Source organism: Petromyzon marinus, unplaced genomic scaffold (genome assembly GCF_048934315.1).
Source record: "Petromyzon marinus isolate PM22_M1 ecotype Great Lakes invasive population unplaced genomic scaffold, UKy_Petmar_22M1.pri1.0 PM_Scaffold_72, whole genome shotgun sequence".
Classification (NCBI taxonomy): Eukaryota; Metazoa; Chordata; class Hyperoartia; order Petromyzontiformes; family Petromyzontidae; genus Petromyzon; species Petromyzon marinus.
In genome coordinates this window covers 170,776-314,954 of record NW_027423680.1, presented here as the reverse complement: position 1 = coordinate 314,954, position 144,179 = coordinate 170,776, and the positions used below count along the sequence as shown (strand labels likewise).

The window sequence follows — 144,179 nt, the reverse complement described above, 5'->3', positions numbered from 1 at the left end:
GGGTTCGGTTGAGTTTAGTGGCTGAGTTGAGTTGAGTGGCTGGGGTTGAGTTGAGTTGAGTGGCTGGGGTTGAGTTGAGTTGAGTGGCTAGATTGCGTTGCGTGGCTGGGTTTGAGTTGAGTGGCTGGGTTGAGTGAGTTGAGTGGCTGGGTTGAGTTGAGTGGCTGGGGTTGAGTTGAGTTGAGTGGCTGGGGTTGAGTTGAGTTGAGTGGCTGGGTTGAGTTGAGTTGAGTGGCTGGGTTGAGAGGAGTGGCTGGGTTGAGTTGAGTTGAGTGGCTGGGTTGAGTTGAGTTGAGTGGCTGGGTTGAGTGAGTTGAGTGACTGGGTTGAGTTGAGTGGCTGGGGTTGAGTTTAGTTGAGTGGCTGGAGTTGAGTTGAGTGGCTGGGGTTGAGTGGAGTTCAGTGGCTGGGTTGAGTTGAGTGGCTGGGCTTGGGTTGAGTTGAGTGGCTGGGGTTGAGTTGAGTTGAGTTGAGTGGCTGGGGTTGAGTTGCTGGGGTTGAGTCGAGTGGCTGGGTTGAGTTTAGTTGAGTGGCTGGGTTGAGTTGAGTGGCTGAGTTGAGTTGCTGGGGTTGAGTTGAGTTGATGGCGTTGAGGTGAGTGGCTGGGGTTGAGTTGAGTGGCTGGGGTTGAGTTGAGTGACTGGGGTTGAGTTGAGTTGCTGGTTTTGAGTTGAGTGGCTGGGGTTGAGTGGAGTTGAGTGGCTGGGGTTGAGTTGAGTTGAGTGGCTAGGTTGAGTTGAGTGGCTGGGGTTGAGTTGAGTGGCTGGGGTTGAGTGGCAGGGTTGAGTTGAATGGCTGGGTTCGGTTGAGTTTAGTGGCTGAGTTGAGTTTAGTGGCTGGGTTGAGTTGAGTTGAATGGCTGGGGTTGAGTTCAGTTGAGTGGCTAGATTGAGTTGCGTGGCTGGGGTTGAGTTGAGTGGCTGGGTTGAGTTGAGTTGAGTGGCTGGGGTTGAGTTGAGTGGCTGGGGTTGAGTTGAGTGGCTGGGTTGAGTTGAGTTGAGTGGCTGGGGTTGAGTGGAGTTGAGTGGCTGGTTTGATTTGTGTGACTGGGTTGAGTTGCGGGGTTGAGTTGAGTGACTGAGTTGAGTTGAGTGGCTGGGTTGAGTTGAGTTGAATGGCTGGGTTGAGGTGAGTTTAGTGGCAGAGTTGAGTGGCTGGGGTTGAGTTGAGTGGCTGGGATTGAGTTGAGTGGCTGGGTTGAGTTAAGAGGCGGGGTTGAGTTGAATGGCTGGGGTTGAGTTGAGTTGAGTGGCTAGATTGAGTTGCGTGGCTGGGGTTGATTTGAGTGGCTGGGTTGAGTTTAGTTGAGTGGCTGGGGTTGGGTTGAGTGGCTGCGTTGAGTTTAGTTGAGTGGCTAGGGTTGAGTTGAGTTGAGTGGCTGAATTGAGTTGAGTGGCTGAGTTGAGTTGCTGGGGTTGAGTTGAGTTGATGGCGTTGAGTTGAGTGGCTGGGGTTGAGTTGAGTTGCTGGGGTTGAGTTGAGTGGCTGGGGTTGAGTTGAGTTGCTGGTTTTGAGTTGAGTGGCTGGGGTTGAGTTCAGTTCAGTGGCTGGGGTTGAGTTGAGTTGTTGAGTTGAGTTGTTTGGCTGGGTTGAGTTGAGTTGAGTGGCTGGGGTTGATTTGAGTGGCTGGGGTTGAGTTGAGTGGCTGAGTTGAGTTGATTTGAGTGGCTGGGGTTGAGTTGAGTTGAGTGGCTGGAGTTGAGTTGAGTGGCTGGGGTTGAGTTTAGTTGAGTGGCTAGGGTTGAGTTGAGTTGAGTGGCTAGATTGAGTTGCGTGGCTGGGGTTGAGTTGAGTGGCTGGGTTGAGTGAGTTGAGTGACTGGGTTGAGTTGACTTGAATGGCTGGGGTTGAGTTGAGTTGAGTGGCTAGATTGAGTTGCGTGGCTGGGGTTGAGTTGAGTGGCTAGGTTGAGTTTAGTTGAGTGGCTGGGGTTGGGTTGAGTGGCTGGGTTGAGTTGAGCGGCTGGGGTTGAGTTGAGTTGAGTGGCTGGGTTGAGTTGCGTGGCTGGGGTTGAGTTAAGAGGCGGGGTTGAGTTGAATGGCTGGGGTTGAGTTGAGTTGAGTGGCTAGATTGAGTTGCGTGGCTGGGGTTGATTTGAGTGGCTGGGTTGAGTTTAGTTGAGTGGCTAGGGTTGAGTTGAGTTGAGTGGCTAGATTGAGTTGCGTGGCTGGGGTTGAGTTGAGTGGCTGGGTTGAGTGAGTTCAGTGACTGGGTTGAGTTGAGTTGAGTGGCTGGGTTGAGTTGAGTGGCTGGGTTGAGTTGAGTGGCTGGGGTTGAGTTGAGTTGAGTGGCTGGGGTTGAGTTGAGTTGAGTGGCTGGGGTTGAGTTGAGTGGCTGGGGTTGAGTTGAGTGGCTGGGTTGAGTTGAGTTGAGTGGCTGGGGTTGAGTTGAGTGGCTGGGTTGAGTTGAGTTGAGTGGCTGGGGTTGAGTTGAGTGGCTGGAGTTGAGTTGAGTGGCTGGGGTTGAGTTGAGTTGAGTGGCTGGGGTTGAGTTGAGTTGAGTGGCTGAATTGAGTTGAGTGGCTGAGTTGAGTTACTGGGGTTGAGTTGAGTTGATGGCGTTGAGTTGAGTGGCTGGGGTTGAGTTGAGTGGCTGGGGTTGAGTTGAGTGGCTGGGGTTGAGTTGAGTTGCTGGTTTTGAGTTGAGTGGCTGGGGTTGAGTTCAGTTCAGTGGCTGGGGTTGAGTTGAGTTGTTGAGTTGAGTTGTTTGGCTGGGTTGAGTTGAGTTGAGTGGCTGGGGTTGATTTGAGTGGCTGGGGTTGAGTTGAGTGGCTGGGTTGAGTTGAGTTGAGTGGCTGGGGTTGAGTTGAGTTGAGTGGCTGGAGTTGAGTTGAGTGGCTGGGGTTGAGTTGAGTTGAGTGGCTGGGGTTGAGTTGAGTTGAGTGGCTGAACTGAGTTGAGTGGCTGAGTTGAGTTGCTGGGGTTGAGTTGAGTTGATGGCGTTGAGTTGAGTGGCTGGGGTTGAGTTGAGTGGCTGGGGTTGAGTTGAGTGGCTGGGGTTGAGTTGAGTTGCTGGTTTTGAGTTGAGTGGCTGGGGTTGAGTTCAGTTCAGTGGCTGGGGTTGAGTTGAGTTGTTGAGTTGAGTTGAGTGGCTGGGTTGAGTTGAGTTGAGTGGCTGGGGTTGATTTGAGTGGCTGGGTTGAGTTAAGAGGCTGGGTTGAGTGGCTGGGGTTGAGTTGAGTGGCTGGGTTGAGTTGAGTGGCTGAGTTGAGCTGAGTGGCTGGGTTTAGTTGATTTGAGTGGCTGAGTTGAGTTGAGTGGCTGGGGTTGAGTTGAGTGGCTGGGTTGAGTTAATAGGCTGGGTTGAGTTGAGTGGCTGGGGTTGAGTTGAGTGGCTGGGTTGAGTTGAGTTGAGTGGCTGGGGTTGATTTGAGTGGCTGGGGTTGAGTGGAGTTGAGTGGCTGGGGTTGAGTTGAGTTGAGTGGCTAGGTTGAGTTGAGTGGCTGGGGTTGAGTTGAGTGGCTGGGGTTGAGTGGCTGGGGTTGAGTTGAGTTGAGTGACTAGGTTGAGTTGAGTGGCTGGGGTTGAGTTGAGTGGCTAGGGTTGAGTTGAGTTGAGTGGCTGGGTTGAGTTGAGTGGCTGGGGTTAAGTTGAGTGGCTGGGTTTGAGTTGAGTGGCTGAGTTGAGTTGAGTAGCTGGATTGAGTTGAGTGGCTGGGGTTGAGTTGAGTTGAGTGGCTAGGTTGAGTTGAGTGGCTGGGGTTGAGTTGAGTGGCTGGGGTTGAGTGGCTGGGGTTGAGTTGAGTTGAGTGACTAAGTTGAGTTGAGTGGCTGGGGTTGAGTTGAGTGGCTAGGGTTGAGTTGAGTTGAGTGGCTGGGTTGAGTTGAGTGGCTGGGGTTGAGTTGAGTGGCTGGGGTTGAGTTGAGTGGCTGGGGTTGAGTTGAGTTGAGTTGCTGGGTTGAGTTGAGTAGCTGGATTGAGTTGAGTGGCTGGGGTTGAGTTGAGTGGCTGGGGTTGAGTTGAGTTGAGTGGCTGGGGTTGAGTGGAGTGGCTGAGTTGAGTGGCTGGGGTTGAGTTGAGTTGCTCGGTTGAGTTGATTGGCTGGGTTGAGTTGAGTGGCTCGGGTTGAGTTGAGTTGAGTGGCTGGGGTTGAGTTGAGTTGAGTTGCTGGGGTTGAGTTGAGTTGCTGAGTTGAGATGAGTGGCTGGGGTTGAGTTGAGTTGCTGGGTTGAGTTGAGTAGCTGGATTGAGTTGAGTGGCTGGGGTTGAGTTGAGTTGAGTGGCTGGGTTGAGTTGAGTGGCTCGGGTTGAGTTGAGTTGAGTGGCTGAGGTTGAGTTGAGTTGAGTTGCTGGGGTTGAGTTGAGTTGCTGGGTTGAGATGAGTGGCTGGGGTTGAGTTGAGTTGCTGGGTTGAGTTGAGTAGCTGGATTGAGTTGAGTGGCTGGGGTTGAGTTGAGTTGCTGGGTTGAGTTGAGTTGAGTGGCTGGGTTGAGTTGAGTGGAGTTGAGTGGCTGGGGTTGAGTTGAGTGACTGGGGTTGAGTTGAGTGGCTGGGGTTGAGTTGAGTGACTGGGGTTGAGTTGAGTAGCTGGGGTTGAGTTCAGTTCAGTGGCTGGGTTGAGTTGAGTTGAGTGGCTGGGGTTGAGTTGAGTGGCTGGGTTGAGTTAAGAGGCTGGGTTGAGTTGAGTGGCTGGGGTTGAGTTGAGTGGCTGGGGTTGAGTTGAGTGGTTGAGTAGAATTGAGTGGCTGGGGTTGAGTTGAGTGGCTGAGTTGAGTTGAGTGGCTGGGGTTGAGTTGAGTGGCTGGGTTGAGTTGAGTTGAGTGGCTGGGGTTGAGTTGAGTGGTTGGGGTTGAGCTGAGTTGAGTGGCTGGGGTTGAGTTGAGTTGAGTGGCTGGAGTTGAGTTGAGTGGCTGGGGTTGAGTGGAGTTCAGTGGCTGGGTTGAGTTGAGTGGCTGGGCTTGAGTTGAGTTGAGTGGCTGGGGTTGAGTTGAGTTGAGTGGCTGGGGTTGAGTTGAGTTGAGTGGCTGAATTGAGTTGAGTGGCTGGGTTGAGTTGAGTTGAGTGGCTGGGGTTGAGTTGAGTGGCTGGGTTGAGTTTAGTTGAGTGGCTGGGTTGAGTTGAGTGGCTGAGTTGAGTTGCTGGGGTTGAGTTGAGTTGATGGCGTTGAGTTGAGTGGCTGGGGTTGAGTTGAGTGGCTGGGGTTGAGTTGAGTGGCTGGGGTTGAGTTGAGTGACTGGGGTTGAGTTGAGTTGCTGGTTTTGAGTTGAGTGGCTGGGTTGAGTTGAGTTGAGTGGCTGGGGTTGAGTTGAGTGGCTGGGTTGAGTTAAGAGGCTGGGTTGAGTTGAGTGGCTGGGGTTGAGTTGAGTGGCTGGGTTGAGATGAGTTGAGTGGCTGAGTTGAGCTGAATGGCTGGGGTTGAGTTGAGTGGTTGGTTTGAGATGAGTTGAGTGGCTGGGGTTGAGTGGCTGGGTTGAGTTGAGTTGAGTGGCTGGGGTTGAGTTGAGTTGAGTTGCTGGGTTGAGTTGAGTTGAGTGGCTGGGGTTGAGTTGAGTGGAGTTGAGTGACTGGGGTTGAGTTGAGTGACTGGGGTCGAGTTGAGTGGCTGGGGTTGAGTTGAGTGACTGGGGTTGAGTTGAGTGGCTGGGGTTGAGTTGAGTGGCTGGGGTTGAGTTGAGTGGCTGAGCTGAGTGGCTGGGGTTGAGTCGAGTGGCTGGGGTTGAGTTGAGTTGAGTGGCTGGGTTGAGTTGAGTGGCTGGGGTTGAGTTGAGTGGCTGGGGTTGAGTTGAGTGGCTGGGGTTGAGTTGAGTTGAGTTGTTGGGTTGAGTTGAGTAGCTGGATTGAGTTGAGTGGCTGGGGTTGAGTTGAGTGGCTGGGGTTGAGTTGAGTTGAGTGGCTGGGGTTGAGTGGAGTGGCTGAGTTGAGTGGCTGGGGTTGAGTTGAGTTGCTCAGTTGAGTTGATTGGCTGGGTTGAGTTGAGTGGCTCGGGTTGAGTTGAGTTGAGTGGCTGGGGTTGAGTTGAGTTGAGTTGCTGGGGTTGAGTTGAGTTGCTGGGTTGAGATGAGTGGCTGGGGTTGAGTTGAGTTGCTTGGTTGAGTTGAGTAGCTGGATTGAGTTGAGTGGCTGGGGTTGAGTTGAGTTGAGTGGCTGGGTTGAGTTGAGTGGCTCGGGTTGAGTTGAGTTGAGTGGCTGGGGTTGAGTTGAGTTGAGTTGCTGGGGTTGAGTTGAGTTGCTGGGTTGAGATGAGTGGCTGGGGTTGAGTTGAGTTGCTGGGTTGAGTTGAGTAGCTGGATTGAGTTGAGTGGCTGGGGTTGAGTTGAGTTGCTGGGTTGAGTTGAGTTGAGTGGCTGGGTTGAGTTGAGTGGAGTTGAGTGGCTGGGGTTGAGTTGAGTGACTGGGGTTGAGTTGAGTGGCTGGGGTTGAGTTGAGTGACTGGGGTTGAGTTGAGTAGCTGGGGTTGAGTTCAGTTCAGTGGCTGGGTTGAGTTGAGTTGAGTGGCTGGGGTTGAGTTGAGTGGCTGGGTTGAGTTAAGAGGCTGGGTTGAGTTGAGTGGCTGGGGTTGAGTTGAGTGGCTGGGGTTGAGTTGAGTGGTTGAGTAGAATTGAGTGGCTGGGGTTGAGTTGAGTGGCTGAGTTGAGTTGAGTGGCTGGGGTTGAGTTGAGTGGCTGGGTTGAGTTGAGTTGAGTGGCTGGGGTTGAGTTGAGTGGTTGGGGTTGAGCTGAGTTGAGTGGCTGGGGTTGAGTTGAGTTGAGTGGCTGGAGTTGAGTTGAGTGGCTGGGGTTGAGTGGAGTTCAGTGGCTGGGTTGAGTTGAGTGGCTGGGCTTGAGTTGAGTTGAGTGGCTGGGGTTGAGTTGAGTTGAGTGGCTGGGGTTGAGTTGAGTTGAGTGGCTGAATTGAGTTGAGTGGTTGGGTTGAGTTGAGTTTAGTGGCTGGGGTTGAGTTGAGTGGCTGGGTTGAGTTTAGTTGAGTGGCTGGGTTGAGTTGAGTGGCTGAGTTGAGTTGCTGGGGTTGAGTTGAGTTGATGGCGTTGAGTTGAGTGGCTGGGGTTGAGTTGAGTGGCTGGGGTTGAGTTGAGTGGCTGGGGTTGAGTTGAGTGACTGGGGTTGAGTTGAGTTGCTGGTTTTGAGTTGAGTGGCTGGGTTGAGTTGAGTTGAGTGGCTGGGGTTGAGTTGAGTGGCTGGGTTGAGTTAAGAGGCTGGGTTGAGTTGAGTGGCTGGGGTTGAGTTGAGTGGCTGGGTTGAGATGAGTTGAGTGGCTGAGTTGAGCTGAATGGCTGGGGTTGAGTTGAGTGGTTGGTTTGAGATGAGTTGAGTGGCTGGGGTTGAGTGGCTGGGTTGAGTTGAGTTGAGTGGCTGGGGTTGAGTTGAGTTGAGTTGCTGGGTTGAGTTGAGTTGAGTGGCTGGGGTTGAGTTGAGTGGAGTTGAGTGACTGGGGTTGAGTTGAGTGACTGGGGTCGAGTTGAGTGGCTGGGGTTGAGTTGAGTGACTGGGGTTGAGTTGAGTGGCTGGGGTTGAGTTGAGTGGCTGGGGTTGAGTTGAGTGGCTGAGCTGAGTGGCTGGGGTTGAGTCGAGTGGCTGGGGTTGAGTTGAGTTGAGTGGCTGGGTTGAGTTGAGTGGCTGGGGTTGAGTTGAGTGGCTGGGGTTGAGTTGAGTGGCTGGGGTTGAGTTGAGTTGAGTTGTTGGGTTGAGTTGAGTAGCTGGATTGAGTTGAGTGGCTGGGGTTGAGTTGAGTGGCTGGGGTTGAGTTGAGTTGAGTGGCTGGGGTTGAGTGGAGTGGCTGAGTTGAGTGGCTGGGGTTGAGTTGAGTTGCTCGGTTGAGTTGATTGGCTGGGTTGAGTTGAGTGGCTCGGGTTGAGTTGAGTTGAGTGGCTGGGGTTGAGTTGAGTTGAGTTGCTGGGGTTGAGTTGAGTTGCTGGGTTGAGATGAGTGGCTGGGGTTGAGTTGAGTTGCTTGGTTGAGTTGAGTAGCTGGATTGAGTTGAGTGGCTGGGGTTGAGTTGAGTTGAGTGGCTGGGTTGAGTTGAGTGGCTCGGGTTGAGTTGAGTTGAGTGGCTGGGGTTGAGTTGAGTTGAGTTGCTGGGGTTGAGTTGAGTTGCTGGGTTGAGATGAGTGGCTGGGGTTGAGTTGAGTTGCTGGGTTGAGTTGAGTAGCTGGATTGAGTTGAGTGGCTGGGGTTGAGTTGAGTTGCTGGGTTGAGTTGAGTTGAGTGGCTGGGTTGAGTTGAGTGGAGTTGAGTGGCTGGGGTTGAGTTGAGTGACTGGGGTTGAGTTGAGTGGCTGGGGTTGAGTTGAGTGACTGGGGTTGAGTTGAGTAGCTGGGGTTGAGTTCAGTTCAGTGGCTGGGTTGAGTTGAGTTGAGTGGCTGGGGTTGAGTTGAGTGGCTGGGTTGAGTTAAGAGGCTGGGTTGAGTTGAGTGGCTGGGGTTGAGTTGAGTGGCTGGGGTTGAGTTGAGTGGTTGAGTAGAATTGAGTGGCTGGGGTTGAGTTGAGTGGCTGAGTTGAGTTGAGTGGCTGGGGTTGAGTTGAGTGGCTGGGTTGAGTTGAGTTGAGTGGCTGGGGTTGAGTTGAGTGGTTGGGGTTGAGCTGAGTTGAGTGGCTGGGGTTGAGTTGAGTTGAGTGGCTGGAGTTGAGTTGAGTGGCTGGGGTTGAGTGGAGTTCAGTGGCTGGGTTGAGTTGAGTGGCTGGGCTTGAGTTGAGTTGAGTGGCTGGGGTTGAGTTGAGTTGAGTGGCTGGGGTTGAGTTGAGTTGAGTGGCTGAATTGAGTTGAGTGGTTGGGTTGAGTTGAGTTTAGTGGCTGGGGTTGAGTTGAGTGGCTGGGTTGAGTTTAGTTGAGTGGCTGGGTTGAGTTGAGTGGCTGAGTTGAGTTGCTGGGGTTGAGTTGAGTTGATGGCGTTGAGTTGAGTGGCTGGGGTTGAGTTGAGTGGCTGGGGTTGAGTTGAGTGGCTGGGGTTGAGTTGAGTGACTGGGGTTGAGTTGAGTTGCTGGTTTTGAGTTGAGTGGCTGGGTTGAGTTGAGTTGAGTGGCTGGGGTTGAGTTGAGTGGCTGGGTTGAGTTAAGAGGCTGGGTTGAGTTGAGTGGCTGGGGTTGAGTTGAGTGGCTGGGTTGAGATGAGTTGAGTGGCTGAGTTGAGCTGAATGGCTGGGGTTGAGTTGAGTGGTTGGTTTGAGATGAGTTGAGTGGCTGGGGTTGAGTGGCTGGGTTGAGTTGAGTTGAGTGGCTGGGGTTGAGTTGAGTTGAGTTGCTGGGTTGAGTTGAGTTGAGTGGCTGGGGTTGAGTTGAGTGGAGTTGAGTGACTGGGGTTGAGTGACTGGGGTCGAGTTGAGTGGCTGGGGTTGAGTTGAGTGACTGGGGTTGAGTTGAGTGGCTGGGGTTGAGTTGAGTGGCTGGGGTTGAGTTGAGTGGCTGAGCTGAGTGGCTGGGGTTGAGTCGAGTGGCTGGGGTTGAGTTGAGTTGTTGAGTTGAGTGGCTGGGGTTGAATTGAGTTGCTGGGGTTTAGTTGAGTGGTTGAGTTGAGTGGCTGAGCTGAGTTGACTGGCTGGGGTTGAGTTGAGTGGTGAGCGTGTAACTTCTTTCGCACCGTACGTAGCCACCGCAGCATCGAGCGGCGCCTTCAGCTGCGCTCTGGCCGTCTGGAATGCTCTTCGGCAACGAGGAAGACCCCGTGAAGCTACGCCACACTTACACATCGCCGTCGTCATCTCGATTGGCAAACTCATTCCTTTAGAACTGCTGCTGCTGTTGTTGCGTTTCCATTGCCACACACCTCCAATTTTAGCACGGTCGGCTACGTATGGTGCGCTAGAAGTTCAACAAACCACTATGTTATACACTACACTCCTACACACTGTTATACACAACACTGCTACACACTGTTATACACTACACTCCTACACACTTATACACTACACTCCTACACACTGTTATACACTACACTCCTACACATTGTTATACACTACACTCATACACACTGTTATACACTACACTCCTACACATTGTTATACACCACTCCTACACACTGTTATACACTACACTCCTACACACTGTTATACACAACACTGCTACACACTGTTATACACTACACTCCTACACACTTATACACTACACTCCTACACACTGTTATACACTACACTCCTACACACTGTTATACACTACACTCCTACACACTGTTATACACTACACTCCTACACACTGTTATACACTACACTTCTACACACTGTTATACACTACACTCCTACACACTGTTATACACTACACTCCTACACACTGTTATACACTACACTCCTACACACTGTTATACACTACACTCCTATACACTGTTATACACTACACTCCTACACACTGTTATACACTGCACTCATACACACTGTTTTACACTACACTCCTACACACTGTTATACACTACACTCATACACGCTGTTATACACTACACTCCTACACACTTATACACTACACTCCTACACACTTACACACTACACTCCTACACACTTATACACAACACTCATACACACTGTTATACACTACACTCCTACACACTTATACACTACACTCCTACACACTTATACACTACACTCATACACACTGTTATACACTACACTCCTACACACTGTTATACACTACACTCATACACACTTATACACTACACTCCTACACAGTGTTATACACTACACTCCTACACACTGTTCTACACTACACTCATACACACTGTTATACAATACACTCATACACACTGTTATACACTACACTCCTACACACTGTTATACAATACACTCATACACACTGTTATACACTACACTCCTACACACTTATACAATACACTCCTACACACTGTTATACACTACACTCCTACACACTGTTATACACTACACTCCTACACACTGTTATACACTACACTCCTACACACTGTTTTACACTACACTCCTACACACTGTTTTACACTACACTCCTACACACTGTTATACACTACACTCATACACGCTGTTATACACTACACTCCTACACACTGTTATACACTACACTCATACACACTGTTATACACTACACTCCTACACACTGTTATACACTACACTCCTACACACTGTTATACACTACACTTCTACACACTGCTATACACTACACTCATACTCGCTGTTATACACTACACTCCTACACACTGTTATACACTACACTCCAACACACTGTTATACACTACACTCCTACACACTTATACACTACACTCCTACACACTGTTATACACTACACTCCTACACACTGTTATACACTACACTCCTACACACTGTTATACACTACACTCCTACACACTGTTATACACTACACTCCTACACACTGTTATACACTACACTCCTACACACTTTTATACATTACACTCCTACACACTGTTATAAACTACACTCCTACACACTTATACACTACACTCCTACACACTGTTATACACTACACTCCTACACACTGTTATACACTACACTCCTACACACTGTTATACACTACACTCCTACACACTGTTACACACTACACTCCTACACACTGTTATACACTACACTCCTACACACTGTTACACACTACACTCCTACACACTGTTTTACACTACACTCCTACACACTGTTATACACTACACTCATACACGCTGTTATACACTACACTCCTACACACTTATACACTACACTCCTACACACTTATACACTACACTCCTACACACTTAAACACTACACTCATACACACTGTTATACACTACACTCCTACACACTTATACACTACACTCCTACACACTTATACACTACACTCATACACACTGTTATACACTACACTCCTACACACTGTTATACACTACACTCATACACACTTATACACTACACTCCAACACAGTGTTATACACTACACTCCTACACACTGTTCTACACTACACTCATACACACTGTTATACAATACACTCATACACACTGTTATACACTACACTCCTACACACTGTTATACAATACACTCATACACACTGTGATACACTACACTCCTACACACTTATACAATACACTCCTACACACTGTTATACACTACACTCCTACACACTGTTATACACTAGACTCCTACACACTGTTATACACTACACTCCTACACACTGTTTTACACTACACTCCTACACACTGTTTTACACTACACTCCTACACACTGTTATACACTACACTCATACACGCTGTTATACACTACACTCCTACACACTGTTATACACTACACTCATACACACTGTTATACACTACACTCCTACACACTGTTATACACTACACTCCTACACACTGTTATACACTACACTTCTACACACTGTTATACACTACACTCATACACGCTGTTATACACTACACTCCTACACACTGTTATACACTACACTCCAACACACTGTTATACACTACACTCCTACACACTGTTATACACTACACTCCTACACACTGTTATACACTACACTCCTACACACTGTTATACACTACACTCCTACACACTGTTATACACTACACTCCTACACACTGTTATACACTACACTCCTACACACTTTTATACATTACACTCCTACACACTGTTATAAACTACACTCCTACACACTTATACACTACACTCCTACACACTGTTATACACTACACTCCTACACACTGTTATACACTACACTCCTACACACTGTTATACACTACACTCCTACACACTGTTACACACTACACTCCTACACACTGTTATACACTACACTCCAACACACTGTTATACACTACACTCCTACACACTTATACACTACACTCCTACACAATGTTATACACTACACTCCTACACACTGTTATACACTACACTCCTACACACTGTTATACACTACACTCCTACACACTGTTATACACTACACTCCTACACACTGTTATACACTACACTCCTACACACTTTTATACATTACACTCCTACACACTGTTATAAACTACACTCCTACACACTTATACACTACACTCCTACACACTGTTATACACTACACTCCTACACACTGTTATACACTACACTCCTACACACTGTTATACACTACACTCCTACACACTGTTACACACTACACTCCTACACACTGTTATACACTACACTCCTACACACTGTTACACACTACACTCCTACACACTGTTATACACTACACTACTACACACTGTTATACACTACACTCCTACACACTGTTATACACTACACTCCTACACATTGTTATACACTACACTCCTACACAGTTATACACTACACTCCTACACAGTGTTATACACTACACTCCTACACACTGTTATACACTACAATCCTACACACTGTTACACACTACACTCCTACACACTGTTTTACACTACACTCCTACACACTGTTATACACTACACTCCTACACACTGTTATACACTACACTCCTACACACTGTTATACACTACACTCCTACACACTGTTACACACTACACTCCTACACACTGTTATACACTACACTCCTACACACTGTTACACACTACACTCCTACACACTGTTATACACTACACTCCTACACACTGTTATACACTACACTCCTACACACTGTTATACACTACACTTCTACACACTGTTATACACTACACTCATACACGCTGTTATACACTACACTCCTACACACTGTTATACACTACACTCCAACACACTGTTATACACTACAAACCTACACACTTATACACTACACTCCTACACACTGTTATACACTACACTCCTACACACTGTTATACACTACACTCCTACACACTGTTATACACTACACTCCTACACACTGTTATACACTACACTCCTACACACTGTTATACACTACACTCCTACACACTTTTATACATTACACTCCTACACACTGTTATAAACTACACTCCTACACACTTATACACTACACTCCTACACACTGTTATACACTACACTCCTACACACTGTTATACACTACACTCCTACACACTGTTATACACTACACTCCTACACACTGTTACACACTACACTCCTACACACTGTTATACACTACACTCCTACACACTGTTACACACTACACTCCTACACACTGTTATACCCTACACTACTACACACTGTTATACACTACACTCCTACACACTGTTATACACTACACTCCTACACATTGTTATACACTACACTCCTACACAGTTATACACTACACTCCTATACAGTGTTATACACTACACTCCTACACACTGTTATACACTACAATCCTACACACTGTTACACACTACACTCCTACACACTGTTTTACACTACACTCCTACACACTGTTATACACTACACTCCTACACACTGTTATACACTACACTCCTACACACTGTTATACACTACACTCCTACACACTGTTATACACTACACTCCTACACACTGTTATACAATACACTCCTACACACTGTTATACACTACACTTCTACACACTGTTATACACTACACTCCTACACACTGTTTTACACTACACTCCTACACACTTATACACTACACTCCTCCACACTGTTATACACTACACTCCTGCACACTATTATACACTACACTCATACACACTGTTATACAATACACTCCTACACACTGTTATACACTACACTCCTACACACTGTTATACACTACACTCCTACACACTGTTATACACTACACTCTTACACACTGTTACACACTACACTCCTACACACTGTTATACACTACACTCCTATACACTGTTATACACTACACTTCTACACACTGTTATACACTACACTCCTACACACTGTTATACACTACACTCCTACACACTGTTATACACTACACTCCTACACACTGTTATACACTACACTCCTACACACTGTTATACACTACACTCCTACACACTGTTATACACTACATTCCTACACACTGTTATACACTACACTCCTACACACTGTTATACACTACACTCCTACACACTGGTATACACTACACTCCTACACACTGTTATACACTACACTCCTACACACTGTTATACACTACACTCCTACACACTGTTATACACTACACTCCTACACACTGTTATACACTACACTCCTACACACTGTTATACACTACACTCCTACACACTGTTATACACTACATTCCTACACACTGTTATACACTACACTCCTACACATTTATACACTACAATCCTACACACTTTTATACACTACACTTATACACACTGTTATACACTACCCTCCTACACACTGTTATACACTACACTCCTACACACTGTTATACACTACACTCCTACACAGTGTTATACACTACAATCCTACACACTGTTTTACACTACACTCCTACACACTGTTATACACTACACTCCTACACACTGTTATACACTACACTCCTACACACTTTTATACACTACAATCCTACACACTGTTATAAACTACACTCCTACACAGTGTTATACACTACACTCCTACACACTGTTATACACTACACTCCTACACACTGTTTTACACTACACTCCTACACACTGTTATACACTACACTCATACACGCTGTTATACACTACACTCCTACACACATATATACACTACACTCCTACACACTGTTATACACTACACTCCAACACACTGTTATACACTACGCTCCTACACAGTGTTATACACTACACTCCTACACACTGTTATACACTACACTCCTACACACTGTTATACACTACACTCCTACACACTGTTATACACTACACTCCTACACACTGTTACACACTACACTCCTACACACTGTTATACACTACACTCCTACACACTGTTACACACTACACTCCTACACACTGTTATACACTACACTCCTACACACTGTTATACACTACACTCCTACACACTGTTATACACTACACTTCTACACACTGTTATACACTACACTCATACACGCTGTTATACACTACACTCCTACACACTGTTATACACTACACTCCAACACACTGTTATACACTACAAACCTACACACTTATACACTACACTCCTACACACTGCTATACACTACACTCCTACACACTGTTATACACTACACTCCTACACACTGTTATACACTACACTCCTACACACTGTTATACACTACACTCCTACACACTGTTATACACTACACTCCTACACACTGTTATACACTACACTCCTACACACTGTTACACACTACACTTCTACACACTGTTATACACTACACTCCTACACACTGTTATACACTACACTCCTACACACTGTTATACACTACACTCCTACACACTGTTATACACTACACTCCTACACACTGTTATACACTACACTCCTACACACTGTTATACACTACATTCCTACACACTGTTATACACTACACTCCTACACACTGTTATACACTACACTCCTACACACTGGTATACACTACACTCCTACACACTGTTATACACTACACTCCTACACACTGTTATACACTACACTCCTACACACTGTTATACACTACACTCCTACACACTGTTATACACTACACTCCTACACACTGTTATACACTACACTCCTACACACTGTTATACACTACATTCCTACACACTGTTATACACTACACTCCTACACATTTATACACTACAATCCTACACACTTTTATACACTACACTTATACACACTGTTATACACTACCCTCCTACACACTGTTATACACTACACTCCTACACACTGTTATACACTACACTCCTACACAGTGTTATACACTACAATCCTACACACTGTTTTACACTACACTCCTACACACTGTTATACACTACACTCCTACACACTGTTATACACTACACTCCTACACACTTTTATACACTACAATCCTACACACTGTTATAAACTACACTCCTACACAGTGTTATACACTACACTCCTACACACTGTTATACACTACACTCCTACACACTGTTTTACACTACACTCCTACACACTGTTATACACTACACTCATACACGCTGTTATACACTACACTCCTACACACATATATACACTACACTCCTACACACTGTTATACACTACACTCCAACACACTGTTATACACTACGCTCCTACACAGTGTTATACACTACACTCCTACACACTGTTATACACTACACTCCTACACACTGTTATACACTACACTCCTACACACTGTTATACACTACACTCCTACACACTGTTACACACTACACTCCTACACACTGTTATACACTACACTCCTACACACTGTTACACACTACACTCCTACACACTGTTATACACTACACTCCTACACACTGTTATACACTACACTCCTACACACTGTTATACACTACACTTCTACACACTGTTATACACTACACTCATACACGCTGTTATACACTACACTCCTACACACTGTTATACACTAGACTCCAACACACTGTTATACACTACAAACCTACACACTTATACACTACACTCCTACACACTGTTATACACTACACTCCTACACACTGTTATACACTACACTCCTACACACTGTTATACACTACACTCCTACACACTGTTATACACTACACTCCTACACACTGTTATACACTACACTCCTACACACTTTTATACATTACACTCCTACACACTGTTATAAACTACACTCCTACACACTTATACACTACACTCCTACACACTGTTATACACTACACTCCTACACACTGTTATACACTACACTCCTACACACTGTTATACACTACACTCCTACACACTGTTAGACACTACACTCCTACACACTGTTATACACTACACTCCTACACACTGTTACACACTACACTCCTACACACTGTTATACCCTACACTACTACACACTGTTATACACTACACTCCTACACACTGTTATACACTACACTCCTACACATTGTTATACACTACACTCCTACACAGTTATACACTACACTCCTACACAGTGTTATACACTACACTCCTACACACTGTTATACACTACAATCCTACACACTGTTACACACTACACTCCTACACACTGTTTTACACTACACTCCTACACACTGTTATACACTACACTCCTACACACTGTTATACACTACACTCCTACACACTGTTATACACTACACTCCTACACACTGTTATACACTACACTCCTACACACTGTTATACAATACACTCCTACACACTGTTATACACTACACTTCTACACACTGTTATAAACTACACTCCTACACACTGTTTTACACTACACTCCTACACACTTATACACTACACTCCTCCACACTGTTATACACTACACTCCTGCACACTATTATACACTACACTCATACACACTGTTATACAATACACTCCTACACACTGTTATACACTACACTCCTACACACTGTTATACACTACACTCCTACACACTGTTATACACTACACTCTTACACACTGTTACACACTACACTCCTACACACTGTTATACACTACACTCCTATACACTGTTATACACTACACTTCTACACACTGTTATACACTACACTCCTACACACTGTTATACACTACACTCCTACACACTGTTATACACTACACTCCTACACACTGTTATACACTACACTCCTACACACTGTTATACACTACACTCCTACACACTGTTATACACTACATTCCTACACACTGTTATACACTACACTCCTACACACTGTTATACACTACACTCCTACACACTGGTATACACTACACTCCTACACACTGTTATACACTACACTCCTACACACTGTTATACACTACACTCCTACACACTGTTATACACTACACTCCTACACACTGTTATACACTACACTCCTACACACTGTTATACACTACACTCCTACACACTGTTATACACTACATTCCTACACACTGTTATACACTACACTCCTACACATTTATACACTACAATCCTACACACTTTTATACACTACACTTATACACACTGTTATACACTACCCTCCTACACACTGTTATACACTACACTCCTACACACTGTTATACACTACACTCCTACACAGTGTTATACACTACAATCCTACACACTGTTTTACACTACACTCCTACACACTGTTATACACTACACTCCTACACACTGTTATACACTACACTCCTACACACTTTTATACACTACAATCCTACACACTGTTATAAACTACACTCCTACACAGTGTTATACACTACACTCCTACACACTGTTATACACTACACTCCTACACACTGTTTTACACTACACTCCTACACACTGTTATACACTACACTCATACACGCTGTTATACACTACACTCCTACACACATATATACACTACACTCCTACACACTGTTATACACTACACTCCAACACACTGTTATACACTACGCTCCTACACAGTGTTATACACTACACTCCTACACACTGTTATACACTACACTCCTACACACTGTTATACACTACACTCCTACACACTGTTATACACTACACTCCTACACACTGTTATACACTACACTCCTACACACTGTTATACACTACACTCATACACACTGTTATACACTACACTCCTACACACTGTTATACACTACACTCCTACACACTGTTATACACTACACTCCTACACACTGTTATACACTACAATCCTACACACTGTTATACACTACACTCCTACACACTGTTATACACTACAATCCTACACACTGTTATACACTACACTCCTACACACTGTTATACACTACACTCCTACACACTGTTATACACTACACTCCTACACAGTGTTATACACTTCACTCCTACACACTGTTATACACTACACTCCTACACACTGTTATACACTACACTCATACACACTGTTATACACCACTCCTACACACTGTTATACACTACACTCCTACACACTGTTATACACTACACTCCTACACACTGTTATACACTACACTCCTACACACTGTTATACACTACACTCCTACACACTGTTATACACTACACTCCTACACACTGTTATACACTACACTCCTACACACTGTTATACACTACACTCCTACACACTGTTATACACTACACTCTTACACACTGTTATACACTACACTCCTACACACTGTTATACACTACACTCCTACACACTGTTATACACTACACTCCTACACACTGTTATACACTACACTCATACACACTGTTATACACTACACTCCTACACACTGTTATACACTACACTCATACACACTGTTATACACTACACTCCTACACACTGTTATACACTACACTCCTACACACTGTTATACACTACACTCCTACACATTTATACACTACACTCCTACACACTGTTATACACTACACTCCTACACAGTGTTATACACTACACTCCTACACACTGTTATACACTACACTCCTACACACTGTTATACACTACACTCCTACACACTTTTATACACTACACTCCTACACAGTGTTATACACTACACTCTTACACACTGTTACACACTACACTCTTACACACTGTTACACACTACACTCCTACACACTGTTATACACTACACTCCTACACAGTGTTATACACTACACTCCTACACACTGTTATACACTACACTCATACACGCTGTTACCCACTACACTCCTACACACTGTTTTACACTACACTCCTACACACTGTTATACACTACACTCCTACACACTGTTATACACTACACTCATACACACTGTTATACAATAAACTCCTACACACTGTTATACACTACACTCCTACACACTGTTATACACTACACTCCTACACACTGTTATACACTACACTCCTACACACTGTTAAACACTACACTCATACACACTGTTATACACTACACTCCTACACACTATTATACACTACACTCCTACACAGTGTTATACACTACACTTCTACACACTGTTATACACTACACTCCTACACACTGTTTTACACTACACTCCTACACACTTATACACTACACTCCTACACACTATTATGCACTACACTCCTACACAGTGTTATACACTACACTCCTACACACTGTTATACACTACACTCCTACACACTGTTATACACTACACTCCTACACACTGTTATACACTACACTCCTACACACTGTTATACACTACACTCCTACACACTGTTATACACTACACTCCTACACACTGTTATACACTACACTCATACACACTGTTATACACTACACTCCTACACACTGTTATACACTACACTCCTACACACTGTTATACACTACACTCCTACACACTGTTATACACTACAATCCTACACACTGTTATACACTACACTCCTACACACTGTTATACACTACACTCCTACACACTGTTATACACTACACTCCTACACACTGTTATACACTACACTCCTACACACTGTTATACACTACACTCCTACACAGTGTTATACACTTCACTCCTACACACTGTTATACACTACACTCCTACACACTGTTATACACTACACTCATACACACTGTTATACACTACACTCCTACACACTGTTATACACTACACTCATACACACTGTTATACACTACACTCCTACACACTGTTATACACTACACTCCTACACACTGTTATACACTACACTCCTACACATTTATACACTACACTCCTACACACTGTTATACACTACACTCCTACACAGTGTTATACACTACACTCCTACACACTGTTATACACTACACTCCTACACACTGTTATACACTACACTCCTACACACTGTTATACACTACACTCCTACACAGTGTTATACACTACACTCCTACACACTGTTATACACTACACTCCTACACACTGTTATACACTACACTCATACACACTGTTATACACTACACTCCTACACACTGTTATACACTACACTCATACACACTGTTATACACTACACTCCTACACACTGTTATACACTACACTCCTACACACTGTTATACACTACACTCCTACACATTTATACACTACACTCCTACACACTGTTATACACTACACTCCTACACAGTGTTATACACTACACTCCTACACACTGTTATACACTACACTCCTACACACTGTTATACACTACACTCCTACACACTTTTATACACTACACTCCTACACAGTGTTATACACTACACTCTTACACACTGTTACACACTACACTCTTACACACTGTTACACACTACACTCCTACACACTGTTATACACTACACTCCTACACAGTGTTATACACTACACTCCTACACACTGTTATACACTACACTCATACACGCTGTTACCCACTACACTCCTACACACTGTTTTACACTACACTCCTACACACTGTTATACACTACACTCCTACACACTGTTATACACTACACTCATACACACTGTTATACAATAAACTCCTACACACTGTTATACACTACACTCCTACACACTGTTATACACTACACTCCTACACACTGTTATACACTACACTCCTACACACTGTTAAACACTACACTCATACACACTGTTATACACTACACTCCTACACACTATTATACACTACACTCCTACACAGTGTTATACACTACACTTCTACACACTGTTATACACTACACTCCTACACACTGTTTTACACTACACTCCTACACACTTATACACTACACTCCTACACACTATTATGCACTACACTCCTACACAGTGTTATACACTACACTCCTACACACTGTTATACACTACACTCCTACACACTGTTATACACTACACTCCTACACACTGTTATACACTACACTCCTACACACTGTTATACACTACACTCCTACACACTGTTATACACTACACTCCTACACACTGTTATACACTACACTCATACACACTGTTATACACTACACTCCTACACACTGTTATACACTACACTCCTACACACTGTTATACACTACACTCCTACACACTGTTATACACTACACTCCTACACACTGTTATACACTACACTCCTACACATTTATACACTACACTCCTACACACTGTTATACACTACACTCCTACACAGTGTTATACACTACACTCCTACACACTGTTATACACTACACTCCTACACACTGTTATACACTACACTCCTACACACTTTTATACACTACACTCCTACACAGTGTTATACACTACACTCTTACACACTGTTACACACTACACTCTTACACACTGTTACACACTACACTCCTACACACTGTTATACACTACACTCCTACACAGTGTTATACACTACACTCCTACACACTGTTATACACTACACTCATACACGCTGTTACCCACTACACTCCTACACACTGTTTTACACTACACTCCTACACACTGTTATACACTACACTCCTACACACTGTTATACACTACACTCATACACACTGTTATACAATAAACTCCTACACACTGTTATACACTACACTCCTACACACTGTTATACACTACACTCCTACACACTGTTATACACTACACTCCTACACACTGTTAAACACTACACTCATACACACTGTTATACACTACACTCCTACACACTATTATACACTACACTCCTACACAGTGTTATACACTACACTTCTACACACTGTTATACACTACACTCCTACACACTGTTTTACACTACACTCCTACACACTTATACACTACACTCCTACACACTATTATGCACTACACTCCTACACAGTGTTATACACTACACTCCTACACACTGTTATACACTACACTCCTACACACTGTTATACACTACACTCCTACACACTGTTATACACTACACTCCTACACACTGTTATACACTACACTCCTACACACTGTTATACACTACACTCCTACACACTGTTATACACTACACTCATACACACTGTTATACACTACACTCCTACACACTGTTATACACTACACTCCTACACACTGTTATACACTACACTCCTACACACTGTTATACACTACAATCCTACACACTGTTATACACTACACTCCTACACACTGTTATACACTACACTCCTACACACTGTTATACACTACACTCCTACACACTGTTATACACTACACTCCTACACACTGTTATACACTACACTCCTACACAGTGTTATACACTTCACTCCTACACACTGTTATACACTACACTCCTACACACTGTTATACACTACACTCATACACACTGTTATACACCACTCCTACACACTGTTATACACTACACTCCTACACACTGTTATACACTACACTCCTACACACTGTTATACACTACACTCCTACACACTGTTATACACTACACTCCTACACACTGTTATACACTACACTCCTACACACTGTTATACACTACACTCCTACACACTTTTATACACTACACTCCTACACAGTGTTATACACTACACTCTTACACACTGTTACACACTACACTCTTACACACTGTTACACACTACACTCCTACACACTGTTATACACTACACTCCTACACAGTGTTATACACTACACTCCTACACACTGTTATACACTACACTCATACACGCTGTTACCCACTACACTCCTACACACTGTTTTACACTACACTCCTACACACTGTTATACACTACACTCCTACACACTGTTATACACTACACTCATACACACTGTTATACAATAAACTCCTACACACTGTTATACACTACACTCCTACACACTGTTATACACTACACTCCTACACACTGTTATACACTACACTCCTACACACTGTTAAACACTACACTCATACACACTGTTATACACTACACTCCTACACACTATTATACACTACACTCCTACACAGTGTTATACACTACACTCCTACACACTGTTATACACTACACTCCTACACACTGTTTTACACTACACTCCTACACACTTATACACTACACTCCTACACACTATTATGCACTACACTCCTACACAGTGTTATACACTACACTCCTACACACTGTTATACACTACACTCCTACACACTGTTATACACTACACTCCTACACACTGTTATACACTACACTCCTACACACTGTTATACACTACACTCCTACACACTGTTATACACTACACTCCTACACACTGTTATACACTACACTCATACACACTGTTATACACTACACTCCTACACACTGTTATACACTACACTCCTACACACTGTTATACACTACACTCCTACACACTGTTATACACTACAATCCTACACACTGTTATACACTACACTCCTACACACTGTTATACACTACACTCCTACACACTGTTATACACTACACTCCTACACACTGTTATACACTACACTCCTACACACTGTTATACACTACACTCCTACACAGTGTTATACACTTCACTCCTACACACTGTTATACACTACACTCCTACACACTGTTATACACTACACTCATACACACTGTTATACACCACTCCTACACACTGTTATACACTACACTCCTACACACTGTTATACACTACACTCCTACACACTGTTATACACTACACTCCTACACACTGTTATACACTACACTCCTACACACTGTTATACACTACACTCCTACACACTGTTATACACTACACTCCTACCCACTGTTATACACTACACTCCTACACACTGTTATACACTACACTCTTACACACTGTTATACACTACACTCCTACACACTGTTATACACTACACTCCTACACACTGTTATACACTACACTCCTACACACTGTTATACACTACACTCATACACACTGTTATACACTACACTCCTACACACTGTTATACACTACACTCATACACACTGTTATACACTACACTCCTACACACTGTTATACACTACACTCCTACACACTGTTATACACTACACTCCTACACATTTATACACTACACTCCTACACACTGTTATACACTACACTCCTACACAGTGTTATACACTACACTCATACACGCTGTTACCCACTACACTCCTACACACTGTTTTACACTACACTCCTACACACTGTTATACACTACACTCCTACACACTGTTATACACTACACTCATACACACTGTTATACAATAAACTCCTACACACTGTTATACACTACACTCCTACACACTGTTATACACTACACTCCTACACACTTATACACTACACTCCTACACACTGTTAAACACTACACTCATACACACTGTTATACATTACACTCCTACACACTATTATACACTACACTCCTACACAGTGTTATACACTACACTCCTACACACTGTTATACACTACACTCCTACACACTGTTTTACACTACACTCCTACACACTTATACACTACACTCCTACACACTATTATGCACTACACTCCTACACAGTGTTATACCATACACTCCTACACACTGTTATACACTACACTCCTACACACTGTTATACACTACACTCCTACACACTGTTATACACTACACTCATACACATTTATACACTACACCCCTACACACTTTTATACACTACAATCCTACACACTGTTATACACTACACTCCTACACACTTTTATACACTACACTCCTACACACTGTTACACACTACACACTGTTATACACTACACTCCTACACACTGTTATACACTACACTCCTACACGCTGTTATACACTACACTCCTACACACTGTTATACACTACACTCCTACACACTGTTATACACTACACTCCTACACACTTATACACTACACTTCTACACACTGTTATACACTACACTCCTACACACTGTTATACACTACACTCCTACACACTGTTATACACTACACTCCTACACACTGTTATACACTACACTCCTATACAGTGTTATACACTACACTCCTACACACTGTTAAACACTACACTCCTACACACTGTTATACACTACACCCATACACACTGTTATACACTACACTCCTACACACTGTTATACACTACACTCCTACACACTGTTATACACTACACTCCTACACACTGTTATACACTACACTCCTACACACTGTTAAACACTACACTCATACACACTGTTATACACTACACTCATACACACTGTTATACACTACACTCCTACACAGTGTTATACACTACACTCCTACAAACTGTTATACACTACACTCCTACACACTGTTATACACTACACTCCTACACACTATTATACACTACACTCCTACACAGTGTTATACACTACACTCCTACACACTGTTATACACTACACTCCTACACACTGTTATACACTACACTCCTACACACTGTTTTACACTACACTCCTACACTCTTATACACTACACTCCTACACACTATTATACACTACACTCCTACACAGTGTTATACACTACACTCCTACACACTGTTATACACTACACTCCTACACACTGTTATACACTACACTCATACACATTTATACACTACATCCCTACACACTTTTATACACTACAATCCTACACACTGTTATACACTACACTCCTACACACTGTTATACACTACACTCCTACACACTGTTACACACTACACACTGTTATACACTACTCTCCTACACACTGTTATACACTACACTCCTACACGCTGTTATACACTACACTCCTACACACTGTTATACACTACACTCCTACACACTGTTATACACTACACTCCTACACACTTATACACTACACTCCTACACACTGTTATACACTACACTCCTACACACTGTTATACACTACACCTCTACACACTGTTATACACTACACTCCTACACACTGTTATACACTACACTCCTACACAGTGTTATACACTACACTCCTACACACTGTTAAACACTACACTCCTACACACTGTTATACACTACACTCCTACACACTGTTATACACTACACTCCTACACACTGTTATACACTACACTCCTACACACTGTTATACACTACACTCCTACACACTGTTATACACTACACTCCTACACACTGTTAAACACTACACTCCTACACACTTTTATACACTACACTCCTACACACTGTTATACACTACACTCCTACACAGTGTTATACACTACACTCCTACACACTGTTATACACTACACTCCTACACACTGTTATACACTACACTCCTACACACTGTTATACACTACACTCCTACACACTGTTATACACTACACTCCTACACACTGTTATACACTACACTCATACACACTGTTACACACTACACTCCTACACACTGTTATACACTACACTCCTACACACTGTTATACACTACACTCCTACACACTGTTAAACACTACACTCCTACACACTTTTATACACTACACTCCTACACACTGTTATACACTACACTCCTACACACTGTTATACACTACACTCCTACACACTGTTATACACTACACTCCTACACACTGTTATACACTACACTCCTACACACTGTTATACACTACACTCATACACACTGTTACACACTACACTCCTACACACTGTTATACACTACACTCCTACACACTGTTATACACTACACTCCTACACACTTATACACTACACTCATACACACTGTTACACACTACACTCCTACACACTGTTATACACTACACTCCTACACAGTGTTATACACTACACTCCTACACACTGTTATACACTACACTCCTACACACTGTTATACACTACACTCCTACACACTGTTATACACTACACTCCTACACAGTGTTATACACTACACTCCTACACACTGTTATACACTACACTCCTACACACTGTTATACACTACACTCATACACACTGTTATACACTACACTCCTACACACTGTTATACACTACACTCATACACACTGTTATACACTACACTCCTACACACTGTTATACACTACACTCCTACACACTGTTATACACTACACTCCTACACATTTATACACTACACTCCTACACACTGTTATACACTACACTCCTACACAGTGTTATACACTACACTCCTACACACTGTTATACACTACACTCCTACACACTGTTATACACTACACTCCTACACACTTTTATACACTACACTCCTACACAGTGTTATACACTACACTCTTACACACTGTTACACACTACACTCTTACACACTGTTACACACTACACTCCTACACACTGTTATACACTACACTCCTACACAGTGTTATACACTACACTCCTACACACTGTTATACACTACACTCATACACGCTGTTACCCACTACACTCCTACACACTGTTTTACACTACACTCCTACACACTGTTATACACTACACTCCTACACACTGTTATACACTACACTCATACACACTGTTATACAATAAACTCCTACACACTGTTATACACTACACTCCTACACACTGTTATACACTACACTCCTACACACTGTTATACACTACACTCCTACACACTGTTAAACACTACACTCATACACACTGTTATACACTACACTCCTACACACTATTATACACTACACTCCTACACAGTGTTATACACTACACTTCTACACACTGTTATACACTACACTCCTACACACTGTTTTACACTACACTCCTACACACTTATACACTACACTCCTACACACTATTATGCACTACACTCCTACACAGTGTTATACACTACACTCCTACACACTGTTATACACTACACTCCTACACACTGTTATACACTACACTCCTACACACTGTTATACACTACACTCCTACACACTGTTATACACTACACTCCTACACACTGTTATACACTACACTCCTACACACTGTTATACACTACACTCATACACACTGTTATACACTACACTCCTACACACTGTTATACACTACACTCCTACACACTGTTATACACTACACTCCTACACACTGTTATACACTACACTCCTACACACTGTTATACACTACACTCCTACACATTTATACACTACACTCCTACACACTGTTATACACTACACTCCTACACAGTGTTATACACTACACTCCTACACACTGTTATACACTACACTCCTACACACTGTTATACACTACACTCCTACACACTTTTATACACTACACTCCTACACAGTGTTATACACTACACTCTTACACACTGTTACACACTACACTCTTACACACTGTTACACACTACACTCCTACACACTGTTATACACTACACTCCTACACAGTGTTATACACTACACTCCTACACACTGTTATACACTACACTCATACACGCTGTTACCCACTACACTCCTACACACTGTTTTACACTACACTCCTACACACTGTTATACACTACACTCCTACACACTGTTATACACTACACTCATACACACTGTTATACAATAAACTCCTACACACTGTTATACACTACACTCCTACACACTGTTATACACTACACTCCTACACACTGTTATACACTACACTCCTACACACTGTTAAACACTACACTCATACACACTGTTATACACTACACTCCTACACACTATTATACACTACACTCCTACACAGTGTTATACACTACACTTCTACACACTGTTATACACTACACTCCTACACACTGTTTTACACTACACTCCTACACACTTATACACTACACTCCTACACACTATTATGCACTACACTCCTACACAGTGTTATACACTACACTCCTACACACTGTTATACACTACACTCCTACACACTGTTATACACTACACTCCTACACACTGTTATACACTACACTCCTACACACTGTTATACACTACACTCCTACACACTGTTATACACTACACTCCTACACACTGTTATACACTACACTCATACACACTGTTATACACTACACTCCTACACACTGTTATACACTACACTCCTACACACTGTTATACACTACACTCCTACACACTGTTATACACTACAATCCTACACACTGTTATACACTACACTCCTACACACTGTTATACACTACACTCCTACACACTGTTATACACTACACTCCTACACACTGTTATACACTACACTCCTACACACTGTTATACACTACACTCCTACACAGTGTTATACACTTCACTCCTACACACTGTTATACACTACACTCCTACACACTGTTATACACTACACTCATACACACTGTTATACACCACTCCTACACACTGTTATACACTACACTCCTACACACTGTTATACACTACACTCCTACACACTGTTATACACTACACTCCTACACACTGTTATACACTACACTCCTACACACTGTTATACACTACACTCCTACACACTGTTATACACTACACTCCTACACACTTTTATACACTACACTCCTACACAGTGTTATACACTACACTCTTACACACTGTTACACACTACACTCTTACACACTGTTACACACTACACTCCTACACACTGTTATACACTACACTCCTACACAGTGTTATACACTACACTCCTACACACTGTTATACACTACACTCATACACGCTGTTACCCACTACACTCCTACACACTGTTTTACACTACACTCCTACACACTGTTATACACTACACTCCTACACACTGTTATACACTACACTCATACACACTGTTATACAATAAACTCCTACACACTGTTATACACTACACTCCTACACACTGTTATACACTACACTCCTACACACTGTTATACACTACACTCCTACACACTGTTAAACACTACACTCATACACACTGTTATACACTACACTCCTACACACTATTATACACTACACTCCTACACAGTGTTATACACTACACTCCTACACACTGTTATACACTACACTCCTACACACTGTTTTACACTACACTCCTACACACTTATACACTACACTCCTACACACTATTATGCACTACACTCCTACACAGTGTTATACACTACACTCCTACACACTGTTATACACTACACTCCTACACACTGTTATACACTACACTCCTACACACTGTTATACACTACACTCCTACACACTGTTATACACTACACTCCTACACACTGTTATACACTACACTCCTACACACTGTTATACACTACACTCATACACACTGTTATACACTACACTCCTACACACTGTTATACACTACACTCCTACACACTGTTATACACTACACTCCTACACACTGTTATACACTACAATCCTACACACTGTTATACACTACACTCCTACACACTGTTATACACTACACTCCTACACACTGTTATACACTACACTCCTACACACTGTTATACACTACACTCCTACACACTGTTATACACTACACTCCTACACAGTGTTATACACTTCACTCCTACACACTGTTATACACTACACTCCTACACACTGTTATACACTACACTCATACACACTGTTATACACCACTCCTACACACTGTTATACACTACACTCCTACACACTGTTATACACTACACTCCTACACACTGTTATACACTACACTCCTACACACTGTTATACACTACACTCCTACACACTGTTATACACTACACTCCTACACACTGTTATACACTACACTCCTACCCACTGTTATACACTACACTCCTACACACTGTTATACACTACACTCTTACACACTGTTATACACTACACTCCTACACACTGTTATACACTACACTCCTACACACTGTTATACACTACACTCCTACACACTGTTATACACTACACTCATACACACTGTTATACACTACACTCCTACACACTGTTATACACTACACTCATACACACTGTTATACACTACACTCCTACACACTGTTATACACTACACTCCTACACACTGTTATACACTACACTCCTACACATTTATACACTACACTCCTACACACTGTTATACACTACACTCCTACACAGTGTTATACACTACACTCATACACGCTGTTACCCACTACACTCCTACACACTGTTTTACACTACACTCCTACACACTGTTATACACTACACTCCTACACACTGTTATACACTACACTCATACACACTGTTATACAATAAACTCCTACACACTGTTATACACTACACTCCTACACACTGTTATACACTACACTCCTACACACTTATACACTACACTCCTACACACTGTTAAACACTACACTCATACACACTGTTATACATTACACTCCTACACACTATTATACACTACACTCCTACACAGTGTTATACACTACACTCCTACACACTGTTATACACTACACTCCTACACACTGTTTTACACTACACTCCTACACACTTATACACTACACTCCTACACACTATTATGCACTACACTCCTACACAGTGTTATACCATACACTCCTACACACTGTTATACACTACACTCCTACACACTGTTATACACTACACTCCTACACACTGTTATACACTACACTCATACACATTTATACACTACACCCCTACACACTTTTATACACTACAATCCTACACACTGTTATACACTACACTCCTACACACTTTTATACACTACACTCCTACACACTGTTACACACTACACACTGTTATACACTACACTCCTACACACTGTTATACACTACACTCCTACACGCTGTTATACACTACACTCCTACACACTGTTATACACTACACTCCTACACACTGTTATACACTACACTCCTACACACTTATACACTACACTTCTACACACTGTTATACACTACACTCCTACACACTGTTATACACTACACTCCTACACACTGTTATACACTACACTCCTACACACTGTTATACACTACACTCCTATACAGTGTTATACACTACACTCCTACACACTGTTAAACACTACACTCCTACACACTGTTATACACTACACCCATACACACTGTTATACACTACACTCCTACACACTGTTATACACTACACTCCTACACACTGTTATACACTACACTCCTACACACTGTTATACACTACACTCCTACACACTGTTAAACACTACACTCATACACACTGTTATACACTACACTCATACACACTGTTATACACTACACTCCTACACAGTGTTATACACTACACTCCTACAAACTGTTATACACTACACTCCTACACACTGTTATACACTACACTCCTACACACTATTATACACTACACTCCTACACAGTGTTATACACTACACTCCTACACACTGTTATACACTACACTCCTACACACTGTTATACACTACACTCCTACACACTGTTTTACACTACACTCCTACACTCTTATACACTACACTCCTACACACTATTATACACTACACTCCTACACAGTGTTATACACTACACTCCTACACACTGTTATACACTACACTCCTACACACTGTTATACACTACACTCATACACATTTATACACTACATCCCTACACACTTTTATACACTACAATCCTACACACTGTTATACACTACACTCCTACACACTGTTATACACTACACTCCTACACACTGTTACACACTACACACTGTTATACACTACTCTCCTACACACTGTTATACACTACACTCCTACACGCTGTTATACACTACACTCCTACACACTGTTATACACTACACTCCTACACACTGTTATACACTACACTCCTACACACTTATACACTACACTCCTACACACTGTTATACACTACACTCCTACACACTGTTATACACTACACCTCTACACACTGTTATACACTACACTCCTACACACTGTTATACACTACACTCCTACACAGTGTTATACACTACACTCCTACACACTGTTAAACACTACACTCCTACACACTGTTATACACTACACTCCTACACACTGTTATACACTACACTCCTACACACTGTTATACACTACACTCCTACACACTGTTATACACTACACTCCTACACACTGTTATACACTACACTCCTACACACTGTTAAACACTACACTCCTACACACTTTTATACACTACACTCCTACACACTGTTATACACTACACTCCTACACAGTGTTATACACTACACTCCTACACACTGTTATACACTACACTCCTACACACTGTTATACACTACACTCCTACACACTGTTATACACTACACTCCTACACACTGTTATACACTACACTCCTACACACTGTTATACACTACACTCATACACACTGTTACACACTACACTCCTACACACTGTTATACACTACACTCCTACACACTGTTATACACTACACTCCTACACACTGTTAAACACTACACTCCTACACACTTTTATACACTACACTCCTACACACTGTTATACACTACACTCCTACACACTGTTATACACTACACTCCTACACACTGTTATACACTACACTCCTACACACTGTTATACACTACACTCCTACACACTGTTATACACTACACTCATACACACTGTTACACACTACACTCCTACACACTGTTATACACTACACTCCTACACACTGTTATACACTACACTCCTACACACTTATACACTACACTCATACACACTGTTACACACTACACTCCTACACACTGTTATACACTACACTCCTACACACTGTTATACACTACACTCCTACACACTGTTATACACTACACTCCTACACACTGTTATACACTACACTCCTACACACTACACTTATACACACTGTTATACACGACACCACACTATACACTGCTACTATACACTGCACACCACTATAAACTATGCTACTATACTCTACATTACTATACATTGTTACTATACTATACACTATGTTACTATACATGACTATACACTATGTTACTATACATGACTATACACTATGTTACTATACATGACTATACACGATGTTACTATACTATGCATTACTATACACTGTTACAATACTATACAATACTATACACTATGTTACTATACTATACACGATGATACTATTCTATACATGACTATACACTGTCACTATACTATACACTATGTTACTATACTACGCATTACTATACACTATGTTACTATACATGACTATACACTGTCACTATACTATACACTATGTTACTATACTACGCATTACTATACACTATGTTACTATACTATACATACTATACAATATGTTACTATACATGACTATACACTATGTTACTATACTATACACTATGTTATTATACTATACAATACTATACACTATGTTACTATACTATACATACTATACAATATGTTACTATACTATACACTATGTTACTATACATGACTATACACTATGTTATTATACTATACATTACTATACACTCTTACAATACTATACAATATGTTACTATACTCTACATTACTATGCACTATGTTACTATACTATACACTATGTTATTATACTATACATTACTATACACTGTTACAATACTATACAATACCATACACTATGTTACTATACTATACACTATGTTACTATTCTATACATTACTATACACTATGTCACTATACTATACACTATGTTACTATACTACGCATTACTATACACTATGTTACTATACTATACATACTATACACTATATTACTATACATGACTATACACTATGTCACTATACTATACACTATGTTACTATACTATACATTACTATACACTATGTCACTATACTATACACTATGCTACTATACTATACATTACTATACACTATGTTACTATACTATACACTATGTTACTATACATGACTATACACTATGTTACTATACTATACACGATGTTACTATACTATACATTACTATACACTATGTTACTATACTATACATTACTATACACTATGTTACTATACTATACACTATGTTACTATACTATACACTATGTTACTATACTATACATTACAATACACTGTTACAATACTATACAATACTATACACTATGTCACTATACTATACACTATGTTACTATACTACGCATTACTATACACTATGTTACTATACATGACTATACACTATGTTACTATACTATACACGATGTTACTATACTATACATTACTATACACTATGTTACTATACTATACACTATGTTACTATACATGACTATACACTACGTTACTATACTATACATGACTATACACTGTTACTAAACTATACACTATGTTACTATACTATACACTATGTTACTATACGTGACTATACACTATGTTACTATACTATACACTCTGTTACTATACTATACATTACTCTACACTATGTTACTATACTATACACTGTTACTTTACATGACTATACACTATGTTACTATACTATACACGATGTTACTATACTATACATTACTATACACTATGTTACTATACTATACACTATGTTACTATACATGACTATACACTATGTTACTATACTATACACTATGTTACTATACTATACACTATGTTACTTTACGTGACTATACACTATGTTACTATACTATACACGATGTTACCATACTATACATTACTATACACTATGTTACTATACTATACACTATGTTACTCTACATGACTATACACTATGTTACTATACTATACACGATGTTACTATACTATACATTACTATACACTATGTTACTATACTATACACTGTTACTTTACATGACTATACACTATGTTACTATACTATACACTCTGTTACTATACTATACATTACTCTACACTATGTTACTATACTATACACTATGTTACTATACATGACTATACACTATGTTACTATACTATACACGATGTTACTATACTATACATTACTCTACACTATGTTACTATACTATACACTATGTTACTATACATGACTATACACTATGTTACTACAATATGTTACTATACTATACATTACTATAAACTATGCTACTATACTCTACATTACTATTCGCTATACTATACATTACTATACGCTACTAAACTACGCTACTAAAACTTGATTTGAAGCTTTCGTGACAGCAGAAATCCATACTCTGTGGATCTTTCTGTAAAGTCATCACGTAGGTAGACGAAATAATAGGTCACGACGTTTCGATCTCAACACCGTCATCAGGCAGGACAACCACAGCAAGAAACAACTAAGTTCTCCATGACTACAAACTACTGCACCACCACTCCCCACACACACACAGTGCGCTAACCACTGCACCACCACTCCCCACAAACACAGTGCGCTAACCATTGCACCACCACTCCCCACAAACACAGTGCGCTAACCACTGCACCACCACTCCCCACACACACACACAGTGCGCTAACAACTGCACCACCACTCCCCACACACACACAGTGCGCTAACCACTGCACCACCACTCCCCACACACACAGTGCGCTAACCACTGCACCACCACTCCCCACACACACAGTGCGCTAACCACTGCACCACCACTCCCCACACACACAGTGCGCTAACCACTGCACCACCACTCCCCACACACACACAGTGCGCTAACCACTGCACCACCAATCCCCACACACACAGTGCGCTAACCACTGCACCACCACTCCCCACAAACACACAGTGCGCTAACCACTGCACCACCACTCCCTACACACACAGTGCGCTAACCACTGCACCACCACTCCCCACACACACACAGTGCGCTAACCACTGCACCACCACTCCTCACACACAGTGCGCTAACCACTGCACCACCACTCCCCACACACACACACAGTGCGCTAACCACTGCACCACCACTCCCCACACAGACACAATGCGCTAACCACTGTACCACCACTCCCCACGAACACACAGTGCGCTAACCACTGCACCACCACTCCACCCACACACAAACACAGTGCGCTAACCACTGCACCACCACTCCACCCACACACACACAGTGCGCTAACCACTGCACCACCACTCTCCACACACACAGTGCGCTAACCACTGCACCACCACTCCCCACACACACAGTGCGCTAACCACTGCACCACCACTCCCCACATACACAGTGCGCTAACCACCTCACCATCGCTCCCCACACACACACACAGTGTGCTCACCACTGCACCACCACTCCCCACACACACACAGTGCGCTAACCACTGCACCACCACTCCCCACACACACTGCGCTAACCATTGCACCACCACTCCCCACACACAGTGCGCTAACCACTGCACCACCACTCCCCACCCAGACACAGTGTGCTAACCACTGCACCACCACTCCCCCCACACAGTGCGCTAACCACTGCACCACCACTCCCCCCACACACACACAGTGCGCTAACCACTGCACCACCACTCCCCACAAACACACAGTGCGCTAACCACTGCACCACCACTCCCCACACACACACAGCGCGCTAACCACTGCACCACCACTCCCCACACACACACAGTGCGCTAACCACTGCACCACCACTCCCCACACACACACAGTGCGCTAACTACTGCACCACCACTCCCCACACACACAGTGCGCTAACCACTGCACCACCACTCCCCACACACATACACAGTGCGCTAACTACTGCACCACCACTCCCCACACACACACAGTGCGCTAACCACTGCACCACCACTCCCCATACACACACAGTGCGCTAACTACTGCACCACCACTCCCCACACACACAGTGCGCTAACCACTGCACCACCACTCCCCACGCACACACAGTGCGCTAACCACTGCACCACCACTCCCAACACACACAGTGCGCTAACCACTGCACCACCACTCCCCACACACACAGTGCGCTAACCACTGCACCACCACTCCCCACACACACAGTGCGCTAACCACTGCACCACCACTCCTAACACACACAGTGCGCTAACCACTGCACCACCACTCCCCACACACACTCACAGTGCGCTAACTACTGCACCACCGCTCCCCACACTCAGTGCGCTAACCACTGCACCACCACTCCCCCCAAACACACACAGTGCGCTAACCACTGCACCACCGCTCCCCCCACACACAGTGCGCTAACCACTGCACCACCACTCCCCACTCACACACAGTGCGCTAACCACTGCACCACCACTCCCCACACACACAGTGCGCTAACCACTGCACCACCACTCCCCACACACTCGCAGTGCGCTAACCACTGCACCACCACTCCCCACACACACACAGTGCGCTAACCACTGCACCACCACTCCCCACACACACACAGTGCGCTAACCACTGCACCACCACTCCCCACACACAGTGCGCTAACCACTGCACCACCACTCCCCACACACACAGTGCGCTAACCACTGCACCACCACTCCCCACACACACACAGTGCGCTAACCACTGCACCACCACTCCCCACACACACACAGTGCGCTAACCACTGCACCACCACTCCCCACACACACAGCGCGCTAACCACTGCACCACCGCTCCCCACTCACACACAGTGCGCTAACCACTGCACCACCGCTCCCCACTCACAAACAGTGCGCTAACCACTGCACCACCGATCCCCACACACACACAGTGCGCTAACCACTGCACCACCACTCCCCACACACACACAGTGCGCTAACCACTGCACCACCGATCCCCACACACACAGGGCGCTAACCACTGCACCACCACTCCCCACACACACACAGTGCACTAACCACTGCACCACCACTCCCCACACACAGGGCGCTAACCACTGCACCACCACTCCCCACACACACAGTGCGCTAACCACTGCACCACCGCTCCCCACACTCAGTGCGCTAACCACTGCACCACCACTCCCCACACACACAGTGCGCTAACCACTGCACCACCGCTCCCCACACTCAGTGCGCTAACCACTGCACCACCACTCCCCACAAACACACAGTGCGCTAACCACTGCACCACCACTCCCCACACACACAGTGCGCTAACCACTGCACCACCACTCCCCAAACACACACAGTGCGCTAACCACTGCACCACCACTCCCCACACACACAGTGCGCTAACCACTGCACCACCACTCCCCACTCACACACAGTGCGCTAACCACTGCACCACCACTCTCCACTCACACACAGTGCGCTAACCACTGCACCACCACTCCCCACTCACACACAGTGCGCTAACCACTGCACCACCACTCCCCCCCGACCGGAAGTCTCTACCCGGAAGTCACGTGCCCCCCATCCCCTAGGTAAGATGGCGGCTCCCACCCACTGCGATGTTTCTCGAGGTACCATTCGGCTGACCGCGGTTTAATTTTTGTCGTTTTTTTGTCTTATTTTGTTATTTTTTATTCGTTTTTTTTTTTCAAATTTCTCTCTGCGGATGGTGTATAAAGTTCTTTGACGGGAGTGCAACTTGGGCGGACTTAAATTTTTATTAAAAAAAACATTTTAGTTTAAAAAATTTCAACCTTTTTTTAAATGTAATTTAAATCTCTCGCGCCCGTGGCGTAGTTTCGTCTCCTTGTGGCAGTTGTTGATGCCGGGGTTTTTTTTTTGCCTTTGTCTTTCTGTGGAGTGAGGGACGAGAGTTGAACCCGGCGGACTATTTTTATTTTTTTTTTCTGCTTTGGCGGAGGGAGATGAGCGGAGCCGTGGGTGCGGCGGCTGCGGCGGGAGGAGGCGGTGCGTGGGCCCGGGCGCGCGCGCGGATTGGACGCTTCCCCGGTCACGTGGCCGCGTGCGCTGAGGAGGCACGTGACCCCCCCACACCAATTAATTTGCATACAATTTGATTTAAAGGTTTCGATAAAGTCACCACCACGTAGATAGGGAAACAATAAAATAATAAAAATTTAAAAGAATAAAATTATAAAACAATAAAATAATAAAAATATAAAACAATAAAATAAAAATATATAAAACAGTCAATTAAATAAAATATATAACAATAAAATAAAAATATAAAACAAAATATAAAATAACAAAAATATTAAACAATAGTTTTATTATTTTATTGTTTCCCTTCTACGTGGCGACTTTACCGAAAGAACCAAGGATATTTGCATACAATTTGCATAACAACAGCCTCATTAGCATAACGAGCATGGTAGTGGTTATGGTTGTAGTTGTGGTGGTTATGGTAGTTTGTGATGGTGGTAGATCTGGTGGTAGTTGTGGTGGTAGTTGTGGTGGTTATGGTAGTTGTGGTGGTAGTTGTGGTTATGGTAGTTGTGGTGGCTATGGTAGTTTGTGATGGTGGTAGTTGTGGTGGTACTTGTGGTAGTTGTGGTTATGGTAGTTGAGGTGGTTATGGTAGTTTGTGATGGTGGTAGTTGTGGTAGTAGTTGTGGTGGTACTTTTGGTGGTACTTGTCGTGGTAACTGGTAGTTGTGGTGGTACTTGTGGTGGTAACTGTGGTGGTAGTTGTGGTGGTAGTTGTGGTGGTAGTTGTGGTGGTAGTTGTGGTAGTTGTGGTGGTAGTTGTGGTGGTAACTGTGGTGGTAGTTGTGGTGGTAGTTGTGGTGGTAGTTGTGGTGATAACTGTGGTGGTGGTAGTTGTGGTGGTAGTTGTGGTGGTAGTTGTGGTGGTAGTTGTGTTGGTAGTTGTGGTGGTAGTTGTGGTGGTGGTGGTAACTGTGGTGGTAACTGTGGTGGTGGTAGTTGTGGTGGTAGTTGTGGTGGTAGTTGTGGAGGTAGTTGTGGTGGTAACTGTGGTGGTGGTAGTTGTGGTGGTAGTTGTGGTAGTTGTGGTGGTAGTTGTGGTGGTAACTGTGGTGGTAACTGTGGTGGTAGTTGTGGTGGTACTGTGGTGGTAGTTGTGGTGGTAGTTGTGGTGGTAGTTGTGGTGGTAACTGTGGTGGTAGTTGTGGTGGTAGTTGTGGTGGTAACTGTGGTGGTAGTTGTGGTGGTAGTTGTGGTGGTAGTTGTGGTGGTAACTGTGGTGGTAGTTGTGGTGGTAGTTGTGGTGGTAACTGTGGTGGTAGTTGTGGTGGTAGTTGTGGTGGTAACTGGGGTGGTGGTAACTGTGGTGGTAGTTGTGGTGGTAACTGTGGTGGTAGTTGTGGTGGTAACTGTGGTGGTAGTTGTGGTGGTAGTTGTGGTGGTAACTGGGGTGGTGGTAACTGTGGTGGTAGTTGTGGTGGTAGTTGTGGTGGCTATGGTAGTTTGTGATGGTGGTAGTTGTGGTAGTTGTGGTGGTAGTCGTGATGTTAGTTGTGGTACTTGTGGTGGTAACTGTGGTGGTAGTCGTGGTGGTAGTTGTGGTGGTTGTAGTTGTGGTGGTGGTAGTTGTGGTGGTAGTGGTGGTAACTGTGGTAGTTGTGGTGGTAGTTGTGGTGGTAGTTGTGATGGTAGCTGTGGTGGTTGTTGTGGTGGTAGCTGTGGTGGTAGCTGTGGTGGTAGCTGTGGTAGTTGTGGTGGTAGTTGTGGTGGTGGTAACTGTGGAGGTAGTTGTGGTAGTTGTGGTAACTGTGGAGGTAGTTGTGGTAGTTGTGGTGGTAGCTGTGGTGGTAGTTGTGGTGGTAGTTGTGGTGGTAGCTGTGGTGGTAGTTGTGATGGTAGCTGTGGTAGTTGTGGTGGTAGTTGTGATGGTAGCTGTGGTGGTTGTTGTGGTGGTGGTAGCTGTGGTGGTAGCTGTGGTGGTGGTTGTGGTAGTTGTGGTGGTGGTAGCTGTGTTGGTAGCTGTGGTGGTGGTTGTGGTAGTTGTGGTAGTTGTGGTGGTGGTAGCTGTGTTGGTAGCTGTGGTGGTAGTTGTGTTGGTAGCTGTGGTGGTAGTTGTGGTGGTGGTTGTGGTGGTGGTAACTGTGGAGGTAGTTGTGGTGGTAGTTGTGGTGGTGGTGGTTGTTGTGTTGCAGGCGGCGCTGTACGGGCGCTGTGTGCGTCTGACGCTCGACTCGTCCACTCACAGTGACCTCGCACGGGCTGCCTGTGACAAACAGTTCCAGCAGCTGAGTCGCTGTGTCAGGGCCGCGGTGAGGAACGGGGGTCGCCTCACCAACAACGCTCACCCACAACGCTCACCCAGCTACTCACTCATTCACTCGCTCATTCACTCGCTCATTCACTCACCCGCACACTCACCCACCCACCCACTCACTCACTCACCCACTCCCTCACCCACACACTCACCCGCACACTCACCCGCACACTCACCCACTCACCCGTACACTCACCCACTCACTCGTACACTCACCCACCCACTCACCCACTCACTCACTCACCCACTCACTCACCCACTCACTCACTCACCCACTCACTCACCCACTCACTCACCCACCCACCCACTCACCCACTCACCCACTCACTCACCCACTCACTCACCCACTCACCCACTCACTCACCCATTCACCCGCACACTCACTCACTCACTCACCCACTCACTCACCCACTCACTCACTCACCCACTCACTCACCCACCCACTCACCCACTCACTCACCCACTCACTCACCCACCCACGCACTCACCCACTCACCCACTCACCCTCACACTCACCCACTCACTCACCCACTCACTCACCCACTCACTCACCCACCCACCCACTCACCCACCCACTCACTCACTCACCCACTCACTCACTCACTCACCCACTCACTCACCCACTCACTCACTCACCCACTCACTCACCCACCCACTCACCCGCACACTCACCCACTCACCCGCACACTCACCCACTCACTCACCCACTTAGCCCACTCACACAGTCACGTGATGTCTTCCCAACAGGCCATGGCGTCTCAACGATGACAGAGGAACAGATGGGGAGAGACACGGGGAGAGAGACACGGGGAGAGAGACACGGGGAGAGAGACACTGAGAGACACACAGGGACACACAGGGACACACGTCTCTCTGTGTGTCTCTCTGTCTCCCTGCGTCTCTCTGTGTGTCTCTCTGTGTGTCTCCCCGTGTCTCTCTGTGTGGCTCTCTGTGTCTCTCTGTCTCTCTGTGTCTCTCTGTCTCCCTGCGTGACTCTGTGTGTGTCTCTCTCTGTGTGTCTCTGTGTGTCTCTCTGTGTGTCTCTCTGTGTGTCTCCCTGCGTCTCTCTGTGTGTCTCTCTGTGTGTCTCTCTGTGTGTCTCTCTGTGTGTCTCTCTGTGTGTCTCTCTGTCTCTCTGTCTCTCTCTGTGTCTCCCTGCGTGACTCTGTGTGTGTCTCTCTCTGTGTGGCTCTGTGTGTCTCTCTGTGTGTCTCTCTGTGTGTCTCCCTGCGTCTCTCTGTGTGTCTCTCTGTGTGTCTCTCTGTGTGTCTCTCTGTGTGTCTCTCTGTGTGTCTCTCTGTGTGTCTCTCTGTCTCTCTGTCTCTCTCTGTGTCTCCCTGCGTGACTCTGTGTGTGTCTCTCTCTGTGTGGCTCTGTGTGTCTCTCTGTGTCTCTCTGTGTCTCTCTGTGGCTCTCTGTGGCTCTCTGTGTGTCTCTCTGAGTGGCTCTCTGTGTCTCTCTGTGTGTCTCTCTGTGTGTCTCTCTGTGTCTCTCTGTGTGGCTCTCTCTGTGTGGCTCTGTGTGGCTCTCTCTGTGTGTCTCTCTCTGTGTCTCCCTGCGTGACTCTGTGTGTGTCTCTCTCTGTGTGGCTCTGTGTGTCTCTCTGTGTGTCTCTCTGTGTGTCTCTCTGTGTGTCTCTCTCTGTGTGGCTCTGTGTGTCTCTCTGTGTGGCTCTCTGTGGCTCTCTCTGTGTGTCTCTCTGTGTGCCTCTCTGTCTCTCTGTGTGTCTCTCTGTGTGTCTCTCTGTGTGTCTCTCTGTCTCTCTGTGTGTCTCTCTGTGTGTATCTCTGTGTCTCTCTGTGTGGCTCTCTGTGTCTCTCTGTGTGGTTCTCTGTGTCTGTCTGTGTGACTCTCTGTGTCTCTCTGTGTGTCTCTCTGTGTGTCTCTCTGTCTCTCTGTGTGTCTCTCTGTGTGGCTCTCTCTGTGTGGCTCTCTGTGTCTCTCTGTGTCTCTGTGTCTCTGTGTCTCTCTGTGTGTCTCTGTGTGGCTCTCTGTGTGTCTCTCTGTGTGTCTCTCTGTGTGTCTCTCTGTGTGTCTCTCTGTGTGTCTCTCTGTCTCTCTGTGTGTCTCTCTGTGTGTCTCTCTGTGTGTCTCTCTGTCTCTCTGTGTGTCTCTCTGTGTGTATCTCTGTGTCTCTCTGTGTGTCTCTCTGTGTGTCTCTCTGTGTGTCTCTCTGTGTCTCCCTGCGTCTCTCTGTGTGGCTCCCCGTGTGTGTCTCCCTGCGTCTCTCTGTGTGGCTCCCCGTGTCTCTCTGTCTCTCTGTGTCTCCCTGCGTGACTCTGTGTGTGTCTCTCTCTGTGTGGCTCTGTGTGTCTCTCTGTGTGGCTCTCTGTGGCTCTCTCTGTGTGTCTCTCTGTGTGTCTCTCTGTGTGGCTCTCTCTGTGTGTCTCTCTGTGTCTCCCTGCGTGACTCTGTGTGTGTCTCTCTCTGTGTGGCTCTGTGTGTCTCTCTGTGTGGCTCTCTGTGGCTCTCTCTGTGTGACTCTGTGTCTCTCTCTGTGTGGCTCTGTGTGTCTCTCTGTGTGTCTCTCTGCGTGTCTCTCTGCGTGTCTCTCTGCGTGTCTCTCTGCGTGGCTCTCTGCGTGTCTCTCTGCGTGGCTCTCTGCGTGTCTCTCTGCGTGGCTCTCTGCGTGTCTCTCTCTGTGTCTCTCTCTGTGTGTCTCTCTGTGTGTCTCTCTGTGTGTCTCTCTGTGTGTCTCTCTGTGTGTCTGTCTGTGTCTCTCTGTGTCTTCTCTCTGTGTCTTCTCTGTGTGTCTCTGTGTGTCTCTCTGTGTGGCTCCCCGCGTGCGTCTAAACCTCCCCGCGCTGTGGAACGAGAATTAAAGTCGACGAAAGTTTCCCCATTCAGAAGTCTGCGTGTCCGTTGCCGCCATCTTACGTGGGGGGGGGAGACTATTTCCACGTTTTGTGGACACACCCTCCCTACCCAAGATGGCGCCCGCCCCTCAAGTGTACAACCCCATCGGGATCAATGCATTCCCTATCTACCCGACATGGCACCCACCCCTGAAGTGCACAACTCCTCGCCCTACCCAACATGGCACCCACCCCTCAAGTGTACAAACCCCATAGGGATCAATGCATTCACTCCCTATCCAACATGGCGCCCATGTCACGGACAACACCAATAGCGATCAATGCAGTCCCTCCCTACCCAACATGGCCCCCACCCCTCAAGTGTACAACCCCAATAGGTATCAATGCATTCTCTCTTCACTCAACATGGCGCCCACGTCACGTGTACAACCCCCATAGCGATCAATGCATTCCCTCCCTACCCAACATGGCACTCACCTCTCAAGTGCACAGCCTTCATAGGGATCAATGCATTCCTTCCCTACCCAATATGGCGGCGCTATAGCCATCACCATAATTTGCATATCGTCTTCCTATTGGACGGGACTGGGCTTGTGTACGCATAAATTATCTCGATGCTCCGCACTCATTGGATCACGGGGTCGGAGGCCGTAGCTCCGCATCCTATTGGCGGATTGTGTCGGCCGTAGCTCCGCCTCACTCAGATAAATCTCAGCGACGGCGCTGCGATTGGTCGACCGCTCGCGCACCCCCCACGTGCGTGTGACGTCCAATCCGGGAACGAGACGGGGGGGAGGGGGCGTGATCTACGAAGAGGCGCGCTTCGTCCAATGAGATTTGTGGAAAATTGTGGGGTTGTGGGGGGGGGTAGCCCGATGTGGGGGGGGGGGGTGGCCATGGTCCAATGGGATTGGTTTGTGAGGCGCGTGGCCTCGCAAAGCGGGAGGCGTGGCCTATATTTACGTGGGCGTTTTTCGTGCGTGAGTCTAAACCAATGAGGATCGTCGCACGATCTGAATGAGGGGAGGGGGCGGGGCACTTCGCTTGTATGCTAATGAGCGGGCGTGGCTATGTAAATGTTATGCTAATGAGCGCGCTCAAATCTGGGAGCCCCTTTGTTCGTCGATTTGGGCGCGGCTCATTAGCATGCAAATTTTATGCGGCGCTGCGATGCAATTGTGTTTTTTATGTGGGCGCGGCTATGTTAATGATCGCGTGCTCTTCTCCACACCACTGATTTTGTGAATTTATTTTAATTTTTTGGTGGGGCGCGGCTATGTGAATGACCGGATGTTCCGTTTTCATACTTCTGATTGGACTAATCGATATGTTAATTACTGGCGGGGGGCGCGGCTATGTTAATGAGCGCCCGCTATTTCTTTGCGTCTCTGATTGGGCGAGCGACTGGTTATGTTAATTTTTTTGGCGGGGGCGCGGCTATGTTAATGAGCGCTTTACGGCGGGGGGGGTGGCGGCGGTGGCCGATGCTAATTTTGCACGATTTAGGGGCGTGTCTATGTTAATCTTTACGGCGGAGAAGGGGGGACGGGCGGGGCCGCTATGTTAATCACGTGCCCGCTGTTATGTTAATTACGGGGAGCGGCAATGTTAATTAGGCGAGGGCGTGGTTATGCGAGATGTGGGGGGGGGGAGGGCGCTGTTATGTTAATATCATTGAGGGGGAGCGTTGGGGGGGGAGGCGGCGTGGTTATGCTAATGAGCGGGGGGTAAAAAAGGCGGGAATCGCCGGCGAGTCTGCACCGTTAGTCCTCGCAAGCTGCCTGAGCTTCGTGCATCCTGCGGCAGCTACCACAGCTACAGCAGCTACAGCTACCACCACCACAGCTGCTACAGCTGCTACAGCTACCACAGGTACCAGCTACCACCACAGCCACCACAGTTACCACAGTTACCACAGCTACCACAGCTACAGCTACCACAGGTACCAGCTACCACCACAGCCACCACCACAGTTACCACAGTTACCACAGCTACCACCACAGCTACCACCACAGCTGCTACAGCTACACCCACAGCTACAGCTACCACAGGTACCAGCTACCACCACAGCCACCACAGTTATCACAGCTACCACAGCTACAGCTACCACAGGTACCAGCTACCACCACAGTTACCACAGTTACCACAGCTACCACAGCTACAGCTACCACCACCACAGCTACCACCACCACAGCTACCACCACCACAGCTACCACCACAGCTGCTACAGCTACAGCTACCACCACCACAGCTGCTACAGCTACCACAGGTACCAGCTACCACCACAGCCACCACAGTTACCACAGTTACCACAGCTACCACAGCTACAGCTACCACAGGTACCAGCTACCACCACAGCTACCACAGCTAAAGCTTCACCCACAGCTACAGCTACCACAGGTACCAGCTACCACCACAGCCACCACCACAGCCACCACCACAGTTACCACAGCTACCACCACAGCTACCACCACCACAGCTACCACCACCACAGCTACCACCACCACAGCTACCACCACCACAGCTACCACCACCACAGCTACCACCACAGCTGCTACAGCTACACCCACAGCTACAGCTACCACAGGTACCAGCTACCACCACAGCCACCACAGTTATCACAGCTACCACAGCTACAGCTACCACAGGTACCAGCTACAGCTACCACAGCTAAAGCTTCACCCACAGCTACCACCACCACAGCTACCACCACAGCTGCTACAGCTACACCCACAGCTACAGCTACCACAGTTACAGCTACCACAGGTACCAGCTTCAGCTACCACCACAGCTACCACAGCTAAAGCTACAGCTACCACAGGTACCAGCTACCACAGCTACCACCACAGCTACCACAGGTACCAGCTACAGCTACCACCACAGCTACCACAGCTACCAGCTACCACAGCTACCAGCTACCACAGCTTCAGCTACCACACCTACCACAGGTACCACAGCTACCACAGGTCCAGCTTCAGCTACCACCACAGCTACCACAGGTACCAGCTACAGCTACCAGCTACCACAGCTTCAGCTACCACACCTACCACAGGTACCACAGCTACCACAGGTCCAGCTTCAGCTACCACCATAGCGACTACAGCTGCCACCACAGCTACAGAGCTTCAGCTACCACAGGTACCAGCTATAGCTATCACCTTAGCGACTACAGCTACCAAAGCTACCCCCATAGCTACCACCGGTACCAGCTACCACCACCACAGCTACCACCACCACCACCACGGCTACCACCACCACCACGGCTACCACCACCACCACGGCTACCACCACCACCACGGCTACCACCACCACAGCTACCACCACCACGGCTACCACCACCACAGCTACCACCACCACCACAGCTACAGCTACCACCACCACGGCTACCACCACCACCACAGCTACCACCACCACAGCTACCACCACCACAGCTACCACCACCACAGCTACCAACACCACAGCTACCACAGCTACCAACACCACAGCTACCACAGCTACCACCACCATCACAGCTACCACCACCATCACAGCTACCACCACCACCACAGCTACCACCACGCCAGCTACAGCTACCACCACAGCTACCACCACAGTTACCACCACCACAGCTACCACCACAAAACGTTCGCCAGTCGGTCGGGGAGACAAAGACGGACGGGGGTGGCGTGGTTCGTTCTGTGGGGCTCTCCAATAGGCGCAGCACTTGCCTCTGCAGCCTGCTAGAGGCTACCTGGGGTAGCTTTGTTTGTGCGTTTAATAGGCGCTCGCTGACAGCACTTGCCCCTGTAGCCTGCTAGAGGCTACCTGGGGGTGCTTTGTCTGTGTTTAATAGGCGCTCGCTAACAGCACTTGCCCCTGCAGCCTGCTAGAGGCTGCCTGGGGTAGCTTTGTCTGTGTGTTTAATAAGCGCTCGCTGACAGCACTTGCCCCTGTAGCCTGCTAGAGGCTACCTGGGGTAGCTTTGTCTGTGTTTAATAGGCGCTCGCTGACAGCTCTTGCCCCTGCAGCCTGCTAGAGGCTACCTGGGGTAGCTTTGTCTGTGTTTAATAGGCGCTCGCTGACAGCACTTGCCCCTGCAGCCTGCTAGAGGCTACCTGGGGGAGCTTTGTCTGTGTGTTTAATAGGCGCTCGCTAACAGCACTTGCCCCTGCAGCCTGCTAGAGGCTACCTGGGGTAGCTTTGTCTTTGTGTTTAATAGGCGCTCGCTAACAGCACTTGCCCCTGCAGCCTGCTAGAGGCTACCTGGGGGAGCTTTGTCTTTGTGTTTAATAGGCGCTCGCTGACAGCACTTGCCCCTGCAGCCTGCTAGAGGCTACCTGGGGGAGCTTTGTCTTTGTTATGAGAGCACTGATGGCGAGACAAAGGCGGCCGGGCGTGGTGATGTTCCGCAAAGACAAAGCTCCCCCAGGTAGCCTCTAGCAGTCTGTGGGGGCAAGTGCTGTTCCACACCCACACACAAAGACAAAGATCCCCTAGGTAGCCTCTAGCAGGCTGTAGGGGCAAGTGCTGTCCCACACACGCACCCACAAAGACAAAGGTCCCCTAGGTAGCCTCTAGCAGTCTATAGGGGCAAGTGCTGTTCCCCACCCACACAGACAAAGACAAAGGTCCACTAGGTAGCCTCTACCAGGCTGTGGGGGCAAGTGCTGTCCCACACCCACACACAAAGACAAAGATCCCCTAGGTAGCCTCTAGCAGGCTGTAGGGGCAAGTGCTGTTACACTCACACACAAAGACAAAGGTCCCCTAGGTAGCCTCTAGCAGGCTGTAGGGGCAAGTGCTGTTCCACACCCACACAGACAAAGACAAGGATCCCCTAGGTAGCCTCTAGCAGTCTGTAGGGGCAAGTGCTGTCACACACACACACAAAGACAAAGGTCCCCTAGGTAGCCTCTAGCAGGCTGTAGGGGCAAGTGCTGTTGCACACCCACACACAAAGACAAAGATCCCCTAGGTATCCTCTAGCAGGCTGTAGGGGCAAGTGCTGTTCCACACACACAAAGACAAATATCCCCTAGGTAGCCTCTATCAGTCTGTAGGGGCAAGTGCTGTCCCGCACCCACAACCCACACAGACAAAGACAAAGGTCCCCTGGGTAGCCTCCAGCAGGGCCGACAAAGCGCTTTTGAGCTCTTTTGATTCCTCCCAGAAGTCATATCGGAATGTTTGGAGGCGTTTGACGATGATGGGTCGCGATAGAGACAGCCAAGCGGGTGATGTTTTAGAACTTGGTGTGGTCTTTTATATTGAGTTTGTTAGTTGGTTAACGAAAAATGTGTTCGCGTTAATGTTATAATTATTATAATGATGTGCTTCATAAGAGTGGTTTTTTTTAACGGTTACCCATTTGTGCGTATGATCTATAGTTAGGTATTTAGTGTAATTAGTTGTTAACGTAACGTCTTGATAATGTAATGTTTATTATGTTAGTGTAATGTTTTTTAGTTGTATAATGTTTACGTGTTAGTAGCAGGTCTTAATGTTACACATTTGTAAGTACTAACGCAGCCAAGTGGAGTTTATTGTATTGTACCCATAACTAATTGTATATAATGTAATTAGCTGTTAACATAAACTTATTAGTAGTACTATAATATGTATTGTGTTAGTATTGTTTATATTAATAACACTATCTTAATATTATCCATTGTAAGTCTTAATTATGAATATAACATAGTCAACTTGTTATAGTCACTAACTTACACGTCTAGTTATAAAGTGTGTTAGTTATTAATATAACATAGTCAACTTGTTATAGTGACTAACTTACACGTCTAGTTATATAGTGTAGTTAGTTATTACTATAACATAGTCAACTTGTTATAGTGACTAACTTACACGTCTAGTTATAAAGTGTGTTAGTTAGTTATTACTATAACATAGTCAACTTGTTATAGTGACTAACTTACACGTCTAGTTATAAAGTGTATTAGTTAGTTATTACTATAACATAGTCAACTTGTTATAGTGACTAACTTACACGTCTAGTTTTAAAGTGTGTTAGTTAGTTAGTTATTACTATAACATAGTCAACTTGTTATAGTGACTAACTTACACGTCTAGTTATAAAGTGTGTTAGTTACTTATTAATATAACATAGTCAACTTGTTATAGTGACTAACTTACACGTCTAGTTATAAAGTGTATTAGTTAGTTATTACTATAACATAGTCAACTTGTTATAGTGACTAACTTACACGTCTAGTTATAAAGTGTGTTAGTTAGTTATTACTATAACATAGTCAACTTGTTATAGTGACTAACTTACACGTCTAGTTTTAAAGTGTGTTAGTTAGTTAGTTATTACTATAACATAGTCAACTTGTTATAGTGACTAACTTACACGTCTAGTTTTATAGTGTGTTAGTTAGTTATTAATATAACATAGTCAACTTGTTATAGTGACTAACTTACACGTCTAGTTATAAAGTGTGTTAGTTAGTTATTAATATAACATAGTCAACTTGTTATAGTGACTAACTTACACGTCTAGTTATATAGTGTGTTAGTTAGTTATTAATATAACATAGTCAACTTGTTATAGTGACTAACTTACACGTCTAGTTATAAAATGGTAGTTATTAATATAACATAGTCAACTTGTTATAGTGACTAACTTACACGTCTAGTTATAAAGTGTGTTAGTTACTTATTACTATAACATAGTCAACTTGTTATAGTGACTAACTTACACGTCTAGTTATATAGTGTTAGTTAGTTATTACTATAACATAGTCAACTTGTTATAGTGACTAACTTACACATCTAGTTATAAAGTGTAGTTAGTTATTACTATAACATAGTCAACTTGTTATAGTGACTAACTTACACGTCTAGTTATATAGTGTGTTAGTTATTAATATAACATAGTCAACTTGTTATAGTGACTAACTTACACGTCTAGTTATATAGTGTTAGTTAGTTATTACTATAACAGTCAACTTGTTATAGTGACTAACTTACACGTCTAGTTATAAAGTGTGTTAGTTAGTTATTACTATAACATAGTCAACTTGTTATAGTGACTAACTTACACGTCTAGTTATAAAGTGTGTTAGTTAGTTATTAATATAACATAGTCAACTTGTTATAGTGACTAACTTACACGTCTAGTTATATAGTGTTAGTTAGTTAGTTATTACTATAACATAGTCAACTTGTTATAGTGACTAACTTACACGTCTAGTTATATAGTGTATTAGTTAGTTATTAATATAACATAGTCAACTTGTTATAGTGACTAACTTACACGTCTAGTTATAAAGTGTGTTAGTTATTACTCTAACATAGTTAACTTGTTATAGTGACTAACTTACACGTCTAGTTATATAGTGTGTTAGTTATTAATGTAACATAGTCAACTTGTTATAGTGACTAACTTACACGTCTAGTTATATAGTGTGTTAGTTAGTTATTACTATAACAGTCATCTTAACAATACTATAATTTAGTTATTAACATAGCTATTTAAAACAACAATACTATCGTTGATACTACAATAGTGTTTATATTGTATACATCTTAACAATACTATAATTTAGTTACTAACATAGATCTATTTAAAACAACAATACTACAGTTGATACTACAAGTGTTTATATTGTATACATCTTAACAATACTATAATTTGGTTATTAACATAGAGCTGTTTAAAACAACAATACTATCGTTGATACTACAATAGTGTTAATTATTAATAATGTAGCCCCTAGCTCGCCCAGCTGCCAATATAACAGCTGCAGCAGCTGTGCAAAGCCAAAGATGACCCAGGTAGCCTCTAGCAGGGCTGTAGGGGCAAGTGCTGTTACACAGACAGACAAAGATTCCCCAGGTAGCCTCTAGCAGGGCTGTAGGGGCAAGTGCTGTTACACAGACAGACAAAGATTCCCCAGGTAGCCTCTAGCAGGGCTTTAGGGGCAAGTGCTGTTACACACAGACAATGATGCCCCAGGTAGCCTCTAGCAGTAGGGGCAAGTGCTGTTACACACACAGACAAAGCTCCCCCAGGTAGCCTCCAGCAGTAGGGGCAAGTGCTGTTACACACACACACAGACAAAGCTCCCCCAGGTAGCCTCTAGCAGTAGGGGCAAGTGCTGTTACACACACAGACAAAGCTCCCCCAGGTAGCCTCCAGCAGTAGGGGCAAGTGCTGCTACACACACACAGAGACAAAGCTCCCCCAGGTAGCCTCTAGCAGTAGGGGCAAGTGTTGTTACACACACAGACAAAGCTCCCCCAGGTATCCTCCTTGAGGGCAGTAGGGGCAAGTGCTGTTACACACACACAGACAAATCTCCCCCAGGTAGCCTCTAGCAGTAGGGGCAAGTGCTGTTACACACACACATACAAAGCTCCCCCAAGGTAGCCTCTAGCAGTAGGGGCAAGTGCTGTTACACACACACATACAAAGCTCCCCCAAGGTAGCCTCTAGCAGTAGGGGCAAGTGCTGTTACACACACACAGAGACAAAGCTCCCCCAAGGTAGCCTCTAGCAGTAGGGGCAAGTGCTGTTACACACACATACAAAGCTCCCCCAGGTAGCCTCTAGCAGTAGGGGCAAGTGCTGTTACACACACACACATACAAAGCTCCCCCAGGTAGCCTCTAGCAGTAGGGGCAAGTGCTGTTACACACACACAGACAAAGCTCCCCCAGGTAGCCTCTAGCAGTAGGGGCAAGTGCTGTTACACACACACAGAGACAAAGCTCCCCCAGGTATCCTCCTTGAGGGCAGTAGGGGCAAGTGCTGTTACACACACAGACAAAGCTCCCCCAGGTAGCATCTAGCAGTAGGGGCAAGTGCTGTTACACAGACACAGAGACAAAGCTCCCCCAGGTAGCCTCTAGCAGTAGGGGCAAGTGCTGTTACACAGACACAGAGACAAAGCTCCCCCAGGTAGCCTCTAGCAGTAGGGTCAAGTGCTGTTACACACACACACACAGACAAAGCTCCCCCAGGTAGCCTCTAGCAGTAGGGGCAAGTGCTGACCACAACACTTTCACCCAGTTGTCCTCTGAATCATTCAGATGTTCATTGGGCAAACTTCAGACGGGCATGTGTATGTGCTTTCTTGAGCAGGGGGGACCTTGCGGGCGCTGCAGGATTTCAGTCCTTCACGACGTAGAGTTGTTACCAATTGTTTTCTTGGTGACTATGGTCCCAGCCGCCTTGAGATCATTGACAAGATCCTCCCGTGTAGTTCTGGGCTGATTCCTCACCTCCGCGAGGTGAGATCTTGCATGGAGCCCCCAGGCCGAGGGAGATTGACAGTTCTTTTGTGTTTCTTCCATTTGCGAATAATCGCACCAACTGTTGTCACCTTCTTCACCAAGCTGCTTGGCAATGGTCTTGTAGCCCATTCCAGCCTCGCGTAGGTCTACAATCTTGTCCCTGACATCCTTGGAGAGCTCCTTTGGTCTTGGCCACGGTGGAGAGTTTGGGAATCTGATTGATTGATTGATTGCTTCTGTGGACAGGTGTCTTTTATACAGGTAACAAGCTGAGATTAGGAGCACTCCCTTTAATAGTGTGCTCCTAATCTCAGCTCGTTACCTGTATAAAAGGACACCTGGGAGCCAGAAATCTCTCTTATTGAGAGGGGGTCAAATACTTATTTCCCTCATTAAAATGCAAATCAATTTATAACATCTTTGACACGCGTTTTTCTGGATTTTTGTTGTTGTTATTCTGTCTCTCACTGTTCAAATAAACCTACCATTAAAATTATAGACTGATCATTTCTTTGTCAGTGGGAAAACGTACAAAATCAGCTGGGGATCAAATACTTTTTTTCCCCCTCGCTGTATGGCATATTATACACTAGCTGTACAAACCCCGGCTTTGCCCGGGACTTGGATTCACCACGCCCGGCCGCCTTTGTCTCCCCCGGTGGCGATGTTTACACACAACACAGCAGTTACTCGTTTGAGGCCGAGTCGACCTAGGGGAGTCCCAGGTGCGGTTAAAATTCATCGTCACCGGTGGTGGCCGTGAGCGGGAATCGAACCCGGGTCGCCGGGTTCATAGCGCGGCGTAGCGCTAACACCACTACGTAGCTACAATGCGTTACGCTTACACACAGATATACACACACACAGATATAGACACACACACAGATATACACACGCAGATATATATACACACACACAGATATACACACACAGAGAGACACACACACATATATACACACAACAACAACAACCGCCATTCGCCACTAAGTGGCGGTGACGTCACCACGACGCTTGTGCCAGGCTATGTGCACCCTGAGGCCACGTGAAGTGTCGAACGCCCGCTGGCAGGAGGTCACGGGGCAGACCCAGGTGCCACGGGTCGACTGACTGAGATGACTGGCTGATGCACCACCTGTGCCCCCTACTGTGCCAACCTGCTGTGCTTTAGCCACCCGGCGCTCCGCTCGCTGTTGTGAGCGTCGCTCCTCCGCCCTCCGTTGTTGTTGGAGGGCGACTGCCTCCAACTGCCCAGTAGCATCCTTCACGAGCCTCCTCCACAGAGGCCGATCTTGACACCGCTGGTACCAGTCATCGGCAAGTCCACTCAGCTCCACGTCCTCCTGTACCACATCACTCCATCTCTTCTCTAGCCCGTGCCGCGCCCGCTTAGCCCCCTCAATCCGGCCGAACAAAAGCTGTTTCGGCATGCGGTGGCTGGGCATGCGGGCTACATGACCCAGCCATTGCAGCCTTGCCTGCCGGAGGAGCTCACCGATGGGACCCTGCCCAGATCTTTCAAGGATTTGTGAGCTCCTCACACAATCCAGTCTGGTTAAACCCAGGATGGATCGTAGGCAGGCCAGCCTAAATGTTTCTAACCGGCGAAGATGTTCCATTAGGGGGGTCCACGTTTCGCAAGCGTAGAGTACACACACACATATATACACACACACACATATATACACACAGATAGACACACAGACACACACACATAGACAGCGCGCTAACCACTACACTACAATGTGTTACGATTCCACACACAGAGACACACACACACAGAGACACACACACACAGAGACACACACACAGAGACACACACACACACAGAGACAGACACAGAGACACACACACAGAGACACACACACACACACACAGAGACACACACACACACAGAGACACACACACACACAGAGACACACACACACAGAGACACACACACACAGAGACACACACACACAGAGACACACACACACAGAGACACACACACACACAGAGACACACACACACACAGAGACACACACACACAGACACACACACACAGACAGCGCGCTAACCACCACACTACAATGCGTTAAGCTTCCGACATGCGAGGGTCACGTGACAGATGTGACGTCACAGCTCACTTGCCGTGCAAAAAAAAATCTGCATTATTGAGCTCCACTCCCCCCACCCCCCTCCAAAAAAATAAAAAAATTATTTTTATAATGTTTGCATGGTGTACAGTCTGGAAAGTACCCGCACGGCAAATTTCAACTTTGTTGCATGTCGGGAAGTACGCTAAAACATTTTGAACAGCCACGCACAATCACAACTTTGCCTTTGATATATAGATGGCGATCCAATGGGATTGACCGAAATGCGGACATGAATTAAAATAAATGCGTAAGTGAATGGAAATGATTTAGCTTGCCGAGGAGGAGTTGCTAGCCTACGAGGTTGGTGATGAGGAAGGGGAGGAGGAGGAGGAGGTGGTGGTGGTGATGTTATACTGTTAGGAACGAATTTGTAAACTGAGTGTACCAGCCTGCGATAGATTAATGTGTCCGTCCGTCCGTCCCCTTTCAATACTTTAACGGATGTGAAATCTCGTGCTGTTGGGGTGTAAAATCAGCCAATGGACAGCGCAGAGACTTGTCCTACCAGCCCACCCTGCAGGGACGTGTTGAGTTTGTACGCCTTTTGGCGTATTCTGGTTCAACACCAGTTTGAGACTAAAGGGCTCTAAGAAAAGCCGTCTCTGGTGTGGACCAATCAAATTCAAGGACAGTGCCAATATTATCATCAGAGTTGTCTCTTTTGTTTGCATTTTGACTGCCTGTGTTGTGGTTATTGCAGACATGATGCCTTGAATAAAGGTGTCAGTTTTTTGTGTGCCAGTTAAAAAGGTAAAACCTATTCCTATATCTTGTTACTGGCAAAGGAGGTCTCATAATGTAAATACTCTGATAGTGCGCTGTTTTTGAGTTTGACGCCTTTTGGCGTCTTCTGATCCAACACCAGCGGAGAGACTAAAGGGCTCTAAGAAAATCCGTCTCTGGTGTGGACCAATCAAATTCAAGGACAGTGCCAATATTATTATTATGATCAGAGTTGTCTCTTTTTGTTTGCATTTTGACTGCTTGTGTTGTGGTTATTGCAGACATGATGCCTTGAATAAAGGTGTCAGTTTTTGTGCCAGTTAAAAGGGTAAAAACCTATTACTATATCTTGTTTACTGGCAAAGGAGGTCTCATAATGTAAGTGCTCACCCAGAGCCCCTCAATACTCTGATGGTGCGCTGTTTTTGAGTTGTACGCCTTTTGGCGTCTTCTGGTCCAACACCAGCGGAGAGACTAAAGGGCTCTAAGAAAAGCCGTCTCTGGTGTGGACCAATCAAACTCAAGGACAGTGCCAATATCATTATCAGAGATGTCTCTTTTTGTTTGCATTTTGACTACTTGTGTTGTGGTTATTGCAGACACGATGCCTTTTTGAATAAAGGTGTCATTTTTCTGTGCCAGTTAAAAGGGTAAAACCTATTTCTATTACTGGCAAAGGAGGTCTCATAATGTAAATTCTCACCCCGAGCACCTCAATACTCTGATAGTGCGCTGTTACTGGTAGGAGCGAATTTGTAAACTGAGTGTACCAGCCTGCGATAGATTAATTGTGTCCGTCCGTCCGTCCCCTTTTAATACTTTAACGGATGTGAAATCTCGTGCTGTTGGGGTGTAAAATCAGCCAATGGACAGCGCAGAGACTTGTCCTACCAGTCCACCCTGCAGGGACGTGGTTTTTTTTATTTTTTAAGGAAAGTCTCCTTCAGCCGAAGCTTCCGGAAGCCGAAATTCTCGTGTTTTTCCGTCTCTCGTTTCGGCTTTTTTTAAATTTCTTTCCCCCCCCCCTCTACTCTCTTGACTTTGACCTGGGTTTTGAGGGGTCTCACCAGCTTTGAGTTTTTACAACAACAACAAAAAAAAACCTGTCCATTGGAAGTTGTTTTTGCCTTCTTCTTCTAAGAATTTGTCTTGGTGTGGCATTTGTCTGGTCATTCCGCACAAGACTGGTACGGCTTGTTAGGGCCGTAGCAGCGGTGTTGTTGTGTACGCGGGTGACTGTACGCGACCCATACAAGTTCTAGCGAGCGAATCATCATCATCATCATCTTTTGATTTAAAGCTTTCGTGACTGCAGTAATTAATATTCTTAGTTTTTTTTCGGTAAAGTCACCACGTTTAAGGGAAACAACAAAATAATAAAATATATCTATATATATAAAACAATAACTAAAAAAATTTCTCACGACGTTTCGACCATAACTCAAACGGTCATCTTCAGGTGTGTCGGTTTGCATAAATTAATTTTTTTAAACGGCGCATTTATTTATTTATAAAAAACCGTTGGCGCAACGGTTTGGCAGTTTATTTAGGACTAGTCATCTATACTCTGAAAAGAGGAGAGGGGGGAAGACGAAATTTTTTTTTAATGCAAACCAACACACCTGAAGATGACCGTTTGAGTTATGGTCGAAAGGTCGTGAGAATTTTTTTGTTATTGTTTTATATATATATTTTTTGTTATTTTGTTGTTTCCCTTCAACGTGACTTTACCGGAGAAAAACTAAGAATATGAATTACTGCAGTCACGAAAGCTTTAAATCAAAATTTAAATATCATCATCGTCGCATCCCGAACCCAAGCCGTCATATCCCCAAGACGCGTGTATATATATATTTTTCTCGTCAAGACACGCCGTGTACCAAATTCGGCGTGGCTCCAAAGCTGCCGTGTATCGAGGTGTTGCCGTGCCAATTATTTTACGGGACCTCCTTTGCCAGTAAACAAGATATAGGAATAGGTTGTTACCCTTTTTAACCGGCACACCAAAAAAAAAACTGACGCCTTTATTCAAGAAGGCATCGTGTCTGCAATAACCACAACACAGTCAAAATGCAATCAAAAAGAGACAACTCTGATGATAATAATATTATTGGCACTGTCCTTGAATTTGATTGGTCCACACCAGAGACGGCTTTTCTTAGAGCCCTTTAGTCTCCACTGGTGTTGGACCAGAAGACGCCAAAAGGCGTACAACTCAAAAACAGCGCACCATCAGAGTATTGAGGGGCTCTGGGTGAACATTTACATTATGAGACCTCCTTTGCCAGTAACAAGATATAGTAATAGGTTTTTACCCTTTTAACTGGCACAAAAAACTGACCTTTATTCAAGGCATCATGTTTACAATAACCACAACACAAGTAGTCAAAATGCAAAAAAAAACAACTCTGATAATAATATTGGCACTGTCCTTGAATTTGATTGGTCCACACCCGAGACTGATTTTCTATGGGTCTATGTCTATGTATCTCTGTGGGTCTATGTCTATGTATCTCTCTGGGTCTATGGGTCTATGTCTATGTATCTCTGTGGGTCTATGGTTCTATATCTATGTATCTCTGTGGGTCTATGAGTCTGTCTATGTATCTGTGGGTCTATGAGTCTGTCTGTATCTCTGTGGGTCTATGGGTCTATGTCTATGTATCTCTGTGGGTCTATGGTTCTATATCTATGTATCTCTGTGGGTCTATGAGTCTGTCTATGTATCTGTGGGTCTATGGGTCTCTATGTCTATGTATCTCTGTGGGTCTATGGGTCTCTATGTCTATGTATCTCTGTGGGTCTATGGGTCTCTATGTCTATGTATCTCTGTGGGTCTATGAGTCTATGTATCTCTATGGGTCTATGGGTCTGTCTATGTATCTGTGGGTCTATGGGTCTATGTATCTCTGTGGGTCTATGGGTCTATGTATCTCTGTGGGTCTGTCTATGTATCTCTATGGGTCTATGTCTGTCTCTCTGTGGGTCTATGAGTCTATGGGTCTGTCTCTCTGTGGGTCTATGAGTCTATGTCTATGTATCTCTGTGGGTCTATGGGTCTATGTCTATGTATCTGTGGGTCTTTGTCTATGTATCTCTGTGGGTCTATGGGTGTCTTTGTCTATGTATCTCTGTGGGTCTATGGGTCTCTATGTCTATGTATCTCTGTGGGTCTATGGGTCTCTATGTCTATGTATCTCTGTGGGTCTATGAGTCTATGTATCTGTGGGTCTATGGGTCTATGTATCTCTGTGGGTCTATGTCTATGTATCTGTGGGTCTATGGGTCTATGTTTATGCATCTCTGTGGGTCTATGGGTCTATGTATCTGTGGGTCTATGGGTCTCTGTGGGTCTGTCTATGTATCTCTATGGGTCTATGTCTGTCTCTCTGTGGGTCTATGAGTCTATGGGTCTGTCTCTTTGTGGGTCTATGAGTCTATGTCTATGTATCTCTGTGGGTCTATGAGTCTATGTATCTCTGTGGGTCTATGAGTCTATATCTATGTATCTCTGTGGGTCTATGAGTCTATATCTATGTATCTCTGTGGGTCTATGAGTCTATATCTATGTATCTCTGTGGGTCTATGGGTCTATGTCTATCTTGATTATAAAATCATTTAAAATCCGTACAATTTTAAGTTTCGGGTTAAAGCAGGTGTAGGTCTATCTACATAGGTACATTAATTAAATCGACACATTACGATAATAACCGAGGGAAACCACACGGCAATGAGCAGGTTCGTGATAAGAATTCTTAAAAATTTTGACACTTTTTTTTCAACGTTTTTAAGTGGAGTAAATGTTAAGATTCTAGGAGCGTTTTTTTGTTAAAATAAATAAAATAATGACGAAACTGACATCGTTTACAAGGGAATCTTCACCACCAAAACGAATACTTTGGTGATAAAAAAAATAATTCAAACGTTCGTGAGATTTTTTTTTAAATGTAAATCTACGATTAGGTAGAACGTTAAGCCGTTAAATTTGTTGACAAATTACGAAACGTAACATAATTTCTGAGGGAAACCACACTGCAATGAACACTTTGGTTATAAAATAATGTTAACATTTGTGTGATTTTTTTTTTAACGTAAGGCTACGATTTCGCGGTTACACGTAATTGTATAGGTACGTTAAGTAAACGTTAATCTGTTAAATTGAAATATTACGAAACTAACATAATTTCTGAGGGAAACCACACCTCAATGAACGCGTTGTTAAATAATTTAACATTTGTGAGTTTTTTTTAAAAAAATGTTTACGAGTCAGAAGCTCCGTTAACTAAAAGTTAAGCTATTAAATAATTACATTTACGAAACTAACATCATTTCTGAGGGAAACCACAACTCGATGAAAATATTTGTACGTTTTTTTTAACGTAACGTAACGTTACGATTCGGCAGGCCCGTTCAAGTTCACGTTGAGCCGTTTGTACATTTGTGCGTGTTAAAATCTGTGACATTTTTTTTTAAGACTTACGAAACTAACATCATAATTTCTGAGGGAAACCACACCTCAATGAACCCGTTGGGGGTTATAAAAGAATAAAATATTTGTGCCATTTTTTTATTTTTTTTATAAAAAAAATTCGCCTTTGCACCCTTCATAGAAATATTCACAGTGGAGCTTTGTTTGAGCGGTGGGATATGGCGATGGTGGGGGGGGGGGCTCTTCTCGTGGTGAACTTCGCGAAATCCGCACCGAAAGATATTTAAACGTATTTGGACGTCTGACAGAGAACCAAAAATCTACGAATAATTTTTTGAATGCATCGTGAACATTTTCTCTGCCGTGTCTCCTTAAGGGGAAGTTTCTGGCCTTGGCTTACCACAGACCACTACAGACCCTGAACAACCCTGTGGTGTATAGTAAAGTAGTGTATAGTGTAGTGTATTGCACTACTATATATTGCACGAAACACTACACTACTATTAATGTAGTGTTTCGTAGTGTATAGTCTAATATATAGTAGTGTATAGTCTAATATATTCTAGTGTATAGTAGTGTAGTGTATCTAGTAGTATAATGTAGTGTAGTGTATCTAGTAGTATAATGTAGTGTAGTGTATCTAGTAGTATAATGTAGTGTAGTGTATCTAGTAGTATAATGTAGTGTAGTGTATCTAGTAGTATAATGTAGTGTAGTGTATCTAGTAGTATAATGTAGTGTAGTGTATCTAGTAGTATAATGTAGTGTAGTGTATCTAGTAGTATAATGTAGTGTAGTGTATCTAGTAGTATAATGTAGTGTAGTGTATCTAGTAGTATAATGTAGTGTAGTGTATCTAGTAGTATAATGTAGTGTAGTGTATCTAGTAGTATAATGTAGTATCTAGTAGTATAGTGTAGTAGTGTGGTATCTAGTAGTATAATGTAGTAGTGTAGTATCTAGTAGTATAATGTAGTAGTGTCTAGTAGTATAATGTAGTAGTGTAGTGTCTAGTAGTATAGTGTAGTGGTGTAGTATCTAGTAGTATAGTGTAGTGGTGTAGTGTCTAGTAGTATAATGTAGTAGTGTAGTGTCTAGTAGTATAATGTAGTAGTGTAGTATCTAGTAGTATAATGCAGTAGTGTAGTATCTAGTAGTATAATGTAGTAGTGTAGTATCTAGTAGTATAATGTAGTAGTGTAGTGTCTAGTAGTATAATGTAGTAGTGTAGTGTCTAGTAGTATAATGTAGTAGTGTCTAGTAGTATAGTGTAGTGTGTAGTAGTGTAGTATATAGTATAATGTGTATATAGTATCTAGTAGTGTCTAGTAGTATAATCTAGTAGTGTCTAGTAGTATAATGTAGTAGTGTCTAGTAGTATAATCTAGTAGTGTCTAGTAGTATAATCTAGTAGTGTAATATCTAGTAGTGTAGTGTCTAGTAGTATAATGTAGTAGTGTAGTGTCTAGTAGTATAATGTAGTAGTGTAGTGTCTAGTAGTATAATGTAGTAGTGTAGTGTCTAGTAGTATAATGTAGTAGTGTAGTGTCTAGTAGTATAATGTAGTAGTGTCTAGTAGTATAATGTAGTAGTGTAGTATATAGTATAATGTGTATATAGTATCTAGTAGTATAATCTAGTAGTGTATCTAGTAGTATAATCTAGTAGTGTATCTAGTAGTGTCTAGTAGTATAATCTAGTAGTGTCTAGTAGTATAATCTAGTAGTGTCTAGTAGTATAATCTAGTAGAGTGTCTAGTAGTATAATCTAGTAGAGTGTCTAGTAGTATAATCTAGTAGTGTCTAGTAGTATAATGTAGTGTGTCTAGTAGTATAATGTAGTGTGTCTAGTAGTATAATGTAGTGTGTCTAGTAGTATAATGTAGTAGTGTATCTAGTAGTGTATCTAGTAGTATAATCTAGTAGTGTCTAGTAGTTTAATCTAGTAGTGTCTAGTAGTTTAATCTAGTAGTGTCTAGTAGTTTAATCTAGTAGTGTCTAGTAGTATAATCTAGTAGTGTATCTAGTAGTATAATGTAGTAGTGTATCTAGTAGTATAATCTAGTGGTGTCTAGTAGTATAATCTAGTAGTGTCTAGTAGTATAATGTAGTAGTGTCTAGTAGTATAATCTAGTAGTGTCTACTAGTATAATCTAGTAGTGTCTACTAGTATAATGTAGTGTGTCTAGTAGTATAATGTAGTAGTGTGTCTAGTAGTATAATGTAGTAGTGTGTCTAGTAGTATAATGTAGTAGTGTGTCTAGTAGTATAATCTAGTAGTGTCTAGTAGTATAATCTAGTAGTGTCTAGTAGTATAATGTAGTAGTGTATCTAGTAGTGTGTCTAGTAGTATAATCTAGTAGTGTCTAGTAGTATAATCTAGTAGTGTCTAGTAGTATAATGTAGTAGTGTAATATCTAGTAGTGTCTAGTAGTATAATGTAGTAGTGTGTCTAGTAGTATAATGTAGTAGTGTCTAGTAGTATAATGTAGTAGTGTCTAGTAGTATAATCTAGTAGTGTCTAGTAGTATAATCTAGTAGTGTCTAGTAGTATAATCTAGTAGTGTCTAGTAGTATAATGTAGTAGTGTCTAGTAGTATAATGTAGTAGTGTATCTAGTAGTGTCTAGTAGTATCTAGTAGTATCTAGTAGTATAATCTAGTAGTGTATCTAGTAGTATAATCTAGTAGTGTATCTAGTAGTGTCTAGTAGTATAATCTAGTAGTGTCTAGTAGTATAATCTAGTAGTGTCTAGTAGTATAATCTAGTAGTGTCTAGTAGTATAATCTAGTAGTGTATCTAGTAGTATAATGTAGTAGTGTATCTAGTAGTATAATCTAGTGGTGTCTAGTAGTATAATCTAGTAGTGTCTAGTAGTATAATGTAGTAGTGTCTAGTAGTATAATCTAGTAGTGTCTACTAGTATAATCTAGTAGTGTCTACTAGTATAATGTAGTGTGTCTAGTAGTATAATGTAGTAGTGTGTCTAGTAGTATAATGTAGTAGTGTGTCTAGTAGTATAATGTAGTAGTGTCTAGTAGTATAATCTAGTAGTGTCTAGTAGTATAATGTAGTAGTGTATCTAGTAGTGTGTCTAGTAGTATAATCTAGTAGTGTCTAGTAGTATAATCTAGTAGTGTCTAGTAGTATAATGTAGTAGTGTAATATCTAGTAGTGTCTAGTAGTATAATGTAGTAGTGTGTCTAGTAGTATAATGTAGTAGTGTCTAGTAGTATAATGTAGTAGTGTCTAGTAGTATAATCTAGTAGTGTCTAGTAGTATAATGTAGTAGTGTCTAGTAGTATAATCTAGTAGTGTCTAGTAGTATAATGTAGTAGTGTCTAGTAGTATAATGTAGTAGTGTATCTAGTAGTGTCTAGTAGTATCTAGTAGTATCTAGTAGTATAATCTAGTAGTGTATCTAGTAGTATAATCTAGTAGTGTGTGTGTCTATTATCTCACCTGTCACCCCCTTATCAGTCCCCTACAGACCCAATCCAGACCGCATTGGCTGCCCTGTAACCCATCCGATTGTCATCGCCCCTCCTACAGCGCCGTTTGCAGCCGAGAATTCTCTCAATGTTCCTTGAAGGATGCGGCTGGAAACCGCGTGGATTGACCGCCTGTGACCGCCTGTGATCTCAACGATTTTCACTTCTCCACCCTGTGTAAGGGGACCCCCACACAGAGAGAGAGAATGAGCGACCACCGCTGCTGCTGTCTCGTGGATCTTTACCCGGACGAGCGGTAACAACCTGCAGACATCGCAACAGCAGCAGCACGGCCACGTTGGGCTGATGTCATCATCATCATCATCACCACGTGTGAAGCAGAGATACGCACACAGAGAGAGAGAGACACACACACACACGGGGAGAGACACACACACGGGGAGAGACACACACACGGGGAGAGACACACACACACACGCAGAGACACACACACACACGCAGAGACACACACACACGCAGAGACACACACAGAGACACACACGCAGAGAGAGACACGCAGAGACACACACACACACACGGGGAGACACACACACACACACGGGGAGACACACACACACACACGGGGAGACACACACACACACGCAGAGACACACACGCAGAGACACACACACACGCAGAGACACACACACACGCAGAGACACGCACACACGCAGAGACACGCACACACGCAGAGACACGCACACAGTGAGACACGCACACAGTGAGAGACGCACACAGAGAGAGACGCACACAGAGAGAGACGCACACAGAGAGAGACGCACACACACACAGAGAGAGAGAGACACAGAGAGAGAGAGAGACACACAGAGAGAGAGAGACACACAGAGAGAGAGAGACACACAGAGAGAGAGAGACACACAGAGAGAGAGAGACACACAGAGAGAGAGAGACACACAGAGAGAGAGAGACACACAGAGAGAGAGAGACACACAGAGAGAGAGACACGCAGAGAGAGAGAGACACGCAGAGAGAGAGACACACGCAGAAACAGAGACACACACGCAGAGACAGAGACACACACGCACACGCAGAGACAGAGACACACACACACGCAGAAACAGAGACACACACACACACGCAGAGACAGAGACACACACACACGCAGAAACAGAGACACACACACACACACGCAGAGACAGAGACACACACACACACACGCAGAGACAGAGACACACACACACACACACGCAGAGACAGAGACACACACACACACACACGCAGAGACAGAGACACACACACACACACACGCAGAGACAGAGACACACACACGGAGAGAGACACACACACGGAGAGAGACACACACACAGAGAGAGAGACACACACACAGAGAGAGAGACACACACACACACAGAGAGACACACACACAGAGGGAGAGACACACACACAGACACACATAGACACACACACATAGACACACACACACACATAGACACACACACACACATAGACACACACACACACATAGACACACACACATAGACACAAAAACAAAGATCCCCCATAAGGCCTTAACAGACTGTAGGGGCAAGTGCTGTCAGCGAGCACCTATGAAGGCCGGAACGGTGCACGAGGGGGTGGGTGGCCAGCACCACGCCCGACCGCCTTTGTCTCCCCAGTGGCGATGTTTACACACCGCACCAGGTACTCATTTGAGGCTGAGTCGACCTAGGGGAGGCCCGGGACCGGTTCAGATAATCGTCACTGGTGTTGGCCGTGAGCGGGAATCGAACCCGGGTCGCCAGGTTCATAGTGCAGCGTAGCGCTAACCGCTACACTATCGCTCCCCACCCACATAGACACACACACACACATAGACACAGAGAGAGAGACACAGAGAGAGAGACACAGAGAGAGAGACACAGAGAGAGAGACACAGAGAGAGAGACACAGAGAGAGAGACACAGAGAGAGAGACACAGAGAGAGAGACACAGAGAGAGAGACACAGAGAGAGAGACACAGAGAGAGAGACACAGAGAGAGAGACACAGAGAGAGAGACACAGAGAGAGAGACACAGAGAGAGAGACACAGAGAGAGAGACACAGAGAGAGAGACACAGAGAGAGAGACACACACAGAGAGAGACAAACACAGAGAGAGACAAACACAGAGAGAGACAAACACAGAGAGAGACAAACACAGAGAGAGACAAACACAGAGAGAGACAAACACAGAGAGAGACAAACACAGAGAGAGACAAACACAGAGAGAGACAAACACAGAGAGAGACAAACACAGAGAGAGACAAACACAGAGAGAGACAAACACAGAGAGAGACAAACACAGAGAGAGACAAACACAGAGAGAGACAAACACAGAGAGAGACAAACACAGGGAGAGACACACAGGGAGAGACACACAGGGAGAGACACACAGGGAGAGACACACAGGGAGAGACACACAGGGAGAGACACACAGGGAGAGACACACAGGGAGAGACACACAGGGAGAGACACACAGGGAGAGACACACAGGGAGAGACACACAGGGAGAGACACACAGGGAGAGACACACAGGGAGAGACACACAGGGAGAGACACACAGGGAGAGACACACAGGGAGAGACACACAGGGAGAGACACACAGGGAGAGACACACAGGGAGAGACACACAGGGAGAGACACACAGGGAGAGACACACAGGGAGAGACACACAGGGAGAGACACACAGGGAGAGACACACAGGGAGAGACACACAGGGAGAGACACACAGGGAGAGACACACAGGGAGAGACACACAGGGAGAGACACACAGGGAGAGACACACAGGGAGAGACACACAGGGAGAGACACACAGGGAGAGACACACAGGGAGAGACACACAGGGAGAGACACACAGGGAGAGACACACAGGGAGAGACACACAGGGAGAGACACACAGGGAGAGACACACAGGGAGAGACACACAGGGAGAGACACACAGGGAGAGACACACAGGGAGAGACACACAGGGAGAGACACACAGGGAGAGACACACAGGGAGAGACACACAGGGAGAGACACACAGGGAGAGACACACAGGGAGAGACACACAGGGAGAGACACACAGGGAGAGACACACAGGGAGAGACACACAGGGAGAGACACACAGGGAGAGACACACAGGGAGAGACACACAGGGAGAGACACACAGGGAGAGACACACAGGGAGAGACACACAGGGAGAGACACACAGGGAGAGACACACAGGGAGAGACACACAGGGAGAGACGCAGAGACACACGCAGAGACACACGCAGAGACACACGCAGAGACACACACGCAGAGACACACACGCAGAGACACACACGCAGAGACACACACGCAGAGACACACACGCAGAGACACACACGCAGAGACACACACGCAGAGACACACACGCAGAGACACACACGCAGAGACACACACGCAGAGACACACACGCAGAGACACACACGCAGAGACACACACGCAGAGACACACACGCAGAGACACACACGCAGAGACACACACGCAGAGACACACACGCAGAGACACACACGCAGAGACACACACGCAGAGACACACACGCAGAGACACACACGCAGAGACACACACGCAGAGACACACACGCAGAGACACACACGCAGAGACACACACGCAGAGACACACACGCAGAGACACACACGCAGAGACACACACGCAGAGACACACACGCAGAGACACACACGCAGAGACACACACGCAGAGACACACACGCAGAGACACACACGCAGAGACACAGACACACACGCAGAGACACAGACACACACGCAGAGACACAGACACACACGCAGAGACACAGACACACACACGCAGAGACACACACACACACGCAGAGACACACACACACACGCAGAGACACACACACAGAGACCCACACTAAAACTAAACTCTGTTATTGTCACCAGCTGTGTAAGGAGCCCCACTGAGCTAGTGCTGCTGTGTAGCTGCTCCATCAGACGAGCGGTACAGCCTGGACAACACAGCATAGCAGCTCAGCCACGTGGGCTGATATCATCACCACGTGGACATTCATAGCAACAGCATCATTCTCTCAACACAGAGACACACAGAGACACACAGAGACACACAGAGACACACAGAGACACACACACAGAGACACACACACAGAGACACACACACAGAGACCCACAGAGACACACAGAGACACACAGAGACACACAGAGACACACAGAGACACACAGAGACACACAGAGACACACAGAGACACACAGAGACACACAGAGACACACAGAGACACACAGAGACACACAGAGACACACAGAGACACACAGAGACACACAGAGACACACAGAGACACACACACAGAGACCCACACTAAAACTAAACTCTGTTTATGTCACCAGCTGTGTAAGGAACCCCACTGAGCTAGTGCTGCTGTGTAGCTGCTCCATCAGACGAGCGGTACAGCCTGCACAACACAGCATAGCAGCTCAGCCACGTGGGCTGATATCACATCACGTGGACATTCATAGCAACAGCATCATTCTCTCAACACAGAGACACACAGAGACACACAGAGACGCACAGAGACGCACAGAGACGCACAGAGACGCACAGAGACGCACAGAGACGCACAGAGACGCACAGAGACGCACAGAGACGCACAGAGACGCACAGAGACGCACAGAGACGCACAGAGACGCACAGAGACACACAGAGACACACAGAGACACACAGAGACACACAGAGACACACAGAGACACACAGAGACACACAGAGACACACAGAGACACACAGAGACACACAGAGACACACACACAGAGACCCACACTAAAACTAAACTCTGTTTATGTCACCAGCTGTGTAAGGAACCCCACTGAGCTAGTGCTGCTGTGTAGCTGCTCCATCAGACGAGTGGTACAGCCTGGACATCACAACACAGCATAGCAGCTCAGCCACGTGGGCTGACGTCATCGTCATCATCATCAAGTGTAAATGTCTAGCAACAGCTAAGTGCCTCTGAAGGCATGGGCGATGTTGATTCGGAGACGTGGAGGGGTGGAACGCGGAGACAGAATCCACGCAGCGACCAACACGGGGAGAGAGACTCAGACTCCAACATAGACAACAGGGTCCAGGGATCGAACCCACGACCTCCTGTATACCAGGCGAGGTAGTCAACATCTCCCTTGTGTGAGAGATGGAGACACAACAGGGTCCAGGGATCGAACCCACGACCTCCTGTAGACCAGGCGAGGTAGTCAACATCTCCCTTGTGAGAGATGGAGACACAACAGGGTCCAGGGATCGAACCCACGACCTCCTGTACACCAGGCGAGGTAGTCAACATCTCCCTTGTGAGAGAGAGACGCAGACACAACAGGGTCCAGGGATCGAACCCACGACCTCCTGTACACCAGGCGAGGTAGTCAACATTTCCCTTGAGAGAGAGAGACGCAGACACAACAGGGTCCAGGGATCGAACCCACGACCTCCTGTACACCAGGCGAGGTAATCAACATCTCCCTTGTGACCAGAGAGAGACGCAGACACAACAGGGTCCAGGGATCGAACCCACGACCTCCTGTACACCAGGCGAGGTAGTCAACACCTCCCTTGTGAGAGAGAGATGCAGACACAACAGGGTCCAGGGATCGAACCCACGACCTCCTGTACACCAGGCGAGGTAGTCAACATCTCCCTTGAGAGATAGAGAGATGCAGATACAACAGGGTCCAGGGATCGAACCCACGACCTCCTGTACCCCAGGCGAGGTAATCAACATCTCCCTTGTGACAGAGAGAGACGCAGACACAACAGGGTCCAGGGATCGAACCCACGACCTCCTGTAGACCAGGCGAGGTAGTCAACATCTCCCTTGGGAGAGAGACGCAGACACAACAGGGTCCAGGGATCGAACCCACGACCTCCTGTAGACCAGGCGAGGTAGTCAACATCTCCCTTGGGAGAGAGACGCAGACACAACAGGGTCCAGGGATCGAACCCACGACCTCCTGTAGACCTGGCGAGGTAGTCAACATCTCCCTTGTGAGAGAGAGAGACGCAGACACAACAGGGTCCAGGGATCGAACCCACGACCTCCTGTACACCAGGCGAGGTAGTCAACATCTCCCTTGTGAGAGAGAGAGACGCAGACACAACAGGGTCCAGGGATCGAACCCACGACCTCCTGTAGACCAGGCGAGGTAGTCAACATCTCCCTTGTGAGAGAGAGATGCAGACACAACAGGGTCCAGGGATCGAACCCACGACCTCCTGTATACCAATCGAGGTAGTCAACATCTCCCTTGAGAGAGACGCAGACACAACAGGGTCCAGGGATCGAACCCACGACCTCCTGTAGACCAGGCGAGGTAGTCAACATCTCCCTTGTGAGAGAGAGACGCAGACACAACAGGGTCCAGGGATCGAACCCATTGCATCCGCTCTGCTGCGTATTCAGGGCCTCGGCCAGTTTCATTCTATCTCCCGGAGTGGCAATTTCCTTCCCCATTTTAGATCCGCCTTCCTCCGAGCCCACAGGGAGACAAAGATCGCCGGTGTAGCCTCTGACGGGATGTTTGGGCAAGGGCTGTCAGTAGCGAGCAGCACCACCCACCCACCCCGCTCGCTCATTCACTCACCCACCCACTCGCTCATTCACTCACCCACCCACTCGCACATTCACCCACCCATCCACTCGCTCTTTCACCCACCCACCCACTCGCTCATTCACCCACCCACCCACTCGCTCATTCACCCACCCACCCACTCGCTCATTCACCCACCCACCCACTCGCTCATTCACCCACCCACCCACTCGCTCATTCACCCACCCACCCGCTCGCTCATTCACCCACCCACTCGCTCATTCACCCACCCACTCGCTCATTCACCCACCAACTCGCTCATTCACTCACCCACTCGCTCATTCACTCACCCGCTCGCTCGCTCATTCACCCACCCACTCGTTCGCTCATTCACCCACCCACCCACTCGCTCATTCACCCACCCACTCGTTCGCTCATTCACCCACCCGCTCGCTCGCTCATTCACCCACCCACTCGCTCATTCACCCACCCACTCGCTCATTCATTCACCCACCCGCTCGCTCATTCACCCACCCACTCGCTCATTCACCCACCCGCTCGCTCGCTCATTCACCCACCCACTCGCTCATTCACCCACCCACTCGCTCATTCATTCACCCACCCACTCGCTCATTCACCCACCCTCTCATTCATTCACCCACCCACTCGCTCATTCACCCACCCACTCGCTCGCTCATTCACCCACCCACTCGCTCATTCACCCACCCTCTCATTCATTCACCCACTCGCTCGCTCATTCACCCACCCACCCCGCTCGCTCATTCATCCACCCACTCATTCACCCACCCACTCGCTCGTTCACCCACCCTCTCGCTCGCTCATTCACCCTCTCGCTCGCTCATTCACCCTCTCGCTCGCTCATTCACCCTCTCGCTCGCTCAGTCACCCTCTCGCTCATTCATCCACTCACTCATTCACCCACCCACTCGCTCGCTCATTCACCCACCCACTCGCTCATTCACCTGCTCGCTCACTCATTCACCGACCCACTCATTCACCCACCCACTCGCTCATTCACCCACCCACCCGCTCGCTCATTCACCCACCCACTCGCTCGCTCATTCACCCACCCACTCGCTCATTCACCCACCCTTTCATTCATTCACCCACTCGCTCATTCACCCACCCACTCGCTCATTCACCCACCCACCCCGCTCGCTCATTCACTCACCCACCCGCTCGCTCATTCACCCACCCGCTCGCTCATTCACCCACCCACACATTCACCCACCCACATTCACCTACCCGCTCGCTCATTCACCCACCCACTCATTCACCCACCCGCTCGCTCGCTCATTCACCCACCCTCTCGCTCATTCATCCACTCACTCATTCACCCACCCACCCACTCGCTCGCTCATTCACCCACCCACTCATTCACCCATTCGCTCACTCACCCACCCACTAACTCACCCACCCACTCACCCACCCACTCACTCACTCACCCACCCACTAACTCACCCAGCCACCCACCCACCCACTCACTGGGCTGTTGGCCTGTTGGCCCGTTGGGCCGTTGGCCTGTTGACCTGCTGGCCCGTTGGCCTGCTGGGCTGTTGGCCTGTTGGCCCGTTGGCCTGCTGGGCTGTTGGCCTGTTGGGCTGTTGGCCTGTTGGGCTGTTGGCCTGTTGGCCCGTTGGCCTGCTGGGCTGTTGGCCTGTTGGGCTGTTGGCCTGTTGGCCCGTTGGCCTGTTGGCCCGTTGGCCTGCTGGGCTGTTGGCCTGTTGGGCTGTTGGCCTGTTGGCCCGTTGGCCTGCTGGCCCGTTGGCCTGCTGGGCTGTTGGCCTGTTGGGCCTCAGTGCTGTGCCGTAGCGAGCGGCACCCCGAGCAGGCCGGCGCTGTGACGCACACGAACGGGGCCACGTGACCAGCACCACGCCACGCCCGGCCGCCTTTGTCTCCCCCCCCCAATATTTACCCTGCACCGCTGCTACACCAGGCACTCATTTGAGGCCGAGTGGATCTAGGGGGAGAGATCCAACTCGTGTTTAAGAGCGGTGGGGGGTGGTGGTGGTGGTTGTTGGGGCTCGGAAATCCGCAGAACTTCCACGCAGAGCCAACCGTTTCCGGACGTTGACTCAACGTTGGCTTTCGAACGTCCGGTTCATTAATGTTCACTCGGCCAGCCACTCACTTGGTCACTCACTCACTCGGTCACTCACTCGCTAAGCCACTCACTCAGCCAGCCACTCACTCACTCAGCCAGCCGCTCACTCAGCCAGCCACTCAGCCACTCACTCGCTCAGCCACTCACTCACTCGGCCACTCACTCACTCACTAAGCCACTCAATCGGCCACTCACTCAGCCAGCCACTCACTCAGCCAGCCACTCACTCGCTCAGCCACTCACTCGCTCACTCGGCCACTCACTCACTCAGCCAGCCACTCAGCCAGCCACTCACTCAGCCAGCCACTCACTCACTCGGCCACTCACTCACTCGGCCACCCACTCACTCAGCAACTCAGCCACTCAGCCACTCACTCAGCCACTCGCTCACTCAGCCACTCACTCATCCACTCACTCACTCATCCACTCACTCACTCATCCACTCACTCACTCATCCACTCACTCATCCACTCACTCAGCCACTCACTCAGCCACTCACTCACTCACTCAGCCACTCACTCACTCAGCCACTCACTCACTCAGCTACTCACTTCCCCCCCCCCTCTCCCCCCCCCCCCTCTCCCTCCTCGTCCGTGCTGGTGGTGCAGGCAGCTGAGTTGGTGCTGACGTCTTCGCTCCATCCACCACTCCTCCACCCTCCCGTGTTGTAGTCACCACCACCACCTCTACCACAGTCACCACTCTACCACCACAGTCACCACCACCACCACCTCTACCACCACCTCTACCACCTCTACCACAGTCACCACCACCTCTACCACAGTCACCACCTCTACCCCTATCACCACCACCACCACCTCTACCACAGTCACCACCACCTCTACCACCACAGTCACCACCACCTCTACCACAGTCACCACTCTACCACAGTCACCACCACCTCTACCACCACCACCTCTACCACCACCACCACCTCTACCACCACCACCACCTCTACCACAGTCACCACCACCACCTCTACCACCTCTACCACCACCTCTACTACCACCACCACCTCTACCACCACCACCACCACCTCTACCACCACCACCACCACCTCTACCACCACCACCACCACCGTCACCACCACCTCTACCACTACCACCTCTCTACCACCGTCACCACCACTACCCCTATCACCAGCGTCACCACCACCTCTACCACCACCACCTCTCTACCACAGTCACCACCACCACAGTCACCACCACCACCTCTACCACCGCCACCACCACCACCACCACCACCACCGCCATGTCCGACGGCCCGCCCCGCGGCCTGCAGCTGGGCCTGGTGAGCAGCGCTGGTGGCTACCTCACGGCCGAGACGTTCGGCTTCAAGGTCACCGCCTCTGGCTCGTCCCTCAAGAAGAAGCAGACTTGGACGCTCGAGACGCTGCCTGGCACCACCACCGGCACCACCACCACCACCACCGGCACCGGTGTCACCGGCACCGGCGAATCGCCGGACGGCGGCGCCGTGAGCCTCCGCTCGCACCTGGGCCGCCTGCTGGGGGCGGATCGCGACGGGGCCGTGAGCGGCCAGGCCGAGGCCCCAGGCACGGCCACGGCCTGGGGCCTGCAGGCCAGGCCGGATGGACGCTGGGCCCTGCGGCACGCCCAGCACGGCCGCTACCTGGGAGGGTCAGCCGATCGTGTGAGGTGGGTGGGGGGGAGGTGGTGGGGGGGGGGGGGGTGGGGGGGGTGGGGTGGGGGGGTGGGGGGGGGGAGGGGGGGGGAGGGGGGGGGGTGGTGGGTGAAGTGTGGGTAGGGTGGTGAGTGGTGGTGAGTGGTGGTGGGTGGTGGTGTTGGTGAGTGGTGAGTGGTGGTGGTGGTGGTGGGTGGTGAGTGAGGTGGTGGTGGTGAGTGGTGTTGGTGAGTGGTGGTGTTTGTGAGTGGTGGTGGTGAGTGGTGGTGGTGTTGGTGGTGAGGTGGTGGTGAGGTGGTGGTGAGGTGGTGGTGGTGGGTGGTGGTGGTGAGTGGTGTTGGTGGTGAGGTGTTGGTGGTGAGGTGTTGGTGGGTGGTGGTGAGTGGTGGGGTTGGTGGTGAGGTGTTAGTGAGTGGTGGTGAGTGGTGGTGGTGAGTAACTCTAACTCTCTCTCTCTCTCCCTGCAGGTGTTTTGCCCAGACTGTCGGCAACACGGAGCTGTGGAGTGTCCACCTCGCCACTCACCCCCAACTCAACCTCTACAACCCGGGGAGGAAGCGGTGAGCCACTCACCCGCTCGCTCACCCGCTCGCTCACCCACTCACCCGCTCGCTAGCCTACCCAGCCACTCACTCACTCGCTCGCCCACCCGTTCACCCGCTCGCTCGCTCACCCGCTCGCTCACCCGCTCGCTCACCCGCTCGCTAGCCACTCCACCCAGCCACTCACCCACTCGCTCGCCTGTTCACCAACCCCCCCCACTCCCCCCAACTCGCTCACTCACCCAGCCACTCACTCCCCCAGCCACTCACTCACCCACCCAGCCACTCACTCACCCACCCAGCCACTCACTCACCCATCCACCCAGCCACTCACTCACCCACCCAGCCACTCACTCACCCATCCACCCAGCCACTCACTCACTCACTCACCCACCCACTCACTCACCCACCCACCCAGCCACTCGCTCACCCAGCCAGCCAGCCACTCACTCACCCACCCAGCCACTCACCCACCCAGCCACTCACTCACCCACTCACCCACCCACCCAGCCACTCACCCACAAGGCAAGCGCCAGGGTTGTGAGTGATGCTTGCAAGGTCAGGCGGTGTGTCCGCCTGCGAGCCCTCTCACTCTCTCTCTCACTCCGACACTCTGCAGGGCGTGTGGGTGAGTGAGTGAGTGGGTGAGTGGGTGAGTGGCTGGGTTGGTGAGTGGCTGGGTTGGTGAGTGGGTGGGTTGGTGGCTGGGTGGGTGAGCGGCTGGGTTGGTGAGTGGGTGAGTGGCTGGGTTGGTGAGTGGATGAGTGGCTGGGTTGGTGAGTGGATGGGTGGCTGGGTTGGCGAGTGGATGGGTGGCTGGGTTGGTGAGTGGGTGGGTGGCTGGGTTGGTGAGTGGATGGGTGGCTGGGTTGGTGAGTGGATGGGTGGCTGGGTTGGTGAGTGGGTGAGCGGCTGGGTTGGTGAGTGGCTGGGTTGGTGAGTGGGTGGGTGGCTGGGTTGGTGAGTGGGTGAGCGGCTGGGTTGGTGAGTGGCTGGGTTGGTGAGTGGGTGGGTGGCTGGGTTGGTGGGTGGGTGGCTGGGTTGGTGAGTGGGTGGGTGGCTGGGTTGGTGAGTGCTATCGGGAAGTAGTTGGGCGAGTGTTTTGGTGAGTGAGTGTATCAGTGAGTGAGTCTGCCCCTGGTGAGTGTATCAGTGAGTGAGTCTGCCCCTGGTGAGTGAGTGTATTAGTGAGTGAATCTGCTCCTGGTGAGTGAGTGTATCAGTGAGTGAGTGAGTGTATCAGTGAGTGAGTCTGCTCCTGGTGAGTGAGTGTATCAGTGAGTGAGTGTATCAGTGAGTGAGTCTGCCCCTGGTGAGTGAGTGTGTGAGCTGTGAGTGAGTGAGTGTATGAGTGAGTGTATCAGTGAGTGAGTGTGCTATCAGTGAGTGAGTGTGCTATCAGTGAGTGTACTATCAGTGAGTGTGCTATCAATGAGTGAGTCTGCTCCTGGTGAGTGTATCAGTGAGTGAGTCTGCTGCTGGTTTCCTGCTTGTGGTGAGGTCGTGACTCCTGTGACCCCGCATTGCTCCCGTGTGCTGGTGTGTGTCAGTGTGTCACTGTGTGTGTGTGTGTGTGCTGGTGTGTGTGTGTGTCACTGTGTGTGTGTGCTGGTGTGTGTGTGTGTCACTGTGTGTGTGTGCTGGTGTGTGTGTGTGTCACTGTGTGTGTGTGTCACTGTGTGTGTACGTGTGTGCTGGTGTGTGTGTGTGTCACTGTGTGTGTGTCACTGTGTGTCACTGTGTGTGTGTGTGTCACTGTGTGTGTACGTGTGTGCTGGTGTGTGTGTGTGTCACCGTGTGTGTGTGTACGTGTGTGCTGGTGTGTGTGTGCACGTATACGCTGGTGCGTGTGTGTGATTCATTGTGCGTGTGTACGCTGGTGTGTGCGTGTGTACGCTGGTGTGTGTGTGTACGTGTACGCTGGTGTGTGTGTGTGTGTACGTGTACGCTGGTGTGTGTGTGTGTACGTGTACGCTGGTGTGTGTGTGTGTGTGTACGTGTACGCTGGTGTGTGCGTGTGTGTGTACGTGTACGCTGGTGTGTGTGTGTACGTGTACGCTGGTGTGTGTGTGTGTACGTGTACGCTGGTGTGTGTGTGTGTACGTGTACGCTGGTGTGTGTGTGTGTGTACGTGTACGCTGGTGTGTGTGTGTGTGTGTACGTGTACGCTGGTGTGTGTGTGTGTGTGCTCGCTAACAGCACTGCATTCTGTTAAGGCTACACGGGGGACCTTTGTCTGTGTGGGTGTGGAACAGCACTTGGCCTTATAGCCCTGCTAGAGGCTACACGGGGGACCTTTGTCTGTGTCTCTGTGTGTGTGTAGTACATAGACACTGCTGCTGCTACTCCTTACTAACAGCACTTGCACCTACAGCCCTGCTAGAGGCTACCTGGGGGAGCTTTGTCTGTGTGTGGTGTGTGTAGTACATAGACACTGCTACTCGCTACTAACAGCACTTGCCCCTACAGCCCTGCTAGAGGCTACCTGGGGTAGCTTTGTCTGTGTGTGGTGTGTGTAGTACATAGACACTGCTACTCGCTACTAACAGCACTTGCCCCTACAGCCCTGCTAGAGGCTACCTGAGGTAGCTTTGTCTGTGTGTGGTGTGTGTAGTACATAGACACTGCTGCTGCTACTCGCTACTAACAGCACTTGCCCCTACTGCCCTGCTAAAGGCTACCTGGGGGACCTTTGTCTGTGTGTGGTGTGTGTAGTACATAGACACTGCTGCTGCTACTCGCTACTAACTGCACATGCCCCTACAGCCCTGCTAGAGGCTACCTGGGCTAGCTTTGTCTTTGTGTGCCTGCGTTTCCGCGTTCAATTCTGCTGAGGTCGCTCCGTTTCCACAGGAAATGAGGCTCCCTCACCCACACACTCACCCCACACACTCACCCCACACACTCACCCCACACACTCACCCCACACACTCACCCACACACTCACCCACACACTCAGCCCACACACTCACCCACTCACTCACCCACTCACACACTCACACACACACTCACCCACTCACCCCACACACTCACCCACTCACTCACCCCACTCACTCACACACTCACCCACACATTCACTCACTCACACACTCACACACTCACCCCACACACTCACCCCACTCACTCACATACTCACACACTCACTCACACTCTCACCCACACACTCACCCACACACTCACTCACTCACACACTCGCACACTCACCCACACACTCACCCACACACTCACCCACACACTCACCCCACTCACCCCACTCACTCACACACTCACCCACACTCTCACTCACACACTCACCCCACTCACTCACATACTCACCCACACACTCACCCACTCACTCACCCACACACTCACCCCACACACTCACCCACACACTCACCTCACACACTCACTCACACTCACTCACACTCACACACTCACTCACACTCACACACACACACTCACCCACACACTCACCCCACACACTCACCCCACACTCTCACCCACACACTCACCCCACACTCTCACCCACACACTCACCCCACACTCTCACCCACACACTCACCCCACACTCTCACCCACACACTCACCCGCTCGCTCGCTCGCTCGCTCACCACTCACTCACTTACTCACTCACTCAACCACTCACCCATTCGCTCACTCACCCACAGACAGACGGACACACAGACAGACAGAGAGACAGACACACAGAGACAGACACAGACAGACGGACACACAGACAGACACAGACGGACACAGACACACAGACACACAGACAGAGACAGACGGTCAGACACCCTCTCTGTCGCTGTGTGTGAGTGAACGCCCTCTTGGCGAGCTGGCGAGTGAGATGGTGGGTGGGTGAATGAGATGGTGGGTGGGTGGGTGAGATGGTGGGTGAGTGAGATGGTGGGTGGGTGAGATGGGTGAGATGTTGTGATGGTGGGTGGCTGGGTGGGTGAGATGGTGAGTGAGATGGTGAATGATTGAGTGGCTGAGTGAGATTGTGGGTGAGTGAGATGGTGGGTGAGTGAGATGGTGGGTGAGTGAGATGGTGGGTGAGTGAGATGGTGGGTGAGTGAGATGGTGGGTGAGTGAGATGGTGGGTGGGTGAATGATTGAGTGGCTGAGTGAGATGGTGAGTGAATGATTGAGTGGCTGAGTGAGATGGTGGGTGAGTGAGATGGTGGGTGGGTGAGTGAGATGGTGGGTGGGTGAGTGAGATGGTGGGTGGGTGAGTGAGATGGTGGGTGGGTGAGTGAGATGGTGGGTGGGTGGCTTGGTGAGATGGTGGGTGGGTGAGTGAGATGGTGGGTGGGTGGCTTGGTGAGATGGTGGGTGGGTGGCTTGGTGAGATGGTGGGTGGGTGGCTTGGTGAGATGGTGGGTGGGTGGCTGGGTGAGATGGTGGGTGGGTGGGTGGCTGGGTGAGATGGTGGGTGGGTGGCTGAGTGAGATGGTGGGTGGGTGGCTGAGTGAGATGGTGGGTGGGTGGCTGAGTGAGATGGTGAGATGGTGAGTGGCTGGGTGGGATGGTGGGTGAGTGAGTGGGATGGTGGGTGAGTGAGTGGGTGAGTGGGTGGGTGGGTGGGTGAGATGGTGAGTGGCTGGGTGGGATGATGGGTCGGTGGGTGGGATGATGGGTGGGTGGCTAGGTGGGATGGTGAGTGATAGATGGTGTGTGGGTCAGTGAGTGAGATGGTGAGTGAGAGATGGTGTGTGGGTCAGTGAGTGAGATGGTGAGTGAGAGATGGTGTGTGGGTCAGTGAGTGAGATGGTGAGTAGCTGAGTGAGATGGTGGCTGAGTGAGATGGTGAGTGGCTGGGTGAGATGGTGAGTGGCTGGGTGAGATGGTGGGTGGCTGGGTGAGATGGTGGGTGGCTGGGTGGGATGGTGGGTGGCTGGGTGGGATGGTGGGTGGCTGGGTGGGATGGTGAGTGGGTGGCTAGGTGGGATGGTGAGTGAGATGGTGAGTGGGTCAGTGAGTGGCTGGGTGAGATGGTGAGTGGCTGGGTGAGATGGTGAGTGGGTCAGTGAGTGAGATGGTGAGTGGCTGAGTGAGATGGTGGGTGGGTGGCTGAGTGAGATGGTGAGTGAGATGGTGAGTGAGATGGTGAGTGAGATGGTGAGTGAGATGGTGAGTGAGATGGTGAGTGAGATGGTGAGTGAGATGGTGAGTGAGATGGTGAGTGAGATGGTGAGTGGCTGAGTGAGATGGTGAGTGAGATGGTGAGTAGCTGAGTGAGATGGTGAGTGGCTGGGTGAGATGGTGAGTGGCTGGGTGAGATGGTGAGTGGCTGGGTGCTACTGCTGCTGCTCCACTGTAGCTGCACTTGCCCCAGGAAAGTGTTGCGGGCTACACGGGGAAGCTTTGTCTGTGCAGCCGACTGCACGCATTCTCCGCCACATGGACTGCTGGTCCCCTAGGGGAATCAACCATCCCCATCTGTCGGGGGGGGGGGAGGGGGTTGGGAGGGGGTTGGGTGAGCATCGGTTCATCCCCTGAGCACGCCTCACTCACCCACCCACTCATACACTCATTCACTCACTCACTCATTCACTCGTTCACCCACTCATACACTCACTCATTCACTCACTCACTCGTTCACTCACTCAGTCACTCATTCACTCACCCACCCATTCACTCATTCACTCACTCACTCATTCACTCACTCACCCACCCATTCACTCACTCAGTCACTCATTCACTCACTCACTCAGTCACTCATTCACTCACCCACCCACCCATTCACTCATTCACTCACTCACTCATTCACTCGCTCACCCACTCATTCACTCACTCACTCACCCATTCACCCACCCACTCACTCACCCACTCACCCACTCATTCATTCACCCACCCATTCACTCATTCACTCACTCACTCACCCACTCACTCACTCACCCACTCACTCACTCACTCACCCAGTCATTCATTCACTCACCCACTCACCCACCCACCCATTCACTCATTCACTCACTCATTTACTCGCTCACCCACCCATTCACTCACCCACTCACTCACTCATTCACTCGCTCACTCGCTCACTCACCCACTCGCTCACTCACCCACCCATTCACTCACCCACCCATTCACTCATTCACTCACTCACCCACTCATTCACTCACCCACTCACTCACCCACTCGCTCACTCACCCACTCGCTCACTCACCCACTCGCTCACTCACCCACTCGCTCACTCACCCACTCACTCACTCACCCACTCGCCCATTCACTCACCCACTCACTCACTCATTCACCCACTCACCCACTCACCCACCCACCCATTCACTCGCTCACTCACCCACCCACTCATTCACTCACCCACCCACCCATTCACTCACTCACCCACCCACTCACTCACTCACCCACTCACTCACTCACTCACCCACTCACTCACTCACCCACTCACTCACTCACTCACCCACCCACTCACTCACCCACTCACTCACTCACCCACCCACCCATTCACTCACCCACCCACCCACTCACCCACTCGCTCGCCCTCCCCTCCCTCCCCTCTCTGTCTGCCCAGGGGCATGGCTCCCCTAGGGGTGAGTGGTCACAACTGCTGCTGCTGCTGCCGATTAAACATTTAGACGTGAAGATGATGCACCCACTCACTCGCCCACCCATCCACCCGCTCGCCCACTCACTCTCTCGCCCGCTCACCCACTCACGGACCCGCTCGCTCACTCGCCCACTCACTCACCCGCCTGCCCACTCACTTGCCCGCTCACTCGCCCACTCACTCACTCGCTCGCTCACCCACTCACGGACCCGCTCGCTCACTCGCCCACTCACTCACTCGCCCACTCACTCACTCGCCCGCTCACCCACTCACTCACTCACTCGCCTGCTCACTCACTCGCTCACCCACCCACTCACTCACTCACTCGCTCACCCACCCGCTCACTCGCCTGCTCGCCCACCCACTCGCTCACTTGCCCGCTCACTCGCCTTCCCTCCCCTCCCCTGTCTGTCTGCCCTGGGGTATGGCTCCCCTAGGGGTTCTTTGGCCACAACTGCTGCTGATTAAACATTTAGACGTGGAGATGATCCACCCACTAATCCAGTCGCCCATCCACCCACTCACCCACCCACTAATCCACTCGCCCACAAACCCACCAATCCGCCCACCCACCCACCACCACCAACCAATCCACTCACCACCTAGTCATCCTGAGTAGGTGACTCCGTGTGTCTCTCTGTAGCTACGCCCAGCTGAGTAGGTGACTCTGTGTGTCTCTCTGTAGCTACGCCCCGCTGAGTAGGTGACTCCGTGTGTCTCTCTGTAGCTACTCCCAGCTGAGTAGGTGACTCCGTGTGTCTCTCTGTAGCTACGCCCAGCTGAGTAGGGGACTCCGTGTGTCTCTCTGTAGCTACGCCCAGCTGAGTAGGGGACTCCGTGTGTCTCTCTGTAGCTACGCCCAGCTGAGTAGGTGACTCCGTGTGTCTCTCTGTAGCTACGCCCAGCTGAGTCGGGGACTCCGTGTGTCTCTCTGTAGCTGCGCCCAGCTGAGTCAGGTGACTCCGTATGTCTCTCTGTAGCTACGCCCAGCTGAATCAGGTGACTCCGTGTGTCTCTCTGTAGCTACGCCCAGCTGAGTAGGTGACTCCGTGTGTCTCTCTGTAGCTACGCCCAGCTGAGTAGGTGACTCCGTGTGTCTCTCTGTAGCTACGCCCAGCTGAGTAGGGGACTCCGTGTGTCTCTCTGTAGCTACGCCCAGCTGAGTCGGTGACTCCGTGTGTCTCTCTGTAGCTACGCCCAGCTGAGTCAGGTGACTCCGTGTGTCTCTCTGTAGCTACGCCCAGCTGAGTCAGGTGACTCCGTGTGTCTCTCTGTAGCTACGCCCAGCTGAGTCAGGTGACTCCGTGTGTCTCTCTGTAGCTACGCCCAGCTGAGTCAGGTGACTCCGTGTGTCTCTCTGTAGCTACGCCCAGCTGAGTCGGTGACTCCGTGTGTCTCTCTGTAGCTACGCCCAGCTGAGTAGGGTCACTCTGTGTGTCTCTCTGTAGCTACGCCCAGCTGAGTCGGTGACTCCGTGTGTCTCTCTGTAGCTACGCCCAGCTGAGTAGGTGACTCCGTGTGTCTCTCTGTAGCTACGCCCAGCTGAGTCGGGGACTCCGTGTGTCTCTCTGTAGCTACGCCCAGCTGAGTAGGTGACTCCGTGTGTCTCTCTGTAGCTGCGCCCAGCTGAGTCAGGTGACTCCGTATGTCTCTCTGTAGCTACGCCCAGCTGAGTAGGTGACTCCGTGTGTCTCTCTGTAGCTACGCCCAGCTGAGTAGGTGACTCCGTGTGTCTCTCTGTAGCTACGCCCAGCTGAGTCGGGGACTCCGTGTGTCTCTCTGTAGCTACGCCCAGCTGAGTAGGTGACTCCGTGTGTCTCTCTGTAGCTGCGCCCAGCTGAGTCAGGTGACTCCGTATGTCTCTCTGTAGCTACGCCCAGCTGAGTAGGTGACTCCGTGTGTCTCTCTGTAGCTACGCCCAGCTGAGTCAGGTGACTCCGTGTGTCTCTCTGTAGCTACGCCCAGCTGAGTCAGGTGACTCCGTGTGTCTCTCTGTAGCTACGCCCAGCTGAGTCGGGGACTCCGTGTGTCTCTGTAGCTACGCCCAGCTGAGTCGGTGACTCCGTGTGTCTCTCTGTAGCTACGCCCAGCTGAGTCGGGGACTCCGTGTGTCTCTCTGTAGCTACGCCCAGCTGAGTAGGTGACTCCGTGTGTCTCTCTGTAGCTACGCCCAGCTGAGTCAGGTGACTCCGTGTGTCTCTCTGTAGCTACGCCCAGCTGAGTCAGGTGACTCCGTGTGTCTCTCTGTAGCTACGCCCAGCTGAGTAGGTGACTTTGTGTGTCTCTATGTGTCTCTCTGTGTGTCTCTGTGGGTCTCTGTGTGACTCCGTGTGTCTCTGTAGCTACGTTGGAGACTCCGTGTGTGTCTCTGTGTGTGTCTCTGTGTCTGTGTGACTCCGTGCGTGTCTCCGTGTCTGTGTCTCCGTGCGTAGCTACGCGCAGCTGAGCGGCGACTCCGTGTGTCTCTGTGTGTCTCTGTGTGTCTCTGTGGGTCTCTGTGGGTCTCTGTGGGTCTCTGTAGCTACGTTGGGGACTCCGTGTGTGTCTCCGCGTGTCTCTGTGTGTCTCCGCGTGTCTGTGTGACTCCGTGTGTCTCTGTCTCTGTGTGACTCTGTAGCTATGTTGGGGACTCCGTGTGTCTCCGTGTGTCTTTGTGTGACTCCGCGTGTCTCCGTGTGTCTCTCTCTGCGTGTCTCCGCGTGTCTCCGTGTGTCTCTCTCTGCGTGTCTCCGCGTGTCTCCGTGTGTCTCTCTCTGCGTGTCTCCGCGTGTCTCCGTGTGTCTCTCTCTGCATGTCTCCGCGTGTCTCCGTGCGTAGCTACGCGCAGCTGAGCGGCGACTCTGTGTGTCTCTGTGGGTCTCTCTGTCTCCGCGTGTCTCCGTGTGTGTCTCCGTGTCTCTGTGTCTGTGTCTCCGCGTGACTCCGTGTGTCTCCGTCTGTGTCTCCGTGTCTCAGTGTCTCCGTGTGTCTCCGCGTGTCTCTGTGTCTCCGCGTGTCTCCGTGTGTGTCTCCGTGTGTCTCCGCGTGTCTATGTCTCCGTGTGTCTCTGTGTGTCTCCGCGTGTCTCCGTGCGTAGCTACGCGCAGCTGAGCGGCGACTCTGTGTGTCCCTGTGTGTCTCTGTAGCTACGTTGGGGACTCCGTGTGTCTCCGCGTGACTCCGTGTGTCTCTCTCTGCATGTCTCTGTCTCCTTGTGACTCTGTGTGTCTCCGTGTCTCTCCGTGTCTCCGTGTGTCTCTCTCTCCGTATGTCTCCGTGTGTCTCTGCGTGTCTCTATGTCTCCGTGTGACTCTGTGTGTCTCCGTGTGACTCCGCGTATCTCTGTCTCCGTGTGACTCTGTGTGTCTCTCCGTGTCTCCGCGCGTAGCTACGCGCAGCTGAGCGGCGACTCTGTGTCTTTGTGTGTCTCTGTGGGTCTCCGTGTGTGTCTCTGTGGGTCTCTGTGTCTCTGTGGGTCTCTGTGGGTCTCTGTGTCTCTCTGTGTCTGTCTGTGTCTCCACGTGCCTCTTTTGTGTGTCTGTGTGTCTCTGTCTCTGTAGCTACGTTGGGGACTCCGTGTGTGTCTCTGTGACTCCGTGTGTCTCTCTCCGCGTCTCTCCGTGTCTCCGCGCGTAGCTACGCGCAGCTGAGCGGCGACTCTGTGTGTCTCTGTGTGTCTCTGTGTGTCTCTGTGTGTCTCTGTGTGACTCTGTGTGTCTCCGTGTCTCCGCGCGTAGCTACGCGCAGCTGAGCGGCGACTCTGTGTGTCTCTGTGGGTCTCTCTGTCTCCGTGTGTCTCCGTGTGTCTCCGTGTGTCTCCGCGTCTCTCCGTGTCTCTCCGTGCGTAGCTACGCGCAGCTGAGCGGCGACTCTGTGTGTCTCTGTGTGTCTCTGTGTGTCTCTGTAGCTACGTTGGGGACTCCTTGTGTCTCTGTGTGACTCCGCGTGTCTCCGTGTGTGTCTCTGTGTGACTCCGCGTGTCTCCGTGTGTGTCTCTCTCTCCGTGTCTCTCCGTGTGTAGCTACGCGCAGCTGAGCGGCGACTCTGTGTGTCTCTGTGTGTCTCTGTGTGTCTCTGTAGCTACGTTGGGGACTCCGTGTGACTCTGTGTGTCTCCGTGTCTCTCCGTGTGTCTCCGTGTGTCTCTCTCCGTGTGACTCCGTGTGTCTCTGTGTGTCTCTGTGTGTCTCCGCGCGTAGCTACGCGCACTTAGCTGCGACTCTGTGTCTTTGTGTGTCTCTGTGGGTCTCCGTGTGTGTCTCTGTGGGTCTCTGTGGGTCTCTGTGTGTCTTTGTGTCTGTCTGTGTCTCCACGTGCCTCTTTTGTGTGTCTGTGTGTCTCTGTCTCTGTAGCTACGTTGGGGACTCCGTGTGTGTCTCTGTGTGACTCTGTGTGTCTCTGTGTGACTCCGCGTGTCTCTCTCTGCGTGTCTCCGTGCGTAGCTACGCGCAGCTGAGCGGCGTCTCCGTGTCTCCGTGTCTCTGTGTGTCTCTGTGTGTCTCTGTGTGACTCCGTGTGTCTCTGTGTGACTCCGCGTGTCTCTGTGTGACTCCGTGTGTCTCTGTGTGACTCCGTGTGTCTCCGTGTGTGTCTCCGTGTCTCTGTGTCTCCGCGTGTCTGTGTCTCCGTGTGACTCCGCGTCTCTCCGTGTCTCCGCGCGTAGCTACGCGCAGCTGAGCGGCGACTCTGTGTCCGTGTCGTGCGACGTCCCTTGGGGCGTGGGCTCGCTGCTGTCGCTGGCGTTCGGCGAGGATGGCCGCTACGAGCTGCGTGCCAGCGACGGGCGCTCGCTGCGGGCGGACGGGGCCCTGGGCCCCCCTCGCGGGGACACGGCCTCCTTCACGCTCGAGGTCCACGCGGGGAGCGTGGCCTTCAAGGTCAGAGACTCACTGTGAGAGACACGTGGGGAGCGTGGCCTTCAAGGTCAGAGACCTCACTGTGTGAGACCTCACTGTGTGAGACCTCACTGTGAGAGACACGGCCTCCTTCACGCTCGAGGTCCACGCGGGGAGCGTGGCCTTCAAGGTGAGAGACTCTCACTGTGTGAGACACGTGGGGAGCGTGGCCTTCAAGGTCAGAGACTCACTGTGTGAGACACTCACTGTGTGAGACCTCACTGTGTGAGACCTCACTGTGTGAGACACGGCCTCCTTCACGCTCGAGGTCCACGCGGGGAGCGTGGCCTTCAAGGTGAGAGACCCTCACTGTGTGAGACACGTGGGGAGCGTGGCCTTCAAGGTCAGAGACCTCACTGTGTGAGACACTCACTGTGTGAGACCTCACTGTGTGAGACCTCACTGTGTGAGACACGGCCTCCTTCACGCTCGAGGTCCACGCGGGGAGCGTGGCCTTCAAGGTGAGAGACCCTCACTGTGTGAGACACGTGGGGAGCGTGGCCTTCAAGGTCAGACTCTCACTGTGTGAGACACTCACTGTGTGAGACACTCACTGTGTGAGACACGCGGGGAGCGTGGCCTTCAAGGTGAGACGCTCACTGTGTGAGACCTCACTGTGTGAGACCCTCACTGTGTGAGACCTCACTGTGTGAGACCTCACTGTGTGAGACCTCACTGTGTGAGACACGGCCTCCTTCACGCTCGAGGTCCACGCGGGGAGCGTGGCCTTCAAGGTGAGAGACCCTCAATGTGTGAGACACCTCACTGTGTGAGACCTCACTGTGTGAGACCTCACTGTGTGAGACACTCACTGTGTGAGACACGCGGGGAGCGTGGCCTTCAAGGTGAGACTCTCACTGTGTGAGACCTCACTGTGTGAGACACGTGGGGAGCGTGGCCTTCAAGGTCAGAGACTCACTGTGAGAGACACCCACTGCGTGAGACACGTGGGGAGCGTGGCCTTCAAGGTCAGAGACCTCACTGTGAGAGACCTCACTGTGAGAGACCTCACTGTGAGAGACCTCACTGTGAGAGACCTCACTGAGAGACCCTCACTGTGAGAGACCTCACTGTGAGAGACCTCACTGTGAGAGACCTCACTGTGAGAGACCTCACTGTGAGAGACCTCACTGTGTGAGACCTCACTGTGTGAGACCTCACTGTGTGAGACCTCACTGTGTGAGACACGGCCTCCTTCACGCTCGAGGTCCACGCGGGGAGCGTGGCCTTCAAGGTCAGAGACTCACTGTGAGAGACACTCACTGTGTGAGACCTCACTGTGTGAGACACGTGGGGAGCGTGGCCTTCAAGGTGAGAGACCCTCACTGTGTGAGACACGTGGGGAGCGTGGCCTTCAAGGTGAGACGCTCACTGTGAGAGACGCTCACTGTGAGAGACACTCACTGTGTGAGACACTCACTGTGTGAGACACGTGGGGAGCGTGGCCTTCAAGGTCAGAGACCTCACTGTGTGAGACCTCACTGTGTGAGACCTCACTGTGTGAGACCTCACTGTGTGAGACCTCACTGTGTGAGACCTCACTGTGTGAGACCTCACTGTGTGAGACCTCACTGTGTGAGACCTCACTGTGTGAGACACTCACTGTGAGAGACCTCACTGTGTGAGACCTCACTGTGTGAGACACGGCCTCCTTCACGCTCGAGGTCCACGCGGGGAGCGTGGCCTTCAAGGTCAGAGACTCTCACTGTGTGAGACACTCACTGTGAGAGACACTCACTGTGTGAGACACGCGGGGAGCGTGGCCTTCAAGGTGAGAGACCCTCACTGTGAGAGACACTCACTGTGAGAGACACGTGGGGAGCGTGGCCTTCAAGGTCAGAGACTCACTGTGTGAGACCTCACTGTGTGAGACCTCACTGTGTGAGACCTCACTGTGTGAGACACGGCCTCCTTCACGCTCGAGGTCCACGCGGGGAGCGTGGCCTTCAAGGTGAGACTCGCTGTGTGAGACACGCGGGGAGCGTGGCCTTCAAGGTGAGACGCTCACTGTGTGAGACCTCACTGTGTGAGACCTCACTGTGTGAGACACGGCCTCCTTCACGCTCGAGGTCCACGTGGAGAGCGTGGCCTTCAAGGTCAGAGACTCACTGTGTGAGACTCTCACTGTGTGAGACACGCGGGGAGCGTGGCCTTCAAGGTGAGACTCGCTGTGAGAGACCTCACTGTGTGAGACCTCACTGTGTGAGACCTCACTGTGTGAGACCTCACTGTGTGAGACCTCACTGTGTGAGACCTCACTGTGAGAGACCTCACTGTGAGAGACCTCACTGTGTGAGAGACCTCACTGTGTGAGACCCTCACTGTGTGAGACCTCACTGTGTGAGACCTCACTGTGTGAGACCCTCACTGTGTGAGACCCTCACTGTGTGAGACCTCACTGTGAGAGACCTCACTGTGAGGTCTCTCACTGTGTGAGACCTCACTGTGTGAGACCTCACTGTGTGAGACCTCACTGTGTGAGACCTCACTGTGAGAGACCTCACTGTGTGAGACCTCACTGTGTGAGACACCCACTGTGTGAGACCTCACTGTGAGAGACCTCACTGTGTGAGACCTCACTGTGAGAGACCCTCACTGTGTGAGACCTCACTGTGTGAGACCTCACTGTGTGAGACCTCACTGTGTGAGACCTCACTGTGAGAGACCTCACTGTGTGAGACCTCACTGTGTGAGACCTCGCTGTGTGAGACCTCGCTGTGTGAGACCTCACTGTGAGAGACCTCACTGTGAGAGACCTCACTGTGAGAGACCTCACTGTGTGAGACCTCACTGTGAGAGACCCTCACTGTGAGAGACCTCACTGTGAGAGACCTCACTGTGAGAGACCTCACTGTGTGAGACCTCACTGTGTGAGACACGGCCTCCTTCACGCTCGAGGTCCACGCGGGGAGCGTGGCCTTCAAGGTGAGAGGCGTGGGGGGGGGCGGAGACAACCAGGGCCCCCCACTTAGACCCCCCCCCCCACTGTGCCCCCCTCCCCAGGACACAGAAGGACGCTATTTGTGCCCTTCGGGGCCCTCCGGGATCCTGAAATCCGTCCGTGCGGCGTCTGCCTCTGCCCTGTCGCGCCCGGCCAAGGACGAGCTGTTTGTGCTGGAGGAGTCACGTGCACAAATCACCCTGAGGAGCACCTCTAGCGGGAGAGCCGTGTCAGCCAGGCAGGGTGGGTCACTGTGTGGGTGGGTCACTGTGTGGGTGGGTCACTGTGTGGGTGGGTCACTGACTGTGTGGGTCACTGTGTGGGTCACTGTGTGGGTCACTGTGTGGGTCACTGTGTGGGTCACTGTGTGGGTGACTGTCACGTGCACAAATCACCCTGAGGAGCACCTCTAGCGGGAGAGCCGTGTCAGCCAGGCAGGGTGGGTCACTGTGTGGGTGACTGTGTGGGTGACTGTGTGGGTGACTGTGTGGGTCACTGTGTGGGTGACTGTGTGGGTCACTGTGTGGGTGACTGTCACGTGCACAAATCACCCTGAGGAGCACCTCTAGCGGGAGAGCCGTGTCAGCCAGGCAGGGTGGGTCACTGTGTGGGTGGGTGACTGTGTGGGTCACTGTGTGGGTCACTGTGTGGGTCACTGTGTGGGTCACTGTGTGGGTCACTGTGTGGGTGACTGTCACGTGCACAAATCACCCTGAGGAGCACCTCTAGTGGGAGAGCCGTGTCAGCCAGGCAGGGTGGGTGACTGTGTGGGTGACTGTGTGGGTGACTGTGTGGGTGACTGTCTCTGTGTCTCTGTGTCTGTGTCTCAGGTCTGGACATCTCTGCTAACCAGGAGGACGAGGGGGAGACGGAGACGTTCCAGATGGAGGCTGTTCCAGACGGCTGGTCTCTGACTCTGTCTCTGACTGTGTCTCTGACTGTGTCTCTCTGTCTCTGCCTGTCTCTCTGACTGTCTCAGGTCTGGACATCTCTGCTAACCAGGAGGACGAGGGGGAGACGGAGACGTTCCAGATGGAGGCTGTTCCAGGCGGCTGGTCTCTGACTGTGTCTCTGACTGTGTCTCTGACTGTGTCTCTGTCTCTCTGTCTGTCTCTCTGACTGTCTCAGGACTGGACATCTCGGCTAACCAGGAGGACGAGGGGGAGACGGAGACGTTCCAGATGGAGGCTGTTCCAGGCGGCTGGTCTCTGACTATGTCTCTGACTGTCTCTGACTGTGTCTCTGTCTCTGACTGTGTCTCTGTGTCTCTGACTGTGTCTCTGTGTCTCTGTCTCTGACTGTCTCTGTGTCTCTGTGTCTCAGGTCTGGACATCTCGGCTAACCAGGAGGACGAGGGGGAGACGGAGACGTTCCAGATGGAGGCTGTTCCAGGCGGCTGGTCTCTGACTGTCTCTCTGACTGTCTCTCTGTCTGTGTCTCTGTCTCTGTGTCTCTGTCTCTGTGTCTCAGGACTGGACATCTCGGCTAACCAGGAGGACGAGGGGGAGACGGAGACGTTCCAGATGGAGGCTGTTCCAGACGGCTGGTCTCTGACTCTGTCTCTGTCTGTCTCTCTGACTGTGTCTCTGACTCTGTCTCTGTGTCTCTGTCTCTCTGACTGTGTCTCAGGACTGGACATCTCTGCTAACCAGGAGGACGAGGGGGAGACGGAGACGTTCCAGATGGAGGCTGTTCCAGACGGCTGGTCTCTGCGCTGTTTCGGAGGCTCCTATTGGGCCGTGAGCGGGGCCAGCGGTGGGCTCCAAGCCTCCGCCTCGTCGCAGTGAGACTCCCGCTCTGTCTCCACGCGTCTCTCTGTCTCCACGTGTCTCCACGTGTCCTCCACGTGTCTCTCTCTGTCTCCACGTGTCTCTCTCTGTCTCCACGTGTCTCCACGTGTCTCTGTCTCCACGCGTGTCCACGTGTCTCCACGTGTCTCCACGTGTCTCCACGTGTCTCCCTGTGTCCTCCACGTGTCTCCACGTGTCTCCACGTGTCTCTCTCTGTCTCCACGTGTCTCTCTCTGTCTCCACGTGTCTCTGTCTCCACGTGTCTCCCTGTGTCCTCCACGTGTCTCTCTCTGTCTCCACGTGTCTCTGTCTCCACGTGTCTCCCTGTGTCCTCCACGTGTCTCTCTCTGTCTCCACGTGTCTCCCTGTGTCCTCCACGTGTCTCCACGTGTCTCCACGTGTCTCTCTCTGTCTCCACGTGTCTCCACGTGTCTCTGTCTCCACGTGTCTCCCTGTGTCTCTACGTGTCTCTCTGTGTCTCCACGTGTCTCCCTGTGTCCACGTGTCTCCACGTGTCTCTGTCTCCACGTGTCTCTCTGTCTCCACGCGTCTCCACGTGTCTCTCTCTGTCTCCACGCGTCTCCACGTGTCCACGTGTCTCCACGTGTCTCTGTCTCCACGTGTCCACGTGTCTCCACGTGTCTCTGTCTCCACGTGTCTCTCTCTGTCTCCACGTGTCTCTGTCTCCACGTGTCCACGTGTCTCCACGTGTCTCTGTCTCCACGTGTCTCTCTCTGTCTCCACGTGTCTCTGTCTCCACGTGTCTCTCTCTGTCTCCACGTGTCTCCACGTGTCTCTCTCCGTCTCCACGTGTCTCCACGTGTCTCTCTCCGTCTCCACGTGTCTCTCTCCGTCTCCACGTGTCTCCACGTGTCTCTCTGTCTCCACGTGTCTCCACGTGTCTCTCTGTCTCCACGTGTCTCCACGTGTCTCCATGTGTCTCCACGTGTCTCTCTCTGTCTCCATGTGTCTCCACGTGTCTCTCTCTGTCTCCACGTGTCTCCACGTGTCTCCCTGTGTCCTCCACGTGTCTCCCTGTGTCCACATGTCTCCACGCGTCTCCACGTGTCTCTCTCTGTCTCCACGTGTCTCTCTCTGTCTCCACGTGTCTCTCTGTCTCCACGTGTCTCCCTGTGTCCTCCACGTGTCTCCCTGTGTCTCTCTCTGTCTCCACGCGTCTCCACGTGTCTCCCTGTGTCTCTCTCTGTCTCCACGTGTCTCTCTCTGTCTTCACGTGTCTCTCTCTGTCCTCCACGTGTCTCCACGTGTCTCCCTGTGTCCTCCACGTGTCTCCACGTGTCTCCCTGTGTCTCCACGTGTCTCTCTCTGTGTCTCTGTGCCTCCACGTGTCTCTCTCTGTGTCTCTGTGTCTCCACGTGTCTCTGTCTCCACGTGTCTCTACGTGTCTCTCTGTGTCTCCACGTGTCTCTGTCTCCACGTGTCTCTCTCTGTCTCCACGTGTCTCTCTCTGTCTCCACGCGTCTCCACGTGTCTCCACGTGTCTCCCTGTGTCTCCACGTGTCTCTCTCTGTGTCTCTGTGCCTCCACGTGTCTCTCTCTGTGTCTCTGTGTCTCCACGTGTCTCTGTCTCCACGTGTCTCTACGTGTCTCTCTGTGTCTCCACGTGTCTCTGTCTCCACGTGTCTCTCTCTGTCTCCACGTGTCTCTCTCTGTCTCCACGTGTCTCCACGTGTCTCTCTCTGTCTCCACGTGTCTCTCTCTGTCTCCACGTGTCTCTCTCTGTCTCCACGTGTCTCTCTCTGTCTCCACGTGTCTCTCTCTGTCTCTCTCTGTGTCTCCACGTGTCTCCACGTGTCTCTCTCTGTCTCCACGTGTCTCTCTCTGTCTCTCTGTGTCTCCACGTGTCTCTCTCTGTCTCCACGTGTCTCTCTCTGTCTCCACGTGTCTCTCTCTGTCTCCCTGTGTCTCCACGCGTCTCCACGTGTCTCTGTCTCCACGTGTCTCCACGTGTCTCTCTCTGTCTCCACGTGTCTCCCTGTGTCTCCACGTGTCTCTCTCTGTCTCCACGTGTCTCTCTCTGTCTCCACGTGTCTCTCTCTGTCTCCACGTGTCTCTCTCTGTCTCTCTGTGTCTCCACGTGTCTCTCTCTGTCTCCACGTGTCTCTCTCTGTCTCCACGTGTCTCTCTCTGTCTCCACGTGTCTCTCTCTGTCTCCACGTGTCTCTCTCTGTCTCCACGTGTCTCTCTCTGTCTCTCTCTGTGTCTCCACGCGTCTCCACGTGTCTCTGTCTCCACGTGTCTCCACGTGTCTCTCTCTGTCTCCCTGTGTCTCCACGCGTCTCCACGTGTCTCTGTCTCCACGTGTCTCCACGTGTCTCTCTCTGTCTCCACGTGTCTCCCTGTGTCTCCACGTGTCTCTCTGTCTCCACGTGTCTCCACGTGTCTCTCTCTGTCTCCACGTGTCTCTCTCTGTCTCCACGTGTCTCTCTCTGTCTCTCTGTGTCTCCACGTGTCTCCACGTGTCTCTCTCTGTCTCCACGTGTCTCTCTCTGTCTCTCTGTGTCTCCACGTGTCTCCACGTGTCTCTCTCTGTCTCCACGTGTCTCCCTGTGTCTCCACGTGTCTCCCTGTGTCTCCACGTGTCTCTCTCTGTCTCCACGTGTCTCTCTCTGTCTCCACGTGTCTCTCTCTGTCTCCACGTGTCTCTCTCTGTCTCCACGTGTCTCTCTCTGTCTCTCTGTGTCTCCACGTGTCTCCACGTGTCTCTCTCTGTCTCCACGTGTCTCTCTCTGTCTCCACGTGTCTCTCTCTGTCTCCACGTGTCTCTCTCTGTCTCCACGTGTCTCTCTCTGTCTCCACGTGTCTCTCTCTGTCTCCACGTGTCTCTCTCTGTCTCTCTCTGTGTCTCCACGTGTCTCCACGTGTCTCTCTCTGTCTCCACGTGTCTCTCTCTGTCTCTCTCTGTCTCCACGTGTCTCTCTCTGTCTCCACGTGTCTCTCTCTGTCTCTCTGTGTCTCCACGTGTCTCCACGTGTCTCTCTCTGTCTCCACGTGTCTCTCTCTGTCTCTCTGTGTCTCCACGTATCTCTCTCTGTCTCCACGTGTCTCTCTCTGTCTCCACGTGTCTCTCTCTGTCTCCCTGTGTCTCCACGTGTCTCCACGTGTCTCTCTCTGTCTCCACGTGTCTCCCTGTGTCTCCACGTGTCTCCCTGTGTCTCCACGTGTCTCTCTCTGTCTCCACGTGTCTCCACGTGTCTCTCTCTGTCTCCACGTGTCTCTCTCTGTCTCCACGTGTCTCTCTCTGTCTCTCTGTGTCTCCACGTGTCTCCACGTGTCTCTCTCTGTCTCCACGTGTCTCTCTCTGTCTCTCTGTGTCTCCACGTGTCTCCACGTGTCTCTCTCTGTCTCCACGTGTCTCTCTCTGTCTCCACGTGTCTCTCTCTGTCTCCACGTGTCTCTCTGTGTCCTCCACGTGTCTCCACGCGTCTCCCTGTGGTCTCCACGTGTCTCTCTCTGTCTCCCTGTGGTCTCCACGTGTCTCTCTCTGTCTCCCTGTGTCCTCCACGTGTCTCTCTCTGTCTCCACGTGTCTCCACGCGTCTCTCTCTGTCTCCACGTGTCTCCACGTGTCTCCACGTGTCTCTCTCTGTCTCCACGTGTCTCTCTCTGTCTCCACGTGTCTCCACGCGTCTCCACGCGTCTCCACGTGTCTCCACGTGTCTCTCTCTGTCTCCCCGTGTCTCCACGTGTCTCCATACGTCTCCAGTGTCTCCCTGTGTCCTCCACGTGTGTCTCTGTCTCCACGTGTCTCCCTGTGTCTCCACGTGTCTCTGTCTCCACGTGTCTCCCTGTGGTCTCTACGCGTCTCCACGTGTCTCTCTCTGTCTCCACGTGTCTCTCTCTGTCTCCACGTGTCTCTCTCTGTCTCCACGTGTCTCCACGTGTCTCCACGTGTCTCCACGTGTCTCCACGTGTCTCCCTGTGGTCTCCACGTGTCTCTCTCTGTCTCCACGTGTCTCCACGTGTCTCTCTCTGTCTCCACGTGTCTCCACGTGTCTCTTTCTGTCTCCACGTGTCTCTGTCTCCACGTGTCTCCACGTGTCTTTCTCTGTCTCCACGTGTCCTCCACGTGTCTCTCTGTCTCCACGCGTCTCTCTCTGTCTCCCTGTGGTCTCCACGTGTCTCCACGTGTCTCCACGTGTCTCTCTGTCTCCACGTGTCTTTCTGTGTCTCCACGTGTCCTCCACGTGTCTCTCTCTGTCTCCACGTATCTCCACGTGTCTCCACATGTCTCTCTCTGTCTCCACGTGTCTCCACGCTGCTCCATGTATCTCCACATGTCTCTCTGTCTCCACGCGTCTCCCTGTGGTCTCCACGTGTCTCCCTGTGTCCTCCACGTGTCTCCCTGTGTCCTCCACGTGTCTCCACGTGTCTCTCTCTGTGTCTCCACGTGTCTCCACGTGTCTCCCTGTGTCTCCATGCGTCTCCAGTGTCTCCCTGTGTCTCCACGTGTCTCCCTGTGGTCTCCACGTGTCCTCCACGTGTCTCTCTCTGTGTCTCCACGTGTCTCTCTCTGTGTCTCCACGTGGCTCCACGTATCTCCACGTGTCTCTGTCTCCACGTGTCTCTCTCTGTCCTCCACGTGTCTCTCTCTGTTTTCACGTGTCTCCCTGTCTCTCTGTTTTCACGTGTCTCCCTGTGTCTCTGTTTTCACGTGTCTCCCTGTGTCTCTCTGTCTCCACGTGTCTCCCTGTGTCTCTCTGTCTCCACGTGTCTCCACGTGTCTCTCTGTCTCCACGTGTCTTTCTGTGTCTCCACGTGTCCTCCACATGTCTCTCTCTGTCTCCACGTGTCTCCCTGTGTCTCCACGTGTCTCTCTCTGTCTCCACGTGTCTCTCTTTGTCTCCACGTGTCTCTCTGTGGTCTCCACGTGTCTCCACGTGTCTCTCTCTGTGTCTCCACGTGTCTCCCTGTGTCTCCATGCGTCTCCAGTGTCTCCCTGTGTCCTCCACGTGTCTCTCTGTCTCCCTGTGTCTCCCTGTGTCCTCCACGTGTCTCTCTGTCTCCCTGTGTCTCCACGTGTCTCCCTGTGGTCTCCCTGTGTCCTCCACGTGTCTCTCTCTGTCTCCACGTGTCTCTCTCTGTCTCCACGTGTCTCTCTCTGTCTCCACGTGTCTCCACGTGTCTCTCTGTCTCCCTGTGTCTCCACGTGTCTCCCTGTGGTCTCCCTGTGTCCTCCACGTGTCTCCACGTGTCTCCCTGTGTCTCCACGTGTCTGTGTCTCCACGTGGCCTCCACGTGTCTCTCTCTGTCTCCACGTGTCTCCACGTGTCTCTCTGTCTCCCTGTGTCTCCACGTGTCTCTCTGTGGTCTCCACGTGTCTCCACGTGTCTCTCTCTGTGTCTCCACGTGTCTCCCTGTGTCTCCATGCGTCTCCAGTGTCTCCCTGTGTCCTCCACGTGTCTCTCTGTCTCCCTGTGTCTCCACGTGTCTCCCTGTGTCCTCCACGTGTCTCTCTGTCTCCCTGTGTCTCCACGTGTCTCCCTGTGGTCTCCCTGTGTCCTCCACGTGTCTCTCTCTGTCTCCACGTGTCTCTCTCTGTCTCCACGTGTCTCTCTCTGTCTCCACGTGTCTCTCTCTGTCTCCACGTGTCTCCACGTGTCTCTCTGTCTCCCTGTGTCTCCACGTGTCTCCCTGTGGTCTCCCTGTGTCCTCCACGTGTCTCCACGTGTCTCCCTGTGTCTCCACGTGTCTGTGTCTCCACGTGGCCTCCACGTGTCTCTCTCTGTCTCCACGTGTCTCTCTCTGTCTCCACGTGTCTCTCTCTGTCTCCACGTGTCTCCACGTGTCTCTGTCTCCACGTGTCTCTGTCTCCACGTGTCTCCACGTGTCTCTCTCTGTCTCCACGTGTCCTCCACGTGTCTGTGTCTCCACGTGTCTCTCTCTGTCTCCACGTGTCTCCACGTGTCTCCACGTGTCTCTCTGTCTCCCTGTGTCTCCACGTGTCTCCCTGTGTCCTCCACGTGTCTCCCTGTGTCTCCACGTGTCTGTCTCCACGTGTCCTCCACGTGTCTCTCTCTGTCTCCACGTGTCTCTCTCTGTCTCCACGTGTCTCCACGTGTCTCTCTCTGTCTCCACGTGTCTCCACGTGTCTCTCTGTGTCCTCCACGTGTCTCTCTCTGTCTCCACGTGTCTCCACGTGTCTCTCTCTGTCCTCCACGTGTCTCTCTCTGTCTCCCTGTGTCTCCCTGTGTCCTCCACGTGTCTCCACGTGTCTCTGTCTCCCTGCGTCCTCCACGTGTCTCTCTCTGTCTCCACGTGTCTCTCTGTCTCCACGTGTCTCTCTCTGTCTCCCCGTGTCTCCACGTGTCTCCCTCTGTCCTCCACGTGTCTCTCTCTGTCTCCACGTGTCTCCACGCGTCTCTCTCTGTCTCCACGTGTCTCCACGTGTCTCTCTCTGTCTCCACGTGTCTCCCTCTGTCCTCCACGTGTCTCTCTCTGTCTCCACGTGTCTCCACGTGTCCTCCACGTGTCTCCACGTGTCTCTCTCTGTCTCCACGTGTCTTGCTCTGTCTCCACGTGTCTCTGTCTCCACGTGTCTCCACGTGTCTCTCTCTGTCTCCCTGTGTCTCCACGTGTCTCCCTCTGTCCTCCACGTGTCTCTCTGTGTCTCCACGTGTCTCCACGCGTCTCTCTCTGTCTCCACGTGTCTCCACGTGTCTCTCTGTGTCTCCACGTGTCTCTCTCTGTCTCCACGTGTCTCTGTCTCCACGTGTCTCCACGTGTCTCTCTCTGTCTCCACGTGTCTCTGTCTCCACGTGTCCTCCACGTGTCTCCACGTGTCTCCACGTGTCTCTCTCTGTTCTCCACGTGTCTCTCTCTGTCTCCACGTGTCTCCACGTGTCTCTCTCTGTCTCCACGTGTCCTCCACGTGTCTCCACGTGTCCTCCACGTGTCTCCACGTGTCTCCCTGTGTCTCCACGTGTCTCTCTCTGTGTCTCTGTGCCTCCACGTGTCTCTCTCTGTCCTCCACGTGTCTCTCTCTGTCTCCCTGTGTCTCCCTGTGTCCTCCACGTGTCTCCACGTGTCTCTGTCTCCCTGTGTCCTCCACGTGTCTCTCTCTGTCTCCACGTGTCTCTCTGTCTCCACGTGTCTCTCTCTGTCTCCCCGTGTCTCCACGTGTCTCTCTCTGTCTCCACGTGTCTCCCTCTGTCCTCCACGTGTCTCTCTCTGTCTCCACGTGTCTCCACGTGTCCTCCACGTGTCTCCACGTGTCTCTCTCTGTCTCCACGTGTCTCTCTCTGTCTCCACGTGTCTCGCTCTGTCTCCACGTGTCTCTGTCTCCACGTGTCTCCACGTGTCTCTCTCTGTCTCCCTGTGTCTCCACGTGTCTCCCTCTGTCCTCCACGTGTCTCTCTGTGTCTCCACGTGTCTCCACGCGTCTCTCTCTGTCTCCACGTGTCTCCACGTGTCTCTCTGTGTCTCCACGTGTCTCTCTCTGTCTCCACGTGTCTCTGTCTCCACGTGTCTCCACGTGTCTCTCTCTGTCTCCACGTGTCTCTGTCTCCACGTGTCCTCCACGTGTCTCCACGTGTCTCCACGTGTCTCTCTCTGTTCTCCACGTGTCTCTCTCTGTCTCCACGTGTCTCCACGTGTCTCTCTCTGTCTCCACGTGTCCTCCACGTGTCTCCACGTGTCCTCCACGTGTCTCCACGTGTCCTCCACGTGTCTCCACGTGTCCTCCACGTGTCTCCACGTGTCTCCCTGTGTTCTCCGTGTCTCTCTCTGTCTCCACGTGTCTCCACGTGTTCTCCACGTGTCTCTCTGTCTCCACGTGTCTCCACGTGTCTCTCTCTGTCTCCACGTGTCTCCACGTGTCTCTCTCTGTCTCCACGTGTCTCCACGTGTCTCTCTCTGTCTCCACGTGTCTCCACGTGTCTCTCTCTGTCTCCACGTGTCTCCCTGTGTCCTCCACGCGTCTCCACGTGTCTCTCTGTGTCCTCCACGTGTCTCCACGTATCTCACTGTGTGTGTGACGCTGTGTGTGTGTGTGACGCACGCTGTTTGTGTGTGTGTGTCACCGTGTGTGTGTGTCTCACTGTGTGTGTGTGTGTGTCTCACTGTGTGTGTGTGTCTCACTGTGTGTGTGTGTGTCTCACTGTGTGTGTGTGTGTGTGTCTCACTGTGTGTGTGTGTGTGTGTCTCACTGTGTGTGTGTGTGTGTCTCACTGTGTGTGTGTGTGTGTCTCACTGTGTGTGTGTGTGTCTCACTGTGTGTGTGTGTGTCTCACTGTGTGTGTGTGTGTCTCACTGTGTGTGTGTGTGTCTCACTGTGTGTGTGTGTCTCACTGTGTGTGTGTGTGTGTCTCACTGTGTGTGTGTGTGTGTCTCACTGTGTGTGTGTGTGTCTCACTGTGTGTGTGTGTGTCTCACTGTGTGTGTGTGTGTGTGTCTCACTGTGTGTGTGTGTGTGTGTCTCACTGTGTGTGTGTGTGTGTCTCACTGTGTGTGTGTGTGTGTCTCACTGTGTGTGTGTGTGTGTGTCTCACTGTGTGTGTGTGTGTGTGTCTCACTGTGTGTGTGTGTGTGTGTCTCACTGTGTGTGTGTGTGTGTGTCTCACTGTGTGTGTGTGTGTGTCTCACTGTGTGTGTGTGTGTGTGTCTCACTGTGTGTGTGTGTGTGTGTCTCACTGTGTGTGTGTGTGTGTCTCACTGTGTGTGTGTGTGTGTCTCACTGTGTGTGTGTGTGTGTCTCACTGTGTGTGTGTGTGTGTCTCACTGTGTGTGTGTGTGTGTGTCTCACTGTGTGTGTGTGTGTGTCTCACTGTGTGTGTGTGTGTGTCTCACTGTGTGTGTGTGTGTGTCTCACTGTGTGTGTGTGTGTGTCTCACTGTGTGTGTGTGTGTGTCTCACTGTGTGTGTGTGTGTGTCTCACTGTGTGTGTGTGTGTGTCTCACTGTGTGTGTGTGTGTGTCTCACTGTGTGTGTGTGTGTGTCTCACTGTGTGTGTGTGTGTGTCTCACTGTGTGTGTGTGTGTGTCTCACTGTGTGTGTGTGTGTGTCTCACTGTGTGTGTGTGTGTGTGTCTCACTGTGTGTGTGTGTGTGTCTCACTGTGTGTGTGTGTGTGTCTCACTGTGTGTGTGTGTGTGTCTCACTGTGTGTGTGTGTGTGTCTCACTGTGTGTGTGTGTGTGTGTCTCACTGTGTGTGTGTGTGTGTGTCTCACTGTGTGTGTGTGTGTCTCACTGTGTGTGTGTGTGTGTGTCTCACTGTGTGTGTGTGTGTGTGTCTCACTGTGTGTGTGTGTCTCACTGTGTGTGTGTGTGTGTGTCTCACTGTGTGTGTGTGTGTCTCACTGTGTGTGTGTGTGTCTCACTGTGTGTGTGTGTGTGTCTCACTGTGTGTGTGTGTGTGTCTCACTGTGTGTGTGTGTGTGTGTCTCACTGTGTGTGTGTGTGTGTGTCTCACTGTGTGTGTGTGTGTGTGTCTCACTGTGTGTGTGTGTGTGTCTCACTGTGTGTGTGTGTGTGTCTCACTGTGTGTGTGTGTGTGTCTCACTGTGTGTGTGTGTGTGTCTCACTGTGTGTGTGTGTGTGTCTCACTGTGTGTGTGTGTGTCTCACTGTGTGTGTGTGTGTCTCACTGTGTGTGTGTGTGTCTCACTGTGTGTGTGTGTGTCTCACTGTGTGTGTGTGTGTGTCTCACTGTGTGTGTGTGTGTGTCTCACTGTGTGTGTGTGTGTGTCTCACTGTGTGTGTGTGTGTGTGTCTCACTGTGTGTGTGTGTGTGTGTCTCACTGTGTGTGTGTGTGTGTGTCTCACTGTGTGTGTGTGTGTGTGTCTCACTGTGTGTGTGTGTGTGTGTCTCACTGTGTGTGTGTGTGTGTGTCTCACTGTGTGTGTGTGTGTGTGTCTCACTGTGTGTGTGTGTGTGTGTCTCACTGTGTGTGTGTGTGTGTGTCTCACTGTGTGTGTGTGTGTGTGTCTCACTGTGTGTGTGTGTGTGTGTCTCACTGTGTGTGTGTGTGTGTGTCTCACTGTGTGTGTGTGTGTGTGTCTCACTGTGTGTGTGTGTGTGTGTCTCACTGTGTGTGTGTGTGTGTGTCTCACTGTGTGTGTGTGTGTGTGTCTCACTGTGTGTGTGTGTGTGTGTCTCACTGTGTGTGTGTGTGTGTGTCTCACTGTGTGTGTGTGTGTGTGTCTCACTGTGTGTGTGTAGGAGCAGTGCGGCTGTGTTTGAGGTGTTGTGGCGAGGCCGCTCTGTCGCCCTCCAAGTCCGTGGGGGGAAGTTCGTCACGGCCAAGAAGAACGGGCAGCTACAGGCCACGGCCGACACAGCCGGTAGCAACACACACACACAGTACACACACTACACACACAGTACACACACAGTATATACACACACACACACACAGTACACACACTACACACTCACAGTACACACTCTACACACACAGTACACACTACACACACACACACAGTACACTCTACACAGTACACACTACACACACACACACAGTACACACTACACACACACACACAGTACACTCTACACACACTACACACACACACACAGTACACACACACACACAGTACACTCTACACACACACTCACAGTACACACTACACACACAGTACACACTACACACACACACACAGTACACTCTACACAGTACACACTACACACACACACAGTACACACTACACACACACACACAGTACACACACACACAGTACACTCTACACACACAGTACACACTACACACACACACACAGTACACTCTACACAGTACACACTACACACACACACACAGTACACACTACACACACACACACAGTACACACACACACAGTACACTCTACACACACACACAGTACACTCTACACAGTACACACTACACACACAGTACACACACACACACAGTACACTCTACACACACACTCACAGTACACACTCACTACACACACAAACAGTACACACTCACTACACACACAAACAGTACACACTACACACACACACACAGTACACTCTACACACACACACAGTACACACCACACACACAGTACACTACACAGTACACACTACACACACAGTACACACACAGTACACTCTACACACACACTCACAGTACACACTCACTACACACACAGTACACACTACACACACACAAACAGTACACACTACACACACACACACAGTACACTCTACACACACACACACAGTACACACCACACACACAGTACACTACACAGTACACACTACACACACAGTACACACACAGTACACTCTACACACACACACAGTACACACTACACACAGTACACTCTACACACACATAGTACACTCTACACAGTACACACTACACACACACACACACAGTACACACTACACACACACACACTACACACACTCACAGTACACACACACACACAGTACACACTACACACACTACACACACACACAGTACACACTACACACACACACAGTACACTCTACACACACTCACAGTACACACACACAGTACACTCTACACACACTCGCTATACACACTCACTACACACACTCACAGTACACTCTACACACACTCACAGTACACTCTACACACACTCACAGTACACTCTACACACACACACAGTACACACACTACACACACTACACACACTACACACACACTCATTACACTCTACACACACTCACAGTACACACACTACACACACTCACAGTACACACACACAGTACACACTACACACACAGTACACTCTACACACACTCTACACACACTCTACACACACACACAGTACACTCACACACACAGTACACTCACACACACAGTACACTCACACACACAGTACACTCACACACACAGTACACTCACACACACAGTACACTCACACACACAGTACACTCACACACACAGTACACTCTACACACACAGTACACTCTACACACACTCGCTATACACACTACACACAGTACACACTACACACACACAGTACACACTACACACACACTCGCTATACACACTCACTACACACACACAGTACACTCTACACACACTCTCATTACACACTACACACACACAGTACACACTACACACTACACTCTACACACAGTACACTCTACACACACACACAGTACACACTACACACACTCACACAGTACACACTACACACACTCACTACACACACACAGTACACACTACACACACACACACAGTACACACACTCACTACACACACAGTACACTCTACACACACTCGCTATACACACTCACTACACACACACAGTACACACTACACACACACACACACACTACACACACTCACTACACACACACAGTACACTCTACACACACTCGCTATACACACTCACTACACACACACAGTACACACTACACACACACAGTACACTCTACACACACTCGCTATACACACTCACTACACACACACAGTACACACACTCACTACACACACAGTACACACTACACACACACACAGTACACACTACACACACTCATTACACTCTACACACACACAGTACACACTACACACACTCGCTATACACACTCACTACACACACACAGTACACACTACACACACTCACAGTACACTCCACACACACACACAGTACACTCTACACACACTCGCTATACACACTCACTGCACACACACAGTACACACTACACACACATACTACACACACTCGCTACACACACACACTGTCTACACACTACACACTCATTACACTCACTCGCACACTCGAACACTCATTACACACACTCACTATACACACTACACACACACACTACACACACACAGTACACACACAGTACACACAGTCATTACACTCACACTCACTACACACTACACACACACTCAGTACACACTACACACACACTCATTACACACTACACTAGACACACTCACTACACACACACTCACTACACACACTCACTACACACACACTCGCTACACACACACACTCATTACACACACTCATTATACACACACAGTACTCACTACACACACACTCAGTACTCACTACACACACACTCATTACACACACACACTCACTACACACACACTCACTACACACAGTCGCTACATACTACACACACACACTACACACACTACACTCGCTACACACTACACTCGCTACACACTACACTTGCTACACACTACACTCACTACACACACACTCACTACACACACGTACACGCTACAGCCGGTGGTGCTACGTACACGCTACAGCCGCACTACAGAGTGGGTGAGCGTGCGGGTGAGCGGGTGGGTGAGCGTGCGGGTGAGCGAGCGAGCGGGTGGGTGAGTGGGTGGGTGAGCGTGCGGGTGAGCGGGTGAGTGAGTGAGCGAGCGTGCGGGTGAGTGGGTGAGCGTGCGGGATCAGCGTGCGGGTGAGTGAGTGAGCGAGCGTGCGGGTGAGTGAGTGGGTGAGTGAGTGGGTGAGTGAGCGGGTGAGTGAGCGGGTGAGTGAGCGGGTGAGTGAGTGAGTGAGCGTGCGGGTGAGCGTGCGGGTGAGTGAGTGGGTGAGCGTGCTGGTGAGCGTGCGGGTGAGCGAGCCGGTGAGTGAGCGAGCGTGCGGGTGAGTGAGCGGGTGAGCGTGCGGGTGAGTGAGTGGGTGAGCGTGCGGGTGAGTGAGTGAGTGAGCGTGCGGGTGAGTGAGTGAGCGAGCGTGCGGGTGAGTGAGTGGGTGAGCGTGCGGGTGAGTGAGTGGGTGAGTGAGTGGGTGAGTGAGTGGGTGAGCGTGCGGGTGAGTGAGTGGGTGAGTGAGTGAGTGGGTGAGTGAGTGGGTGAGTGAGTGGGTGAGTGAGTGAGTGAGCGTGCGTGCGAGCGTGCGGGTGAGCGTGCGGGTGAGCGAGTGAGTGGGTGAGTGTGCTGGTGAGCGTGCGGGTGAGTGAGTGGGTGAGTGAGTGAGCGAGCGTGCGGGTGAGTGAGTGAGCGAGTGGGTGAGCATGTGGGTGAGTGTGCGGGTGAGTGAGTAAGCAAGCGTCCGGGTGAGCGAGCGGGTGAGTGATTGGATGAGCGTGCGGGTGAGCGGGTGAGCGAGCGTGCGTGCGAGCGTGCGGGTGAGTGAGTGGGTGAGCGTGCGGGTGAGTGGGTGAGCGAGTGGGTGAGTGAGTGGGTGAGCGTGCGGGCGAGCGGGCGAGCGGGTGGGCGAGTGAGCGGGTGAGTGAGCGTGCGGGTGAGTGAGTGGGTGAGCGTGCGGGTGAGCGAGCGAGCGAGCGTTGGTGCGAGCGTGCAGGCGAGGCGGAGGAGTTTTCGCTCCGAGTGGTGAACCGCCCTCTGCTGGTGCTTCGTGGGCCCCACGGCTTTGTGGCTGTGAGGCGTGGCAGCGGGGTGCTTGACGCCAACAGAGCTACCTACGAGTCCTTCACGCTCAGCGCCGGCCCGCTCAGCGGGACATACCACCTGCACGGTGAGCACCGGCTCACCAGTTAGCTCACCAGCTCGCTCACCAGCTCGCTCACCAGCTCGCTCACCAACTCGCTCACCAGTTAGCTCACCAGTTAGCTCACCAGCTCGTTCACTCACCAGCTCGCTCACCAACTCACCAGCTCGCTCACCAGCTCGCTCACCAGCTCGTTCACTCACCAGCTCGCTCACCGGCTCACTCACCAACTCACTCACCAGCTCACTCACCAGCTCACTCACAAACTCATTCACCAGCTCACTCACCAGCTCACTCACCAACTCATTCACCAGCTCACTCACCAGCTCACTCACCAACTCATTCACCAGCTCACTCACCAACTCACTCACCAGCTCACTCACCAGCTCGCTCATCAACTCGCTCACCAGCTCGCTCACTCACCAGCTCGCTCACCGGCTCACCAGCTCGTTCACTCACCAGCTCGCTCACCAGCTCGCTCACTCACCAGCTTGCTCACCAGCTCGTTCGCTCACCAGCTCACTCACCAGCTCACTCGCCAGCTCGCTCACCAGCTCGCTCACCAGCTCACCAGCTCGTTCACCAGCTCGTTCACTCACCCGCTCACTCACCAGCTCGCTCACCGGCTCGCTCACCGGCTCGCTCACCGGCTCGCTCACCGGCTCGCTCACCAGTTCGCTCAGCCGCTCGCTCACCAGCTCGCTCACCAGCTCGCTCACCAACTCACCAGCTCACTCACCAGCTCACTCACCAGCTCACTCACCAGCTCACTCAGCCACTCGCTCACCAGCTCGCTCACCAGCTCGCTCACCAGCTCGCTCACCAGCTCGCTCACCAGCTCGCTCACCAGCTCGCTCACCAGCTCACTCACCAGCTCACTCACCAGCTCGCTCAGCCACTCGCTCACCAGTTCGCTCACCAGCTCACTCACCAGCTCACTCACCAGCTCACTCACCAGCTCACCAGCTCACTCACCAGCTCACCAGTTCGCTCACCAACTCACCAGTTGGCTCACTCACCAACTCACCAGTTCGCTCACCCGCTCACTCACCAGCTCACCAGTTCGCTCACCAGCTCCCCCGCTCGCTCACCAACTCACCAGTTTGCTCGCTCACCAGCTCACTCGCTCACCCCCGCTCACTCACCCGCTCACTCACCCGCTCACTCACCCGCTCACTCACCCGCTCACCCCCGCTCACTCACACGCTCACTCACACGCTCACTCGCCACTCGCTCGCCCACTCACACACTCACCCGCTCGTTTACCAGCTCACCCGCTCGCTCACCCGCTCGCTCACTTACACGCTCACTTACACGCTCACCCACTCGCTGACCCGCTCACTCACCAACTCACTCACCGGCTCGCTCGCTCACCCACTCGCTCACCCGCTCATTCACACACCCACTCGCTCGCTCGCTCACCAGCTCACTCGCTCACATACTCGCTCGCCCACTCGCTCACTCACCCACTCACTCACCCGCTCATCCACTCACTCACCCGCTCACCCACTCACTCACCCACTCACTCACTCACCAGCTCACTCACTCACTCACCCGCTCACTCACCCGCTCATCCACTCGCTCACTCACTCGCTGACTCGCCCACTCGCTCGCCCACTCGCTGACTCGCTCACTCACTCACTCGCACACACCACACACGCTCACCAGCTCACCCACACACGCTCACCAACTTACTCAACCACACCATCCCCCGTGTGTCTCACTGTGTGTGTCTCACTGTGTGTGTGTGTCTCACTGTGTGTGTGTGTCTCACTGTGTGTGTGTGTGTGTCTCACTGTGTGTGTGTGTGTGTCTCACTGTGTGTGTGTCTCACTGTCTCACTGTGTGTGTGTCTCACTGTGTGTGTGTCTCACTGTCTCACTGTGTGTGTGTCACTGTGTGTGTGTCTCACTGTCTCACTGTGTGTGTGTCACTGTGTGTGTGTCTCACTGTCTCACTGTGTGTGTGTCACTGTGTGTGTGTCTCACTGTCTCACTGTGTGTGTGTCACTGTGTGTGTGTCTCACTGTCTCACTGTGTGTGTGTCACTGTGTGTGTGTCTCACTGTGTGTGTGTCTCACTGTGTGTGTGTCACTGTGTGTGTGTCTCACTGTGTGTGTGTCTCACTGTGTGTGTGTCTCACTGTGTGTGTGTCTCACTGTGTGTGTGTCTCACTGTGTGTGTGTCTCACTGTGTGTGTGTCTCACTGTGTGTGTGTCTCACTGTGTGTGTGTCTCACTGTGTGTGTGTCTCACTGTGTGTGTGTCTCACTGTGTGTGTGTCTCACTGTGTGTGTGTCTCACTGTGTGTGTGTCTCACTGTGTGTGTGTCTCACTGTCTCCTCGCGGTGCCGGACGGGCAACTCTGTCGTGGACAGCGCTGTGGGGGGAGATCCAATTTTGATTGGCTCCTCCCCTCATGGCATATGTGTCCACCACAGGGGCTAAACGGGGGCTCTGGACGGGTGCGAGGGGCTGGTAACCCCTCCACCTTCAATTAATTACCACAAAACCACGAATTAAACTGAAATATGTAACAACTAAGCTTGTGCCGGAGGCCCCGGGGGGCCAGGCGTCTATGACGTCTCCTGGCCAAACCCCAATTGGCGGAGCCAGGAGATTGAATACCTACCCTCGGGGCTACTCCAGAAACAACGAAAAGCCACTATGGGTGGCCACGTGGAATGTTCGAACGCTCACTGCAGAGGAGAGGCTGCCACTCCTCTGTCGGGAGCTGGACCGGTACCGCCTGGATCTATGCGGCATTCAGGAGGTCCGGTGGACCGGCTCTGGCTCCTGCCACCATGAGGGGTGGACAGTCCTCTACTCGGGGCAGCAGACTGCCAAACAACAGGGTGTGGGTCTTCTTTTGAACAAAAGAATGAAGGGGGCGTGGGAGCGTGGCGGTGAGGTGTGGGAAGCTGTAAGCCCCAGGCTACTTTGGGCTCGCCTTCCCATCAACCGGAGGCGAGGAATGGTGGTCGTGGTTACTTATGCCCCCACCGAAGATGAACATCCGTGGAGGGATGCAGGCAAAGCCGATGAGTCAGATGCCTTCTATGACCTCCTGTCACAGGTGCTGGCTGCTTTGGGTACGCGGTCCAGACCTCCCCAGACACCCTGGATGACAGAGGAGTTGTTCACGATGGTTGAGAAAAAGCGACAGGCCCACTGTCATCGGCTACAGAATCCCACGTCAGAGAATGAGGAGGCTTACCGCAGCCTTCGCTCGGAGGTTCGGAGAGCCGTGAGGCGCTGCAAGGATGGGTGGTGGTCGCGGGTTGCTGAGGAGATGGAGTCTGCCTCAGTGGCCCGTGATCACAAATCTCTATTTAACTCCATCAAAAAAGTAACCTGCAGCGCCACACCTATTACCATCATTAGGGGAAAAAACGGTGATCCAATTTCCGACCCCCAGGAACAGGTTCGCAGATTTGCTGAGCATTTCTGTGAGGTCCTGGGGGAGGGAAAATCCCTCAGCCAGGAAAACATCGTGGCACAAAGTGAGGATGACCCTGCTGAGGCTGCGGTGCCTCAAATATTGGATGAAGTCACCCCCTGTGAGTGGCTGGCTGAGGTGCCATCTGCTGAGGAAGTATTGAAGGCGATCCGGAGTCTGAGACCAGGAAAGGCAGCGGGCAGAGATGATCTCCCAAGCGAAATGCTGAGGGAGGGTGGCGTTTGTGCACAGACTGCCCTATATGACATCATAACAACAGTCTGGACCACTGGACGGGTTCCGCAGGATTGGAAGGATGCCCTGGTGGTCCCCCTTTTTAAGAAGGGGGACCGCACAGACTGTAACAACTACAGGGGCATCTCACTCCTCAGTGTGCCGGGAAAGGTCCTGGCAAGGATTATTCAGCATCGCCTTGCCAGGCACGCTGAGGAGAGGCTTGCGGAGCCCCAATGCGGTTTCAGGAAAGGGCGGTCCTGCACAGATGCCATATTTTCTGTCCGTCTGCTACAGCAGAGGTGTAGGGAATTCCAACTAGACCTACATCTCTGCTTTATTGACCTGGTCAAGGCCTATGATACCATCAGTAGGCCTGGGCTCTGGGTCGTTCTTCGTGCTTTTGGAGTACCTGACCCTCTGCTCACGATCATTAAGGACCTTCATGATGGTGAGCGGGCCCGGGTAAAACTACGTGGCTGGGAGTCAGAGCCATTCCCTGTACACCTTGGGGTGCGACAGGGGTGTCCTCTGGCTCCCACATTATTTAACATCTATTTTGACCACGTAGTTCGTGAAGCCTTCAATAGCTGTACCGGGGGAATCTCCATATGGTACAGATATAATGGGAGGCTAATCGATGCCCGGGTGCGGTCAAGGGATGGCTCCCTATTGCTCAACCACGTTATGTATGCTGATGACTTGGTAATAGCTGCTCAGTCAGAGGAGGAGTTGGAGACGCTGCTGCTGAGACTGGAGCGTGCCACTAAGAGGTGGGGCCTTACCATCAGCCCCACCAAAACTAAGCACCTGCCTGGGTATTTTGTACCATCGGACACTCCACCCCCACAACTCCCAATCGGTGATGGGGCAGTTGTGGAGAGAGTGGAGAGTTTCCCATACCTGGGCAGTGTGCTCATGACTGGCTCCAGTTTAACAGCAGAGGTCTCACTCCGAATCAGTCGAGTGGCAATATCTTTTCATCGGTTGCGTAACGCTGTGTGGAAGCTACCTGGTCTGTCGCTCCGCACTAAGCTTCAGGTCTTCTCGGCCACGGTCATTCCCTCCCTTCTCTACGCTTGCGAAACGTGGACCCCCCTAATGGAACATCTTCGCCGGTTAGAAACATTTAGGCTGACCTGCCTACGATCCATCCTGGGTTTAACCAGACTGGATTGTGTGAGGAGCTCACAAATCCTTGAAAGATCTGGGCAGGGTCCCATCGGTGAGCTCCTCCGGCAGGCAAGGCTGCGATGGCTGGGTCATGTAGCCCGCATGCCCAGCCACCGCATGCCGAAACAGCTTTTGTTTGGCCGGATTGAGGGGGCTAAGCGGGCGCGGCACGGGCTAGAGAAGAGATGGAGTGATGTGGTACAGGAGGACGTGGAGCTGAGTGGACTTGCCGATGACTGGTACCAGCGGTGTCAAGATCGGCCTCTGTGGAGGAGGCTCGTGAAGGATGCTACTGGGCAGTTGGAGGCAGTCGCCCTCCAACAACAACGGAGGGCGGAGGAGTGACGCTCACAACAGCGAGCGGAGCGCCGGGTGGCTAAAGCACAGCAGGTTGGCACAGTAGGGGGCACAGGTGGTGCATCAGCCAGTCATCTCAGTCAGTCGACCCGTGGCACCTGGGTCTGCCCCGTGACCTCCTGCCAGCGGGCGTTCGACACTTCACGTGGCCTCAGGGTGCACATAGCCTGGCACAAGCGTCGTGGTGACGTCACCGCCACTTAGTGGCGAATGGCGGTTGTTGTTGTTGTTGTGTGACACTGTGTGTGTGTGACTGTGTGTGACACTGTGTATGACTGTGTGTATGACTGTCTCACTGTGTGACTGTAGGTGAAGATGGTCGTGCGTGGGTGTTGTGTGTGTGTGACACTGTGTGTGTGACACTGTGTGACACTGTGTGTGACTGTGTGTATGACTGTGTGTGTGACTGTAGGTGAAGATGGTCGTGCGTGGGTGTTGTGTGTGACTGTGTGTGACACTGTGTATCACACTGTGTGTGACTGTAGGTGAAGATGGTCGTGCGTGGGTGTTGTGTGTGTGTGTGACTGTATCACACTGTGTGTGACACTGTGTGTGTGTATCACACTGTGTGACTGTAGGTGAAGATGGTCGTGCGTGGGTGTTGTGTGTGTGTGTGACTGTATCACACTGTGTGTGTGTGACTGTGTGTGACACTGTGTATGACTGTGTGTATGACTGTCTCACTGTGTGACTGTAGGTGAAGATGGTCGTGCGTGGGTGTTGTGTGTGTGTGTATCACACTGTGTGTGTGACTGTGTGTATGACACTGTGTGTGACTGTAGGTGAAGATGGTCGTGCGTGGGTGTTGTGTGTGTGTGTATCACACTGTGTGTGTGACACTGTGTGTATGACTGTCTCACTGTGTGACTGTAGGTGAAGATGGTCGTGCGTGGGTGTTGTGTGTGTGTGTGACTGTATCACACTGTGTGTGTGTGACTGTGTGTGACACTGTGTATGACTGTGTGTGTGACTGTATCACACTGTGTGTGTGACTGTAGGTGAAGATGGTCGTGCGTGGGTGTTGTGTGTGTGTGTATCACACTGTGTGTGTGACACTGTGTGTATGACTGTCTCACTGTGTGTAGGTGAAGATGGTCGTGCGTGGGTGTTGTGTGTGTGTGTGACACTGTGTGTGTGACTGTGTGACTGTGTGTGACACTGTGTGTGTGACACACTGTGTGACTGTGTGTATGACACTGTGTGTGACTGTAGGTGAAGATGGTCGTGCGTGGGTGTTGTGTGTGTGTGTGACTGTATCACACTGTGTGTGTGTGACTGTGTGTGACTGTGTGTATGACTGTCTCACTGTGTGACTGTAGGTGAAGATGGTCGTGCGTGGGTGTTGTGTGTGTGTGACACTGTGTGTGTGACACTGTGTGACACTGTGTGTGACTGTGTGTATGACTGTGTGTGTGACTGTAGGTGAAGATGGTCGTGCGTGGGTGTTGTGTGTGACTGTGTGTGACACTGTGTATCACACTGTGTGTGACACTGTGTGTGTGTATCACACTGTGTGTGACTGTAGGTGAAGATGGTCGTGCGTGGGTGTTGTGTGTGTGTGTGACACTGTGTATCACACTGTGTGTGTGTGACTGTGTGTGACACTGTGTATGACTGTGTGTATGACTGTCTCACTGTGTGTAGGTGAAGATGGTCGTGCGTGGGTGTTGTGTGTGTGTGACACTGTGTGACACAGTGTGTGTGACTGTGTGTATGACTGTGTGTATGACTGTGTGACACTGTGTGTGTGTGACTGTAGGTGAAGATGGTCGTGCGTGGGTGTTGTGTGTGTGTGTGTGTGACACTGTGTGTGTGTGTGACTGTGTGTGACACTGTGTGTGACTGTGTGTATGACTGTCTCACTGTGTGTAGGTGAAGATGGTCGTGCGTGGGTGTTGTGTACCGACGGCTCCGTCTCCGTGAGCGACGTCGCTGACCCCACCGCCTTCTGCCTCGAACTTCACCCTCGCAACCACGTGGCCATACGGTGGGGGGGGTGGGGGGGGGGTGGGGGGGTGGGGGGGGGGGTGATGGTGGGTGGGGGTGGGTGGGGGTGGGTGGGGGTGGTGATGGTGGGTGGGGGTGGTGATGGTGGGTGGGGGTGGTGATGGTGGGTGGGGGTGGTGATGGTGGGGGTGGGTGGGGGTGGTGATGGGGGGTGGTGATGGTGGGGGTGGGTGGTGATGGTGGGTGGGGGGGGTGATGGTGGGGGTGGGTGTGGGTGGGGGGGGTGGGGGGGGTGATGGTGGGGGGTGGGGGTAGGGGGGATGGTGGGGGGAGGGGGGGTGATGGTGGGGGGAGTGCATCTGTCTACCTGGTTGCTATGTGTGTGCGTGGTTGCTATGTGTGTGCGTGGTTGCTATGCGTGTGTGTGCGTGGTTGCTATGCGTGTGGGCGTGGTTGCTATGTGTGTAGGCGTGGTTGCTATGCGTGTGCGTGTGGTTGCTATGCGTGTGGGCGTGGTTGCTATGTGTGTGTGCGTGGTTGCTATGTGCGTGTGCGTGTGGTTGCTATGCGTGTGGGCGTGGTTGCTATGCGTGTGGGCGTGGTTGCTATGCGTGTGGGCGTGGTTGCTATGCGTGTGGGCGTGGTTGCTATGCGTGTGGGCGTGGTTGCTATGCGTGTGGGCGTGGTTGCTGTGCGTGTGGGCGTGGTTGCTGTGCGCGTGGGCGTGGTTGCTGTGCGTGTGGGCGTGGTTGCTATGCGTGTGGGCGTGGTTGCTATGCGTGTGGGCGTGGTTGCTGTGCGTGTGGGCGTGGTTGCTGTGCGCGTGGGCGTGGTTGCTATGCGCGTGCAGGCTGGAGTGCTCTGGTTGCTATGTGTGCGTGGTTGCTATGTGTGCGTGGTTGCTATGTGTGCGTGGTTGCTATGTGTGCGTGGTTGCTATGTGTGCGTGGTTGCTATGTGTGTGCGTGGTTGCTATGTGTGTGCGTGGTTGCTATGTGTGTGCGTGGTTGCTATGCGTGCGTGGTTGCTATGCGTGCGTGGTTGCTATGCGTGCGTGGTTGCTATGCGTGCGTGGTTGCTATGCGTGCGTGGTTGCTATGCGTGCGTGGTTGCTATGCGTGCGTAGTTAGCTATGCGTGCGTGGTTGCTATGCGTGTGTGTGCGTGGTTGCTATGCGTGTGTGCGTGGTTGCTATGCGTGTGCGTGGTTGCTATGCGTGTGCGTGGTTGCTATGCGTGTGCGTGGTTGCTATGTGTGTGCGTGGTTGCTATGTGTGTGCGTGGTTGCTATGTGTGTGCGTGGTTGCTGTGTGTGCGTGGTTGCTATGTGTGCGTGGTTGCTGTGTGTGTGCGTGGTTGCTGTGTGTGTGCGTGGTTGCTGTGTGTGTGCGTGGTTGCTGTGTGTGTGCGTGGTTGCTGTGTGTGTGCGTGGTTGCTATGTGTGTGCGTGGTTGCTATGCGTGTGCAGGGTGGAGAGCTCTGGTTGCTATGTGTGTGCGTGGTTGCTGTGTGTGCGTGGTTGCTAAGTGTGCGTGGTTGCTATGCGTGTGCAGGGTGGAGAGCTCTGGTTGCTACGTGAGAGGGGACCATGCCTCATCGCTCCGGGCCGACTCCCAGTCTGTAGACTCGGACAGCCTCTGGGAATTCTAGTTGCTCGCTCAGTCACTCACTTAGTCACTCAGCCAGTCACTCACTCAGTCACTAGCTTAGTCACTCAGTCACTCGCTCAGTCAGTCACTCAGTCACTCACTCAGTCACTCGCTCAGTCACTCGCTCACTCAGCCAGTCACTCAGCCAGTCACTCAGCCAGTCACTCGCTCAGTCACTCGCTCAGTCACTCGCTCAGTCACTCGCTCAGTCACTCGCTCAGTCACTCGCTTGCTCAGTCGCTCGCTCAGTCACTCAGTCACTCGCTCAGTCAGTCACTCAGTCACTCACTCACTTAGTCACTCTCTCAGTCACTCACTTAGTCACTCGCTTAGTCACTCGCTTAGTCACTCGCTTAGTTACTCTCCCAGTTACTCTCCCAGTTACTCTCCCAGTCGCTCGCCCAGTCACTTAGTCACTAGCTCAGTTACTTAGTCGCTAGCTCAGTCACTTAGTCGCTTGCTCAGTCACTAGCCAGCTAGCTCAGCCGCTCGCCCAGTCGCTAGCTCAGTCGTTCGCCTAGTCACTAGCTAGCTCAGTCACTAGCTAGCTCAGTCACTAGCTAGCTAAGTCGCTAGCTAGCTCAGTCACTAGCTAGCTCAGTCGCTCATTCAGTCGCTAGCTAGCTCAGTCACTAGCTAGCTCAGCCGCTCGCCCAGTCGCTAGCTCAGTCGCTCGCCCAGTCGCTAGCTAGCTCAGTCACTAGCTAGCTCAGTCGCTAGCTAGCTCAGTCGCTCATTCAGTCGCTCCCCCAGTCACTAGCTAGCTCAGTCGCTAGCTAGCTCAGTCGCTCATTCAGTCGCTCCCCCAGTCACTAGCTAGCTCAGTCACTAGCTAGCTCAGTCGCTCGCCCAGTCACTAGCTAGCTCAGTCGCTAGCTAGCTCAGTTGCTCATTCAGTCGCTCGCTCACTCACTCTCTCAGTTGCTAGCTCACTCACTCGCTCACCCACCCGCTCACCTACCCACCCGCTCGCCCACCCACCCACCCACCAGCCATGCCTCCTCCTTCCTGGTGGCACATCCAGAGCCGTGAGTGCTTCTCATCTGCGCCGTGAAGTATCATCTCTCCGTCTCTCTCTGTCTCTCTCTGTCTCTCTGTGTGTCTCTGTGTGTCTCTGTGTGTCTCTCCGTCTCTCTCTGTATCTCTGTGTCTCTCTGTGTCTCTCTCTGTCTCTCTGTGTCTCTCTGTGTCTCTCTGTGTCTCTCTCCGTCTCTCTGTGGCTCTCTGTGTCTCTCTGTGTCTCTCTGTCTCTCTCCGTCTCTCTCCGTCTCGCTCCGTCTCTCTGTGTCTCTCTGTGTCTCTCTCCGTCTCTCTCCGTCTCGCTCCGTCTCTCTGTGTCTCTCTGTCTCTCTGTGTCTCTCTGTGTCTCTCTGTGTCTCTCTCCGTCTCTCTCCGTCTCGCTCCGTCTCTCTGTGTCTCTCTGTGTCTCTCTCCGTCTCTCTCTGTGTCTCTCTGTGTCTCTCTCCGTCTCTCTCCGTCTCGCTCCGTCTCTCTGTGTCTCTCTGTCTCTCTGTGTCTCTCTGTGTCTCTCTGTGTCTCTCTGTGTCTCTCTCCGTCTCTCTCCGTCTCTCTCCGTCTCTCTGTGTGTCTCTCTGTCTCTCTCTGTCTCTCTCTGTGTCTCTCCGTCTCTCTCTGTCTCTCTCTGTGTCTCTCTCACTCTGTCTTTATCTGTGTGTGTGTCTCTCTCTGTGTCTCCGTCTCTCTCTCTGTGTCTCTCTCTCTGTCTCTCTCCGTCTCTCTGTGTCTCTCTGTGTGTCTCTCTGTCTCTCTCTGTCTCTCTCTGTGTCTCTCCGTCTCTCTCTGTCTCTCTCTGTGTCTCTCTCTCACTCTGTCTTTATCTGTGTGTGTCTCTCTCTCTGTCTCTCTGTGTCTCTCTGTGTCTCTCTCTGTCTCTCTGTGTCTCTCTCTGTCTCTCTGTGTCTCTCTCTGTCTCTCTGTCTCTCTCCGTCACTCTCTGTCTCTCTCCGTCTCGCTCTGTCTCTCTCTCTGTGTGTGCTTTTACCCTCTTAGCAAATGTAAACCTCACCCCATCTCCACCCCCCCCCCCCCCCCCCCCCCACTGTCGCTCCACGCAACTCCACGCAACTCCACGCAACTCCACGCAACTCCACGCAACTCCACGCAACTCCACGCAACTCCACGCAGCTCCACGCAACTCCACGCAACTCCACGCAGCTCCCCCAAAGCTCGCTCGCTCGCTCGGCGTTGCAAGCAAACCCGGTCTCGGTCGTCCGGTAGCCGGGTGCGACCCTTGGCCCGGCCCGGCCCGGCCCGGCCCGGCCCGGCCCAGCCCGGCCCGGCCCGGCCTGCCGCTAGCGCTGACCCAGTCACAGTTTCCTGCAAGCGGGCCGCGTTGCTTAGAACAACATTTTTGTTCGTGGTTGTTGTGGTTGTTGTGGTGGTGGTTGTTGTTGTGGTTGTTGTTGTTGTTGTTGTAGTTATTTATCCCCCCAAAGCGCCGGTTCGTCCGTTGTTTTTTGAGTTGCGAGCAACTTCGGCTGCGGGCGGAGAGTCTCGTCCATGCCGCCGATGTTGCACGCAACCGGGGTTTGCAGGAGGGGGGGAGGGGTGGTGTTGCGAACGGGCAAGCCCAAGGGAGTTGCATGCAACCGGGTTGCACGGACGTTTCCGGATCCCCGTTGCCCGAGTTGCATGCAACCGGGTTCACACGGACGATTCCGGATCCCCGTTTGCCCGAGTTGCATGCAACCGGGTTGCACGGACGATTCCGGATCCCCGTTTGCCCGAGTTGCATGCAACCGGGTTGCACGGACGTTTCCGGATCCCCGTTTGCCCGAGTTGCATGCAACCGGGTTGCACGGACGATTCCGGATCCCCGTTTGCCCGAGTTGCATGCAACCGAGTTGCATGCAACCGGGTTGCACGGACGATTCCGGATCCCCGTTTGCCCGAGTTGCATGCAACCGGGTTGCACGGACGTTTCCGGATCCCCGTTTGCCCGAGTTGCATGCAACCGGGTTGCACGGACGTTTCCGGATCCCCGTTTGCCCGAGTTGCATGCAACCGGGTTGCCCCCAGTATTGGACGTGGTGAAGTTGCGAGTGTCACTGAAGTAACAGCAGTAGGATCAGTAGTAGTAGTAGTAGTATCAGCATTCGTGGTAATAGGATCGAATCGGCAGCAGCAGTAGTATCAGCAGTAGTAGTAGGATCGGCAGCAGCAGTAGTATCAGCAGTAGTAGTAGGATCGGCAGCAGCAGTAGTATCAGTAGTAGTAGGATCAGCAGCATCAGTAGTAGTAGGATCTTCATCAGTGTAGTAGTAGTATCAGGAGTAGTAGTATCAGCTCAGCAGCAATAGTATCAGCTCAGCAGTAGTAGTATCAGTAGTAGTAGGATCATCATCAGTGTAGTAGTAGTATCAGCTCAGCAGCAGTAGTAGTATCAGTAGTAGTAGGATCATCATCAGTGTAGTAGTAGTATCAGCTCAGCAGTAGTAGTATCAGGTCAGCAGTAGTAGTAGTATCAGTAGTAGTAGGATCATCATCAGTGTAGTAGTAGTATCAGCTCAGCAGTAGTATCAGTAGTAGTAGGATCATCATCAGCTCAGTAGTAGTATCAGCTCAGCAGCAGTAGTATTATCAGTAGTAGTAGGATCGCCATCAGTGTAGTAGTAGTATCAGCTCAGTAGTATTATCAGTAGTAGTAGGATCGCCATCAGTGTAGTAGTAGTATCAGCAGTAGTATTATCAGTAGTAGTAGGATCACCATCAGTGTAGTAGTAGTATCAGCAGTAGTATTATCAGTAGTAGTAGGATCACCATCAGTGTAGTAGTAGTATCAGCAGTAGTATTATCAGTAGTAGTAGGATCATCATCAGTGTAGTAGTAGTATCAGCTCAGCAGTAGTATTATCAGTAGTAGTAGGATCACCATCAGTGTAGTAGTAGTATCAGCTCAGCAGCAGTAGTATTATCAGTAGTAGTAGGATCACCATCAGGGTAGTAGTAGTATCAGCAGTAGTATTATCAGTAGTAGTAGGATCACCATCAGTGTAGTAGTAGTAGTATCAGCTCAGTAGTATTATCAGTAGTAGTAGGATCACCATCAGTGTAGTAGTATCAGCAGTAGTATTATCAGTAGTAGTAGGATCACCATCAGTGTAGTAGTATCAGCTCAGCAGTATTAGTGTTAGGATGGGCAGTACTGATGGTGGTTGTTGTTTTGAGCTCCCGTATTCTTAATGGATCATCTCGCATCACCATCACTACCTCGTCACCATCATCATCACCACATCATCCACATCACTACCTCGTCACCATCATCACCATCATCACACCACATCATCATCATTGTCACATCATTGTCACATCATCGTCATCATCGTCATCATCATCACATCACTACCTCGTCACCATCATCATCACCACCACATCATCATTGTCACATCATCGTCATCACCACATCACATCATCACCATTACCACATCATCACCGCATCATCATCACCATTACCACATCATCACCGCATCATCATCACCATTACCACATCATCACCACATCATCATCACCATTACCACATCATCACAATCATCATCATCACCCCATCATCACCTCATCATCACCATTACCACATCATCACAATCATCATCATCACCCCATCATCACCTCATCATCATCATCACCACCATATCATCACCACCATCATCATCATCATCACCACCACACCATCACCACCACACCACCACACCATCATCATCACCACCACCACACCACCACACCATCACCACATCACCACCACCATATCATCACCATCACCACCACACCATCACCACCACACCATCACCACCACACCATCATCATCACCACCACACCATCACCCACATCATCACCCACATCATCATCACCCACATCATCACCCACATCATCACCACCTCATCATCATCACCACGGCTAAGAGGGACACCCCCAGTGGCAACTGCTAGGAAGTTGTTGCGTCCGTTTTCGTGGACGCTGCAACCGGTTGCGCGGACATTCCCAATCCGTTGGCCAAGTTGCGAGCAACCGGGATTGCGCGGACATTCCCAATCTATTTGCCCAAGTTGCAAGCAACCGGTTGCATCGTCAGTCTGCAGCCAACGATTGCGATCAACTGCACCACACAGCAACAGCTGACTCACACACAGACAGCTGTCACTGGGGGTGTCCCCTTAGACTACAGCACCACACAGCAACAGCTGACTCACACACAGAGACAGCTGTCACTGGGGGTGTCCCCCTAGGCTACAGCACCACACAGCAACAGCTGACTCACACACAGAGACAGCTGTCACTGGGGGTGTCCCCCTAGGCTACAGCACCACACAGCAAAAGCTGACTCACACACAGAGACAGCTGTCACTGGGGGTGTCCCCCTAGACTACAGCACCACACAGCAACAGCTGACTCACACACAGAGACAGCTGTCACTGGGGGTGTCCCCTTAGGCTACAGCACCACACAGCAACAGCTGACTCACACACAGGGACAGCTGTCACTGGGGGTGTCCCCCTAGACTACAGCACCACACAGCAACAGCTGACTCGCACACAGGGACAGCTGTCACTGGGGGTGTCCCCCTAGACTACAGCACCACACAGCAGCTGACTCACACACAGAGACAGCTGTCACTGGGGGTGTCCCCTAGACTACAGCACCACACAGCAGCTGACTCGCACACAGAGACAGCTGTCACTGGGGGTGTCCCCTAGACTACTGCACCACACAGCAGCTGACTCACACACAGAGACAGCTGCCACTGGGGGTGCCCCTCTATATGGGTCTGAGTCTGTGGGTCTGGGTCTCTGAATGTGGGTATCTGTGGGTCTCTATGGGTCTGGGTCTCTGTGGGTCTGTGTGGGTCTCTATGGGACTCTATGGGTCTGGGTCTGTGTGGGTGTGTGTCTGGGTCTTTGTGGGTCTCTGTGGGTCTCTGTGGGTGTGGGTCTCTGTGGGTCTCTATGGGTCTGTGTGTCTCTCTATGGGTATCTGTGTGTCTCTGTGTGTCTCTATGGGTCTGGGTCTCTCTCTATGGGTCTCTGTGGGTCTCTGTGGGTCTGGGTCTCTCTCTATGGGTCTCTGTGTGTCTCTGTGGGTCTCTATGGGTCTGGGTCTCTCTCTATGGGTCTCTGTGTGTCTCTGTGTCTGGGTCTCTGTGGGTCTCTATGGGTCTGGGTCTCTCTCTATGGGTCTCTGTGTGTCTGGGTCTCTATGGGTCTCTGTGGGTCTGGGTCTCTGGGTCTCTCTCTATGGGTCTCTGTGGGTCTCTATGGGTCTGGGTCTCTCTCTATGGGTCTCTGTGGGTCTCTATGGGTCTGGGTCTCTCTCTATGGGTCTCTGTGTGTGTCTGGGTCTCTATGGGTCTCTGTGGGTCTCTATGGGTCTGGGTCTCTCTCTATGGGTCTCTGTGGGTCTCTATGGGTCTGGGTCTCTCTCTATGGGTCTCTGTGGGTCTCTATGGGTCTGGGTCTCTCTCTATGGGTCTCTGTGTGTGTCTGGGTCTCTATGGGTCTCTGTGGGTCTCTATGGGTCTGGGTCTCTCTCTATGGGTCTCTGTGGGTCTGGGTCTCTGTCTCTGTGGGTCTCTATGGGTCTGGGTCTCTGTCTCTGTGGGTCTCTATGGGTCTGGGTCTCTGTGGGTCTGGGTCTCTGTCTCTGTGGGTCTCTATGGGTCTGGGTCTCTGTCTCTGTGGGTCTCTATGGGTCTGGGTCTCTGTGGGTCTGGGTCTCTGGGTCTCTATGGGTCTCTGTGTGGGTCTGAGTCTCTGTGGGTCTGGGTCTCTGGGCCTCTATGGGTCTGGGTCTCTGTCTCTGTGGGTCTCTATGGGTCTGGGTCTCTGTGGGTGTGGGTCTCTGTGGGTCTCTGTGGGTCTGGGTCTCTGTCTCTGTGGGTCTCTATGGGTCTGGGTCTCTGTGGGTGTGGGTCTCTGTGGGTCTCTGTGGGTCTGGGTCTCTATGGGTCTGGGTCTCTGGGTCTCTATGGGTCTCTGTGTGGGTCTGGGTCTCTGGGTCTCTATGGGTCTCTGTGTGTCTCTGTGGGTCTGGGTCTCTGGGTCTCTATGGGTCTCTGTGTGGGTCTGGGTCTCTGGGTCTCTATGGGTCTCTGTGGGTCTCTGTGGGTCTGGGTCTCTGGGTCTCTATGGGTCTCTGTGTGGGTCTGGGTCTCTATGGGTCTGGGTCTCTGTGGGTCTCTGTGTGTCTCTGTGGGTCTGGGTCTCTGGGTCTCTATGGGTCTCTGTGTGTCTCTATGGGTCTCTGTGTGTCTCTATGTATCTCTATATGTCTCTGTGTGTCTCTATGGGTCTCTGTGTGTCTCTATGTATCTCTATGGGTCTCTGTGTGTCTCTATGTATCTCTATGGGTCTCTGTGTGTCTCTATGGGTCTCTGTGTGTCTCTATGTATCTCTATGGGTCTCTGTGTGTCTCTATGGGTCTCTGTGTGTCTCTATGTATCTCTATGGGTCTCTGTGTGTCCTCTGTGGGTGTGGGTCTCTGTGTGTCTCTGTGGGTGTGGGTCTCTGTGTGTCTCTGTGGGTCTGGGTCTCTGGGTCTCTATGGGTCTCTGTGTGTCCTCTGTGGGTCTCTGTGTGTCTCTATGTATCTCTATGGGTCTCTGTGTGTCCTCTGTGGGTGTGGGTCTCTGTGTGTCTCTGTGGGTGTGGGTCTCTGTGTGTCTCTGTGGGTCTGGGTCTCTGGGTCTCTATGGGTCTCTGTGTGTCCTCTGTGGGTCTCTGTGGGTCTCTGTGTATCTCTATGGGTCTCTGTGTGTCCTCTGTGGGTCTCTGTGGGTCTCTGTGTATCTCTATGGGTCTCTGTGTGTCTCTATGTATCTCTATGGGTCTCTGTGTGTCCTCTGTGGGTCTCTGTGTGTCTCTATGTATCTCTATGGGTCTCTGTGTGTCTCTATGGGTCTCTGTGTGTCTCTATGTATCTCTATGGGTCTCTGTGTATCTCTATGGGTCTCTGTGTGTCTCTATGTATCTCTATGGGTCTCTGTGTGTCTCTGTGGGTCTGGGTCTCTGGGTCTCTATGTATCTCTATGGGTCTCTGTGTGTCTCTGTGGGTCTGGGTCTCTGGGTCTCTATGGGTCTCTGTGTGTCTCTATGTATCTCTATGGGTCTCTGTGTGTCTCTATGGGTCTCTGTGTGTCTCTATGTATCTCTATGGGTCTCTGTGTGTCTCTATGGGTCTCTGTGTGTCTCTATGTATCTCTATGGGTCTGGGTCTCTATGGGTCTCTGTGTGTCTCTATGTATCTCTATGGGTCTCTGTGTGTCTCTATGGGTCTCTGTGTGTCTCTATGTATCTCTATGGGTCTGGGTCTCTATGGGTCTCTGTGTGTCTCTATGTATCTCTATGGGTCTCTGTGTGTCTCTATGGGTCTCTGTGTGTCTCTATGTATCTCTATGGGTCTGGGTCTCTATGGGTCTCTGTGTGTCTCTATGTATCTCTATGGGTCTCTGTGTGTCTCTATGTATCTCTATGGGTCTCTGTGTGTCTCTATGGGTCTCTGTGTGTCTCTATGTATCTCTATGGGTCTGGGTCTCTATGGGTCTCTATGTATCTCTATGTATCTCTATGGGTCTCTGTGTGTCTCTATGTATCTCTATGGGTCTCTGTGTGTCCTCTGTGGGTCTCTATGGGTCTCTATGGGTCTCTGTGTGTCTCTATGGGTCTCTGTGTGTCTCTATGTATCTCTATGGGTCTCTGTGTGTCTCTATGTATCTCTATGTATCTCTATGGGTCTCTGTGTGTCTCTATGTATCTCTATGTATCTCTATGGGTCTCTGTGTGTCTCTGTGGGTCTGCAGAGACACCCGTGGGCATCACGGCAGTCGGGGTGTGGTTGGGGTGATGGGGGCGATTTCAAGAGGCACAAAGTCACAAAGTTACCAAGTGTAAAGTTACCAAGTGTAAAGTTACTAAGTGTAAAGTTACTAAGTGTAAAGTTACTAAGTGTAAAGTGTCCCACCGCTTCGGAGGTGATAGTGGAAGTGTGGCGAGCTGGGGGAGGGAGGTTGGAGATTGTTACCTCCAGACGCCGTGGGTTGTAACTGGAACGTCGCTCTGTCTCACTGTCTTTATCTGTGTCTCTCTCTGTGTCTCTGTGTCTCTGTCGCTCTCTGTGTCTCTGTCTCGAGTGGAGGTGATACTGGAAGTGTGGCGAGCTGGGGGAGGGAGGTTGGAGATTGTTACCTCCAGACGCCGTGGGTTGTAACTGGAACGTCGCTCTGTCTCACTGTCTTTATCTGTGTCTCTCTCTGTGTCTCTGTGTCTCTGTCGCTCTCTGTGTCTCTGTCTCGAGTGGAGGTGATAGTGGAAGTGTGGCGAGCTGGGGGAGCGAGGTTGGAGATTGTTACCTCCAGACGCCGTGGGTTGTAACTGGAACGTCGCTCTGTCTCACTGTCTTTATCTGTGTCTCTCTGTGTCTCTGTGTCTCTGTCGCTCTCTGTGTCTCTGTCTCGAGTGGAGGTGATAGTGGAAGTGTGGCGAGCTGGGGGAGCGAGGTTGGAGATTGTTACCTCCAGACGCCGTGGGTTGTAACTGGAACGTCGCTCTGTCTCACTGTCTCTCTCTGTGTCTCTCTCTGTGTCTCTGTCTTTATCTGTGTGTGTCTCTGTCTCTCTCTCTGTGTCTCTGTCTGTCTCTGTCTCTCACTCTCCGTGTCTGTGTCTCTCTCTGTGTCTCTCTCTGTGTGTGTGTGTCTCTCTCTGTGTCTCTGTCTCTCTCGCTGTGTCTCTGTCTCTCTCGCTGTGTCTCTGTCTCTCTCTCTGGCTCTCTGTGTCTCTGTCTCGAGTGGAGGTGATACTGGAAGTGTGGCGAGCTGGGGGAGGGAGGTTGGAGATTGTTACCTCCAGACGCCGTGGGTTGTAACTGGAACGTCGCTCTGTCTCACTGTCTTTATCTGTGTCTCTCTCTGTGTCTCTGTGTCTCTGTCGCTCTCTGTGTCTCTGTCTCGAGTGGAGGTGATAGTGGAAGTGTGGCGAGCTGGGGGAGGGAGGTTGGAGATTGTTACCTCCAGACGCCGTGGGTTGTAACTGGAACGTCGCTCTGTCTCACTGTCTTTATCTGTGTCTCTCTCTGTGTCTCTGTGTCTCTCTGGCTCTCTGTGTCTCTGTCTCGAGTGGAGGTGATACTGGAAGTGTGGCGAGCTGGGGGAGGGAGGTTGGAGATTGTTACCTCCAGACGCCGTGGGTTGTAACTGGAACGTCGCTCTGTCTCACTGTCTTTATCTGTGTCTCTCTCTGTGTCTCTGTGTCTCTGTCGCTCTCTGTGTCTCTGTCTCGAGTGGAGGTGATACTGGAAGTGTGGCGAGCTGGGGGAGGGAGGTTGGAGATTGTTACCTCCAGACGCCGTGGGTTGTAACTGGAACGTCGCTCTGTCTCACTGTCTTTATCTGTGTGTCTCTCTCTGTGTCTCTGTGTCTCTGTCGCTCTCTGTGTCTCTGTCTGTCTCTGTCTCTCACTCTCCGTGTCTGTGTCTCTCTCTGTGTCTCTCTCTGTGTCTCTCTCTGTGTGTGTGTCTCTCTGTCTCTCTCTGTGTCTCTGTCGCTCTCTGTGTCTCTGTCTCGAGTGGAGGTGATACTGGAAGTGTGGCGAGCTGGGGGAGGGAGGTTGGAGATTGTTACCTCCAGACGCCGTGGGTTGTAACTGGAACGTCGCTCTGTCTCACTGTCTTTATCTGTGTGTCTCTCTCTGTGTCTCTGTGTCTCTGTCGCTCTCTGTGTCTCTGTCTCGAGTGGAGGTGATAGTGGAAGTGTGGCGAGCTGGGGGAGCGAGGTTGGAGATTGTTACCTCCAGACGCCGTGGGTTGTAACTGGAACGTCGCTCTGTCTCACTGTCTTTATCTGTGTGTCTCTCTCTGTGTCTCTGTGTCTCTGTCGCTCTCTGTGTCTCTGTCTCGAGTGGAGGTGATAGTGGAAGTGTGGCGAGCTGGGGGAGGGAGGTTGGAGATTGTTACCTCCAGACGCCGTGGGTTGTAACTGGAACGTCGCTCTGTCTCACTGTCTTTATCTGTGTCTCTCTCTGTGTCTCTGTCGCTCTCTGTGTCTCTGTCTCGAGTGGAGGTGATACTGGAAGTGTGGCGAGCTGGGGGAGGGAGGTTGGAGATTGTTACCTCCAGACGCCGTGGGTTGTAACTGGAACGTCGCTCTGTCTCACTGTCTTTATCTGTGTCTCTCTCTCTGTGTCTCTGTCTTTATCTGTGTGTGTCTCTGTCTCTCTCTGTCTTTATCTGTCTTTATCTGTGTGTGTCTCTGTGTCTCTCTGTCTTTATCTGTGTGTGTGTCTCGCTGTCTCTCTCACTCGGTCTTTATCTGTGTGTGTGTCTCTCCGTCTCGCTGTCTCTCTCACTCGGTCTTTATCTGTGTGTGTCTCTGTCTCGCTGTCTCTCTCTGTGTCTGTGTCTATCTCTCTCTGTGTCTCTGTCTCGAGTGGAGGTGATACTGGAAGTGTGGCGAGCTGGGGGAGGGAGGTTGGAGATTGTTACCTCCAGACGCCGTGGGTTGTAACTGGAACGTCGCTCTGTCTCACTGTCTTTATCTGTGTCTCTCTCTGTGTCTCTGTGTCTCTGTCGCTCTCTGTGTCTCTGTCTCGAGTGGAGGTGATAGTGGAAGTGTGGCGAGCTGGGGGAGGGAGGTTGGAGATTGTTACCTCCAGACGCCGTGGGTTGTAACTGGAACGTCGCTCTGTCTCACTGTTTTATCTGTGTGTGTCTCTCTCTCTCTGTGTCTCTCTCTCTCTGTGTCTCTCTGTGTCTCTGTCTCGAGTGGAGGTGATAGTGGAAGTGTGGCGAGCTGGGGGAGGGAGGTTGGAGATTGTTACCTCCAGACGCCGTGGGTTGTAACTGGAACGTCGCTCTGTCTCACTGTCTTTATCTGTGTCTCTCTCTGTGTCTCTGTCTTTATCTGTGTGTGTCTCTGTCTCTCTCTGTCTTTATCTGTCTTTATCTGTGTGTGTCTCTGTGTCTCTCTGTCTTTATCTGTGTGTGTGTCTCGCTGTCTCTCTCACTCTGTCTTTATCTATGTGTGTGTCTCTCCGTCTCGCTGTCTCTCTCACTCTGTCTTTATCTGTGTGTGTCTCTGTCTCGCTGTCTCTCTCTGTGTCTGTGTCTATCTCTCTCTGTGTCTCTGTCTCGAGTGGAGGTGATACTGGAAGTGTGGCGAGCTGGGGGAGGGAGGTTGGAGATTGTTACCTCCAGACGCCGTGGGTTGTAACTGGAACGTCGCTCTGTCTCACTGTCTTTATCTGTGTGTCTCTCTCTGTGTCTCTGTGTCTCTGTCTCTCTCTGTGGCTCTGTTTCGAGTGGAGGTGATACTGGAAGTGTGGCGAGCTGGGGGAGCGAGGTTGGAGATTGTTACCTCCAGACGCCGTGGGTTGTAACTGGAACGTCGCTCTGTCTCACTGTCTTTATCTGTGTCTCTCTCTGTGTCTCTGTCTCTCACTCTCCGTGTCTGTGTCTCTCTCTGTGTGTGTGTCTCTCTGTCTCTCTCTGTGTCTCTGTCTCTCTCTGTGGCTCTGTTTCGAGTGGAGGTGATAGTGGAAGTGTGGCGAGCTGGGGGAGGGAGGTTGGAGATTGTTACCTCCAGACGCCGTGGGTTGTAACTGGAACGTCGCTCTGTCTCACTGTTTTTATCTGTGTCTCTCTCTGTCTCTCTCTGTGTCTCTGTCGCTCTCTGTGTCTCTGTCTCGAGTGGAGGTGATACTGGAAGTGTGGCGAGCTGGGGGAGCGAGGTTGGAGATTGTTACCTCCAGACGCCGTGGGTTGTAACTGGAACGTCGCTCTGTCTCACTGTTTTTATCTGTGTCTCTCTCTGTGTCTCTGTCGCTCTCTGTGTCTCTGTCTCGAGTGGAGGTGATAGTGGAAGTGTGGCGAGCTGGGGGAGCGAGGTTGGAGATTGTTACCTCCAGACGCCGTGGGTTGTAACTGGAACGTCGCTCTGTCTCACTGTCTTTATCTGTGTCTCTCTCTGTGTCTCTGTCTCTCTCTGTGTCTCTGTCTGTCTCTGTCTCTCACTCTCCGTGTCTGTGTCTCTCTCTGTGTCTCTCTCTGTGTGTGTGTCTCTCTGTCTCTCTCTGTGTCTCTGTCTCTCTCTGTGGCTCTGTTTCGAGTGGAGGTGATACTGGAAGTGTGGCGAGCTGGGGGAGCGAGGTTGGAGATTGTTACCTCCAGACGCCGTGGGTTGTAACTGGAACGTCGCTCTGTCTCACTGTCTTTATCTGTGTCTCTCTCTGTGTCTCTGTCTCTCACTCTCCGTGTCTGTGTCTCTCTCTGTGTGTGTGTCTCTCTGTCTCTCTCTGTGTCTCTGTCTCTCTCTGTGGCTCTGTTTCGAGTGGAGGTGATAGTGGAAGTGTGGCGAGCTGGGGGAGGGAGGTTGGAGATTGTTACCTCCAGACGCCGTGGGTTGTAACTGGAACGTCGCTCTGTCTCACTGTCTTTATCTGTGTCTCTCTCTGTGTCTCTGTGTCTCTGTCGCTCTCTGTGTCTCTGTCTCGAGTGGAGGTGATACTGGAAGTGTGGCGAGCTGGGGGAGGGAGGTTGGAGATTGTTACCTCCAGACGCCGTGGGTTGTAACTGGAACGTCGCTCTGTCTCACTGTCTTTATCTGTGTCTCTCTCTGTCTCTGTGTCTCTCTCTGTCTTTATCTGTGTGTGTCTCTGTCTCTCTCTCTGTGTCTCTGTCTGTCTCTGTCTCTCACTCTCCGTGTCTGTGTCTCTCTCTGTGTCTCTCTCTGTGTGTGTCTCTCTGTGTGTCTCTCTCTGTGTCTCTGTCTCTCTCGCTGTGTCTCTGTCTCTCTCTCTGGCTCTCTGTGTCTCTGTCTCGAGTGGAGGTGATAGTGGAAGTGTGGCGAGCTGGGGGAGGGAGGTTGGAGATTGTTACCTCCAGACGCCGTGGGTTGTAACTGGAACGTCGCTCTCACTCTGTCTCTCTCTGTCTCTCTGTCTTTATCTGTGTGTGTCTCTGTCTCTGTGTGTGTGTCTCGCTGTCTCTCTCACTGTCTTTATCTGTGTGTCTCTTTCTCTGTCTCTCTCACTGTCTTTATCTGTGTGTGTGTCTGTCTCTCTCACTGTCTTTATCTGTGTGTCTCGCTGTCTCTCTCACTTTGTCTTTGTCTCTCTCTCTGTGGCTCTCTCTGTGTCTCTCTGTGTGTCTCTGTGTGTCTCTCTCTGTGTCTCTCTCTCTCTCTGTGTCTCTCTCTCTCTCTGTGTCTCTCTCTCTCTCTGTGTCTCTGTCTCTCTCTCTGTCTCTCTCTCTCTGTGTCTCTCTCTCTCTGTGTGTCTCTCTCTCTCTGTGTCTCTCTCTCTCTGTGTCTCTCTCTCTGTGTCTCTCTCTCTCTGTGTCTATCTCTCTCTGTGTCTCTGTCTCTCTCTCTGTCTCTCTCTCTCTGTGTCTGTCTCTCTGTGTCTGTCTCTCTCTGTGTCTATCTCTCTCTCTGTGTCTCTCTGCCTCTCTGTGTCTCTCTCTCTGTGTCTCTCTCTCTGTGTCTCTCTCTCTGTGTCTCTGTCTCTCTCTCTGTGTCTCTGTCTCTCGAGTCAAGCCGTGAAAGGTTGATGATGGATGTGGTGAGCCGGTCGCGGTGGTGGTGGGAAGGGGGTACAGACAGATACGGACGTGGGTAGAGGCAGGCAGACACTTAGACAGACACTTAGACAGACACATGCTTAGACACACACACACTTAGACAGACATACACACACTTAGACAGGCATACACACACTTAGACAGACACACACTTAGACAGACACACACACATAGACACACATAGACATACACAGACACACACACATAGACACAGACACACTTAGACACACACATAGACACACTTAGACACACACAGACACACTTAGACACACACACATAGACACACACGTACTTAGACACACAGACACACACACAGACACCAATGTGGGGGTGACAGGAGTGGCGTTAGAGACGAATGATGCATTGCCTGTGGTGGTCTCACGCTGGTGGTGGTGGGAGTGGTAGTGCTGGTGGTGGTGATGGTGGTGGTAGTGGTGATGTCACCCTGATGGTGGTAGTGGTGGTGGTAGTGGTGATGTCACCCTGATGGTGGGAGTGGTGGTAGTGGTGATGGTGGTGGTAGTGGTGATGGTGGTGGTAGTGGTGATGTCACCCTGATGGTGGTGGTGGTAGTGATGATGGTGGTGGTGATGTCACCCTGATGGTGGTGATGGTAGTGGTGGTAGTGGTGATGTCACCCTGATGATGGTGATGGTAGTGGTGATGGTGGTAGTGGTGATGTTATCACTCGGGATGATGGCGTTGATGGTGATGTTGATGGTGATGTTGATGTTGTTGCTTCTGCGGCTGTCGTCTTTGTGTACGGCTCAATAAACATCTCACGTGATGGTAAACATCGAGCACAACCTGGCTGTCAACAACATCCACCGTGACCACAACAACAACCACCATGAGTGGATGGGTGTGTGAGTGATTGGGTGTGTGGGTGAGTGTGTGGTTGTCCACCTTCGGTGGTATAACTGTGAGTAGGTGAGTGAGTGTGTGAGTGGAACTGTGAATGGGTGAGTGAGTGAGTGTGTGAGTGGAACTGTGAGTGGGTGAGTGAGTGTGTGAGTGGGTGAGTGAGTGAGTGTGTGAGTGGAACGGTGAGTGAGTGTGTGAGTGGGTGGGTGAGTGAGTGTGTGAGTGGAACTGTGAATGGGTGAGTGAGTGAGTGTGTGAGTGGAACTGTGGGTGAGTGAGTGAGTGTGTGAGTGGAACTGTGAGTGGGTGAGTGAGTGTGTGAGTGGGTGGGTGAGTGAGTGTGTGAGTGGAACTGTGAGTGGGTGAGTGAGTGTGTGAGTGGGTGGGTGAGTGAGTGTGTGAGTGGAACTGTGAGTGTGTGAGTGGAACTGTGAGTGTGTGAGTGGAACTGTGAGTGGGTGAGTGAGTGTGTGAGTGGAACTGTCAGTGGGTGTGTGAGTGGGTGAGTGGAACTGTGAGTGGGTGAGTGAGTGTGTGAGTGTAACTGTGAGTGTGTGAGTGGAACTGTGAGTGGGTGAGTGAGTGTGTGAGTGGAACTGTGAGTGGGTGAGTGTGTGAGTGGAGCTGTGAGTGTGTGAGTGGAACTGTGAGTGGGTGAGTGAGTGTGTGAGTGGAACTGTGAGTGGGTGAGTGAGTGTGTGAGTGGAACTGAGTGGGTGAGTGGAACTGTGAGTGTGTGAGTGGAACCGTGAGTGTGTGAGTGTGTGTGAGTGGAACCGTGAGTGGGTGAGTGTGTGTGTGAGTGGAACGGTGAGTGGGTGAGTGTGTGTGTGAGTGGAACCGTGAGTGGGTGAGTGTGTGTGTGTGTGAGTGGAACCGTGAGTGGGTGAGTGTGTGTGTGAGTGGAACTGTGAGTGGGTGAGTGAGTGTGTGAGTGGGTGAGTGAGTGGGTGAGTGAGTGTGTGAGTGGAACTGTGAGTGGGTGAGTGAGTGGGTGAGTGAGTGTGTGAGTGGGTGAGTGAGTGTGTGAGTGGAACTGTGAGTGGGTGAGTGAGTGGGTGAGTGAGTGTGTGTGAGTGGAACTGTGAGTGGGTGTGTGTGTGTGTGAGTGGAACTGTGAGTGGGTGAGTGAGTGGGTGAGTGGAACTGTGAGTGGGTGAGTGTGTGTGTGAGTGGGTGAGTGGAACTGTGAGTGAGTGTGTGAGTGGGTGAGTGGGTGAGTGAGTGTGTGAGTGGAACTGTGAGTGGGTGAGTGAGTGAGTGGGTGAGTGTGTGTGAGTGGAACTGTGAGTGGGTGTGTGTGTGTGTGAGTGGAACTGTGAGTGGGTGAGTGAGTGGGTGAGTGGAACTGTGAGTGGGTGAGTGAGTGGGTGAGTGAGTGTGTGAGTGGAACTGTGAGTGGGTGAGTGAGTGTGTGAGTGGAACTGAGTGGAACTGTGAGTGGGTGAGTGAGTGTGTGAGTGGGTGAGTGAGTGTGTGAGTGGAACTGTGAGTGGGTGAGTGAGTGTGTGAGTGGAGCTGTGAGTGGGTGAGTGAGTGGGTGAGTGAGTGTGTGAGTGGGTGAGTGAGTGTGTGAGTGGAACTGTGAGTGGGTGGGTGAGTGGAACTGTGAGTGGGTGAGTGAGTGTGTGAGTGGGTGAGTGAGTGGGTGAGTGGAACTGTGAGTGGGTGAGTGAGTGTGTGAGTGGAGCTGTGAGTGGGTGAGTGAGTGAGTGAGTGGAACTGTGTGGGTGAGTGAGTGGGTGAGTGGAACTGTGAGTGGGTGAGTGAGTGGGTGAGTGAGTGTGTGAGTGGAACTGTGAGTGGGTGAGTGAGTGTGTGAGTGGAACTGTGAGTGGGTGAGTGGAACTGTGAGTGGGTGAGTGAGTGTGTGAGTGTGTGAGTGGGTGAGTATGTGGGTGTGTGTGTGTGAGTGGAACTGTGAGTGGAACTGTGAGTGGGTGAGTGAGTGTGTGAGTGGAACTGTGAGTGGGTGAGTGTGTGAGTGTGTGAGTGGAACTGTGAGTGAGTGTGTGAGTGGAACTGTGAGTGGGTGAGTGAGTGTGTGAGTGGAACTGTGAGTGGGTGAGTGGAACTGTGAGTGGGTGAGTGAGTGTATCAGTGGAACTGTGAGTGGGTGAGTGAGTGTGTGAGTGGAACTGTGAGTGGGTGAGTGAGTGTGTGAGTGGAACTGTGAGTGGGTGAGTGGAACTGTGAGTGTGTGAGTGTGTGAGTGGAACTGTGAGTGGGTGAGTGTGTGAGTGGAGCTGTGAGTGGGTGAGTGAGTGTGTGAGTGGAACTGTGAGTGGGTGAGTGAGTGTGTGAGTGGAACTGTGAGTGGGTGAGTGTGTGTGTGAGTGGATTGGAGGGCATGGGCCAGATCAGCTCAATAACAACGGTAGGAGGCTGCTAGATTTTTGTGCAGCCCATGGGGTTGTAATTACCAACACGCTGTTCCGGCATCGGCGCATCCACACAACATCATGGATGCATGCCGGGTCCAAGTAAGAACATCTGCTGGACTACATAGTGACGGACCAGCGGATGCTAGCCCATGTCCTTGACACCAGGACCTACCGTGGAGCTGATCTGCCCTCTGACCATCGACTAGTCCTCTGTAAGATGCGCCTGCCATTCTTCCACTCCGGTGGTGGGTGTACACCCAGGACCCCATTCCGACCTAAAGTGGCCTGGTCTCAGTTATCTGATGAAAGTTGCAAGCGAGAATTTCATCATCGCTTGCGGCTGGGATTGGCATCGTCCCCGACTCCTCCTGATGTCGAGGGTAAATGGGCGAGGTTTAGGACTGTGACTCATGCAGCTGCAATGGCTGCTTTGGGTACGCGGTCCAGACCTCCCCAGAGACCCTGGCTGACAGAGGAGGTGTTCAGGATGGTTGAGAAAAAGCGACAGGCCCACTGCCATCGGCTACAGAATCCCACGTCAGAGAATGAGGAGGCTTACCGCAGCCTTCGCTTGGAGGTTTGGAGAGCCGTGAGGCGCTGCAAGGATGGGTGGTGGTCGCGGGTTGCTGAGGAGATGGAGTCTGCCTCAGTGGCCCGTGATCACAAATCTCTATTTAACTCCATCAAAAAAGTAACCTGCAGCGCCACACCTATTACCATCGTTAGGGGAAAAAACGGTGATCCAATCTCCGACCCCCAGGAACAGGTTTGCAGATTTGCTGAGCATTTCTGTGAGGTCCTGGGGGAGGGAAAATCCCTCAGCCAGGAAAACATCGTGGCACAAAGTGAGGATGACCCTGCTGAGGCTGCGGTGCCTCAAATATTGGAAGAAGTCACCCCCTGTGAGTGGCTGGCTGAGGTGCCATCTGTTGAGGAAGTACTGAAGGCGATCCGGAGTCTGAGACCAGGAAAGGCACCGGGCAGAGATGATCTCCCAAGCGAAATGCTGAGGGAGGGTGGCGTTTGTGCACAGACTGCCCTATATGACATCATAACAACAGTCTGGACCACTGGACGGGTTCCGCAGGATTGGAAGGATGCCCTGGTGGTCCCCCTCTTTAAGAAGGGGGACCACACAGACTGTAACAACTACAGGGGCATCTCACTCCTCAGTGTGCCGGGAAAGGTCCTGGCAAGGATTATTCAGCATCGCCTTGCCAGGCACGCTGAGGAGAGCTTGCGGAGCCCCAATGCGGTTTCAGGATAGGGCGGTCCTGCACAGATGCCATATTTTCTGTCCGTCTGCTACAGCAGAGGTGTAGGGAATTCCAACAAGACCTACATCTCTGCTTTATTGACCTGGTCAAGGCCTATGATACCATAAGTAGGCCTGGGCTCTGGGTCGTTCTTCGTGCTTTTGGAGTATCTGACCCTCTGCTCACGATCATTAAGGACCTTCATGATGGTGAGCCGGCCCGGGTAAAACTACGTGGCCGGGAGTCAGAGCCATTCCCTTTACACCTTGGGGTGCGACAGGGATGTCCTCTGGCTCCCACATTATTTAACATCTATTTTGACCACGTAGTTCGTGAAGCCTTCAATAGCTGTACCGGGGGAATCTCCATATGGTACAGATATAATGGGAGGCTGATCGATGCCCGGGTGCGGTCAAGGGATGGCTCCCTATTGCTCAACCACGTTATGTATGCTGATGATTTGGTAATAGCTGCTCAGTCAGAGGAGGAGTTGGAGACGCTGCTGCTGAGACTGGAGCGTGCCACTAAGAGATGGGGCCTTACCATCAGCCCCACCAAAACTAAGCACCTGCCTGGGTAATTTGTACCATCGGACACTCCACCCCCACAACTCCCGATCGGTGATGGGGCAGTTGTGGAGAGAGTGGAGAGTTTCCCATACCTAGACAATGTGCTTATGACTGGCTCCAGTTTAACAGCAGAGGTCTCACTCCAAATCAGTCGAGCGGCAATATCTTTTCATCGGTTGCGTAACGCTGTGTGGAAGCTACCTGGTCTGTCGCTCCGCACTAAGCTTCAGGTCTTCTCGGCCACGGTCATTCCCTCCCTTCTCTACGCTTGCGAAACGTGGACCCCCCTAATGGAACATCTTCGCCGGTTAGAAACATTTAGGCTGGCCTGCCTACGATCCATCCTGGGTTTAACCAGACTGAATTGTGTGAGGAGCTCACAAATCCTTGAAAGATCTGGGCAAGGTCCCATCGGTGAGCTCCTCCGGCGAGCAAGGCTGCGTTGGCTGGGTCATGTAGCCTGTATGCCCAGCCACCGCATGCCAAAACAGCTTTTGTTCGGCCGGATCGAGGGGGCTAAACGGGCGCGGCACGGGCTAGAGAAGAGATGGAGTGACGTGGTACGGGAGGACGTGGAGCTGAGTGGACTTGCCGATGACTGGTACCAGCGGTGTCAAGTTCGGCCTCTGTGGATGAGGCTCGTGAAGGATGCTACTGGGCAGTTGGAGGCAGTCGCCCTCCAACAACAACGGAGGGCGGAGGAGCGACGCTCACAACAACGAGCGGAGCGCCGGGTGGCTAAAGCACAGCAGGTTGGCACAGTAGGGGGCACAGGTGGTGCATCAGCCAGTCATCTCAGTCAGTCGACCCGTGGCACCTGGGTCTGCCCTGTGACCTCCTGCCAGCGGGCGTTCAACACTTCACGTGGCCTCAAGGTGCACATGGCCTGGCACATGCGTCGTGGTGACGTCACCGCCACTTAGTGGCGAATGGCGGTTGTTGTTGTTGTGTGAGTGGAACTGTGAGTGGGTGAGTGTGGGTGAGTGTGTGTGGGTGAGTGTGTGAGTGAGTAGAACTGTGAGAGTGTGTGGGTGAGTGTGGGTGTGTGAGTAGAACTGTCAGTGTGTGAGTGGAACTGTGAGTGTGTGGGTGTGTGAGTGGGTGAGTGAGTGTGTGAGTGGAACTGTGAGTGGGTGAGTGTGTGTGTGAGTGGAACTGTGAGTGGAACTGTGAGTGTGTGAGTAGAACTGTGAGTGTGTGAGTGTGTGAGTGGAACTGTGAGTGTGTGGGTGTGTGAGTGGAACTGTGAGTGTGTGGGTGTGTGAGTGTAACTGTGAGTGTGTGGGTGTGTGAGTGTAACTGTGTGTGGGTGTGAGTGGAACTGTGAGTGTGTGGGTGTGTGAGTGTAACTGTGAGTGTAACTGTGAGTGTGTGGGTGTGTGAGTGGGTGAGTGTGGGTGTGTGTGAGTAGAACTGTGAGTGTGTGGGTGTGTGAGTGGGTGAGTGTGGGTGTGTGTGAGTGGAACTGTGTGTGGGTGAGTAGAACTGTGAGTGTGTGGGTGTGTGAGTGGAACTGTGGGTCTGGGTGAGTGTGTGAGTGTGTGGTTGCCCACCTTCGGTGGTGAGTGAATGGGTGGGTGGGTGTGTGAGTAGAACTGTAAGTGGGTGTGTGTGTGAGTGGAACTGTGAGTGTGTGGGTGTGTGAGTGGAACTGTGAGTGGGTGAGTGTGTGGGTGTGTGGTTGCCCACCTTCGGTGGTGAGTGAATGGGTGAGTGAGTGTGTGAGTAGAACTGTAAGTGGGTGTGTGTGTGTGAGTGGAACTGTGAGTGTGTGGGTGTGTGAGTATGAGTGGAACTGTGAGTCTGGGTGAGTGAGTAGGGGGTGGTGAGTAGGGAGTGGTGAGTAGGGAGTGGTCAGTAGGGAGTGGTGAGTAGGGAGTGGTGAGTTCACACCGCAGCTGTTTCCTCAGACTCCCAGGGGAGATATTGAGCGGAAGTAGGAGCAAGAACGGGTGGAGAGAGAATTCTATTTTTTTTAATGACGAACTATTTTTATTTTACCGGGTCTAAGGACCCAGCTACCACCGGCCTAGAGAGACCCACAGAGATACACAGAGACCCACAGAGATGCATAGAGATACATAGAGACCCATAGAGATACTGAGATCCACAGAGATACATAGAGACCCACAGATACAGAGACATAGAGATGCATTGAGATACACAGAGACCCATAAAGATACATAGAGACCCATAGAGATACATAGACCCATAGAGACCCACAGAGATACATAGAGACCCATAGAGATACAGAGGCCCATAGAGATACACAGAGATACACAGAGATACACAGAGACCCATAGAGATACACAGTGATAAACAGTGATACACAGAGACCCATAGAGATATTACAGAGATACACAGAGACCCATAGAGATACATAGAGACCCATAGATATACACAGAGACCCATAGACATACAGAGACCCACAGAGATACATAGAGACCCACAGATACATAGAGACCCACAGAGATACAGAGACCCATAGAGATACATAGAGAGACAGATACATAGAGACCCATAGAGATACATAGAGAGACACAGATGCATAGAGACCCATAGAGATACACAGAGACCCAGAGTAGGGGTGGTGAGTAGGGAGTGGTGAGTAGGGGGTGGTGAGTAGGGAGTGGTGAGTAGCGGGTGGTGAGTAGGGGGTGGTGAGTCGGGAGTGGTGAGTAGGGAGTGGTGAGTAGGGAGTGGTGAGTAGCAGGTGGTGAGTAGGGAGTGGTGAGTAGGGAGTGGTGAGTAGGGGGTGGTGAGTAGGGAGTGGTGAGTAGCAGGTGGTGAGTAGGGAGTGGTGAGTAGGGGTGGTGAGTAGGGGGTGGTGAGTAGGGAGTGGTGAGTAGTGAGTAGGGAGTGGTGAGTAGGGGGTGGTGAGTAGGGAGTGGTGAGTAGGGAGTGGTGAGTAGGGGGTGGTGAGTAGGGGGTGGTGAGTAGGGAGTGGTGAGTAGCAGGTGGTGAGTAGGGGGTGGTGAGTAGGGGGTGGTGAGTAGGGGGTGGTGAGTGAGTAGGGGGTGGTGAGTCGGGGGTGGTGAGTAGCAGGTGGTGAGTAGCAGGTGGTGAGTAGGGGGTGGTGAGTAGGGAGTGGTGAGTAGGGAGTGGTGAGTAGGGGGTGGTGAGTAGGGAGTGGTGAGTAGGGAGTGGTGAGTAGGGGGTGGTGAGTGAGTAGGGGGTGGTGAGTAGGGAGTGGTGAGTAGCAGGTGGTGAGTAGGGGGTGGTGAGTAGGGGGTGGTGAGTAGGAGGTGGTGAGTTCACACCCCAGCTGTTTCCTCAGACTCCCAGGGGAGATATTGAGCGGAAGAAGGAGCGAGAACGGGTGGAGAGAGAATCCTATTTAAAAAAAAATACGAACTATTTTTATTTTACCGGGTCTAAGGGCCCAGCTACCACCGGCCCAGAGAGACCCACAGAGATACACAGATGCAAAGAGATACATAGAGATACATAGAGACCCACAGAGATGCATAGAGATACATAGAGATGCATAGAGACCAATAGAGATACAGAGACCCATAGAGACACATAGAGACCCATACAGATACATAGAGATACACAGAGACCCATAGAGATACAGAGACCCATAGAGACACAGAGACCCATAGAGACACATAGAGATACAGAGACCCATAGAGACACAGAGACCCATAGAGACACATAGAGATACAGAGACCCATAGAGACACAGAGACCCATAGAGACACATAGAGATACAGAAGAGACCCATAGAGACACATAGAGATGCAGAAGAGACACATAGAGATAGAGACCCAAAGAGATACACAGAGACACACAGAGACCCATAGAGACACACAGAGACCCATAGAGACACACAGAGACCCACAGAGATACACAGATACCCATAGAGATACAGAGACCCACAGAGACCCAAAGAGACCCATATAGATGCACAGAGACCCATAGAGATACAGAGACCCACAGAGATACATAGAGACACACAGAGATGCATAGAGACGCACAGAGATACAGAGACCCATAGAGATCCTCAGAGACCCATAGAGATACACAGAGACCCGTAGAGATACACAGAGACCCATAGAGATAGAGACCCACAGAGACCCATAGAGACCCATATAGATACACAGAGACCCATAGAGATAGAGATCCACAGAGACCCATAGAGACCCACAAATACACAGAGACCCACAGAGATCCTCAGAGACCCATAGAGATACACAGAGACCCATAGAGATGCACAGACCCACAGAGATACACAGAGACCCATAGAGATACACAGAGACCCATAGAGATACACAGAGACCCACAGAGATCCTCAGAGACCCATAGAGATACACAGAGACCCATAGAGATGCACAGACCCACAGAGATACACAGAGACCCATAGAGACCCATAGAGACCCACAGAGACCCACAGAGACCCATAGAGATACAGAGACCCACAGAGATACATAGAGATACACAGAGACCAATAGAGACCCACAGAGACCCATAGAGACCCACAGAGACCCACACAGACCCATAGAGATGCACAGAGACCCATAGAGACCCACAGATACACAGACACCCATAGAGACCCATAGAGACCCACAGAGACCCACAGAGATACACAGAGACCCACACAGACCCATAGAGACCCACAGAGACCCATAGAGACCCACAGAGACCCACAGAGATGCACAGAGACCCACAGAGATACACAGAGACCCACAGAGATGCACAGAGACCCATAGAGACCCATAGAGACCCACAAAGATACACAGAGACCCACAGACCAGGCGAAGCAGTCAACATCTCCTAGCCACAGTGACAATGATGATGATGATGAGAGAGACGCAGACTTCAGATATACAGCAGCAGCAGCAGCATCATCAGGGTACGGGATCGAACCGACGAAACCCTCCTGGCAGATCGGGCGCGGTGGTCAACATCTCCCAGTCCACCCCTGCGCCATCACGTGGGCGTCCCCGTGTAACCGGTAACCGAATGGGTAATACAAAAAAACCGGTTACCGTTTAAACGAACCCGAGGAATTTTTTAAAACCTCGGTCTGCCCTGCAGAGAGGCCACCACTCGCCCCGCCCCCCTGTGTAGTGACGTCACCGTCCACTCGCCCCACCCCCCCTGTGTAGTGACGTCATCGTCCACTCGCCCCACCCCCCCCTCCACTGACCCCGTGTGGCCTCTGTAGCGACGTCACCCCCGCCCCCACCCGAGCGATTCTCCCCTCCCCCCTCTAACAGACAAGTGACGTCACGCTTCCTACACGCCCCCCCCCCACTTCCTGTAGGGTGGGGGAGGGGGGTGTGGAAGTGACGTCCCCCCCACACTCTACAGGAAGTGACGTCGCCCGCACGCCCACCTCCCCCCCTCTCACGAAGAAGAAGTGACGTCGCCTGCACACCCCCGCCCCCCCCCTCCGTGAACAGGAAGTGACGTCGACCGCACACAACAGGAGGTGACGTCGCCGGGTAACTCCCCCCGCCCCATCGCTCCACGAACAGGAAGTGACGTTGCCCGCACACCCACCTCCCCCCTCACGAAGAAGAAGTGACGTCGCCTGCACACCCCCGCCCCCCCTCCATGAACAGGAAGTGACGTCGCCTGCACGCCCACCCCCCCCTCACGAAGAAGTGACGTCGCCTGCACACCCCCCCCCCCTCCGTGAACAGGAAGTGACGTCGACCGCACACAACAGGAGGTGACGTCGCCGGATCGCTCCCCCCCCGCCCCATCGCTCCACGAACAGGAAGTGACGTCACCCGCACGCGCCGCCGGCCGTCGTCACTTCCGTCCTTTTCAATCGCCCCGCCATTTTCTCGGCCTCGATCTCGTCCGGTAGAGACCCCCAGGACGAGGAGCGGAGAGAGGAGGAGAGAGGAGAGAGAGGAGAGAGGAGAGAGAGGAGAGAGGAGGAGAGGAGAGAGAGAGGAGAGAGGTGAGAGAGGAGAGAGAGGAGGAGAGAGAGGAGAGGTGAGAGAGGAGAGAGGTGAGAGAGGAGAGGGAGAGGAGGAGAGAGAGGAGGAGAGAGAGGAGAGGTGGAGAGGAGAGAGAGAGGAGAGGGAGAGGAGGAGAGAGAGGAGGAGAGAGGCGGAGAGAGAGGAGGTGAGAGGAGAGAGAGAGAGGAGGAGAGAGAGAGGAGAGAGAGGAGGAGAGGAGAGGGAGAGGAGGAGAGAGGAGGAGAGAGGAGAGAGAGGAGGAGAGGGAGAGGAGGAGAGAGAGGAGAGAGAAAGAGAGAGAGAGAGGAGAGTGAGATAGAGGAGAGAGAGTGAGGAGAGAGAGTGAGGAGAGAGAGAGGAGGAGGAGAGAGGAGAGAGAGAGGTGAGAGAGGGGAGAGGGAGAGGAGAGAGAGAGGAGAGAGAGGAGAGTGAGGAGAGAGAGAGGAGAGAGAGAGAGAGGAGAGGAGAGAGGAGGAGAGAGAGGAGAGCGGTGAGAGAGAGAGAGAGGAGAGAGAAAGACTACACCGAGCATCTTGTTTCTTCTGATCGTAAAAAAAGAGAGCGGAGAGGAGTGGAGAGAGGAGCAGCGGTGAGAGAGAGAGGGAGCAGGTGAGTGAGAGGGAGTGAACAGGTGAGTGAGAGAGAGAGGGAGAGAACAGGTGAGTGAGAGGGAGAGGACAGAGTGAGTGAGAGGGAGAGAACAGGTGAGTGAGAGGGAGAGAACAGGTGAGTGAGAGGGAGAGAGAGGGAGGAGTGAGAGCACAGGTGAGTGAGAGAACGAGTGAGTGAGAGAACAGGTGAGTGAGAGAACAGGTGAGTGAGAGGGAGAGAACAGGTGAGTGAGAGGGAGAGAGAGGGAGCAGGTGAGAGGAGGAGTGAGAGAACAGGTGAGTGAGTGAGAGAACAGGTGAGTGAGAGAGAGGAGTAAGAGAACAGGTGAGAGAGAGGGAGCAGGTGAGTGAGAGAACAGGTGAGTGAGAGAGAGGAGTGAGCAGGTGAGTAAGAGAACAGGTGAGTGAGAGCGAGGAGTGAGTGAACAGGTGAGAGAGAGAACAGGTGAGTGAGAGAACAGGTGAGTGAGAGGACAGGTGAGTGAGAGTACAGGTGAGTAAGAGAACAGGTGAGTGAGAGCGAGGAGTGAGAGAACAGGTGAGAGAGAGAACAGGTGAGTGAGAGAACAGGTGAGTGAGAGAACAGGTGAGTGAGAGGACAGGTGAGTGAGAGGACAGGTGAGTGAGAGAACAGGTGAGTGAGAGACCAGGTGAGTGAGAGACAGGTGAGTGAGAGAACAGGTGAGTGAGAGGACAGGTGAGTGAGAGAACAGGTGAGAGAGGAGTGAGCAGGTGAGTGAGAGGACAGGTGAGTGAGAGAACAGGTGAGTGAGAGAACAGGTGAGTGAGAGAACAGGTGAGTGAGAGAGAGAGGGAGCAGGTGAGTGAGTGAGAGAAGAGGTTAGTGAGAGGACAGGTGAGTGAGAGACACAGGTGAGTGAGAGAACAGGTTAGTGAGAGAACAGGTGAGTGAGAGAGAGAGGGAGCAGGTGAGTGAGTGAGAGAACAGGTGAGTGAGAGGACAGGTGAGTGAGAGGGAGCAGGTGAGAGGGACGAGGCGGTGGAGACGAGGAGACTTTGACCGGGGCGAGGAGGAGCAGGAGGAGCCATGGCCGAGAAGCTGGACATGTCCCTGGACGAGATCATCAAGATGGGGAAAGGCGGCGGGAGACGTGGTGGTGGTGGTGGTGGAGGAGGTGGTGCAAAGAGAGGAGGTGGAGGAGGTGGTGGTGGAGGTGGTGGTGCAAAGAGAGGAGGAGGTGGTGGTGGAAGACGAGGAAGAGCAAGACCCTCGCCTTACAGTCGGGTAAGTGAACCTAGCCTGGCACGGTCGCCATGGTGGTGATGGTGGTGGTGGTGTGGTAGGGAGCGGTGGTGCAGCGGTTAGCGTGCTGCTGTGGGTTCGATTCCCGCTCACGGCCACCAACACCACCACCACCACAACACCACTACCACCAACAACAACAACCGCCATTCGCCACTAAGTGGCGGTGATGTCACCACGACGCTTGTGCCAGGCTACGTGCACCTTGAGGCCACGTGAAGTGTCGAACGCCCGCTGGCAGGAGGTCACGGGGCAGACCCAGCAGGTGCCACGGGTCGACTGACTGAGGTGACTGGCTGATGCACCACCTGTGCCCCCTACTGTGCCAACCTGCTGTGCTTTAGCCACCCGGCGCTCCGCTCGTTGTTGTGAGCGTCGCTCCTCCGCCCTCCGGAGCGCCGGGTGGCTAAAGCACAGCAGGTTGGCACATTAGGGGGCACAGGTGGTGCATCAGCCAGTCATCTCAGTC

General features: G+C 50.3%; 2 protein-coding genes across 6 annotated transcripts; both read left to right on the top strand.

Annotated features, from left to right (window-relative positions):
- Positions 1–46,427: 46,427 nt before the first annotated feature.
- Positions 46,428–49,914, top strand: LOC142923808 (uncharacterized). The gene is made up of 2 exons (XM_076064781.1): positions 46,428–46,462; positions 48,907–49,914. The coding sequence occupies exons 1-2, from the start codon at positions 46,428–46,430 to the stop codon at positions 49,880–49,882; spliced, it is 1,011 nt and encodes a 336-aa protein (XP_075920896.1). The 3' UTR covers positions 49,883–49,914.
- LOC116938094 (fascin-like) lies at positions 47,812–117,311 on the top strand. Of its 5 annotated transcripts, XM_076064783.1 has the most exons (11): positions 47,815–47,957; positions 66,276–66,349; positions 75,381–76,430; positions 76,884–76,976; positions 88,147–88,360; positions 91,382–91,562; positions 92,949–93,102; positions 103,288–103,409; positions 107,328–107,501; positions 114,548–114,662; positions 116,175–117,311. In XM_076064783.1, exons 3-11 carry the CDS (start codon positions 76,024–76,026, stop codon positions 116,269–116,271), a joined length of 1,557 nt encoding a protein of 518 aa, XP_075920898.1. In that variant the 5' UTR covers positions 47,815–47,957; positions 66,276–66,349; positions 75,381–76,023; the 3' UTR covers positions 116,272–117,311. The 5 variants fall into 5 exon arrangements, with proteins under 5 accessions (XP_075920897.1, XP_075920898.1, XP_075920899.1 ...); XM_076064782.1 differs by lacking the exon at positions 66,276–66,349 and having other exon boundaries at positions 47,812–47,957; XM_076064784.1 differs by lacking the exons at positions 47,815–47,957; positions 66,276–66,349 and adding an exon at positions 48,305–48,354.
- Positions 117,312–144,179: the final 26,868 nt, after the last annotated feature.

Excerpts from the sequence above, each read along its gene's own strand:
- LOC116938094 (XM_076064782.1), top strand. The coding sequence starts at position 76,024 with ATGTCCGACGGCCCGCCCCGCGGCCTGCAGCTGGGCCTGGTGAGCAGC. Across the intron at positions 103,410-107,327 it reads GGCCACGGCCGACACAGCCG|GCGAGGCGGAGGAGTTTTCG; the intron begins GTAGCAACACAC and ends GCGAGCGTGCAG. Across the intron at positions 107,502-114,547 it reads CGGGACATACCACCTGCACG|GTGAAGATGGTCGTGCGTGG; the intron begins GTGAGCACCGGC and ends CACTGTGTGTAG.
- LOC142923808 (XM_076064781.1), top strand. The coding sequence starts at position 46,428 with ATGGCCCCCACCCCTCAAGTGTACAACCCCAATAG. Across the intron at positions 46,463-48,906 it reads CAAGTGTACAACCCCAATAG|GTACCAGCTACCACAGCTAC; the intron begins GTATCAATGCAT and ends CAGCTACCACAG.